Source organism: Nelumbo lutea, chromosome 1 (assembly GCF_056320005.1).
Source record: "Nelumbo lutea isolate HS-2025 chromosome 1, American lotus-T2T, whole genome shotgun sequence".
NCBI lineage: Eukaryota > Viridiplantae > Streptophyta > Magnoliopsida > Proteales > Nelumbonaceae > Nelumbo > Nelumbo lutea.
In genome coordinates this window covers 161,205,712-161,327,607 of record NC_142684.1, presented here as the reverse complement: position 1 = coordinate 161,327,607, position 121,896 = coordinate 161,205,712, and the positions used below count along the sequence as shown (strand labels likewise).

The 121,896-nt window shown below is 38.2% G+C and overlaps 4 protein-coding genes and 1 long non-coding RNA gene across 6 annotated transcripts; 3 read left to right on the top strand and 2 right to left on the bottom strand.

Moving 5' to 3' along the window:
* Positions 1-7,955: 7,955 nt before the first annotated feature.
* On the top strand, positions 7,956-11,728 carry LOC148878774 (short-chain dehydrogenase/reductase 2-like). Its single transcript, XM_088960011.1, has 4 exons — positions 7,956-8,522; positions 9,463-9,721; positions 10,428-10,622; positions 11,094-11,728. The coding sequence occupies exons 1-4, from the start codon at positions 8,431-8,433 to the stop codon at positions 11,487-11,489; spliced, it is 942 nt and encodes a 313-aa protein (XP_088816137.1). The 5' UTR covers positions 7,956-8,430; the 3' UTR covers positions 11,490-11,728.
* Positions 11,729-31,731: 20,003 nt separating this feature from the next.
* LOC148878773 (casein kinase 1-like protein 10) lies at positions 31,732-62,204 on the top strand. 2 transcript variants are annotated; one of them, XM_088959999.1, is made up of 14 exons: positions 31,732-32,779; positions 32,917-32,957; positions 35,373-35,442; positions 35,639-35,787; positions 35,910-36,005; positions 42,046-42,116; positions 53,247-53,308; positions 53,802-53,865; positions 53,987-54,071; positions 54,223-54,349; positions 54,514-54,587; positions 54,663-54,726; positions 55,380-55,513; positions 61,478-62,204. In XM_088959999.1, the coding sequence occupies exons 1-14, from the start codon at positions 32,704-32,706 to the stop codon at positions 61,754-61,756; spliced, it is 1,392 nt and encodes a 463-aa protein (XP_088816125.1). In that variant the 5' UTR covers positions 31,732-32,703; the 3' UTR covers positions 61,757-62,204. The 2 variants fall into 2 exon arrangements, with proteins under 2 accessions (XP_088816125.1, XP_088816118.1); XM_088959992.1 differs by having other exon boundaries at positions 54,514-54,726.
* Positions 62,205-67,374: 5,170 nt separating this feature from the next.
* On the bottom strand, positions 67,375-69,752 carry LOC148878772 (uncharacterized). The gene is made up of 2 exons (XR_016103838.1): positions 69,120-69,752; positions 67,375-67,796 (listed from the first exon to the last, which is right to left on the bottom strand). It is a non-coding gene; the product is annotated as an uncharacterized LOC148878772 (long non-coding RNA).
* A 2,456-nt stretch (positions 69,753-72,208) lies between these two features.
* LOC148878771 (putative pentatricopeptide repeat-containing protein At3g23330) lies at positions 72,209-76,743 on the top strand. The gene has a single exon (XM_088959962.1). It carries the CDS (start codon positions 72,383-72,385, stop codon positions 74,810-74,812), a length of 2,430 nt encoding a protein of 809 aa, XP_088816088.1. The 5' UTR covers positions 72,209-72,382; the 3' UTR covers positions 74,813-76,743.
* Positions 76,744-80,123: 3,380 nt separating this feature from the next.
* On the bottom strand, positions 80,124-85,806 carry LOC148878770 (vacuolar protein sorting-associated protein 2 homolog 3-like). The gene is made up of 11 exons (XM_088959974.1): positions 85,645-85,806; positions 85,394-85,438; positions 84,340-84,374; positions 84,213-84,263; positions 83,938-84,042; positions 83,751-83,822; positions 83,506-83,577; positions 83,298-83,378; positions 81,539-81,574; positions 81,361-81,416; positions 80,124-80,418 (listed from the first exon to the last, which is right to left on the bottom strand). Exons 1-11 carry the CDS (start codon positions 85,676-85,678, stop codon positions 80,367-80,369), a joined length of 639 nt encoding a protein of 212 aa, XP_088816100.1. The 5' UTR covers positions 85,679-85,806; the 3' UTR covers positions 80,124-80,366.
* Positions 85,807-121,896: the final 36,090 nt, after the last annotated feature.

Below are 121,896 nucleotides of genomic sequence, written 5' to 3'. Positions count from 1 at the left end.
TTAGACCGAGCTAAAGAACTATGGGCAGACGAGCTACAAAGTGTTTTGTGAGCTTACCAAACCACCGAGAAGACCACCATAGGAGAAACTCCCTTCAACCTCACCTACGACACCGAGGCAGTCGTCCTAGTTGAGATCGAGGTTCCCTTACTACGACTGGAAGCATATGACGACAAGACAAACGAAGACGAGCTACGCATCAACCTCAACCTACTCGACGAAGTAAGGGGCCTCGCATATATCAAGACCGCAGCTTACCAGTAAAGAGTAGCTCGGTTCTATAACACCAGGGTCATGAAGCGGAACCTCCGCATCGGTGGCCTGGTCCTTCATAAAGTTATGGTACTTGAGTGCGACGTTTGTAAGCTCGGACCAAATTGGGAAGGACCCTACCGAGTGAAACGGGTGCTTGGGGAAGGAACATACAAGCTCAAAACCCTTGAAGGGAAACAAATACCTCGGACATGGAATATTGTCAACTTAAGGCAGTATTACCTATAACTATTGAGTCGACAATGAGTCACTCCCAAAGCCTAAGGGTCAAAATGTCGAGCGAACACGATCTTGGCGCAGTAAGACCCAGTCGCCTCCCTGGCATGGGCAAACTATTGAGTTGACCATGAGTCACTCCCAAAGCCTAAGGGCCGAAATGCTGAGCTAACACGATCTCGGCGCAATAAGACCCAGTTGCCTCCATGGCATGGGCGAACTATTGAGTAGACCACGACTCACTCCCAAAGCCTAAGGGCCAAAATGCCAAGCTAACACGATCTCGACGCAATAAAACCCAATCGCCTCCATGGCATGGGCGAACTACTGAGAAACCATGCGTCACTCTCAGAGCCCAATGGCCAAAATGCCGAGCTAACACAACCTCGGCGCAATGAGACCCAGTCGCCTCCATGGCATGGGCAAACTCCAAGTGTAGACTATAAGTTACCCCCTCAGCCTAAGGGCTAAAACACCGAGCTAACCGATACCTCGGCACGATGAAATACTTAGTCGCTTCTCCAGAGAAGGCAAAGTATGAAGTATTAGAGGCATAAGCAATTCGGGGCTGAACCCTACGAAGCATAGCTCGTCTCAACACATTGGTTGCACCGGATATGGTACAACCTACAAACATACAGTTCGAGCATGCACGGTAACTACTTCGTGGTATACTATCAAAATGCCTCGAAACACTAAGGGATAGCCCGGGGTAATAATTACCAAAACATCCTATTTCGGGTATGTAGCTCTAATAGATCGAGTGATGAGACCACTTTGGCAAAAAATAAAAGAGCACACCATACTTAGCAAAAAAAGAAAATTTTCATTACTAATACATAAATAAAAGCCGAGCTAAAAAAAGCTTGGGAAAGTCTAATAAGAAGTAAAAAAGGGCACAACCGCCCAAGAAGAAGAATTTTGAAAACCAGGTTCTGGCACCCGGGAACCATCAAAAGTCAGTCAGAAAAGCAAAAAAACAGAGCCGCCAGCCTCAAGGGTCTACCTCATCCACCTCGTCCTCGTCCTCTGCCTAGTCCGCCATCTCGGGAGCCAAGCCCTTCATTGTGATGCCGTCGAGGTTGAGCCCAGAGAACTTCTTTCGGACCAACCAGCGGTAGAGCTTGAATTTGGAGCGGTACGAGCTTGAGCCATACTCCACTTGGAGGTCGTGATACTCCTGGGATTCCTTGAAGTCCCAAACCGCCTTAGCCCGCTCGGCCTCCACCATGGTGTCGAAGTTCCGAGTTCGGTCCAGAAGTGTAGACTCCAGGTCCCAAACCTGCTGGCGAAGGAGCCCTCTCTCCGCTTCCACCCTCGATGACTCCTCCCCGTAGCACGCGCTCTTCTCAAAAATCCTGGCGATCTACGCCTCCTGGTCACGGGCAAGCAACTCCTGAGCCTCTCTCCCCTTGCGAATCTGAAGGAGCTCGCCTCGGGCCTGGTCAAGCTCGCCTTAGAGCTTCTGGACAATGGCCCTCTGATTGCGAGCGTCGCCGAAGTGGATGTTGGTCTGGATGGCCATAGCGTGGATGGCGGTGTTCACCTGCCAACAAGAGACTAAGGTTAGAAAATAGCAAAAGAAAGGAAAGGACGAGGAGAAAAAGAAAAGACCACTTACCACCATATAGTAAGAGACGGCAAACGCGGCGAGTGCCTTGGGCTCCATCTCCCCCCACCTAGCGACCTCCTTGTGGCAGATTGCCCTTCGGCTCTTCCGCCCATCCACGATGTAGTCATTTACACCCTCCCAGCTCCCTACCGGGAATTGCGAATAGAGGAATGGGCGGGAAGGACCAGGAGGAATCACCCCTTGCCTCGGGAGCTTGCCCTTCTCGAGACCACCTTCTCCAATGCCTCCTTCAGATGGGGTCGGAGGAACTTCGGGTGGTGGAGAAACAAAGTCTGGTTCAGTAGACTCGAACTCAGTGCCCCCATAAGTGGGAGTTCGATCAGGACGCGACCTCTTAGCCTTATGCTTCTGGTTGTTGGAAAGAAGGCGGCGCGCGTCAACACCAGACATGATGGCTGCCAAAAAACCACAAGGTATTAGTCCAGCAAAAAAAGAAAATATATGATATATTTTTACAAGGCACTACGCGACCTAAAAGGCGACCTACCCGGACTCAGGCTAGCCTGCGCGAGCTTTTCCTCGGTCAAGTAATCTAAACAGAAAAGGCCTACAGCTGCCCAGGACAGTAGCGCTTTTCGAGTTTTAGGGTCCAACTCATCCTTGGGGTCCTGGATGGTGCCCCTCCAAGCAGTCAGGAAGAGCCACCCCTCAGGGTTACGGACCACAAAATAGTCTTGCTTCCAGGCGGGAACCCTGTTCGGCAGGTCATGTAGGAGCTTAAAGCCGCGACAGGGAGAAAAGTAATAAGAATGCCTTTTTGGAGGCGCTCCGGGAGTGGCATTCTTAATGCAGAGAATGGAAGAAAACATATCGAGATCAAGGGGGAGACAATACTCATAGCACAGGGAAATAGTCCCAACTACATTACGGATGGTGTTGGGATGGAGCTGGTCAATGGTGACGTTAAAATGATTCAACACCTCCACTATTAGGGGGTGCAGGGGAAGACGCAGGCCAGCCTCGAGCTGTTCCTGAAAAATTACTGTGTCATTGGGACCATGCTCTCAGGGAAAGTTACCAGAGGGGAGACCATAGATAAGGTCCCCAAGAAGGTGAAAGAAGCGGACAAGAGATCTGAGTCTCTCCATCATCATAGAGGAGGGACCGAAGGTGTCGGGCTCTCTGCCCTGAGAAGTAGAAGCCACATCGCCGAAGGCCTCCCGAGCCTCCGAAGCCTACTCCCAAGCTCTCCTTGAGTTCGAGGGGGCATCGTCGTCCTAGTTACCATCCCGGGGATAAGTGTGGTACAGATACCAAGACATGATTGGCAGAATGAATGAGACTCACCAGAAAGATGAAGCGGTGTGAACAGAAGAGCTTGGGTAGACTAGATGGATGCGCGACCTCAGAATCCGAAAACAGCAAGTTAGCGTGAAAGGAAATGAGGCCTGGGAGCCCTCCTATTTATAGTCGTTGCGCCCCTAGATCAACGGTCCAGATTGAGACAGATCTAACGATTCGCAATCAAGCTGACCGAACGTCCTCTGAAACCAAAATGTGACTGGCTACACGTCTCCCATGGTTGAGATAATGACGACTGCACGACATCCAAAGTTAAGAGCCTTTTCGATGCATTTTCGACATTCGAAACGTTAGAAATCCCCTGACCTCTGTGCACGCATTTAATGCAAGCAGTCAATCAAGTTTGAACTTAGGTCAAATCCACCCGTCACACTTCATGAACTCCTCACGCTAAGGTAGCACTCTTAGCCTGAGGAGTGGGGGGCAATTGATGGAGGATGATTTGACCTGACCCCTTGAGACAATGACACGTGGACCTGACTCAGCACGAGCAACAGTTTAACACCACAGCCTGGCTACAACTAAGTAACGAGCCTACAGGACAGCTCGCTACATCATAGCTCGCTACAATGCGAGCTCGAGGTCCCCCGAGCTACTAAAAGGGAATACACCGAGACTATCTCAACTCGCGAGCTAGGGTGACTAGTTCTCTCCAACACTTAGGCAGAAAGACTGACCTAAAGACAATCTCGATGAGGGTTACCTCGAAGCACCCCTGGGAGCTCGCTACAAAGTTGCTCTCGACAAGATAGCTCATCGTGCGACAGGGTAGCTCGCGACTAAGTAACGCGATGCTCTCAGGAAGCTACTATCTGATAAGACTGTACCCATCAGACTGCGCCATGTCTCTTGACTGACGGCACAGTCCCAGTCCATTCGGCAGACTATACCCACGTCTCTCGACAGATGGTGGCGTGCCTACCCTCCCGGGACGTGTCACCCATCCAATTGGGTAGTACCCTACAACGGTCACCTACGCAGCCCTGGCAAGTAACGGCTGCGACAGAAGCCCAGTGGCGGTTATGCCCGATTGACAAGAACGCTCCTATAAAAGCTCCTTAGTCGAAGGGGAGAAGGATCTCTGATCAAATATGATTTTGAGTCATCTTACTTGCTTTCAAGCTAATTTTGAGAACTCAGTGATTTAGCATGACCTACACTCTTAGCCTCTTTACACTCTTTACTTTATCCCCCAATGTTCTAACTTAAGATTCGGAGTATTCCCACCGGACAAATCCCCCGGGAATCCTTCACCTTCTTCTTCTCAAATGCCGTCCGTTGCCAATTAGGAGTAAGTCAGGCATTCATCTCACGTGGTACTGACGTGTCATCAAATGATTTGGATACAGCACATGTCACCTTGCGATTGATTCGTCAAATCACCCCTCATCAACTTTGCCCAACTTTATTTATTTGCAATATAAATTTAATGTTAATAAAATCGAGAATCGGGACATCAGAATGAATGGAAGTGCAGAAAAAAGTAAACTATAGATAATCACCACGTACTTAGGAGGTGGTAAATTATAGATAATCACCAAGATTTTTAAATTCTGGTACCTTTTCCCCTAATTTGTTAACATAGTTGACAAATACAAGTAAAATTACTAAATTGTTGATCCAAGATTTTGTGAATTTAACAACAACAAATATCAATGTGACAAAATTGAAAATAGCAATCGTAAAGCACAAATCATTGGCAATCTTGAGATGAAGAAAGTTGAGGGGAGCATGTACGAGTTAGGACTTCAGAAGAAAAACTAAGGTTATGTTTCGATAAATTATTTTGAAGTATTTTTGTACTCTGACAAAAAAAAAAAAACTTCAACATGTCCCACATGATAAAATTTGTGGCACATGTTACAATTATAAGTCATGATGCCCATAAATATATTATGTGGCATAATGACAAATATGTGAAATAGTAAAATATATGCCATGACAGCCACAAATATGTCACATGGCAAAATATGGCATGGTATTCACAAATGTGACAAAATATATGCTATGTGACATTAATTTGTATCACATATTACAATTATGGATCATGTGATATTTTTATATTATAAATTTTAAGAAATAATTAACAAGCTGGAATTCATCATGTCACATAAGATAAAATTACATGGAATAGCCAAACACTGATTTATGCTTTTTACCTTTAAAAACTTGAACACTTGTTTCGAAAATAATATTTATCAAACTACAAAAGTATACAATAATGACATAATTAATACTTTTCTACTCCGAAAATTACAAATACAAATACTTGTTCAAACATTAACTAAATTAAATGGGCAAAATTTAGGATATGTTTGGAAACAATGCAAATGGAGTGTAAATCTCGGTTTAAGGTAAACTTGCACTTTGGTTTACTTTTGCCTATTGATGAGGGGTAATTTGGCTTGACCTATAAACACCTGGGCACATGGAAGCGATCTATTGATTGGATGACGACTCGGCATTTCCTGCTACCTCAGTGAGCCAAGTCAGTTTGGGTACCTCGGGCACCTTGGCGAGACCAAGATCCGAGCAACTCGTGATGGCCCAACCTGCCGAGGTGACACGTAGCCAACCTCTAAAAACTAGTCAGTTGTCTCCAAGTTCTCCGGGATCATGTCGTACGTCTACAAGCCTTATCCTTATCCCACCCGGATCAGACGGACTCGATGAGCCTTATTAGCTAACACAAAGTCCACCTCTTGGTATGGAACAAATTCCTAGCACGAACCAGGGAGCCCCAACCTCACAAGGTACATATAATTAATTGCTCACTTACTTACTTTCAAGCTTTCAATTCGCATACCAAGAGTGTTGACTTAAGCATTGGAGTACCCACGCCAGGTAAGCCACCTCGGGTTATCTGAGTATTACCTCCTTGCAGTTCGACCAGCCAGCAGATCAGACCGACGTTCGAATTGCCCTCTAGCTAAGAGCATCCAGATCGCGTACTATCACCTATGTTTGGCAACATTACATTTATGCATTGACGAATGACAGACCAATGCATATTTACATTGATAAATAAGATATAAAAGTGCATCAATAACAAAGAAATAAATTTGCATTCAAGTGGGCTTTTGATTAAAAAAAAAGCATATGCTTTATTAGAATTCATGTTTGCATCCATTACAGCTAAACGTTTATTTGGTATGAAAATAAATTTGCCGGTGCAAAACTAACCCAATTTTACAATTGATATGAACTATTTTACACTCTATATATTTGCATTCACACTTATTTGCATCGTTAAAAAATCCTGAGATTGTTACAAAACAAATTTCAGTGGGCTGAGTGTGACTACCCGCGAAATTTAGGGTAGCTTTCTGTAATTTACCCAAAAGTGCAGCTGATGCCCGATGCTTGCTACAAATCGTATTTGGTTCAGTTTTACGCGCACGGCGCACCCGACTGATAATGGCTGCATAGGAAGTGTAGTCGGTTGTTTTCGGTTTTCTATCAAAAGGAAACCCTACGTTCGCTTTTCTTCTATTTAGCAAATTCGGGCATGGGCTTGATGGGTGGTGTTCTTGTTGTTCTATCAAAAGGAGTTTTCTACTTTTGTAATTTTCGAAATTCAAAGCAAACATGCAGGTAAAATTTTGATTTATAAGATATTTTCCCGCTATCAACCAGTGCTGTGGTTTTAGCTTATCTAATACTTGAGGTGTTAATTAGCTTGATGATGATGGTTCAGCTTCTAAAAGCAGGCATTAATAGTTTTTGTTATGTTCATTACATTTTCTGTTCTCGTTTTTGTAGCAATCAAAGAATTCCATTTCGAGGGTAGGAGATTGAGCTTCAGAAACATATATACAACTTTCTTCCCCAAAATAGAAGCTTTAAGTTTTTTCAGGCTTAGTTTATTAACACCTAAAAGGTGCATAGAACACATTTTTGGCAGGAAAAGAGGCAGAATTATAAGTGATATTTTACCGATTTAGAAAAGTTCCACCTATTTTGTGATGAAACAGGTGGTGCCTTGTAGTACTCATTTACGGAACTGTGCACAAGTGTATAGAGTTAATGCCTTATTTATGCCATATTCACTACGGAGTCGATACATATAAACTTTTGTTCCCAAATATGGCAAAAGGCTAGTTCATTTGCATACATGCTGATGAAGGAGAATTTGGTCCGATTTCATGATAGGGAGAAACGTGAACATGACTCAATACGGGTGATAGATTAGCATAAATCAGCTCGCTATAAAGTAAGTTCGGGCGAGCTAGTACCTCGAACTAAAGTCGCTTCGAGCTAAGATCGTCTCGGTATTAGATCGCGACAAACAAAACTAAGTTTGTTACAGATCGTGCCCGGACAGATGGATCACCTCGGCCCAAGGGCACTTCGGCACGTGCCAGGGCAGACTTAAGGAGCACAAGCTCTAGGAACTCCCTACCAATCAATTTGCCATCGAACAACTTGATATCCTACAAGCGACCCGCCTACCGTTTAGACCTCCAAATGGCAACCTCAAGGAGCACACCACAGTACTCTATATCCTACAGGGTCGTACCTCGTAACGGTTACATTAGTTCACCAATTCCCCAGTTCTGACGGGAAGGGACAGTATTACTGTTTGATGGCATAGGGCAATATTACCGTTTGACGGCATTTTGCCCACCTAATATGCAAACAAGTCCCATCATAGTTGGGATCCGATAACTATTCCACCAACCTACATGGGCCCACTCTGCCCTAGGGGCGAAAGTACATTCTATTATTATTGTTGTGTGTAATCTTCGCTCTCTAACTCTCTCAATGTAATCTTCGCTCTCTAACTTGCCATCGGAATATCCTCACCGTGTGAAATACCCCGAAATCTCTGACTCCTCTCTTTCAATGGAAAGAGGTTCCGTGAAATAGATGCCTTTAGCTCTATTTGTTGCCCCTTCGCAGGGTTATCATTTCCTGCATTTACTTCGATTCGAATGAGACACGAAAACACGTGCAAGAGGAGAGAGATGAACACCGTGGAGTAGGTTGAAAAACCAAAAGTTGTGATGGGGAGAAAGGAGCGGGCGAAGGAGCGGAGAGAAAAGAGACTCCAGGAGATAACTGAACTGAGGAAAATCCCTTGTGCTGCTGAGGACAGGTGCTTAATGTTATCTGAAAATTTCGGGAAATTTTATTTTGTTGTAATTTTTTTTTTATAATCATTCCAAACCCTAACTAGCACCTGTGGGGTTCTTGCTTCGCTTGAGAATCCGCAGGAAATCTTACCCAATTAACATTATCAGCTGCCGAAGTAGAATAAGTGCACATAATTTCAGCCAAATACTAGTAAATTTTGGTAGAACCCAATTCTTTAGTGCCATACAGAGCTGCCAAACCAACTGAGAGTGGTTGGTTGATTTAGCCATAATCAAGAACACTAAAAAAGAAAAATAGCCATAATCAAGAAATCTGATGGACTACATGCTAAAGAAGTTTTCGGATGGGATTGCAGAATACACTCTATTAAGAGAAATCCATTTTAAAATCCGGAGGCAAGATCAAGCCTGGCAATTGGCAAACTGTTCGCCATTGCCCAAAACCCCACAACTGGGTTCCTTACGAATTATGGAGTCAGCCTCCTTGTTTTTTTTTTTTTTTTTTTTTTGAGTAAACAGAGTCTGGATTGGACTGGTCTTTTATGGAATCTATACTTACAAAACATGATCTATAGAATTGCATTAAAACTTGACAAGGAAGTGTTCTGGTGGGATTGTAAGATACAGATTGGGAAAGGGTAATGTTGCAAAAAGCTGGAACTATAATGGACTTTTACCTCAAGCTCTAAACAATTAATTCACAAATGTAACAGAGCATTGAGACACAATTGAATGGGTTCAAGTTCCACCCAAGTGATTATCTGTGCCAAAACTCTTCTGATTGGATGATCTTAATTGATTAATATAATTTATATGTTTTGAAGGTAGAACAAACAGCCTGCGCAATCATGCTGTACTGGCTCTATTTATTTATGTGAATATTTGCCTCGTTTGTGTAAAACTTAATGATGGTTTTGCATTACATCGTCTGGATGCTTGTAGGTGGTGGAGCTCAGAAACAGTTGCTGTGGTGACTGGGGCAAACAGAGGAATCGGATATGAGATTGCTCGGCAACTTGCAGGACATGGTCTGAAAGTGATTATAACATCAAGAGACATCACCAAGGGCCAAGAAGCAACCACTGCTTTAAGGGAGGGAGGCTTAAATGTTGCCTTCCATCAATTGGACATTCTGGACGCTGTATCTGTCAAACAATTTGCTGAGTGGATGGATCAGAACTTTGGTGGCATCGATATTTTGGTAAGATGCTTTAAAGTTTAGACACTTGCCTCTTGGAAACAGTTGGGTTTATCCATTGCGACCTGGGTGACCAGGGTTTAAATCTTGGAAACAGTCTCTTTGTATATGTAGCAGTAAGGCTGCGTACATCTGTCCCTCCCCAGGCCCCACGTTGGTGGGAGCCTCGTGCACTGGGCTGCCCTTTTTTTAGCTTTAGGCTTGCCTCTACATACTTACTGTGATTTGTAACAGTGCATAGACCATATCTTTGTTAGAAGTTACAGGAATTTCTTAAGCTCACTTTCTGTCACTGGTTCAACCTTGCCTGCCCTTTTATCATTCGTATACTGCAATTGGCTTGATTTCCATCAACTCTTCTTTGGTATATAACTTTGGTGAGAGAGAGAGAGAGAGATCTGGTTGAAAGATATGCTTTGTATAGGTTAGGTGTGTGGTGTGCAATGAAACGTAAATTAGCGCACAGGGTCTGCGTTGAATCCAATGTAGGATTTATTGGTCTGGGTGCATTGTTGGTATTTGAATGTTGAGGTATGTCTTCATAATTGGAGAGTTATAGGATGTCATTGTCAAGTATCGTTTCTTTTTTTTTTCTTTCAGTTATTGATCTTTTCTTTTGCTCATTTTGTCAACTATTTGATAAAAGAAGTAAAGAGTTCAAGTCTCTTATCACTTGAGAGCCAACTTTGTGTTAAAAAACCTGTGGCAGGTAAATAATGCAGGTGTTAATTATAATCTTGGATCAGATAATTCAGTTGAATTTGCTGAGAAGGTTATCTTGACCAACTATTTTGGCACTAAAAGGATGGTCGGAACTATGATACCTTTGATGAAACATTCTTCTTCGGGGGCTCGTATTGTGAATGTCAGCTCCAGACTTGGTAGACTTAATGGCAGGCGAAATGTGAGTAAACAATTTCTCATTCCTTTTCCTGCCTGTGGCTTTTTTTTTTCTTTTTGATATTCGTCTGTTTTTTTTTTCTCTTTTCCTGAAATAATTTGTGTTTCTCTCTTATTTTCTATCAAACCAAACACAGCCTTAAGATACGCTAGCTTTTCATATAGACAGATGGTACAACAGGGCTCTGAATTTGTTAGAAACAAGAAGTGTACAACAGGGTACACACCTCCGGTCATAATTCATAAATAAGCAGCCAGTCACCAGTACATTTGGTAGCTTGTTGTACATTTTTGTTTCTATAAGATTGGATTCTATGAAGGGCTTGAGTTATGTATATATGCTGAATTTGCTGCCACTTCAATGTCATCGTGTGGTACTGAACTTGTGTTTTAAGTTTCTAAACTGAAGCCAGGAATTTATATATTGAAACCTTTCTCCATAACACAATAATCAATATGTACTTAATCTTGACAGAGGCTTGGAGATGCAACTTTGAGAGAGCAATTAGCTGATGAGGAATCCCTCTCCATAGAACTGATAGATCGAACTGTGATTTGTTTTCTTGAACAAGTGAAACATGGCAATTGGACATCAGGCGGCTGGCCTCAAATGTTTACTGACTACTCTGTATCAAAACTTGCTGTCAATGCTTATACTCGGCTAATGGCAAGAATACTCTGCAGCCGGCCAGAGGGTCAAAAGATCCATATGAATTGCTACTGCCCAGGTTGGGTGAAAACTGCTATGACAGGATGGCAAGGGAACATTTCAGCTGAAGAAGGTGCAGATACAGGAGTCTGGCTTTCACTGCTATCGGGACAGCCAGTGGCAGGAAAATTTTTTGCGGAAAGGCGAGAGATTAGTTTCTAAGGTGGTTATTGTATATAAATGCAGGGTTTGATTATCCAGTTTAAGTCTACCCGCAGAGGGAATCATCTTGATCCAAAAGGAAAATTGATGTTCAGGGCTCCACTGCCTGACTTGTAATAACCAGTGAAGCAAGCGATTAGTTTAAACCTTTTTATTTCCTCAGAAGACGGGGGAAAATGGCTTCTTTTTGGAGAACTATCTTGTGTGGCCGACTGGTATTTGATTTCTTTGATTACAAATCATTCAGAGCATATTATTAAAATAGAAATGTAGTACAGGAAGTGAAAGGGTGATGAGACAACACCCTAATACAACAAAATAAGCGAAACACCTAATGGATAAAATACTAAAAGCAGATTCAATCAAACTTGGAAGCAGATCAAAAGAGTAATTGGAATTGTCTGAAAATTGTTAAATAGACAGTACCCAGTTCATGATCATTATGCTAATGTCAACATTTCTTTGTTTTCCTTGGAAATTTTTCCTGGTATCTAGTTTGAACCGTCTGGATCTGTATGTGCTTTCTTAGTTTCTTTTATATGCCAATATGAGGCAGAACTGGCCTAGTTTAGTTAGCTAAATTACTAATATCATTACATCGTTATATAAGCTTTGTCTCATCAACACGGGGCTGCATGAATCATGTTCTGCCATTCCATTCTGTCAAGTGCCATGTCTCTGGAATATGTGGTAATTATTAGTTTACAATTCAAAGTAAAGCTCTCACCCAAAAGAAAAATACAAAAAGTGAAAAAACGAAAGTAGAGCAATATGGAAATGATTCGTTGGAGTTTTGGCATATGCCATAACAGTTGTCAGCATTTGAGAAACAGAAGCTATTTAGCTGCTGTAGCAGCATAGGATACACAGGATGGTACCCAGCTCATCTGATTCAATGGGGTTCTGGGCTATCGCCTGTTTTAACAAAGTCTCAAGACTGTAATAGAAAGAGAGAAGTGCGTAAGAAAAAGGAGATATTCCAACTTCATTTCTTAAAACAGAATTTTACATAAAGTCGTGAGGACGGATTATAGCTGATTGTCACTTGACCTTAACAAGCAAATAAAGCAAAAAGATGAGCCAATTGGTTAAACTGTATTGAATAAAAGGTTGATGTTAGTCTTCTAATATCACTCCAGGATAGTTGCTCGATCCAAATGGTATGAGTAGAGTCATTTGATAATACAAGTTAATTAGTTTCATGCAGTCTGATAATATTGCTATGCTCGTAAGTTTTGCTTCTGAAGCTTCTTCTAAGGCGTTGATTAAGGGTGTCAATGGACCGGTTTTGGATTGGACTACGTCCAGTCCAAAATCAATTTGGACAGAGCAACAAGACATTAGATTGGATCAATCCGGTCCAAAATATTTATTAGATTGGATTGGACCTGGCCCATCCATATAAATTTATATTAGATTGAGTTCGATTAAGTCAATATCTGGTCCATAGATATAAGATAAAAATATGTGTCAATGGACCGGATTTGGGTTGAAACCAATCTAACGAATTTGAACAGATTGAACAGTCTAGACATTGAATTGGATCGGTCCAAAATGGTCCAAAATATTTATTGGATTGGATTGGACCTGGTCCATTTATAATAGACTCATATTGGACTGAATCAGATTGGATCAAATCCGTAAGTTCATAACTTCCACATTCACAGCATGCATTCCCTTGTGCATGTATGTGACCATTGTTGGGGTGTTTGAAGACGAAAGCTTGTCCTGGAAGACCTGAAGAAGGATCATATGAATCATCGGCTCAGTTTGGTAAGAGTACAAATACAAATGTGTACTGTGCAAATACATACAAAATATGAACCACCGGCTCAGTTTTGCACTCTACAAATTTATATTTGCACTCCTTCCAAACTAAGCCATCAATGTAAATCAAAACATGGCCCGGTGGAATATGCATAAGGTTTAAGTGTGCTGGCCGATTTGAATGTGTTTGCATGTTTTCATCAGGGAGATAGGTTGCGGCTTTGTAAATAATATTTGAAGGTGATGCTTGGATGCCCTCAAAGATGTTTTTATTTCTTCCTCCCAGATGAGGTATAAAAGAAAGCAGAGCCTACCAGACAACCTATCTATTTCTTGTTTGATGAATGATGTTTTGAGTTGATTGAGCCAGTCTTGTATGGTTTGATGTAGGGGCTTGGGCCGTAATCATGGTTTTCAAAACCAGACGGTCAGACCAGAAAAATTGGGAACCGGTCAGGTGATCGGTTCCGGTTTTCCCCAAAACTGATTTTTCTATAAAAACCATTGATTTTGGTCAGAAAACCGCTGACCCGGACAATTAACCGTTTCAACGGTTTTGACCAATTTTCATTTTTTTTATTTTTTTTGTTAGAATGATCGAATCATTTGACCCGATAACTGGACCCCTGACTGATTCGGTCTCCGGGTTAGTTTTAAAAACCATGGCCGCAACAACTCTGGATAGCCCAGCTGGTACGTTGGATGATTTGTCCCAACTAAGAAACTAAGATGTGGCTTCGAGTCTCACTACCATTGCCTTTGAAAGAAAAAGAATTGTGTAATACAAAACTGGTTATTGATGTGATATTATACTGTTCATAGAAGAACTAACGGCCCCAGTGGAGCATTCAAGCATTGATTAATACCTAAAAAACAATACTGCCCTAGCAAATAGACACTTAAAAAACAGATAGAAGAAAGTATCTTGCTGCTGTTCACACTAACAACATAATAATGATCTGGTGTTACTAGCCGCCTTATCTTGAATGGAATCTTGAGCTTCCAAAATTGGTTTGTGGAAATATTTTTATCTTGAATGGAATCAAACTAATTTCGTTGGGAATATTTTTATCTTGAATGGAATTCTAAATCAGATATCCTGTTTTACTTTTTAATTTTCATCTTTCTGATTGAAGTAAAATTGGAGAGTGCTTGAACATTAACCTATCTAAGGATTCAAAATACACCGTTTTAGGTTTAAACAGTTAATATCTATCCAAAAAAAGGCTGATGAATTATAAGATTACTAAGGGCCGTCCGGCAATGGCTGAAGTAGCTAAATTAAATAACTTATTGGTTTGTCATAAAAATATTTAGGGGTATAGTTATCAAGCCAACATGTCATTCAGCCATTAAGGTATAATAAGCTATTCTGTTAAGCCACCTCATCCCTTCAAAATGCTTATGCGTCTTGTTCCCTTTTTTGGTAAATTCATTCCTAGAACAGCATCATATGGAAGCACGAAGCTCCAATAATTTCTCAGAAAATCCAATAAGCAAAAGGAGGATTACCAAACTACCCAGATTGCAACAAATCTGGGTAGCCATAAAATGAGCAGCAGCGCTCTGGAATGGGGATCATGCAAAAACTCAACCTTATCAAAAGTTTTGTTCCTTGTAGGGTGTATCCAATGTTTTTAAATCCCATCTGTAACTGGAAACATTTTAGCCACGGGTTTTTTTGGATCAATAGTTAAACTGTACAGTTTGAATAGAACCAGTTTGGCCTATGATAATTTAAATATATATAGTAAAAATAGAACCAGTCTCCTAACCGATTTTTAGTCCGAATGGTCCAACCGTCCAAATCAACAATAATTCTAAAACCATAGGTGTATCTAATGCTCTGAACTTGCTGCACTGAAGTAGGTTCCTTCTTCACCGTTTGTATTGTATTTGTATAAACTATAAACTTTAAAACGTGATAGCCGGTATCCAATGGAAAGCATGGCATTAGTCTAACTATATCCAACTCTTGTATTAGAAGGGAGATCCCCATTTTTATGAAGAGCAAACAAGGCAAGAAACGAGGCGGCTTTGTGGGTTCAATCCTTTGCTAAGCCTTTTTCGATCTTGACTACTGAATTGGGATTGGGATCTGGTCATCTAGACTCGGTGTATCTGGCATATTACTTTTTGATTGGTTACATATATAGCCTGTTATACACAGCAGTGCAAGCAGCAGATCCATCTCTACTGCATCACCCCTAGTTATATGTTTCAATCATATTTCTCCTGATTGGGTAAATACTTTTCTTCTATTAAAAAAAAAGGAAAAGAAAAGAAATGAAAAGAAAATTTGCACTCTATTAAAGAAGCTTTGTTGTTTTCTTTTCTACCTTTTTTTCATATAGAAACAGTTGTAAAGACTGTCAAATGGCACACCCTTCTTTTTAGTCAAGAACTGGGAACATTTGCCTATTAAAAGAATATGATGATCTAGAAATATTCCTAATGAAAATATAAAGAAACCCAAAGTCTTAATAAAAGCCAAATCGATTATGAAAGAAATGGTTGTTAAGTGGAACCCAAGTTGTTAACGTAGGGTGAAGCATCACGCACTCGAATTAAGTAATGAGTGATGTACAAAGTAGGGTTCTTAGAAGAGCTTGACGTGCCCATTACTATTATCGATACCTTACTTTAATTTAGCCCGTAAGCTATGACGGAAGAGACTTCTGTTTGTGCTTTCAGGTGGTCTAGCTATTTTCCACGTGTCAAATAAGAATTAACTTATACTCATGGCAGGTCATTGGGGTCTTTCCTAGAGTGGAAAAACACGGGTGGGTTAGGGTTAGTATCCGGATCTGTTACTAAGTACTAATAAATAAAGTTGCTAAATCTCTTTCACTCTCGACTTGGTAGTTAATGAGGTTTTTGTAGTGTGGATGTTATGGCAAGAGCCAATTCATACCACATTATGTGGACAAACTATGAACTATGTAGATTGAACCAATTCATACCCATAATGACATTTTATAAGCATGGTGTGGAGTAGCCCACCCCACAATTTTTTATTCCACATATTGTATATACGATTTATGAAATAATCTATATAATCGATCATAAATGTCTAATTGTTATAATTTATATGATAAATAAATTGAGAAAAAAAGGCTTTGATAATTGAATATTAACTAAAAAATATTAATTTCAACAAATAGTAATAAAATAATTTTAAAAAATAAAATTATTATTTTTATCTTCTGTTTACCCTTCAGCAAAGGCATTTGCCTTGACTGTTGTTTGGTGTTAGCTATCAAGTATTGAAGTATTTATCTTCTGTTTAGTGTTAATTTTTAAATAACAAACTAGAGCATACAAAATAGCAGATCGGGGATTCACCAGCATGACATTGAATTGACGAAGCGTCAACACATTAACTAGCAAGTCAGATGAGCAAGGGAGTACTACAATCGACAAACCATCAGAAATTTGAACAGGACCCGACTAACAAAATTCAACAATAACCTGCTTAGAGACTTGTAGTGATTTCCAAATTGGATCAAGTTGAAGTATTAGAAAGACAAAATGAACCAAGCCCAAGTCAGAGATTTAATCACTCACCAGTAGTTTGAGCTTCAAGGAAGCTACTAGGTCAGGCCCCCCTAGGGGCGGGGGGGTCCAGAACCGGTGATTCATAGAGGGTTGTCCCTCGAATAAGAGTTCTCTTCAGATGATTCGACTCCGACTTCTAGAATTGGAAAGGTGTTATTGACTGTACCTCTAGGCGAAAAGGTTTTGAAACTTGGGAAGAATCCATGTTGTATTTAAGTGAGGGTGTTTGGGAGAAGAACCACAAGAGAAGATGAAGAATTGGAAAGAATAAGAAACGGCGGTGGAGAATGAGGAGTAACATCACTGAAATCAACATCAACAACAGAAACAAAGGAAAAAGAAACGACAAAGGGCAAGGATGACATACCAGAAATAGAGAAAGCCCGGAGGAGCACTGATGGAGAGGTTAATGGTAAAATGGTATAGGGCTTCGACTGTGAATGTGAAACACAATATCAAAAATAAACTATGAACAGTGCCCTTCCACGATAAATGCCCGTTGCCAATATTTTAGGGTGTGAACAGGGCTGGTCAATAATATAGGGTGGATTGGTCCCGTCCACACCCAACCAAATTGCATGTTCACCCCATGGTATGGATCGAACAGTACACATTCCAACCCTCTACCAACTTGATCTAACACCACACATTTAACCATGAGACTAGGACCCACCATAAAAGTGAGATGTGCCATGTATGAGATGTGGATCGGACTCATCCCTCTAAAACTGAGGGCACAGGATTAAACTCACAGGCCTAGATTCCCTTCCCACAAACCTCTGCATACACTCTGAAATACTAGCATCCACCTGCGCACATTGAGAATATTTCAAGTATCCAAACCCACAGGTTTATGATAAGGTGTCAAGGTTTTCCCTTTTATTTTTTATTTTTGTTCTATCATTACAGCTTTGTTCCCTCTAATGAGAATGAGATTGGGCTTACTGCCAAAAAGCTCATTTAGCTACTCGGCATCCCTCCTTCAGGGGACAGGTTCAAACCCAAAGAAAGACTCATTGTAGTGAATGCCGGTGGATATCACACAAAGGCGGAGCCAATTATATTGGTGAGGGTCCTTCCTCACCCCAACCTTTTGTTAGTGATCGATCAAGTGATGTTAATCACAATTCACAAGATTGCTTTGATTGGTCAAAACTCTTTTAATACCATCTCTTTTTATTATCATAGATTTTCTCTTAATTAAGGGTTTGAGAGAGAGAGAGAAATGATGGGCTAAAATGGTTTGGTCACATGCATAAAATACAACCAACAACTTCAATTAGAAGAAATGATTTGTTAAAAATGGAAAGGGGCTATGCATGGTTTTAAGTATTAATACACCCAATGTGTATAAAAAGGGGTGTATAGATACTTTTTTGGCTATGTATTTTATTTTTTTATTTTTTTTCAAATTTTATTTTCATACATATTTTATAATGTTAATCAATAAAAAATTGGATTCCTAAAAACGCTTGTAAACAGATGCATTCGATACCCAAATACTTTGAACCTTCAGACTAGAAGAACTAAGAATAAACCAAAAAAGACATAAATAGATTTAGTAAGAAATGATTTAAGCAAAAACAATTTAATGGTTGATAAAGTTTTAAATAAAATGGAGTAGTGGAATCAGATTCATGTAGCCCATCCTATATAATTGGGATAAGGCATGAATGATGATGATGATGAATCAATAATTAAGGAGATGTTCTTGACTTTATTTTTTAAAACAAAAACAACCTCAACCTTAGCATATACAATATAATTTTGCTGATGTACCATTGTTTTTGTTTTTAAAAACAAAACCAAAAATGTTGTCAAACACCCCTAAAACGCTGATCAAAGGAATCTACCAACTGACAACTCAAAACATTGAGTACTGTCGCCTTCAACAACAATACTGATAATACCCACCGCCACTGCAAATTTAAGCCTTTTAAGCCTTTCACACCGGAGAGGGACTGCTCGAATGTAGGATGCATCCATGGAGGAAATGCCAGCAGCAGATGAAGATGGGTCCATCGCTCCATCAACGTGTAGTTTGACATAGCTAGCCACCAGGAAGCTAGGTTTGGTCAATGCTTCGGTTGAATAAATGAAATTCGAATTTAACCCTCACACCGTCTTTACAACCTTTTGCAATTGTATATTGAAAATATTTCCGTACTTGTATATTCCTAATAAACAGTTGCAAGAGACTGTAAATATGATTTGGTGAGAACTGAATCCGAATCCGAGAAAATGTGCATATCAACGTCTCCATCACTTCTTGGGTGTTCTCAACAAAAGCATGACCAATATTCTCCATGACGGAATGTACACGACCAATGACGCTGAGAGGTTTAAACTGAACTCCATCCAAAACCATAGCATTCCTTGCACACCAAATATTCCACATGCATGAGTATAGTACCACGCAACAGCACATGGCTCTCCTCTTGAGTCTCTATCAGCTTAATTTCCACCAGGATATCGTCATGGTCAAACAAAAGGTGTGGTAAATTCTCACCTTGGTCATTGCAAAATGGACATATAACGTCAGACATGCGTCCAAATCAGTTCCTTTATTATTTCAGCAATCTGGATTTACTTCTCATAGAGATTCTTCACATCAAATTCACAGTATACTTTCAACTGTGTATTGGAAATATCTCACACACTTATATATTATCATTCATATAGGAAGATATAAGTGTGATGTACTGTGATGTTGGTGTGAGAAGCAAACTGGGGCATCATGCTCATGCACTTAAGCACCTTGTTATCACCTGCTATTGCTTTGGCCACGAAAAAGAGTCTACATCCAGCTTTCCCACCCATTTTTCATTGATGATTTTTGTCGAAGCATACTTCCACACAAATAGGCCAAATGACTTGGGCAGATTTGAGGCTAGAATTACTCAACATGTTATGCTTCTTGGATATCAAACCATTCTGAAATTACCAAATTCTGAGGCAGGAAAATTTTGGATATAATTGGATCTAGCGAAATTTGAGATTTCAAGTCAGACAACCCAATTCTGAATTTTTGCTTAGTAAGTTTAGGACTGGTTTTTCATCTCAATTTCATTTGCATTGTTGTAAACGTATGGGAGTGCAAACTGCAAACTACTTGAGTTCAAATTTTGATTTATTCCTCTTCCAGCTTTTGCCCTATTTTATTTGTTTGCATTGAAGTTTAAGTTAAAATAAAACCTGCACATGGAAAAATAAAGTAAAACCCATCATAGTAGTGAACCAAAATTCTCATTGTTCTTTGTGGTGTTTGGCATTGAGAAAACGGCACCACATCGGTGCCATGTCAGAAAAATGGTGTTTCAGAAAACGGCTTCTTATTTGGCATTGTTTTTCTAGAAAAAAAATGTTGCTCCAGATCACGTCTTGGAAATCAGGAAAGTGTGGTCTGAAGAAATGCCAAATTCAATGTTTTTTCAAAAAACTGCCTGTTATTGCCAATGGTGCAATGAAGTGACATCATCTTGGACGTTGAATAATATGGGACCAATGCTGAAAACGATTATACAATACTTGTACCAACAAAACCAGTGTTATCCAGAAAATAACCTATGTGGCAGCATCGGTGCCAAACAAACAGCAATTATTTTTTGAGAAAATGGTACAACAGATCTTCATGCATACAACATTGTTTTCTCATAAAACATCTCTGAAGCAATGGCATCGATGCCACACCTAACTTATTTTGCACTATCATGCATTTGGGTCTAACCGTTTGACCCAAACGGTCGGCCCATTCTAACAAAAAATAAAAATAATAAAAAATTAGAAAATGGTCAAATCTATTCGAACGATTAACCAGACGGTTCAGCGGTTTACTGACCAAAATCAACAATTTTAGGAAAAAAAACGGTTTTAGAGGAAAACAGAACTGGTCAAGTGATAAGTTCCTGGTTTTTCCAGTCTAATCCAGTTTTAAAAACCATGGTTCTAATGCAAATTAAATTGCACTCTAAACAAACAGTGACTAAGAGGACTAATCAGTGCCCAAATAATATTGGGAATGGGGGATTGCTTGACAGACCCATAAAACCAATTAAGCTTGCTTGTCCACTTCTGTGGGCTAACATGTGATTGACACATTGCCTACCAGAAAAACATTTATAATTAGTGAAGACACTATAGGCAGCTCAACAATTAGACATAAACGTGGACCAGATCCACTTATAACACACTCTAATTAACTTAGCAAAAACATCAAATCAAATAGTTTTCTTCATTATTTTAGTTAGCCAAACACCACTTACCACTTCTGGTACTATAATAGTATCTTATTGAAGGAAAAGACCTATCATTTGTAATACAATTGACTAGAGGATCAAAGAACTTGGATCTCCACTGTAGACAACAACAAAAAACAATGTCTATGGACCATGACTATTTGAAATGCTGAGGATGGAATGCATGTGAGATGTGGGTATGCATGTGCATGAATGCATGCACCCATGAGGGCGTGATGCATGCATGAATGTATGTATATATAATATATAATTATTTAAGGGGTACGCCAGCCCACATATGCGTTTGTCTACCGGAGCCTGAGTATCTCTACGTTCACGAGGCAGGGTGGCTCTTCTCGAGGTGCAGCAGGTTTCCAAGTTTTAGTTATTAATCTTTCTCTGCAGCGATTCCGCCCTACACACAAGTCTCTGACTCTCTATCTTGGTTCAATTCTTCGACTCATGAGATTGATGCCACTAATTCGCATCTCGATGTGCATGCATGTTAACATGATCCATGTATATTATATGTGAGGGGGAGACCAAATAAATTGTTAGATCTTTTTTCGGAAGAATGTAGTTCGGAATATCCCCTTTGCATTCTTTTAAGCGGTGTTTGATATAGTGGTATTGTGTTGATATTGTATTTTAATTGATCAATATGAATTTGTGCGTAAAAAAAAATTGTATCACCTGAAATGAAACATTTTGAAAACATTTTTGAGTTCATTAATATAAATTATTCTTTATTTCTAAAATGTCAAATTTGACATTTCTCACATACTTCAGCTTTTTAGTTGAAATAGCATTCATATATGATGGGACGAAATATATTTCTCATAAATTTCGAGGGTATTTGGCAATATGGTTGGTTTGTTTTCAAAAACAAAAACAACTGCATCATCAGAACTATGGCCCCATTTGGTTTGTGGGAATAGGGGTCTGGAATCTGAATCAGAGTGGATTATTCTAATTCCAACTGTTTTGTTGGGCAGAATCGAAATCCTATTTTCATTTTTGTTGAAATGGCATTCCCCCATTTTAGGGAATGGCCATTTTCTGCCTCTCCTTTGAAAATGAAATCTCATTCCTGTTGATTATAATTCATATTTCTATTCCTGTCTAAACCAAATAGATCATGGGAATTGACCATTCCAATTTCAACTGCAAACCAAACAGATCCTATATTATTTTTTGATGTAACAATTATTTTTGTTTCAAAAGCAAATTAAATTCAATGATGTTGTTGAACACCCCATTGATTATATTAATTATATGATTAACCCAAAATGCAATGACAATACTATGTCATTGTACCGAACACCCCTAAATAACAAATGGCTGAGCACTTCTGTTTTTATGTGTTTGATCAAAACTTTTCCATGAAATCAAGCATAGCTTTAGTAAAATCAGCCATGCATGCGCCAAAGAAAAATTATTTCGGTATTGGATTAGAATCCATCCATATCGATCTTGTATTGTCAATGTGTCACGTCCCATCCTCAATAGTCAATACCCATCACATTGATATTTTGTCTTTTTCTTTTGATCAATGCCCTTATATTTTACCTAAATTCTCTTCATATTCCTTTCTATTGTCATCGATTAACTCTGGCTAAGGGTGTCGATTGGACTGGATTTGGTCCAATCCAATCCAGTCCAATGTATGCCCATTATCTTGATATTTGTTATTTGTTGTTGTTAACCCATGGAATGTTGGATGGATAATTTAGTAAGTTTGGCCAAGTTTTATCACCCTCTAAGCAAAGGGTGCCTATTTATAATTTAGCCTTTTAATCATACTCAACTTTTAAGCGAGTCAGATAGGGTTATCCTCAAATGATCATTATACAAGCCTAACATTTTAATCCGGGATAATCGAATGGGTATCGGATTTTCGGAATCCATTGACAGCCCTAACCATAAAGGGCCATCCATGTTTGTACTCATTTTCTACATTAATTTATAATTTATATAATTACTTATATATATATATATAACGATTATATAGCATTAATTTAATTACTAATTAAATTTATCGATTATAATGGCAGTAATTCAAATCCATTATAATTACTAAAGATTCTTCAAAATTCTCAAATTATAAGAAATAAATATAAAAAAGTATATTTTATCTGCCATCGATTTTTAGGTCGATTGTTCGACCGTCTGCTTCAAACAGATAGTCCGTTTTGACAACAAAAATTATAGGCAAAAAATTATGGAATTGTTCTTTTCATTGGTTTTCAGGTCAACAGTTCGACTGTCCGGTTCAAATGGACGACCCATTCTAACAATAAAAATTACAGGCAAAATTACTAAAAATTATAATGGTAGTAATCCAAATCCATTGTAATTACTAAAGATTCTTCAAAATTCTCAAATTACAAGAAACAAACATATGGAATTTTATATATCTTATCTTCCATCGGTTTTTTGGTTGACGGTTCGTCCGCCTAGTTCAAATGGACGGCTCGTTCTGACAACAGAAATTACAGGCGAAAATTATGGAACCGTTCTTGACACCGATTTTCAGATCGATGGTTCAAATGTCCAGTTCAAACTGAATTGGGGTAAAATGGAACTGGTTGCCTAGACGGTTACCAATTAAAAAATAAAAAAAATGGTGGTTCGACCATCTAGTTCGAATGGACGACCCATTCTAACAACAAAAATTAGAAGCAAAAAATTGAGTGTGTAAGGTCCATTAGGCAATATTATACGTGTTATGTCATTCGAGTGTGTGACCCATATGACCCAAAAATAGAACCATTTTGGCCACCAGTTTTCGGGTCAATGGTTCAAACATGCAGTACAAATGGATGGCCCATTTTGACAACAAAAATTAAAAAATAAAAAAATGGCCAAAAACCATTGAATGGGTCAACGAGTCAACGGTTCGACCACCGGGTCAATAGGTCATTGACTGATTCAAGGGTTTTTGGCCAGGGATCAGGATTGGGATAAAATAGAATCGACTAACTGGACAATTCCCAATTAAAAATAAAAAATGGGAAAAAACCATTGAACAGGTCAAACAGGTTGGCGGCTCGACCACCTGGGTCAATGGGTCATTGGCTGATTCAATAGTTTTTGGCTAGGGACCGAGATTGGGGTAAAACGAAACCAGTTGCCTGGACCGTTCCCAGGCTAAAATGTCCATCCATCTGGGTCAATGGCGATTTGATAACCATGATTTTTTATGCTTTTGAATTTTCACTGTTCAAATGTTTCTTCTACTATGAGCTTTATTCGAGCATGTGTGGTATGTTCCTCTTTTTTTCATTTTCTGCTTTTTTTTTTGCATTTGGTCTTCTTCTTCAAGATCCTCCAAAACGGTCTAGGGTTTACCACCATTTTATTTCTTCCCTTTTGTTTTTTCTTTGGGTTTTCTTGTGCAATTTTTTTTTTCTTACAACATGATCTACTTTGTCTCTTTCTTTAATTGCATGTATATTTAGCTCCATCTTAAAGTGAAACTTTGGACTCAATTTTCTGATTTTTTTCCTTGGTTTTTCCAATTTGGTGGATTTACCGCCAATTTTTTTCTATGTTTAAGCTCACTTTGAATTTATCTTTCAAGGTTTTGGAATCCCTTGCAATGTCCACTTTTCCCATGACTATGACTACAAAGTTATTTTGTCTAATTATTGACATCTAGAAAAAAAAACAACTCGAAAACATAACCATTCTAGCCACTAGTGTTCAGGTTGACGGTTCGATCGTCTAGTTCAAACGGATGGCCCGTTCTAACAACAAAAATAATTAAAAAATAAAAATTGTCAAAAACTGTTGAACGGGTTGACGGGTTGATCGTCTGGGTCAATGGGTTATTAATTGATTCAATGATTTTTGGCCAGGGATCGGGTTTGGGGTAAAATGGAACTAGTTGCTTGGATGGTTCCCGGGCCGAGCAGTCCCACTGTCCGAGTCAACTAGGAGTTCTCGATATGAAACAAAGGACAACTATGAAGTAGAACTCAAAACTATCACTACATGATCGCACTCTTTTATATGAGATACTTTGTTGAAGCAATATTTAAAAAATCAGTATATAATAATCTCTTTTAAGTCTTTATATGAATTTCAAGACTTGAGTACTTATAATTGCAAGTTTCTTATTAAGATATCATTATCTTTTTTTAATGTAGCAAATAGCAATATTAAAATTCCAATACTGCTCCTACAAAGCAGGGACCCTCCGCTAGTTTGAGTTGTAACATGAGGTCAAGCCCATTAGCCCAATATAGCACTGAAAATGAAGACAGAACTGAACCCAGCCCAGAGTGTTCACCTTCAAGCCAGATAAGACCTACTAGTTAATGGCCCTTTGGAAATGATCATGTTCTTCTTCTAATTATGACAACACCTTCCTCTAGTTATAAGCTAGTCTCCAAAGGTGGTTTCCAGAGGTAGACATGGCCACAGTGGGCCAGCCTAACCTGATTGATTAAGGTCAACAGCAAAATTGGCTGGTAGGCAACGCATGGACCTAATTAAGCCCTGTTTCTATCACGATACTCTGTCTAGCTGGTAGGCAACGCATGTACCTCAGTAATACTAATACCTTTGTTGAGACTGGCTAAAGCCTGCTCTGGCTTTGATTCTTAATGCACATATATAACATTTTCCTTTCCATGTTGGATAATTAATAAAACTGTCCCTTGAGTAAAGTTTGGAATAAAGAAAAAAAGAAAAAACTTGAGGCCCCATTCCTCTCTCCATGTTTTATTGAAGGTATGTGACCCATTCTGACGAAGCTATAAACAATGATAATAAAAATGTACATTATTAGCATATTAATTATGAACAAGAGTACATCCTGTTTTTTTATTAAAAGGGAACGCCAAAATGAATAAAGTAAAGTTATATTTATTTATCAAAAATAAATAAATAAATAAAATTATATTTTTGAAAATAAGATTCAAAATTTCGTCATGTATAAATACATTGTATCGTATCAATAACGTTCTAATATGCAAGATATTTTATTTTTCTTTTATGATTTTCAAGGGGTAGTCACTAGTCAGGCCTAAGACCGGCCCCGTGTAATTTTGAATAAAAAATAAAGAACGAGTCTTGGAAACACCCATGTATAATGGGGTGTATTCATACTTTGAACCATCTGAAAGCAACAAGCACTCATATGCATCCCTGTAATTAATGGGCCCTCTTTTGTCCTTTTGCAAGGGATTATGTCCAATTTATCAAAATTGAAATGTGCCTTTATATTTGTAGACGAAAATTGGCTCAATAAAAAAGGTCTCTAGCTGGTTGTAGGGAAGACATAGGATCAAATCCCATCGTACTAGGATTAGGAGTTATGGGTTTGGTGGTGGCTACTCCCATTATGTAGCCCCATGAAAATGAAGAAAAAATAAATTAAGGTACAATTCTTCTAATGGTAACCAATTTTTTTTCTTTGATACTCTAACTAAAAAATGCTTCGGACCAAATATCTATGATACACTATTAAATGTGCACATGTGTTGCACTTGGCAATTTCAAATAATGTATATACTAATAATAATTTCATTGTCGTTATCAAAACCTATATAACAATGAAAAACAATCGAAGATTCCTAGTGGTGGATTGTCACCTTTCAACTTAAGAGACTCCACTTGTAGTTTATATCAATGTCTTCAACATGTTGTTTAATCATCTGGCCATATTTCTATGTTTGTTTTACCCAGAATCACTTTCATTTTTTGTAAGGAACTATTCACTTGGTTAATAACTAAAATGACCTATCTGGTTGGCTTACTTACCCATTTGACCTGGTCAATGGATCATGAGTTAGACAGTAGTTCTTTTTCTTTTGTGTATTTTTAGCCATTTTCATCATTAATAACATTATTTCTTTTATTGCCAATAATGTGATGATATATAGTTCTTTGTTTAGCCATTTTATTACACTTATTTTTTGTTTAATGTGATGATATATAGTTTTAGAGATATGTGTTTTGCATTTTTATATATTTTTTATTTAATTATGAAATCAAAGAGGATAAACCATTAACTACCATTTGAACAGGAAAATGGTTTTGTTTTGTGTTGGTTTTAAAAACATTTGTTTTTCTCAGGTGAAGGAGATATAAAACATTAGTAGCTCTAATACCTCTGATATAAGAGGTTAAGAGCCAACGAGAGCAAATTGGATGAACCAAGCAGTAGTGGTTCAAATAATATTTTAAAATCAAGAAATAAGTCAGTTTACTTCAATCAAGGGCTTAATGTTTATTCCAACAATCCAAGAGTTGAGGCTTAAATAGTAGTCACTATATGAAAAATCTCAAGGTCCAATTAGTTCATAATCGGAATCAGAATTGATTGGAATGGATTTTCATTCCCAGGGGAGGGGGAGGGAATGACCATTCCCTTAAATGGGGAAATGCTTTTCCACCAATAATGAGAATGGAATTCTTAGGGTTTGTTCGTTTCCTCTTATCTCTTATCTCTTATCTCTTAAAGTGCAATTATACAATTTTTTGCTTTCAATGATACTCCCTAAAAAACAAACAAAAACTCTCATATATGGGGTCAAAATGGATATTTGATCATTTTTAGAATTCAGAACAACACTCTTTGCATTCAAAGTTCGGAAGAAAGAAAAGTTCACCAATACCAATATATCTCTTAATGTAATTATTGTACTTTCAGATGTCAGACTTTAGAGCAAATTAATAGGCCCTTATTTTGATTTCAGATCTATATTCCCTTGAACAAAGCGAACTTTTATATTGGAATCACATTGCAAAAGTTATGCTCTAAGGCATAGACTCTTTTCATTTACAATGATATAAATGCTTGGGAGGGCAAGTAGATTGAGTGTAAATTCATTTTTTACTTTCTTCATGTTTGACCATCTTAATTGTTTAGGTTGTTTGTTTTAGGTGTAAATTCAATTTTACATCGATAGAAAATATGAACCGGTTCAATGATGAATGGAAATTGGAACCCTTGTGTTTTGAATATTTGCGCCAATCATGTTTGGTTGTCAAGGTGTAAATTTTGATGATTTTTTTATCGGAATTTGGAATACACGTTAGTGTAAATTTCCAACCATACACCAGTATGTACTTAGCAACAATTCTATGTGATGCAACAATCCTGATCCAACGGATCCCAAGTTATTTGAATTCGGACTATGACATTCTTGTCCAAATATAGTCTGAATAGGCTTTAGCCTATAGCCGATGAGAGAGAAACCATAAGAAAGGTGGAGGTTGAGATGGAGTAGATGGAGAAATGGAGAAGAGAGACATTAGAGTGAGAGGAATTTTACTTCGATGATAGAAATATGTAAGTTTTACATTGATAATTTTGATGCTATTTTTACATCAATTATCGATGTAAAAATATTTCAAAATGGATTTTTACATAGGTTTACGGTGTAAATATACACTCTATCCAAATGCTTGCAAAATCGAACCGGGGTGTAAAATTTACCCCGGTTCAATTTTACACCTCAAACAAACGTGGCCTTATGAGAATTAAAATGTAGTGGTTCCTACAAAGGAGAATGCAGATAGGACGAGACAATTTGTTTGAGAGTGTGGTAGGAAGTAAGATGAATTGTTCCCCACTTTATACAAGAAAGAATTTGGCATTTTGTACCATCGGTGAGTACAAAATGAGACTGAAAGTATGAGTTTTGTATAAGTAGAGTGCAATGCATTTGGTAAGATTGCTAATGTAGAACCAAAGCGAATTTGCACTCAAATGTAAGCAAACTTGGAACTCAAAATTTCTCAATATCAAGTAGATTGACTGATTGATTCCAACATCAAGATTCATGCCCTGTCACAGCCATACAAGTTACTTTAAAAAATTATGAGCGCAAAACCAAAGTAGGTTTGCATCCTTTTAGGAACATATTTATATTTATGTCAGTTCCCTCATTTTCTACAACCCTACTATACTCAAGGGTCAAAATATCAATACACCTTGATACATTATTTGTAAACAATACACCTTGATACACCAAAAGGGGTATATTGATACTTTGAACATAGTGCTTCGTTTTTTTGAAGTTTTTTTTTTTTTTTTTGAATTTCAAGAGGACGGGGACGTCTTAGCAAGATATTGCACATATCAGGGTGGGACTGGTATTTGATATATTATGATATGCCCAATACACACTGCTAGGGGTGGCCACGAGCCGAGCTCTTCACAAGTTACTCGAGTTCGATTCGGCTCAATTTCAACCGAGCTATGAGTCGAGCTTGAGCCCAATTTATAGGCTCGTTTAATAATCGAGCCAAGCTCGGGCCTAATATATCTCGGTTTGTGAGGCTTGCAAGCCGAGCTCGAATAATAATAATAATAATAAATAAATAAATATATATATATATAATAAACATATTTTTATTTCTATAAAACATATTTTTCTCAAGTCGAGCTCGAGCTTACGAGTTTTTGACTCAAGCTGAACTCGAGCTCAAGCTTTGTACTACCTTGGCGAGTCGAGCTCGAGCCTCGTACTATTCAGCTTGACTCGGCTTGAATCCACCCCTAAAGGCCTACACACTGCTGATAAGGCTTAGTTTGGAAAGAGTACAAATACATAGTGCAAACACATACAAATTAATACAAAAGTACAATGTTTTACACATGGTTTTCAAAACCAGACTAGACCGGACAGTCGGACCAGAAAAACCTATGTTTTCTCCCAAAATCGCTTTTTTCCCCCAAACCATTGATTTTGGTCAGCAAAATGCTCAACTTAACTATTTGAACAGTTCGAATGGTTTTGACCATTTTTCAATTCTTTTAAATTTTTTATTTTTTTGTTAGAATGAGTCCAAATGGTTGAAACATTCAAACCGATAACCAGACCCCTAAGCTTAAGTGACAAATATTTGAACTTGATCTTACCGAAATGCATCCATCAAATTAATAAATACAAAACTGAAGCACGTGCAAAATTTATATTCAATTCAGATTTGCAGTACAAATAAAGATTAGTGTGGTACCTTTTAGCGGCATTCTAACTGCTAATCCCATTTAACCTAACTTGATTAGGCGAGGCTATTGGACGAAAGTCCAACAATTGGTTGGGTGACCTAGACTTTAACCAAACGTTTGATGGACATTCGACAACAATCAATGCTTATCTCATACAATACAACACCATGCATTTGTTCTTCCTTTTACCTTTAAACCTAATTTGTTTGAAAGTTAATTCATGACAGAAAAAAGCTGGGTTCTATCATCCATGCAACTTTTCATCTTGTCGTGAAAAGTGAAATAGCTCCACCCAATGTCGTCAGACTACCTATAAAATAAATCATTTTGGTGGCTGGGTCCATGCCATTCATCTAAATGAAATATAATAAGCGAGAAAATTTGATTGCATATGATCTTTTGAAGCTAGTTTGCATCGAACTAAGTATAAAAGTGAACATTATGAAGCATGATACTTATTAATAAATTTAATATAAAAATGAAAAAAACTGTAAATAATTCTAATTTATCCAATTCATACGTATTTGACCAAATCATCAACATTTTTAAGAATTGAGCAACCTAAAAACTGTATTAGCTATAACGCCTCAATCTGCTGCCGACAGTCATGTTTGAGATGTGCGACTATAGGTCGTGTTGGAAGTTGTGCTGATAGCGTCTTGTTGGTAGCAGATTCAGATTCATCAACTGCCAGTTCCCAATTTTGCCCATCATGCTTATTGAATCTAATGATATTGGCCTCACTAGTACCACCACCATTGCCCTTTTAACACCAATCAATGACCCATGCCCATGTCTTATAACCATATATGCACATACATACGCAAACATTTTCATCCATCCATGCCCCATATAAAGAATATGTGAATGAGATAAAGGGATGGAGATGGATGACTAAGCATGAAGACAACATAGATAAAGAATCCAATCCATCCCGTGAAACATATACATACAATGAATCTCTAACGCCCATGTATGAAGTGGCCATGCCCAGTCATGGATGACTTGTAAGTTGTAACCATAATGTATGCACACACACACATGCAATTTCATCATCGTTCCATCTATACATCCATCCATGAGTACATGGTTCATCCATCCATGTCCATGCTTATATAAAGAATATGTGAATGAGATAAGAATTGCAAATGGATGACTAAAGAAGACAACATGGATAATAAATTCCAATCAATCCATCCCTTGAAACATACACATACAAGGAATCTTCAATCCCCCATGTGGTGGAGTGGGTCTGAATTTGGACCACCCACCCCCTCAAATTGGCAATATTTAGGTCATTTCGGTTACCAAACTATATAAACAAATAAAGGCAAAGACCATTGCATCAGCACATTTTGAGATGCAAGCAAACAAAGGCAGACAAAGGCTGCTGCATTTTTTAGGGATCTGTCGGGTTAGTCATAACCGGGTTTTAAGTTGGGTCGGGTTGAACAAACCCATTTTAAACACGACCGATTGACATCCCCATCATGCCATTGGGGTAGCGATCTTGCGAAAACGCTCACGCTGATAAATCGTGTCAATCTACGTGTTCACCACTCATCGGCTCAAAAACCGAGACGCTGAGAAAATATATTTACTTTTTAAATTTTGGCCAATGAAAGTTCGACACGTTAGGGTTCACAGGTTAATCCAGCGTGAACGGTCGCGCTGGAACCTCACCCTTTCTTTAGGTGAGTTAGGCAGCGAGAGAGGGAGAGAAAGAGAAAGCAGGTGAGAAAGTTGAGAGAGGGTATCGCTTCGCCCCTCATTATAGTTTCTTTCACTAAGAAAATATAAAAAGAAATAATAATGTAATAAAATAATAGAAAATGGAAAAGAAAGGCAAAAATCTCCTCCAGCTTTTCCTCTATCATTTCCTACCCTCTTTTCTCTCTTCCTTTCTTCTTCTTCTTCTTCTTCTTCTTCCTCCTCTTCTTCTTCTTCCTCTCTCTATCCCCCAACATTCATTTCGTTAAAATCTATCGAGAAATCGTTATTTTTTTCCCGAAAATTCGAATTGGTTCGTCTTCAGATCCGTGGATAACATTCGAATTGCTGCTTTTTCTGCCGTGGAATTTGCGGCATTTTGTTTTGGTTTCTGGTGTAAAGTTAATTTCTTTTTTGTAATATTTCGATCAGAGATTCCCTTTTGGGGGATTGTTCTTCAATCGCATTGGATCGGTTCAGCAATGTCGGTTGATGGTTCGAGGATTAGGGTTTCTATTCGCGGTTTGTGAGTGGGGATTTAGGGTTTGATTCTTCCGGTAATGTAGATTTGGGGTTTCATTTTTGGTGGTGGTAGATCAGGGGTTGCTGGATTGTGAAGGAGATTTTAGGGTTGCGATTTTCCTGGTCAATGAGGAGGATTGATTAACTTGTAAGCGCTGTTTTTCGAGGTTCTGGTGCATCTTTTAATTGGAAATTAAGGGATTTAAAGGAGTTTTCGGTGGATTATTGAAGAATTAGGAGGTCTCTGTGTACATCGATTAGCGTGTAAAATTTGGTAGCTGTGAGTTTCTTTGGAGATTTAAGGACTTCGGTGGAGGATTTGAAGACGGATCGGTGAGGCATCAGTTGTATTTGTTTTAGTATGGTGAATCTGATTGGAATCTAAACAACGAAAGGGTAAGATTACTATCGTATTCAAGCGATTGGGTTGGAGCTTGCTTAACGGGATTGTATCATGGAGCATGTTATTGGGGGAAAGTTTAAGCTTGGGCGGAAGATCGGGAGTGGATCTTTCGGTGAGCTTTATCTAGGTATGCTGCTTGCTGTTCCTATGTGGTAGTGGTTTTTTTTCCCTCCTCTTTTCTAATTTTCTTTTCTGCATTCCGCATTTCTCTTCCCGCCGATTTCCTGAGAAGTTCCTATTTTTTGGTGCTGCAATTTGATTCAGGGGTTAATGTTCAAAGCGGAGAGGAAGTGGCTATCAAGCTGGTATGACATTCCTTTCGTTCTGGGGATTTTCATTTGCGGTGTAGGACATGGTTTAATTTGTGAATTGCACTTTTGTAATATTAGTCAGTAAACTGTTTTGAATTATTGGGTAGATTAAGCAGGTTCAAACCCTTCCTTCGTTGTGAATATGTTGTTTGTGAAGGAATGAATAACTTTTTGGTATTTAACTCAAAGTGAAGGGAGCACGGAAGCTTACTCCCATGTTTTGCTCCGCTATTGTAATCATTTTTATCTATTCTCCTGTTTCTTAAGTTCTTAACCTCTTCCCTTTTTATGCTAATTGCAATAAGCAACGCAAACACTAAACTCCCTCCCTCCTTCTCTTTCTGTCACATGCCTTTTCTCTCTTTTTTTTTTTTCATATGATCTCCTTGATATATATTTTGGTTTATCCTCCTCCCCTTTAGCTTTATGGGCTTTTGTTTTTTCAGCATTCATGATCATTAAGTACCATTAGGTCCTGACAAAATTTAGTTAATCCAAGAAACCATAAGGATGTTTTCTCTTAGAAAGGGAAAATAAAAACATTAGGAATAACACCTTATAACTTGCAAGCGTTCCACCTGAGATCCAGGCAGTGCAGTTAAGGCAACCAAGCACATATAGGTGCTTTGGGCCTTTTGGCCTGTCAAGGCAAGTTGATGACCAGGTAACAACTAGGTTTCACCCAAGGGAACAAAGATGTAAATAAATCATTACACATCTCATAGCGTATTTATACAATCATACATAAGTATTTACTATTTAGATGGTACCTGATACTTGCTGAAGGCATAGTATTAATTGATGAAACTAGCAAAGAATTAAGTCCAAAATAGATTTATGGGCAACTACAGAAACCAGAGACTTTAAAATAAGTAGGGCTAAAACAAAGTATATGCAGTGTAAATTGATAGTAATAGAAGTGTAAACCAGGGTACACTTAGGATTAGAGAAAAAGAGATAATTCAATTTGACCACTTCCATTACCTTGGCTCAATAATTGGTGACAAAGGACGGATTGAAGGTGTTTCTCATAGAATTACAGCAGGATGGGAAAATTGGAGGGATGCATCTGTAGTCTTATGTGATAGGCAAATATCACTCCGAATAAAAGGAAAAATCTATATAAAGTTGTAAGGTCAGCTATGTTGTACAGAGCAGAGTACTGGGCAGTTAAGAACCAGCATGTCCAAAAAATGAGTGTGGCAAAAATGTGAATGCTTATATGGATGAGTGGTAAAACTAGGAAGAAAAGGGTTTGAAATGAAGTCAATGAAGGAACATACGAGTAGCTTGAATAGGTGATAAAATGAGAGAAAGCAGATTAAATGGTTTGATCATGTGCATAGAAGACCTTTTTTTTGTATTGAATTCAAAGCAGATTCTATGTGCATAGAAGACCATTTACAGCACCTGTTAGAAAAAAAAAAGTTATCTTTAAAGGGACTAGAAGAGCTAGGGGCATACTGTACAGGGCTTGGGTGGAAGTAATAAGAAATGATTTAAGTGCCCATAATTTAACAATGGATATGACATTCTATAGAATGTCATTTCATGCTTCTTTGAATAAAATTTACCCTATCTTTATTAAAAAAAAAATGACACTCTACAGAATGGAATGCTGAAACAGGATTCATGTAGCCAACCCCATATAGATGGGACAAGGCTTAGATTATGGTGATGATACATAGTATTTAGGAATTTCATGTAAATTTTTAAATATTAAACCAGTAAACGATGAATAACTCTACTTGTGCTTTATTTTCAGAACTATTGACAAGATTTCTGAGTAAGGTCTTTGGTTCAAAGGGAAACAGCATACACAAAAAGGGATTAAGAGACCTAATTTTTAGCTCTATATGTGTTCTCATTGACCAAAAATGAGTTGCACAACTCACATTCATATCAATATGTAAAGGGGGCATAACTAAGATGTCTAGGCAGTGGGCCTCCAAAATGCCCAGGTGATCTCCTAGTCAATGCTTAGGTGATGCTTTAACTGCACTGCATCCAGCCTTGTCTGGCATTACCATGAAAAACATTTAATCATCCTTCCTTTCCTTAAATGAAGGGAATGAGGAATATGGAACTTCTTTTTTCTTGTCCATTTGGCTATCAGTTTCAGCATCTTATATTTTGAAACAGGTAAAGTATGAATTTATTAAAGAAGAAAAACCATGTGCAACAAGAAGCTGTACACAGGGATTTACAAAAAAACTGCTCAAGCAGCTCTATACCCCCCCACCTCTGCTTTACAAGGGTGTCATATCATGTTGGATATTTCATTTTTTGTTAAAGTTTCATATATGATATTGTATACAGTCATGCTTTTGCTATATCCTGGTAACATAGTTAATGATTTCTTTAATTTCAAGCTCTCAACCTAAAGTTTCTTTGATATTTTAATTTTAGGAATCTGTGAAGACTAAACACCCTCAACTTCACTATGAATCAAAGTTATATATGCTTCTTCAAGGTGGAAGTAAGTTTCAATCCCCCCCGATGGTAAAGATTTATGGTTATGGAGTATAATTATAAGTATTTTCACATGGAAAAGATTGTGTGGTAAACTATCAAAAAAGTGGATGGGTTTAATTTGTTTGATCTATTAAACTTGGACTTTATTCTGATTTATTCTCTTATATTGATCAATAAAAATTTATTCAATTTGTATGAAGCGGGAATTCCCCACCTCAAATGGTTTGGAGTTGAAGGTGATTACAACGTAATGGTTATTGATCTTCTCGGGCCAAGCCTTGAAGACTTGTTCAACTACTGCAATCGGAAGTTCTCCCTGAAAACAGTACTGATGCTTGCTGATCAATTAGTAAGTTAACTCCTTCTCTTTTATTTAGTTCTTTTGTCAAAGCTCAAAACAGTCAGTGATCATTAACTCTATTCTATTTATTTTACTCTCTTTTGATGTTCTATTTTTTTCCTCTTATACAGATTAACAGAGTTGAATATATGCATTCAAGGGGCTTTCTTCACCGTGATATAAAGCCTGATAACTTTTTAATGGGTTTAGGGCGTAGAGCAAATCAGGTACTTTTCAAAATGGTTATTATTACTTGGACATTAAGTTTGTGCATGCATATTAGATAATTCATGTGCTTGTTTACTCTACTTGGAGTTAATTTATTCTTCCTTAAGCCATGATGATCTTTTTAATTCCATGTATATCAGTATATGCTGCTTAACATATTCTTAAGTTTGTTGTGGTCTGAGCTATAATATGATAGAGAAAAGGATTTTTCATTCTTTGTTAATGACTTGTCTACCTGGAGTTGTTACTTCTTTGTAAGGGTGTTTGGTCCACTTATTTTGCATAAAATTGGAATTAACTGTTGAGTTTAAAAGTAACCTTGTAGTGCCACGATGATTGCATGTATTTTGCAACTTGAATGAGTGCACTCCAATGTTAACTCAGAGGTATGAGGTGACGCTCTAGGATCTTCTAATGTTTGAGGTGTAAGCCTCAAGATATGAGGATTAGGTCCCATGAGGCCTCATTTTTTGAAGAAAAAAGCATGAACTAAACTACCAAAAGAAGCTTGAACTAAATTGGGAATAAGGTTAGAAATATGCAATGAAGGACAGCGATTATACATAAGAATGCAAATGCATAGATGAATTTCTCGTAAACAAGGGCCAAAAAGTACTAAAAGCATTCTAAAAATCCTTGTAGACAATTAGAAAGTTCTTAATAAATCAAGATGTCAAGCAGGTCTTCTAAACCCTAAATATTTGTAGAAATATTGATCTTTAACTCCTTATTGTGCCAAGGATCCTAGATCCTACTTCATTTGATGTACAAAACATGTGTAATCAGGTTGGATTTGGATCAGATCCAGTTACATCTGAATCTGATTCAATTATTAACATTCTAAATCCAAATCCGATCCGAAATATCAGACTTGGATTGCATTTGGATTTAACCTGGCTTTGCCTTATTCTCAATAAAATAAAGAAAAAAATCAGTTTTGTGCATCGGTTTATTGAACAGTTGCAACAAATATTAAGGATTTTCAGCCAATCAGTTTTTTGAACAGTTGCTATAAGATTTTGGCAAAGGTCCTAGCTGAAAGACTTAAGAAACTTGTAGATTCAGTAATATAAAAAAACCAGTTTGAATTTGTCCCTGGCAGGCAAATGCTAGACAGTGTTATGGTGGCCAATGAACTAATAGATTCAAGGAAGAGGGAGGGTAGGCTGGGGTTGTTATGTAAGCTAGACTTGGAGAAAGCCTATGACCATGTGAATTGGAAGTGTTTGGATTTTGTTTTGGAGAGCATGGATTTTGGTTAGAAATGGAGAAACTGGATGAAGGTATGCATTTCCTCTCCAAAATTTTCAGTCTTAGTGAATGGTCAATCAGCATGATTCTTCAAAAGTACTAGAGGCCTTAGACAAGCGGATGCCTTTCCTGTCTTCTATTCATCTGTGTTATGGAGATTTTAACTACTTTTGTGAAAAAAGTAGGCGAGTTGGGTTTGTGGAAAGGCTTTGAAGCATGTCCAGGGGGGAGAAAGTCCAGCTGCTCCAGTTGCAGATGGCACTCTTTGCTTCATTGATGCTGAAGTAGATCAACTTGAAATTCTTTTAGGGGTTCTGAGCTGGTTCGAAGTGGTAACAGGGTTGAGAGTAAATTGATCTAAGAGTAGACTAATTCCAGTGGGCAGGATTGAGAATCTTGAACCTTTAAATGAGGTTCTGGCCTGTCAAATTGTTTCCTGCCTACCATATACCTTGGTTTGCCTCTAGGAGCGAAGTGTACTTCATCTTTGATTTGGGATCCGATGGTGGAAATGCTGGAAAGAAAGTTAGCTTCTTGGAAAGCCAAATATTTAACTTTGGGAGGCAGGATCACTCTCCTCGAAAGCTCCCTCTCAAATCTAATCTCTTATTTTCTCTCTCTTCCCTATTCCAACAAAAGTGGCCCAAAGGGTGGAAAAAATCCGGCGAGATTTCTTATGGAAAGGTTGGGGTGAGGAAAAAAGAACACACCTGGTCAGTTGGGACCAAATTTGCTCTCCCAAAGGAAAATGGAGTATGAGGATTAGAAAACTGACAATATTCAATGAAGCCTTTCCTTGAAAAATGGATCTGGAGGTTTGGGACAGAGAGGGATAGCTGGAGGAGACTGGTAGCAGCTTAATATGACACTGACAGAGGTGACTGGATGACTAGATCTAGTGTTAATTCCCTAGGGTGCTCCCTTTGGAAGAAGATCATGGATTTGTACTCCTTGCTGAATAGGGGTCTGGTTCAGAAGGTGGGAAATGGTCAGCATTTAAAATTCTGGAAAGATAAATGGTGTGCAGAAAGGCCTTTGGCACAGTCGTTTCCTCAGTTGTATCTCCTAGCTGACAATCAGGATGCTCTGGTGGCTTATTGCTACGAAGTCTTAAACAACTCTATCATTTGGAGCCCCTCATTTAAAGGAAACGTCCGGGTTTGGGAAATTAATCAAGTGAGGGAGTTGTTTGAGCTGGTATCCAATCAGACCATAAACCTGCTGGAAGAATATAGCTGGAGCTGGATCTGGACTACGGATCATTTAATGTAAGGTCCTTTGGGAGGTGACGGGACCTGACTTTCCAGCTGTTACCATTTGGAATGTGACAGCCCCTACCCAAGTAAATGCTCTTGCCTCACTAAGAAAAGCCTGTTGAGGAGAGGAATGCAAATTCAAGACTTAAGGTGTGTGTTATGTGGTCAGCAGAAAGAGGACAACAGTCATTTGTTCCTCCACTGTTCTGTTTTGATGTCTTTATGGAATCACTATCTTTTTTTATTTTTGATGATCTTTATGGAATCACTATCTTTCCTCTGTGGGTATATCCTGGGCCATGCCAAATTCTGTGTTGGATCTGATATGGTGCTGGGATTGTTTAAAGCTTTTCCATGTTGGCCAAAAGTGTATGGAGATCAATTCCTGCAGCAGTGATCAGCACTATCTGCGTGGAGAGGAATAATATAGTGTTCCATAACAAGACCAAAGAAGACAGCCTCATTTCTAGTTCCTTTGGAAAAGTGGTTTCTTGGACTGCATCTGTAAAAGGTTTCCAAACCAGGGAGTTTGGAGCCCAGATGAACTCTTGAAGTCTTCTTGAGTTGTAATGTAATCTGGGTTTTGGGCCTGTTTTTGGGGGCCTATTTGTATCCTACTCTTTTTTCTTAATAAAATTACCTTTCCTTTTTTCAAAGATATAATAAAGAAAAAATTAATTATTTTTAAGTTATACATATATAAATCATATATAAATAAAGGGAAAATCTATGGTACCAAAAAGACATGGTACTGGAAGAGCTTTGACCAATTAAAGCACCCCTGTGAATTGTGATGAAGACCACCTGATTGGTCACCTCTTTTTTGATACCGGTTAATTGGATGTAAGTTTTTCCAGTATCATGTATTTCCGTATCATAGTTGAACCCAAATATTATATATAATATCTATATATGCATTATTGTATTACATATAATTCGACTTGATTTTTTATCAGATCAGATGGGGTAAAATCCACATATAATCCAGTTACTAATTGGATGCAGGTTTTAACATCCAACAGATTGCATGTTGAATTTTCGAAGTCCATTGATAGCCCTACCAGTGTCTGCCATCCAATCATTGGTGTCTACACTGAATTCTTCATTCTTCTGGACTCTAATAATTTTTTTATTGATAAGTTCCACTGGATTCTAATGTTTGCAAATTCTGGTATTTATAAAAAAAATATTTGCAATTTCTGGTTGATTTTCTTTGCCTAGAGGGTGTTACAACTATACATTGGGGTGTTTACTGCCATAGGTGCTGGGTTTGTCTTGTCTCTGAGAGCTTATTGGCTACTTTGTTTTATCCATTTATTTCAGTCCTTTTTTATTGGGGGTCAATTCCGTATTGGTTTTTTTATCCTTTATTCTTTTGCAATAGAAGTGTTTTTGATTATTTTTTCCCTTGGGAAAGAAGAAAGAAAAGAAAATTGCAAAGATGAACATTAAACTCAACTTTCATGCTAAATGAAGTTTACCAATAACTGGGGATGAACACAATTGTCAAGGTATCATCACCTAGGTGACAAAAATACAAAGTCAGTGCTTTGCTGTAATATTATTGCTTTGGCTATATCTTATTGCCAAAAAGGCCATTACGAAATGTTGGTTCCAGCTACATCTTATTACCATGTATATTAGTATATTTTTTATGGATAATCAGAAACTTGAATTAATTAGGATAATCCTGTATTATTATTACAAGCTCGCAGCCCGAGCCAAACAAAAAGATTTAAGAGTACAAGTTAGCTCAAAAGAGATGCTCCCTAGTCACCCGTTGCTTTGCTAAGGCGATTGCTAATGCATTTGCTGACCTATTAACCCACTAGCCTCTTTATTTCCTTTATTACTTGCCTGACAAGAAGGTGAAGAAGCAAAGAAGGTTTGTGAAAAGAGCAAAGAAGTTCCCATTCAAAGCGTTGGTTTTGATGAGTAATTGAGCATTTTTTTTTTTTTTGTTGAAGTGTTAAGTTGGAGTCTAGTGTTTTTTTTTTTTCCATTATTTGTTGCTTGTTGGGGGTTTGGAGTTGGGTAAGTAGTTTGTTTTTGGGAGGAGTAGGTAGGCAGAATTTTAATTGTCTTTTTTGGGTTTGAATGGTTGTTTTGAATTTTGGTTGTAATGTTAAGGGTTTGGAGTTTGTGGTGGGTGAAGGGTTTTCTCTTTCTTCTCTCTGGTGACTTATGTTAGCCTTTCTTCTAATTTCTTTTTCTTTTAATAAATTATTATTTTTCTACCAAAAAAGATGGTTGGCACTATCTTAGCTAGTTGTACTATGTCTCTAAATGTTTCTGATGAGTCTTTTTTCTATTGGAGTGACTCATAAGTGTCCTCAATCATGCTCATTTGTTTTTTTCCTTCTGCCTTTTCTATGTGGGTTTTTCCTATCCTTTGCATGCCTTTACTTTGATTTTTCTCAGTATGCATGTATTATTTTTTTATTTGTTGTTTCTTGGTAATAAATGCTCCTTACCATAAAGCATGTAAAATTGAAACAATTAAATGGAGCCTGTTCTGCTACTGTTATCACCTTAAAAATTATCCATGTCAGTTTGATTAGTTGCCACCATGATAACAAAAGATTGACCTGGGGCTTACTGAGAGATCAACTAGGAAGATGTGGCCAATCTTGCTTTATGTTGAAAGATGCTGTTACCTTTTTCTTTGCAATCATTCTAAAGTGACCAAAATGAAATATTCTAAATAAAATTTTCTTTTCCACTAGAAGCTTTTTGTAAGCTATTTTGAAAGGTCAAATAAAGTTTAAGATAAATTACCTTAATGTTGGTGAATTAGGCAAATAATCTTGTAAACTTGCACTGAATTTAAAATTGGTATTTATTTTCCTTGGTTTCATAGATTGCCCGATGGACAAGAGGCTTCAAGAAAAGTAGTGTTTTCTGACTTGTATAAATCCAGTAAGCAAACAATGAATCTATGGGTATCTGAACCTGATTATCTGGGAAAAAGCAGAATGGTTGATACAAGAACGGGAGGTCCATTCGAACAACTTGTTATAATAGAAATGTGCTATATTCTAAAATCAATTCATCAAGTGGATGATAAAATCATGGGAATTCCAGTAATTACTCAACAACCTCTTAGAGGAAGGGTCAAGAAAGGAGAGACAACAGGTAGGAGAAATGGAAGTTTAGACTTTAAAGGGATGTGGTGTTGCTTATATTTTACAGGAGATGCTTATTTATAAATCTGATCATATTGAAACTTAATGGGACTCTGTTTACTTAAGATTTTCATCTGAATTACCTGGGTTGCCATTTGACTTAAGGGAGAAAGGCTGCTAAAACAGTATCATATTTTATGTTATGTGGTGTCAAAGTTGTGATCAGATTTTGCTTGTGCTTTAAAGTTCTTGATATTAATGCGAGAGTTGGATTGTTAAAAACTTTTTGAGCAATAAAGAGAAGAAAAAGAAAAGAAAGAATTAGCTTTGGGGGGTCAGATATGTGTTTCAGGGGTTCTCTATGTATAAATATTTAATTTCCTTTGTTGTTTTGCTGTTAATGGCAGGTATACATCATTGACTATGGCCTTGCAAAAAAATATAGGGATCTTCAAACTCATAAGCACATACCATACAGGTACATCAACTGTATTCTGGTATTTACTTTGAAATGTGGTTGGATGCTGTTCCTGTTGTTTACCTTGTTTCTTTTTGGACTTCCATTCATTTCATCAGCCAACCATAGGACTTGTTTATGTAAATTATAATAGAAATATTTGTAAGTTTTAATGTTTTTCATCCTTGTTAATATTTAGGAGAATAGTGAAAAGGAAGAGAAGGGTCTTTTGGACTAAAATCTTAGCTATTAAGGGTTGGCTTATCTGAAATGCTTAAGCTAATATTCCCCTGAACTCTGCCAAAAAAAGTAAATAAATAGATAAATAAATATGAATAAAAAAAGTGAATAAATAGTTAAAATGACACTGCAAGAACAAACCTGCACAAAGAGGAAAAACAGTTTTTATGTCCTCTGAAATGAAGGGGCAGACACATAAATGTGGAGAAAATGAAGAGATTTTCTCCACATTTTAGGGGCTTAACCAAACCAACATAAATGAAGGGGCAGACACACAGTGATCAAGGCGACACCTAGGCTTCAATGCACTCTTAGAGTCTTGCCTAGGGTCTCAACAGGACCCCCCTTTCGGCTAGTGTTATGCATCTTCATTTTTCTTAATACAAGACCTCTTTCATATAAAAGAAATAAGAAAAACGGGATGAGATCCTCCTTCCATCTCCTCCTAACTCTTGTGTTCTGAACCACGCCTCACGCACCCTAGTAATGAAATGCTTTGCGTCATGCCTCCGCATTTTAAAACATTGACTCTGAACAGAGAAAGACTAAATACTCTCTCTCTCTCTCTCTCTCTCCCCCCCCCCCTTCACAACAAGGCTGTGGATCTATCATTTATAATGTAATTGGAGCTACTTGGAGCGCACTTTTGGAAATGGAGTTGTTCTCAAATCGGTTGTACTATTTCTGCAATAAGATGGAAGATGTTGTAGCATTGTGCAGGGGCAGCAATTATTTTTTTGAAAAATCAAGAAATAATTTCATTAAAAGGAAAAAGAGTTACGTCCTAACATCCTGGGTTGTCTAGATGACACACCGCATACATTCGCAAAACTTCAAATTGAAAATGATTCTACATTACAAGGCTGTAATTCAAGGGTATTCCAGAAAATTTCCAACAAATCTGCCTTACATACTTGATCAAAATCTGGAAGTCTGAGAACCCATTCTGAAATCATATTTGTCACTGCAGCTACCATGTATTCAATGCTGTTTATCTATTCTCCAAAACTCTTCTATTTCTCTCCCTCCATATAGACCAACATACTGCAAAAGGGACACAACTCCACATCATCCTAGCTATCTTACTGCCTCTGAGTTTTGGCCACAAAGAGAATATTTCTGCTGAAGTCGATGGATTGAACCCACTTGCCCCAAACAGAAAAGAGAAGAACTTCCATATGAAACTTGCTATTGAGCATGAAAAGAACAAATGGAAAACTGTTTCTTCCTCCTGATTACAGATATGACACCAGTTGGCAAGATGAAAACCTTTAGATTTGAGGTGATCAGAGGTGAGAATGCTGTCATGAGCTACCAGCCGTGCGAATGCTTCTACCCTTGGGGGGACTGGGTTACCCCAAATTCCCTTTATCTGGTCTGAACCCCTTTCTTCTCTTGTAGGGGTTGAAGTTGGAAGAATTAAAGGACATTGAAAGAATTAAGGCTACTAATGAGCTTCCTGTGCCTGACAGATGCACTTCAGTCCCAACCTTTGGCTGCAAGTGTCCATGAGGAGGTAGGAAGGTAGAGCTGTAGGGAGGGAGGAGGAAGATGACTGGAGGGTTTATGGATAGAAAATTTGGTAGTTAGTGTGTGGCTCATTTGAAGATCTGGTAAGAAAGGAAGAAGCAGGAAATACTACTGTAGATGGACTGGGAAAACAAGAAGGCTTTCAGCCGGAGAGGGATGTAACTGGGGAGCTTAGGGAGAATGGAGTGAACCCGTGGTCGATTTAGTAGGGAAGATAGGGTTGAAGTTGAAAGAATTAAAGGACGTTAAAATGTACTCCAAAAAGAAGGGGGGGGGGAAGGAAGCTCAAAGAAAAAGGAAGCAAATAGAGGTGGAAAGACTGAATTCTGATGTAGCAGAGGATTTGGAGTTTAAGTGCAAGGGGGGATAGAAGGAAGGAAAAGAAGTAGAGGGAAGAGTGGACTAGGGGTCTTCTTGATTCAAGTTGACATGAAGATAATAAGTTGGAATGTTAGGGGCTGGGCAGTGGTAGGAAAAGGAGGTAATAAAGGATTTACTTAGAAAGGAGAATACTGATATAGTGATGTTACAAGAAACAAAAGTGGTCAAGATGGATGGGAGATGGGTAAGAAGTTCATGGATTTCTAGAGGCATAGGCTGGTCCTTTGTACCGTTGTGGGGAGCTTTAGGGGGCATTGTAACATTGTGGAGGAAGGAGGTGGAGTCACTGGAAGAGTTAATAGGCCGATTCTTGGTATCCTTAAAGCTCAAGAACTTGGGTGATGACTTTACTTGGGTGTTGACGAAGGTTTATGGTCCCAATAGATATAGACAGGGAAGCGAATTTTGGGAGGATCTTTGTGATATCAGAGCATTATGGAATGCACCTTGGTGCTTAGGTGGAGATTTAAATGTGGTTAGGTTTTCTAGTGAGACAAACAACCCCAACCAGCTAGTCTCTACGAGTATAAGGAAATTAACGAGTTCATTGAGTTTTGTGAGCTTAAGGAAATACTTACTCAATAGAGTGTGTTCACTTGGTCTAACTTACAAGTCCCCCCCTAACTACTCAAAATTGGATAGGTTTTTATTTAATATTGAATGGGAAGAACGTTGGATAGGACTGTTGGCAAGAGCTTTACCGTGAGTTACCTCTAATCACTGCCCAATCAGTATTGGTACTAGTGTTTTAAAAGGCGTGGGAGGCGTGTGCCTGGAGTCTAGGCAAGGTGCTCCCAAAACGCCCTAAGGCATATGCTAGAGGCACTGACACCTATGAGGCATACGCCTCAGTGTAAGAGACATACATCTCATGTGCTTTTTTCATGAGGCGTGCTTGAGGCGTACGCCTCATGCGCCTCATGCACATCTTATATAAAAACACAGAAAAAAAGAAAAAAAGGAAAGGAAAGGAAAAGAAAGGGAAGGGAAAGAAAAAGAAAGAGAAGAAAAAAATATTTTTATTAAAAATAAAAGATTTATATTAAAAAAAGAAAGAGAAGAAAAAAAGGAGAAAAGGAAAGAAAAGGGAAGGGAAGGAAATAAAAGATTTTTATTAAAAATAAAGAAAAATTGAGATCCCCCCTTCCTCTTCATCCTTCTCTCCTAACTCCTCCTAACCCCCTACTCTTAAGGAGGCTTACGCCTCCTTGTGTTCGGGAGGCTTATGCCTCTTGCATTCTGAACTACGCCTCATGCCTCTAGGTAGTGGAACGCCTCATGTTATGCCTCCAGGTTTTAAAACATTAATTGTTACTAAAGATTTCTCAAGTGGTCCCAGTGATTTAAAAGGCACGCCTAGGTGCACAGGTGAGGCACATTTTGGGGTATGCGTCTCGCTCAAGTCCTAGACACACCTCTTTCAAAAGGCGCATGCCTGGCAAGTCCTAGACACACCTCTTTCAAAAGGCGCATGCCTGGTGCACCTAGGCATGCGCCTGATGCGTTGCAGCCCAGGTGTGCGTCTTGCCTCAAGGGGCGTGCTGCAAAGGCGACATAGAATAACAAATGCAATATGTTTTACATCACATTAACTACTTGAAGCAATGCAATTAAGGAAAAAAAGAGATTATGGGTTTTACTGGTGATTTAAAAGGCGTGGCTAGGCGCACATGTGCGGCGCATTTTGGGTATGCGCCTCGCTCAGGTCCTAGGCGCGCGCTTGGTGCGCCTGATGCCCCGTGCGCCTCCGCCTAGGTGTGCGCTTTTTGCTGTTTTTTGAGTCTAATGGTTGGGCTGGGGGCTCCGCCCTCAAACCCTCGACCACACCCCTTGAGGCAAGCCCGAACAAGTCTATGTTAGGGTCTGAAATTCTTATTTCTCACATAGACTTGTTCGGGCTTGCCTCGAGGGGGATGCTACAAAGGTGACTCAAAGAATCAAGAATGCAATATGTTTTAGATCACATTAACTACTTGAAGTAATGCAATTAAGGAAAAGAGATTGCGGGTTTTACATGCTTGAAAATGCTTTATATGTTTGCTTTTATTTTTAAATTTTCATTTGAATACACTTTACATGTTATGTTTATGTATTTTAATTTAAAGTAATAGGTTTTTTAAATCATTTTATTTAAAATTTAAGTTTATATTTTTAATATTTTTTCTTTTTTAAAATTTTTTTTGGTAGTTTTTGACTTTTTTATATTTTTAGCTTTTTTTTTTTGTAATTTTGTGCCTTTCTTAAAAAGGTGTGCGCCTCACCTTGCACCTTACGCCTCAAGCGCAAATTGGCTCTTGCGCTTTTTTTGCGCCTTGCACTTTTAAAACACTGAATGGTCCCAAACCTTTCAGGTTTGAAAACATGTGGTTGACACACCCGAGTTTCATTCACAATGTGGAGGACTGGTGGGGAACAGAAGTGAGGGGAGTGTTTTGAAAAGGGGTTAGATTTCACAAAAAATTACAATGGCTTAAAAGTGAAATCAAAGAGTGGAACAAAGAACATTTTGGAAGAATTGAGGAAAAGAAATTATTGGTGACCTCTCAAATAAAGCAGATAGATGATAAGGAGAGTAAAGATTTGATAAGAGAGGAAGACAAGGTCTTGAGATGGTCCTTGAAAAAAGAATTGGAAGAAACTTTACTAAGGGAAGAGACATGTTGGAGACAAAAATCAAGGCGCCAATGGATTAAAGAGAGGGATGGCAATACTAAGTTCTTCCATGCACTTGCTAATGGTAGAGGAGGAAAAATTTTGTGGAGAAATTAGAAGTGAACGGAGAAACATTGACTGACCAAGAACAAGAAGAGATTGCCAACTGTTTTGTCAATCGTTTTAAATATGTGAGAAATTAGAAGTGAATGGAGAAACATTGACTGATCAAGAACAAAAAGAGATTGCCAACTGTTTTGTCAATCATTTTAAAAGGGGTAATGTTCTAGGCTGAACCAGGAGTTGGCAAGAATATTGGAGAGAGATTTTGATCTAGAAGAGATAAAAGGGGTAATGTTCTCAATGGATACGTCAAAAGCACCGGGACTGATTCATGATGGTTTTTTATCAAGATTGCTGGGAGATAATTAAGTTGGATCTGTGGGCAGTTTTTGAGGAATTCGCTAATGAACATTTCATAAGCTTGAGGATTAACTGCACCTTTTTAGCATTGATTCTCAAGAAGGGTGATGCCACTCAACCAAGAGATTTCAGACCCATAAGCCTAGTGAATAGCATCTACAAAATCTTAGCCTTAAGATTAAATTTGGTCCTCCCCGACTTAATCAACCACTCCCAAGGCGTGTTCATTCAGGGAAGACAAAGCACTGACCAAATTTTGTTAGCTAATGATTGTGTAGAGGATTTAAAGAAAAGGGGAGAGAAGCGCTTTGTGTGTAAATTGGACTTGGAGAAAGCCTATGACAATTGACATAGTTGATTGGTCTTTTCTTTTGGACATCCTGAGAAATTTTGGGTTTGAAGAAAGGTGGTGTGGTTGGATTGAAGGTTGCTTGAAAAGTTGTCATTAGACAGTCTTAATTAATGGAGTGGTTAGAGACTTCTTCACTACAACCAGAGGATTGAGGCAAGGGGATCCTCTTTCTCCATTCTTGTTTGCTTTGATGGCTGAGGTTTTTAGTAAACTTATCTCAAAAGCAGATTTGTTGGGCCTTTTTAGAGCTTGGAGAGTGGGGAGAGAAAGTACAATGATTACACATTTGCAGTTTGCCAACAATACAATAATTTCTTGTGAAGGTGCAGACCCTGAGAAAGCAAGGAACTTGAAGTGGGTGCTAAAACTGTTTGAATTTATATCTAAGTTGGTTGAAGGTTAATTTTGAAAAGAGCTGCATGGTGGGGATGAACTTGGGAGAGGAGGAGGTGTCTAGGGTTGCCGAGACTTTAGGTTGTTCTACCACTAGATGGCCACTAAAATACCAAGGCTTGCTCTTAGGAGCCAACCCAAGGGAAGGAAACTTTTGGAACCCAATTCTTGACAATTGTACTAGGAAATTGTGAGCTTGAAGAGGAACTATGTTTCGTTGGGGGGTCATATTACCTCGATAAAGTCTACTTTAGCAAACCTGGCAGTTTATTACCTTTCAGTCTTTAAGATGCTACAAAGGGAGGTGCTGAAAGTGGAAAAGATGATGAGGGATTTCTTATGGGAGCCGGGAGAAGGAAGAAGGTGGGAGGTAGTCTGCAAGAGTATGGAACAAGGGGGGTTATAGGCATAGGTAATTTAGGGAAGAAGAATGTAGCTCCGTTGGGTTAATGGTTGTGGAGATGGCCATTAGAGAGGGAGAGGCTATGTCATAAGGTTATAGGAAGTATTCATGGACGCGCAAAGAATGGTTGGGATGCTGGAGTATCTCGGTAGGCTACTTTGAACTCTTCGTGGAAGGCTATTAATGGTGTTCTTCCCCTCTTCTTGAGCCTTATCAGGTATGACGTTAGTACTAGAGATAAGGTTCTTTTCTGGGAGGACACATGGATTGGGAACTCCCCCCTTCAGGTTGTGTTTGGTTGCATTGCAACTAAATTTGCACCGATGCAAAACCCTGGCATTGCAAATAATTTGAGTGTAAATTCTAACCTATTTATGTTTCAAATTTTAGCTTATTTTGTTTGATTGCAGTACAAATGAAGTTAAGACATGAAGCAGAATAAAGTAAAATCCAAAACAAAATTAAACAAACATTTGCAGTCCCACACATTTGTACTAGTGCAAATTTATTTGCACTGCAACCAAACACAGCCTAAGGACCTTTTACCCTCTGTATCCCCTCTCCCTCTTAAAAAATGAACCCATTCAGAGGTTTGTGTCTTTCTCTCGGTCTTCTAGATTAAGTTGGAATCTGGGCTTTAGAAGGAATCTGAGACTCTGAGCTAGATAAAGCTTTCGTTGGGTGGCTAAAGATGGAGGGTGCCGATGTCAATCGGTCGGCAAACAAAGCAGCCCATTGCTACTGCTCAGAGAGGTCTTTGGGGGCATGAGCTTTGGCTTGATGCTGCCCCTTTTTGGTTAAATAGTGCTCTGGTTCTGTTTGTTCTGTTATGTTAATTTCTGTTTCTCTTTCTTTTTTGCTAGTGAACGGGAACTTTTTCTACAAAAAAAAAGACCAAGCCGTTCTACTTCTTAAAACCCTTGACCCGGTTTTCTTAGACCATTCCAAACCAGATGCTAGAATTTGGACTCCCAACTCTTTGGGCATCTTTTCCTGTGCTTCCTTCTTCTCCCTGTTGTGTTACCCCCCCAACCCTCAATCTTTGTTTTGTAATGAAATTTGGTCTAAACCCTTCCCCCCAAGGTTGGAGCTCTTGTTGTGAAGTTTCTCTTTGGAAAATAAACACTTTGAACATCCCACAGAAGAAAAGACCCAATCTTAGTATTTCCCCCAGTTGGTGTATGCTTTGTAAAGCTAATGGAGAAAGCTGTCACTACCTCCTAATTGGGAGATTTTTGGTCTCTATGGTTGCAGGTGGACGATGCCCTTGCAAATTGAGGGACTCTTTGACCCTACAAGCTTTCGGTGGCCTAAGAGAAGTGGGAGAGTTTTATGGAGATGCATTAGGGCTGCTTTGGTTTGGACAGTCTGGGAGGAAAGAAATACTAGGATCTTCAATTCAATGATAAAGAGAGGGATGGGGATTCTATTTGGGATTGTTTGCTAAACAGGGCCATTAATTGGGCTAAAGCATCAGAACTCTTTGCACAATTCTCTCTAGCTGACTTGTGGAGAAACTGGGAAGTAATTGCAAAATCCTCTTCTGTTAAGAACAAACCAGTTGTTGCTTGGAGGGCCCCTGAAGAAGGCTTTTTCAAGCTAAACTTTACGGTAGCAGTCTTGGCAATCTCAGGCCTTCCGGTATTGGAGGTGTGTTTAGGATTGCAGAGGGTCAGGTTGTTGCCTTGTTTTCTGGCCCAATATGAGTGGGGGATGCAGTTAATGCAAAGGTCCAAACAGTCTTACAAGGAGCACAGCTAGCAAAAGATTTAAACTTCACAAGATTGGTCATTGAAGGAGACTCTAAACTTGTAATTGGATGGCTGAAAAAGGCAGGGACTGTAGCGTGGTCATATATGGGGGCGATGAGAAAATTTAAGTGGCTAACATCCAATTTAACAGTAAGAGTTCAGTGGGAAAGGAGATCAGCTAATGGGATGGCAGACCTTCTTGCCAAACAAGGGGTGCATAGGGATCAAGTATTCTGGGCTCAGTTGTAATTTTGCTTTGTTTTTTGAGGCAGCATCTCACACCTCTCTATGGGAGCGAGAGGTATCACTTTTTTACTTATAAAAAAAAAGACTTAACTGTAAATCTGCCTTCCTTACGTTCTTTCCACCAAAGACCATCTTCTACATCTCTAGAAATGCTGGTTCCTTCTAATTTTTCCAGCAGCATAATACACTATTCCACTTCTTGATCTAGAAGATGCCTTCTGAACTTTGGATTCCAGATCAGTTGCTCCCCTCTCCACTCGCAGCACTGGGCTATTGAGACTTGTTCTGTTAGCTTGTATAATCTTGGGCACACCTCACATAACTACCCTATTTCAAGCCACTCATCTTCCCAAAACCTCACTCTAGAGCCTTCCCCCACTTTAAACTTAATCAATTTTCTGAAATCTTGATTGAAACTTATCATTCCATTCCAAACACTCACCCTGTATGAACTTCTCACTTCCCTTGGTTCCCACCCGACTCTTATCACACCATATTTCCCAACTACCACTCTCCTCCATAAAGCCTCCCTTTCCCTTCCCTAGTGGCCTAGCCCAAACCTCCACAACCATTTCCTTAGAAGTGATTTGCTTATTAACTTAACCCTTCTCAACCCCAGCTCACCCTCTCCTTGGGCTTGCACACCTCCCACTTAACCAAGTGGTACTTTTTGGCACCCCCATGCCTTTCCAATAGAAGTCTCTTTGAATCTTCTCAACCTTCATAGCCACCTCATTTGGTACTCTCAGCCTGGAAAGGTAATAGCAGTGTCCTGGTGCAGGGGCAGCATCTTTATGGAGGGTTTGGTGTTAGAGGAGCTCTAGTACATTTTGAAAATTAAGTCCACGATACAGACAGCTTCATTAACCTGATTGTGATTAGGACTATCCATTGGTTGAAGACTGTAGAAGAGTTTAAAAGGTTTACAGTGGACTCAATCTTAAGAAGCTAGCATGTTGTGACCAGCTTTTCTCCCCCAAGAAATGTAATAGCAGTAACCTGGACTGCACCTGCAAGTGGTAGTTTTAACTTTTGAATTAAATTTGATGGAAATTGCATAATAAGATGTTTTTTTTTTTATATATAAGCATAATAAGATGGTTTTAATGAGTTATTTGGAGTTGGAGCCATCTCAGACTGATAATTCTGTGAAAGCTGACCTGTTAGCTCTCTTACGAGGGCTGAAATTGGTGCATAGCATAGTTTGGAATGGAATGGTGGTTGAAAGAGAATGTCAAGTGGTTATAAGATGGGGATACATTCAAATTCTGAAGGACCTTGGGGTTTAAGATACTTGGTTAGGAAAGTACTTCTATATCTTCCAATCTGAACTGCTCGCTCAGAAGCCTCAGATGGATTCCTAGGTCCGCTAACAGTTTAGCACTTACAATTCTCTAGTCTTAGATGGGTGTCAACAAAATGAATTAGAATGGGGAATGCCAGTGGCCCAGGGCAGGTGCAAATGTCTGTCTTAGTATTAGTGTGGTCCATGGCTCTATATGGGAACTTCATATTCCTCCAAGTTAATTGGAAAGTAGTTTAATACTATTTAACTTCTACTGTCCATGATATTCTGTTACTGATAAAAAATGAGAACCCTTTCAATAGCTCAGCCTTCAATGCCCAAGATCTCAGAATCAAGTTGTAGGTGGATTATGGAATGGACCTGTAAGTAGATGCCTAGATCACCATCCAAGCCTTATCCCAACTATATGGGATTGGCTACACTTGTTTTTTTTTAGTTGAAGATAAATAAAGAAGAAAATTTTTTAAACTAAAGTAAAAAGGATGACAAAAAGGTGATAAGGCATCACTCAACACCAACAAACAACCAAACCACCCCTAAAAACTAACAAAACCACCTGGCACAAACCAGACCCAACAAGACTCTCACAGCCAGCCACAAGAAAAGCTCAAAAGGAGACACCAAAAGCCCCTGATTCACCCCCAACTCAATTTTCCTTAGAACAAATCTAGTCAGTCCCCCTAATACATAAAACAAAACCCATTCACTTCCCCTTCCCATATACAGAAAACAAAACCCATTCACACCATTTCTCTTGGCATTTCCTCTCCTTTTCTATGGGGACTTATTATACACTTCTAAGTTCTCACATTATGTGAAGTTTATTCTTGTTGTTTCCATTTCCATTGATTTATTTCGTGCACCTCTTTTCCTGTCTACTAACTACTGCTATAGGATGCTAAAAGCGCATGCTGTTTGATTCCTAAAAAATAGAGAAAAAAATATATACAAACTTGTATTAATCACCTATTATTCTTGTTATAAATGTAAAGTAGAAGACTTTTTTTTATCTCTGGAAGTAAGGTTAATTGTATTAGTATAGAGCTCAGTTATGCATTTATGTGGTTCTAATATGGAAAGTGAATGCTTGATCAATCTTTTGGTTCTTGGTCTTCTGATTGATTTGGTGCATGGATTCTGGCGTTAATTTATTCTCACATCCATGGAATATAATACAGAATGCGGTGGTGTTTTGAATAAGTTATGTACCTTTGCTAAATTTGCATATTAGGGTTTGGAAATTAAACTGATCATAGAACCCACATATAAATGGTTGGTAAAGATTGTTTAAGGTTTTAGCTTTCAGGTTTTAGATTAAGGTAATAATCATAGTTGTTACATAGATATCATTTTTTGCATTGTTGGGTATTTCTGCCTTTTTGTTTACATGATTGTGAGTTTGATTTCCTCTCTTCTTGGCATATCCTTTCCCTTTGATTACTTCCCAAGTAGCTCATCAAGACTCCCCTTGCAGAGAAAATAAGAATCTCACAGGAACAGCTCGATATGCAAGTGTTAACACGCATCTTGGAGTTGGTGAGTAAAAATGATATATTAGATACTTGTCAATTATTAAATGCAAATATATCTTCACTTGTGTATAGTAGTTGACTATGATGCCCAGATACAGATATGGACACGAGAAACAGAAACAGGGATATGACTCTCCAGTCTCCATTTCCCAAAATTCTAGACTCAGATGGTTATGAGTATCCCATGTGATATGCTAATATCATGCATCTTATCTAGTTTTTGAAGCTAATGTCATTTCTGAAGACTTTGCCTTGCCATTTTTAATTAAAGTTCTAAAATGTGCGAAACTTCTTTCATGGTGTAATTTGGTTAAAAACATCAATCTATATATTTTAATAGTGTTAATGTTATAGAGCACATCTAGAAGTATCTCTGCAATATCTGGTATTGTATCCGGCACCCGTTACGCTAGGCATGTATAGGTATCTGGGTATCATAGGTGGTAGAATCCAGATTAGTCAATCCTTTTTTTTTTTTTGGTTTTTTCCCCTTGCAGAACAAAGCAGGAGAGATGATCTGGAGTCTCTTGGCTATGTGCTTATGTACTTCTTAAGGGGAAGGTTAAAAATGAGACATTCTTGCCTTTCTTGTGCCTTTTCTTTTTTCTGCTTTTTCTACTGAAATCTGAGTTATTTATTTCTCATTCCTCATTCTTTTTAACTGTATGTTGCTGTACATCAGCCTTCCCTGGCAGGGGTTGAAAGCTGGCACTAAAAAGCAAAAGTATGATAAGATCAGTGAAAAGAAAATGCTAACTCCCATAGAGGTATCTTCCATTGGAAACTACAGATTGCTAAAATTGAAGCAATTTGAAGAATTTTAGTGAATAGAATGTGGTCCTGTGTCCTGATTCCGAGCTTATCCCCTATAATAATATATTAACTAGATTTGCTTGAAATGTTGGTATTATTCTCCAGGTGCTTTGCAAATCATATCCCTCGGAATTCATATCATATTTCCACTATTGTCGATCATTGCGGTTTGAAGACAAACCAGATTATTCTTATCTAAAGAGGCTTTTCCGGGACTTATTTATTCGAGAAGGTGAAACGTCAAGTTTATGTTCTTAACAAAATCTTGTGTTGTCTCCTCAGCATTCATCTTTAGTGCTTCAAATTGTTAAGTTTTTAACATCAGTGAGTGATGTAGGTTTGTTTGAGTTGCTCTACTCTATTAATTGTATCTGAGTGTTGATATATCTGTTTCAGGCTATCAGTTTGACTATGTATTTGACTGGACCATTTTGAAGTATCCACAGATAGGTGCAAATCCCAGAACACGGGTGAGTGTCTCTAAATTATCCTGTGTGAATTCTAGACTTCCTTGGGTGTTTCTTACTTCTGGTGTATCTTTTCAGCAATCCAGTGTAAAACCAGCCCTAAATGCAGGGCCCTCTGTAGAAAGACCAGAGAGGACTTCAGGTCTGTATTCCTTCCTGATAAGAATGAGGTTTCTACCCTCATTGTTAAAGCTAAAACTCTTTAAATATATATTCACAATTCAAGAAATTTACAACATTTTACTTTGGAACTTTCAAGTGGAAGTGTTATCAATGGTGTACCCAACATACCTATTTGGTAGGGGGTCTAGATCCACATGCATTGGACCTGATCATTAACATGTGCATATTGATTTAAGATTCATCTGTTTTCTGTTATGGGCTCCAAATTTAGACCTATTGGCAGTTAACCAATGAACATCCAATAGTGTTACAAGTGAATTCATTTTCTTCCAAATTTTGATTTGTAAACAGTAGAATTTAGATTGTATTATATTTCCACACACATTTTCAGTTGCAGAGTACCCATTTTGGCTCAGATTTGGAAATGCTTGTGTCATACTTGGTCCCAACAAGTCCTGCAACCATGATGCACATAACAGGGACAGCCCTGACTCCCCATGCCCTTCAAGCACTTGAATGAATTATCCATCTCGTGAATGTAAATATTCAAGTACCAGATGGTTTAAGAAGACTACACTTCGTTTTTTTTTATTAACACTTCTGGAAACAATTTGTTTTATTTCATATCTAACGTTGTCAGTGCTTAATTATCTACTATTTACTTTCTTATAGTGGGACAAGAAATTCGAGATAGATTCTCAGGTGCAGTTGAAGCATTTGCTAGAAGAAACAGTTCTGTTACTGGTCTGCATGGGGATCACTCCAAACACAAGATGCTAGAGGATGCATCTTCACCCAAGGATGTTGTAAGTTGTTTCAACAGAAATCTATTCATTTCTTTTGTTGAGTTTTCCTGCTTCTCCTTTTGTTTGGATCTGAGTCATGGTGATTTAAATTCAGCTGCTTTTTCTTGTAATGACAAGAAAAGCAAATCTTCTATAATTTGTGCTGCAGAAATGTAGCTTGTTTTATATCTGGTGATTCTTCTTGTAGCTCTTTATTGCCCTAACCACAAAAACAAAACTGATGAGGATCTGACAAGCAAAAATTACCTTGTTTTATTTGGGAAAATCTATGATGCGGGAAAGATATGGTATCAAAAGAGTTTTGACCAATCAAAACCCACCCATGAATTTGATAAATAAGGAATGGGATGAAATCCTTTGTTCATCATCTATCGAAAAAATTCTTTTATTCGTCCACCAAAGATCCGGATTCATTGACTTCTAATCAAGTTCTGGGTGAGATTTATTAATTTTGGCCTTTCAAGTTAGTTGTTTCAGACTTTGGCCTTTCAACTTTCAAGTTAGTTGGCCTTTATTTATTAATTTCAAAATAAATCATTGAGCTGTTAACTTCCAGATAAATTCTAGTACTGTAGGTTTTTTTAATCATTATTTAAATAAAGCAGAGATGCTTTTTTTATCAATAACAGTAATTTTATTAAGAAAAAATATTATAGAAAAATACAATATGAAGGGAGGGGTAAAAACACTTAACCCCCCCTAACATTAAAGGTCAGATTACAACACAGTCCAAAAGAGATTTGCTCTTCCCACCCCTTGTTTGGCCAAAGAGTCTGCCAGAGAATTGGCACACCTCTTGGCCCACTGAACCTGAATTTACATTTTTCGAGTGATCTGGTTGGTTTTCTTTTCTTTTCTTTTTTTTTTTTTTTCATTTTGAGAACTTCCACAGACTAGAATCTTCCTCCTGCAACCAGCTAACTGTCAGCCTAGAGTCTCCTTCCACCAACAGATTTCTGATTTTCAACTGCTGGGCTCTTTTGATCCCTTCCAGATCTGCTAAAATTTTAGCTCTCAATGAATCCCCCCAGCCTATAGGTGCTGAGAAAATGGCAATAATTCCAGAGATGCTTTGAATTATCGTCTCTCTGTCTTTCCTCTCCCCTATCCCTCTTAATCTCCACTGGTAGCTTGTTTCAAATTATTTGACACTTTTGTTGTGGGGATGATTATTTAATTACATTAACTATATTAGAAGATAAAGTCAGTGTATATGATATCCAAATACCTATAAAAGGGTGTCCCGTTGTAAAGTCCAGATCCAATTATGCTAACATAAAGTTATGCTGATGTATTCATTTCACAAATAAATTGTTGAACTACTGAGTTTGCAATAAAATCAGTATTAAACGTAGTATTGGAAAACCAATTTTAAGAAATGTGGCAGGATACACTTGGATATGGTGGAATGATTAGGGTATGCAATAATATGCTAGGGAAGTTCATATAAATCCTAATCCCACATAAGTATTAGTATAACTTAATCTAAAGCAGGGGGTGGCAAGGAATCAGAAGTTTTGGGGAATTTGTGCAACATAGAGGAATCATTTAATACTATAAATCCAAAATTGTGGTTTAACTGAGGCTGGTCATCACACATCTGCCATGTACGTCAACAGTTAATCAATCAATAAAATTTATAGTTGTTGATTAAAAAATAAATAAAACTAAATCTAAAGCTCAAATGCCAACAAATAAAGTTTGGGCACATAGGAGAACATTTTAATATTTATTTGAACTACAAACTATTGGGATACCTTGTGTAACATTCAGAAATTGTAACATTGGAGAAGCTAATGAGAGATTTCCTGTGGGAGCCGGGGGAGGAGAAGAGGGAGCATAGAGTTACTTGGGAGATAGTGTGTAGGATTAAGACTTGTGGTGGTTTGGGGCTTGGGAATATTAGGAGAAGGAATATGGCTCTTTTGGGAAAGTGGTTGTGGAGGTTCCCTATGGAGAAGGAGAAGCTATGGGCTAGAATAGTGACAAGTATACATGGGCTGGAGCACAATGGATGGGACGCTGGAATCAGAGCTAGGATCACAAGTAATTCTCCTCGGAAAGCCATTCATGACCTGCTACCAGTTTTCTCCCCTAATATCATGTATGATTTGAATTCCAATAACTCCATACAATTTTGGGAACAAACCTGGGTGGGGAGTGCCCTTCCAAAGGATCAGTTTCCTTCTTTGTATGCTCTATCTGATTTGAAAAATGAGCCAATCTCATCTTTCACCACCCCGTCCTCTTCCACTTCTGGGATTGGGTGGAACTTGGGTCTACGAAGGGATTTGAGGGACTCAGACTTCGACAGTATTTTGAGCCTTATTGCACTTCTTGATAACGTTGTCTTAGACCCACTAGGGCGGATTCTAGAATTTGGACATCTACCCCCAATGGCATATTTTCTTGTGCTTACTTTTTCAAAGTCTTTAAGTCAATCCACCAGTCCTACTTTCCCCTCTTTCCCTATTGATGAGGTTTGGTGCAGAGCAATACCTCCTAGGGTTGGTAGATTTTGTTGGGAAGCCTATTTAGAAAGAATCAACATTGGTGATCTACTCCAAAAGAAGAGACCCAATACTTGTTTGTCACCTCATTGGTGTGTTCTTTGTAAAGCGGATGGGGAGATTGGTTTTCAGCTACTGGTGTCTTGCCATCTTGCGAGGTCAATTTGGGATTGGGCTTTCTCCCTATTTGGATGTAGCTGGAATCCTCCATCAGAATTGCAGGGCCTTTTTTCCTCTTCTTTTTTCAGGTGGCAGATAAAAAGGGGAAGGACTATGTGGAGAGGACTAAGGGCTGCAGTATGTTGGACACTTTGGGAAGAAAGAAATTCTAGGATATTCTCAGAAGCTGAGAGAGGAGCAACAGATCTGAGGGCTATCATACATATTAGGGTTGTACAGTGGCAGAAATCTTTGGAGCTATTCACAGATTTCACTGTGAATGACATGTTGAGGAAGTGGGGTGAAATTGCAAATTGCACACAAACCAAGTCAGTAATGAGAGTGTCTTGGACCCCTCCACCTGTTGGATTCTTGAAATTAAACTTTGATGGGTGTAGTAGGGCAAATTCGGGACAATCGGGGATTGGGGGTGTTTTTAGGGATGAGAATGGGGTCATTTCTGCCATGTTCTCAGGCCCAATTGGAGTGGGTGACTCCTTTAGAGCTGAGATCTTTGCAGTTATGGAAGGGGTCCAAAAAACTAAGGAGTTGAACATCAGGAAACTCATAATTGAAGGGGATTCAGAGGTGGTGATAGGGTGGCTGAATAAAGATAACAATGGCTTATGAATGAGAGGAGGAAATTTAAGTGGCTGGTGCGGGAGATGGAAGTTAAGATACGTCGGGTTAAAAGATTGGCTAATTCCCTAGCTGATGGTTTAGCTAAACAAGGGACAATAAGGGATTCACTATTTTGGGCTAAGCTGTAACTTTAGTGTTTTTTCCTTTTCTTGAGGTCTTCTGTTGCTCTTGTAAATCTTCTATTGATGATTTAATGAAAGTATTATTGATAAAAATAAACATTCAGAAATTGTAAAATAATTTAATAGATGTGGTTTAAGGGATAAACTTAAAATTCATACTATTTTAACAACATTTTTGCTATGGTACTAATACTTGCTCTGCTGTTATACGCAAGCCTGGTTAGTAAAACACAAATATGCTGATTCAATCTAGGCATACTAAATGGAATGGTGAATGTATTCATGATAAATAATAAAAGAAAAAGAAGAAGAAAGGTTCCATTTCAACAAAAGACCCACACCCAAGCTCCATAGCTTTGGGGCCACAATCCTCATCATATTTTTGGTGGGCCACTATTCTGATCAATTTTTGGGAATAAAATAATTAAAGCTTTATTTAAATAAAAGAAAAAAAATACAAGGAAAGTTACCAGAGATCACCGAAATGAAGAAATGCAAAAACCCTTCCATCCAAACTCCAAACTCATAAAAGATAAACTACAATTCAAACAGCCAACATTCCAACGGGTGGAAGACAACCCAGCAAGCCACCTTCTCTACCAAACACAACCCATCCAAATTCAACATGTAACACCACTCCCCAAGGAAGAAAGCCAAAACTACAGGAAGAACTAATCCTGATTATAGAAAACTCCATTTCTTCTTCAAGACTTTCTTTGATTTCATCACCTTCTTGTTTGGCCCAATCCCAAATAGACCCCTTTCATCTAGGTAAAAACTTTGGAGACCAGAATGTTTCTACCTTTTCTCTGACTTTTAAGTCTCCTTAGTGCTAGCGTTCTAACGGATTCTTCCTAGCATTCTTGCCAACAGAATTCACATTAATTCTCTCAAGCTCCAACACTACATTCATTTCAAAAAACTGACTATGATTTTCCTACCCCCTGAGGTAAAGGAAAGGTCCTTCCCCTTGGCTGGTTGTGAGCAAGGTGGGATTCTTACCCCCAACACCATGGTTCATAGCCATGCGCAAGTTTTCTGGGTTCAAATGTAATAAGAATTAGATAGGGTTCCACCAGGAGTTGGAACTTAAATATCAAAGACCCTATTTAGCAGGAGTTAAGTACATGAATAAATATGAAATAAGTGTTCAATAGGAATTGGATACAGGGGTAAATAGCCTATTTAAGAAGTAGAGCACTGAATTTATCAGTAGTTAAATACACTACCTGAGCAAGTTTATTGAATGTTGCCTTCCTGCTATGCCTTGTGCCAATAACCCCCAAACTATGGGCTCTATCATAGATTCTTATTTGATACTTTAATCCTTAACTGTAAGGATGAAACCATTTAATTACATTAGTGATACTAAATGAAGTTAGTATTAGTGCTTTAAAAATTGAACCAGAGGTCGATCTGGTTTTCTGTTTGGGTAACAGGCGACTGGTGACTTCAACTGTCCAGGCTGAACAGTCAACCCATGAAACCCCAGAACTCCTTATATTGAGCATTAGTGGGTTCAAAAACCGATACATATCATACGATATGCACCGCTTGCGATATTTTGAATCTTGGTATGTATTAGTTATGTACGACCAGCGCAATTCCATCCCTTTGGCCTTTGAAAATGTTGAATTATCTTCTTGATCAGAAATTTATGGTTGATGATGGCAGTGATGGATTCTTGAGAGAATAAGAAAGAAAATAGAGTGAAAGAACAGAGAGAATACCCGAAATCATTCATGGGGTACTTTAGAATCACCTTAAGGCATGGGAATCACTAACTAATTAGCATAAGCTCAAAAAATCTCAATTAAGTTCAATAATCTTGGGTAGAACATCCATACATATTTATGGACTCTCGTAATCCTTGGTCTCGAACTTCCATAAGAATCATAGGACTCAAAAATAAAACTCTACCATCTTATTTCAAGTCAAAGAAGGCCCAGTAACTCATATTCTGCTTATTCAATGACTAAAACTTTAAACATAAACAAACCATAAGTAGGCAAACCAGACTCTATCATTGGACCCCACAGAATAATTGTAAAATGACAAGCCCTACTGTCCAAAAATACAGAAATACACAAATTTTGAGAAGCGTACAATTTTTGACTTTTCAGCTCCTGCATGGCTGCATCATTTAGTTAAAGGCTTGTTTCATATGGATTAGGTTATTACAGATGATTGCATTATAGCCATTGAGGAGGATGACTCCTGCATGCATGTCGAGTCATTGTGTCTTCTTTTTTGCCATTTATATTACAGCCATAGTTTGGATTGTTTGCTTTTCTTTTGTTTTCCTGGTCTTTGTAGAGGTGAACGTTATAGTTACAAGTGTATTGTATGTGTTAAACATGTCAGCACTTGACAGATAGAGTTATAAATGTGGCATTATTTCCACTTGTCATGTAGAATGCTAAGACGCTTCTTTTGAGTTGCTCTAAGTTCTCAAACCACGCTTATGTGTTCAACTTTTTTTATCAGTATTCTTGTGTTCAGTTAATGACATGTTTTGCTTTTGTTGACAGCAAGCGGATTCAGAAAGAGGGCGTCCATCCTCTAGAAATGGCAGCTCAAAGAGGGCTGTCGTCTCAAGCAGCAGGCCAAGCTCCTCTGGTGAACCAAGTGAGAGTCGGTCAAGCCGGTTGGTTTCAGGGAGTGGCCGCCTATCTACGACTCAGAGAATCCAGCCTGGATACGAGTCCAAATCATCATCCCTCTCCCGTGCTGCAGTCACAAGAGGTGCTCGTGATGACACTTTCCGGAGCTTTGAGCTTTTGTCAATTGGCACAGAAAAGAGGAAGTAAGGGAGTGATCCATCTGATAAGTAAGAAGAGATCACTTTTTACACAAAAGGGAAAATTCCCGCCTGCTGTTTCTGTTTAGTTTTGAGCGTATGTTATCTTTCCTCTGTATATGCCAATATCCGTCCCCAGAATTTCAGCACCACCCAATTTCAGTGACGTTCTTCTTTAAGATCATTTCCAGTCATCTTTGGTTACAGGTACGGCCATTATATTGTGTTGTAGACTCCAAGAAAGAAATCTCACTTTAGGAAATTGTCAATATGTCTGAGACTTGGATAGTTGTAATAATATTGTTATCCATCTGCTCATCCCCTTCTACCAAAAGGAGAAAAAAAAAAGCTCATCCCCCGAGTCAGAAAAAGAATGTTATTTGGTACTTCATACTCTTTGGTCTTTGCAAAACTTCTGCATGTTACAATTGCATATAAAAATTATAAACTTTGTGGTATGTGAGCGCAAGCATCTCCTTGAATGTCTGCTCAAATTCCATTCATATTTATTGGGATTGTGATGAGTTTATGATTAGGTGGTAAGGGAATCATATGATATCTGATTCAATTCAGTTTGTGTTAACGCTTTTCATCGATATTTCAATCAAGTAGTGAGCGTTGGGCTTGTCCAAGACAAGGAGTTCAGTTGAGTTGATCTTTATTACTCTTCGTTTCATGTATTCTTCTGTACTGTGGTGCAACATTCCCCTTCACCTTTTAGTAGCCCATCTTCAAATTGCAAGATTCATTTTCGTGAAACCTAACAGAAACCTAATCAAGACTCTTTGGTTTCATTTGTTGGGTTCATGATTCATCACATCGGAGATGGGAGTGCTTGTGTTTGGGAAGAGCGTAAATGCTGGTTGGGTGCATGCATGCACTCTTGTTCAGTTTGCAAGTACAAGTGTTTGGGAAGAATGTATTTTTGTGTGGATAATGACAGCAAAAACAGATTCTAGAACATGCGTGCATTCAATAGAGCAAAAATTTGAAAGCATTTCATGTTCAATGAAATAAAAAGGTCGATTCCAGTCTTGGGATTCATGTTTATATTTATCAAACTTTAAAATTCATGTGGTAAGAATATGCATTAAAAAATGTGGTAAGCATACAAAATTATCAATACAAAACTAAACTATTCGTTTTTCTGAACTTGACGTATTTGTATTTGTACGGATCATTTTTGCGTTTATACTCGTTTCAAACACAGGCTAAGCAATGTTCAAAGTATTAAACACTACGAGTTAGGAAATGTTGCCACTTTTGAAGGTACAGGGAGGAAAAACATAAATTTTCTTTTTCAATTGTCAAGACAACATTTAATCTACAGCAAGGGAGCCTCTTAACTATTTTTGGTTCCATGGGCTTACACGACTAAAGGACATAGACCATCTCCCAAACCCATAACCCCTCTACCATGGTGTAGGTAGGATTCAATCACTAGAGACCTTAGTACTTTACCAACCAAGCAGTTCAAAATACAATTATAAAGGAGACAAATAAAATGAAAGTTTTTTAACAAATAAAGGGGTGCTCTGTAATGTAGATGAAAAATTGGTGGATGTGGGCCGGTTCACACCATTCTCTATGGCAGGGATCAATTCATACCACATTACTATTTACACAATTGGATCTATTTTGAACTATGAACAGAACTATGTGGATAGAAACTTTCTATACCCATAGGAGCCTTTTGTAGGTGTAGTGTGGATTTGTCCACACCATACATATTGATTCCATACATCTCATTTACAACTTGTGAGGTAATTTACATAATCGATGATGTAGATATGCAAACAGATCGAATCAGATTTGAATCAAGGTATATCCGAATCTAATCCGATAATAGGATACAAGATCCAATCAGATGGAGCTCACAAATGGTGTTTCAAATTCAAATATGTTAAGGTTGTCATATATATATGAATCCAATAAATCCGATTCAAATTATGAAAAAATTAAGAAATTATTAAAAGAAAAAAGGTTATAAATTTGTACATGTCTTTTTATAAAGATTTACAAAAATGCAATATAAACAAATTTATAAATAAATATGTTTATAAATATGTACATTTATAGATCGGATCGGATCGGATGTTGTCAGATTAGATAGGGGTGATCCAAATTCCAATTGGATCTGATCCAAAAATCCTACAAAGGGTTATCCAAATCTTACAAAAATAGGACTGGACTCGGATTGGATGATCTAATCCATTTGCACCCATATGATCATGAATGGAAAAACCTAATTTAAGCCAAAAATAATTTATAATAATAATATAAAATAATAATGGACAATATAAAACACTAATACATAATTAATAATAAATATAAAAATAAATATATTTATCATTATAATATTATCTTTATCAATAAACAATTTAAAAAATAATTTCAATATAAATTAAAATTAATTAAAACATTAAATAAAATGAGGGTAGTTGGACTAGTTTTAAACACTAAATCCCTCATACAAATTGTGCACATCGTAGTGTGACCCATCCACGAGAAAATATTGTAGATAATAAATTGAGGTGTGGTCTGTCCCTATCCACACTTCCTTGTCCACACAAAACAGAACACCACATTCTATCGTGGATAGGACCAAAACAGTCTTGTCCACATTATTTTCACACTACCGAACACCCTCTAAAATAGGAAAAATCTATAACACCGAAAAGCCATTGTACTATCACTGTATTGAAGGGCTTTGGCCAATAAAAGCCCAACCATGAATTATGATAAATACTATCCAGTTAACCTCTATGATACATACCAATTGATTTGGTCATAAATTTTTTGGATATGATGTCTTTCCGATATCATACAAACCTAATAGAACTTGCAAATTATAATTACAAACCCAAAGGATTGATGAGTCAGATAATGATAGTATCCATGAACAAGGAGCCTTATACTCTTATAGGACCATTCATTTATAAGTAAAGTAGTCTGTCATTCCTAGTCCAAAGTGTTAGTAGGAAGTATTTTGTTATCTTTTGATATTGATCTTCGATTTTGAACCTTTTTAAGACCATTACCAAGAAAAAATGAGCAAATTTCTTAAACTACCCCTACTGTTTAGCTCATTGTCAAGTTGTACCCTTACTGTTTATAAATTGCCTTAGAGCTCCCTTACTGTTTTTGAAAATTTCACCACCGTTAAATCATAATGATTTTATTGAAATGCCATTTTTGCCCTTTCGCTAAGTAGGACCAGAATTCGCTCGAAATGTAAATACAGTATCAACCCTCAATGGTTAACTATTAGGTGGGTGGGCGATCCTATTAGCTTCATTCAAAAAAACGATGTTTAACACAACGTATATGTGTTTTATGGTTTTTAAACCTCGAATCTATAGAAGAAAACATCATTGTTTTTAAACCCTAATCCTTTTGTCTTACATGGTTGTCTTACTGTCAATATTTTATGTGTTTTTTTTTTTTTTTTTGTAGTGGGTTCTACTATACAAAAAGTTTTTTTATTGACTGGTTTGCCCAAAATCTTCCATCACCAAGGCATTTTTGCAGTGAGTTCAATTTTTTGGACATTTCACTTTGAAAGTTCTACTTCTGGAGGGGGGGGGGGGGAGGGATTTTACAAAGATTCAAGGTCCAAATCCAATCTTGATCAAGGGACCATTTACAGAGATTCATGTTTCAACAGTGCCTCAAATGGTCAGGTGTCATGTTTGGAACCCATGTAGGTGTGCGAGTGGGCGAGGCGGGCGGGCAAGATGCTAGGTGTGCGAGCGTGCGAATGAGCGAGGCAGGAGGGCTGGGGGGCTAGCCGTGCGAGTATGCAAGTGGGAAGAGGGTTGGGCATGTGAGGGGGGACTTATAGGAATTTCTTCAAACAGATGGCACCAAAAATCTATACTTTTTCACAATCGGTGTGAAATGCTCCATTCACAACGAAATTCTATGTTTACATCGTCCCTAAGCTTCCACCACAGCGTCACTCTTTCATTTGATATTGGTCTTACCTACTCACAGTCAATTGACGGAGCTCGCCTTCCACCAGACCAGTTGTACTTGAAGCTACGTCGGTTATTACCAACCAGAACCGTCTCGTGGTTGTAATATAACATAGGTGATGATCGTGACTCCAAACAAACCAAATACAATACCTTCCTCCACTCATAGAGGATGATCGTATTACCCAAACAAAATGAAGACAATACCTTTGTCCTTGTCATGTTGATATCTGTATGATGCAAGTGGCTCAAAGAGGAAGGTCATGACCAAACAGAAAAGGTGCATTTTAGACCAATAAAGGGCAATCCAAGAAATTTTTAACAATATACCCATCATGTGATGTCACATGTCAACGGCCCATGATGTAGTTGACGATAGGGGAAGTTTGTGACAATTTTCAGAAACAGTAAGGGTGCTAAGACAATTTATAAACAATAGGGGTACATCTTGAAAATTAGCTAAACAGTAGGAGTAATTTAAGAAATTATCCCTATGATGCCGAAAATGGATTAAACCAATCAAGATCACAAAACACAAAGGAGTTCGTCTGAGCTACACATGTTTAGCTGCAGGTTGTACTTCCATCCACGTTGTAACACGTAGATGGTTTAAGTGATGTACAAAAAAAAAGTAAAAGATGGGAGTGTTAATTTCTGTTACTTATCTTTTCTATATTTTTTTCAACCTAAAGAATAAAAGAAAAGCTTTAAGTTTATTCACGATTTTTGAACTGCTATTGACCTGGACTATTAGACTGTTTGGCCCAAGAACCGTCTAGACAGTCAGTTCCATTTTACCTCAAACCTGGTTCTTGGCTAAAAACCTTTGAATCAGTCAACGACCCATTGATCCATTCAACGATTTTGGCCATTTTTATTTTAATTATTTTTTAATTTTTTATGTCAAAATGGGCCATTTGTTTGAATCGGACGATCAAACTGTCGACTCGAAAATCGGTGGCTAGAACAATTTCATTTTGGGGTCATTTTTTAATTGTCAACCCTTTCTCATTTTCATCTAAGGGAATAACCATTTCCCTTGGGAATGAAATCCCATCCTAGTTGATTCCAATTCCTATCTAAACCTAACAAACCATAGGAATAGACCATTCTAAAACCAATTTAATTTATGAACCAAATGGACCCTAAGCTTCTTCATGTGAATACACTTGAGCCCACTTTTATTTCTACATGTCTAAGCCTGAGGTTATGAATGAATTATAAGGTTGCATAGAATCATGGTTTTTAAAATCGAACTAGACCAGATGGTTAGGCCAAAAAACCAGGAAAGGGTCAAGTGATTGGTTCAATTTTACCTTAGAATCGTTATTTTGCCAAAAATTGTTGATTTGGTCAGCAAACCACTAACCTGGGCATTTGAACCATCCAATGGTTTTGGCCATTTTTTTTATTTTATTTTTATTTTTTGTTAGAATGAGCCGTCCATTCCATTCGAACGGTCAGACTGTTCGACTCGGGAACCAAACCCTTGACAAATTCGTTGTCTGATTCGGTTTTAAAACCTTGCATAGAATTGGTGTAATATTTATCTTGGATTTACATTGAGTAATACGGTCTGATTAATACAATATGAGTTTATTACAGTACACAACAATTCGTTTGTATTTCTATAGTACACACTAATACGATATGCTTAATATTGTATTAGTTTCTTTATTTTATTATTATTATTTTTTTGCAATAGAAAGCCAGCATTCCTGGCAAATTTATTTATATGAAGGGGAGACTGCCAATCTATTACATATGTAGCTAATATTAATATTATATATACAAGACCAGTAAGCAAAAAGATGAGCTATGGTGTTCTGCTCACATCCGACATGTTCTATTTGAACCTCCTCAAAGGATCTTTGTAAAGTGTATATATGGTCTAAAAGCATTGTTTCGATCCAGTTGCCGCTGTATTCTTTATTTTGGATTTTTGTCACCGCTTGCGGTGCATCAGAAAATATAAGACTTTTTTGAATCCTTCTTTTTTCGCTGCTTCAAGTCCTTTGATAATGGCATGGAGCTCAACATCTTGGCATCTAGCTGCTTGACATGGAATTCCTTCTACAAATATTAGATGGTTCTCTTTAGACATAATAGCATAAGCTACACTGGCATGTAAGCATGAGGGTTTAAATGAGTCATCAGCATATATGCTAATAAAGTTTGAAAGCCTGAGATGACTTGAGGAATAATTTTGTCGAGTGGAAGAGCTTTCGAGGTTTTCTTTTTATTGCAATTTTAAATTTTCCAGCACCTGTATAGGATATGAGATTGTATTTCAAAATTTCTTCAAGTTTCGCTCATCCCATATGAGCCTCAAAGTAATGTAGAATTTAGCAAAGCAATGATCAAGTTCCTTCTTACTCATACTTAGTTTGAGCCTGTTCCACCAAGAATGAATGATGAGGTGAAGAGGTTCTTGTTGAATGTTTTCTAGATTGATACCTATTTGGGTACCACACTAGATAGCCCTAGAAAATGGGCAATGGAAGAAGAAATGGTGAAATGATTCTTGATGAGAATTGTAGAGATAACATCTATCCTCCATTTTCCTTGTGAAGAATTTGCTTTGGACAGGAGCTCCATTCCATAAAGCCTTCCATATAAAGAGTTGATACTTGTATGGTATCTTTAATTTCCATAGAATATACCATTTAATAAAGGAATCTGATGAGGAAGGCCAATTAGAAAGAAATTCCTTATAAATGGATTTGACCGATGTGAGCGTCGGAAAACAACTCACTTGGCACTTGGGCTAGAAATGGAGTCGCCATCCATTATTTTAGGAATTGGGGGTGATGGGACCTCCAAGAATGACTTTCAAAAACATTTTTATTTTAGTAATGACTCCAATAGCCCGAGGCACCGGCTAAACCAGTCCGGGTAAGATTCGGATGGGAGAGGGAAGGGATTAGACACCCCTCTTCTAGGTCCAATAGGTGGGGCCCACATGGGATCTCAAACAAAAACAAATACAATATGCTATTAATTAAACAAAATAATAATAAACATAAGAAGCAATATTAAACACTATAACTAACCTTATCATATATAACTCAACCCATGAGACCAAAGAGATTAGACTTGAGATTCAATTTATTTGGGAAGATAACAAAGAAAACCACCTTATCTCACTAAACAAATTAATTCCTAAACTAGCAAGATCATTACAATAATTGCATACCAGAAGTATAAAACGATTCCTATAGTAGATCCAAAAGGAAAAAACACACTAAATCCTACCAAAAAATAACAATAGAAAGAAACAAAATATCCGGGGCTGGTACCAGGAATTACAAGGGCTGAATTAGCCCGATCCTTCTCTTCCTAGCTTCAGATATGCGTAAATGATTATGAAAGCAAAAATACAGCTAGTGACCTTACCTGATTGATATGTAGCCTGAAAAGATAGAATGTTGCAAACTGAAGGGAATGACTATGGTCTGACTTTTGGCATAAGGAAGATTTAAAATTGGGGAGATCTGATCCGGCTTCGTCGCTATTTATTCACTGTTGAGCATAGGGACTGTCAGGTGTATGATCTGAAAATTAGGGAGGACCCGATGAGCTCTCGGATGGGGAATCTTCGGGAGACGCTTGGAATGCACTGCTGCAATCAATCTCGGTATAGCTTTAGCCTAAAGGAAATGCTAGGACAATGGCCACTGCTGTTGCTCTATTTTCATCGGGGAAGGTGTCCAACAGCCGTTCAATGGCAAGAAGTGAATGCGGAATGGGATGGAAAGAGAGGGAAAGGGAGAGGAAGAGGGAGGATGGTCGATAGAAACTAAGAAACTACCACCGCTACTAGAAGTTGCAGCAGCGGTGGCTATTTCAGTTGCACCGCTCTGGTTGGCTGTTGTCGAGAGAAAGATGCCGGTGAACAGTAACTCTGAAGACTTCTCCCTCGTGAGATTACGAGAAGAAGAGTGGGGGTGAAGCCGGTGTGAAGTAACTGTCGCTCCGCCGATTGGCCGTTGCTCTGTTTCGGTCCAGAGGAGGAAGAAGAATCCAGATATGCCGCTGCTACTAGGGTTGTTCATAAGAAGGCCCAACCCGACCAAACAGACCAACCCGGACCGTTCCAACTCGGTAGTTCCTAACTTCATTGACATGGACAAAAGTAGCTTCTTTTTCAGCTAAAGAAAGGAATCACAGAAGGGGATTAAAAGTTTCATAAATAAGGAAACTCTGGAGCTCAGTGTGGGAAAGGAAGTCTTATAGCTTCCTTCCTCTAATAGCATATCAGGATCACTGGGTCTGAATCCAACGTCTCAATTCAAAACTTATGCCCAGATGGCTACTCTAGGCTCTGAGAAAGGACAGTTGGGAACCCAGACATGAAAAATTCTCTGCTCAATGGCAGGTGGTGGTCAACAAAGGTCTGAACAGATTAAGGTTGCTTGCTTACCAAGGAAATACAAAAGCTTTTTGAGTGGAACAAGGGTTAGTAAGGTTGACACTAGACCAAAGGTGAGACAAGTTTCAGAAATAAGGTTTGACTACAGGAGCAAAACCAAAACCGACCCAACCCGATTCAAACCGACTAGGTTGGTTTTGCCTACTAGTGGGTCGGTTTCGATTTCCACCTCAGGTAACCCGACCAGGTCGGATCAGTTGGAAAAACCCTAGTAAACCGACCCATGTACAGCCCTAGCTGCTACAACTTGCAGTGGCGATGACGAAAGGTAAAACCGAGAAAAAATGAAGCGAGAGAAAGGAGAAGAAGGAGGAGAAGGAGAAGAAGAAAACTAGGAGAGGATAAGAGAGAGGGATCAGGGGAGAGAGATTTTTGCCGCTGTGTCGAAGGGTCAGGGAGAGTGAACAATCCATTCTCGAATGAAGAATAAAGGTTTGTTCAATACTAGGGCATAGGGGTAGTTTCATAATTTTTGGGATTTTGGGGGTATTTTTGTAATTTTGGAAAATATGGGTCAAATCGAGTCTAAAGGGGTTAGGCCGGGTTTTGGTTCAATGGTGGGGATTTTTGGGTCAAAAGATGGAGGGTTGAGATGGGTCTGATGGTTGAGAAGGGTTTTGATGCGTGAGGGCTAGTGTGATTGGTTGAAACGGAACCTTTTTGGATGAAGAGGCAAACGGGGGGTAGTTTTGAATGAAATTTCCTGGGGCAGGGATTTTGAACATTCTGGGTTGATCGGCGAGGTTAGATTGGCCTGATTGGGCTCGGATTAGGCAGATCTGAAAAGGGTTCGAATTGGTTAATCTAAGAGCTCAAAATGAAATCTCTTTGTGATGAAGGGAAAATAAAGACAATTTTGGGTGAAATTTCTCAAGGTAGGGTTTTGGGTAGTCTGAGATGATTGGTAAATTCAGATTGAGCCAATTGAGCCTGGATCGGGTAAATTTGTAATCCGGTCAATCCAAAACATTGAAATGGAATCTTGGTATGGTTGAGGGAAAATGAAGGTGTTTTGGGCTAAAATTTCATATGTAGGGGTTTTTTGGTATTTTGGGGTGATTGGTTTAGATGTGTTCGGATCAAGTGGATATGGGTTGTGGGTACGGGAATGGTTGAAATTGAGTCTTTGTTTGATGGACGGGTGAACAAAGGAATCTTGAGTTCAAATTTCATGGGTAGGTGTTTTGGGATGTCCTAGGTCTGATGGATGTGTTTGTTTTAATGGTTGAGGTGTAAGTGAGGGTCAATCGGGGCCATCAGATAGGTACCAAGCAGGTTTAACCGTGAATCTGAAGGCTCTCGGGGTAAAACTTGGGTTTTCTGGATGTTTGGGTGTTTTGGAGAGGTTGGAATGGTTTGATCGGGTGTTTGAGGTGAATTGGAGGCTCAAGCGGCAGACCGAGCAAAAATTGAGTGTTAACAACCGAAAAAACTCCACTTTGAGTTCTGTTTCAGACAAGCTTATCCCTTAGAATCTCGCTTAGGAATCTTAATTTTTTAACTTGTTCTAAAGATGTAGGAGGAAAGAATTCAAGTAGAAACAGATTCCAATTATTATCATTATTTAAGAAACAAGAAACCTTTATATCTTTTAATTGTGGTGGAACTTGAAGATCCCATGAAAAACTTGGAAACCAAGGATCTTGAAAAGCCTTTACCTTTTCACAATCATGAAGGACCCAACAAATATTGCTTTTAATGGATGATAGCGGTTTGAAAACTTTCCTCCACCAAGGAGAACAATTCCTTTTCAGCTTGACTTTGAAAATACTATCATTGGGATAGTATTTAACTTTGATAAAACTTGTCTTAAGATAATTTTTATCACTTATGACTTATGAGCATCCAAATTTATTTTGAGAACATTGCCTTGTTTATTTCTAGGCCTGGTCTGAGCCCAATTCCTCATTTGTGCTTTGTGTTTGGCTGACATAATTTCTCCTACGAAATAGACTGAAAATTACAGCCTTTTTTTTTTTGTGTTAAAAAAATAAGTAACGGGAATCAGTTACGTTACTTAAAACCATCTACATGTTACACCGCGGATGGAAATGCAGCCCGCGTTGTAATATAGATGTATAATCCATCCGGTCTCAACACAAAGCACATTATTAACCGGATTCAGATCCGACGGTTTGAAAAGCTGGGGCCTGATGGCGACGGTCTTCCTCCAGTTCACTGTATAAAAGTATATACTCCCACAACGGTTCTGATTTCAAAAATTTGAATGAGTTCAGGAACGACCCTTCTCAAGTCCCTCCTCCAGAACCCTTCCTCCATCAAATCGAGATGCCAAGCAAAACAGTTGCACGCACAAATCCTCAGGAGGAGCAACAGAGCTTCTTCCTCCTCTCTCATGGCTACCGTCCTCTCCATCTATTCGCATGTAGGGCTTTTACGAGAGTCCCTTTTCATATTCAACGCATTTCCCTCGCCTCCCTCTCTTGCTTGGAAATCAATTATCAGATGTTATACTTCCAATGGCCTTTTCCTCCAATCCTTGATTTCCTTTAACGAAATGAGGGCTTCCGGCAAATGCCCAGATCACAATATTTTCCCTTCTGTTCTGAAATCTTGCACCTCCTTGATGGACTTGAAGTTCGGTGAATCAGTTCATGGATGCGTTATTCGTCTTGGTCTGGAATCTGATCTCTATACAGGTAATGCGCTTATGAACATGTACTGCAAGTTGCAGAACACTCATAAAATTGATAGACCAGAATCACACACCACCGATGTACAGCTACTGTTTGACAAAATTCCCGAAAGAAAACCTACTGGAGAATGTAAGTATAATTTGATTAGTTCTAATAAATCCATCGGCGGAACTATATGCAAGGAGTTTGAAAGTGGGGGAACTGTGAAGAGGGAATTCGGTATGGGGGAGGATCCCGGTGGTAATTCTTGTGAGTCTCTCGATGAACATCACAGACAGGTAGCAGCAGGTATCACTTGTAATGCTATTTTGGATCGAGTAAGTAATTTCACTCCTCAAGTAAGTGTGGGCAAGGAAAATTTCTTTCATTCTTATGGAACTACTAACGATCTTGCTCAAAGAATTCAGAAAAGAGAGGCTTTTTATATGGAGAGCGTGAGAAAAGTATTTGATAGGATGCCCAATAGGGACCTTGTATCCTGGAACACTTTAATTGCAGGAAATGCACAGAACGGGACGTATGGAGAAGCTTTGAGGATGGTTCGAAAGATGGGTATTGCTGATTTAAAGCCCGATTCCTTCACATTGTCTAGCATCCTTCCTATATTTGCAGATTATGTGGATGTTTACAAGGGGAAGGAGATCCATGGGTATGCCATCAGACATGGTTTCGATTCAGATGTTTTCATCGGAAGTAGCTTGATTGATATGTACGCTAAGTGCAATAGAGTGGATGATTCCCGTTGGATTTTCAGTCTTTTACCCCAGCGTGATGCAATCTCGTGGAATTCTATCATAGCAGGATGTGTGCAGAATGGATTGTTTGATGAAGGCCTGAAGTTGTTTCGCCAGATGTTGATGGCTAAGGTGAAACCTAGGCATGTTACCTTCTCCAGTATCATGCCTGCTTGTGCTCACCTGACGACACTGAATTTGGGAAAGCAGCTGCATGGTTACATAATTAGAGCTGGTTTTGATGATAATATATTTATATCTAGCTCACTCGTGGATATGTATGCAAAATGTGGGAACATACGCATAGCTCGATGGGTTTTTGATAAGATGGCATCACCTGACATGGTATCTTGGACAGCCATGATCATGGGCTACGCTTTGCATGGCCATGCCCGTGATGCTCTTTCTATGTTTAGGCAGATGGAAGAGGAGAATGTAAAGCCAAATTATGTGGCTTTTGTTGCTGCTTTAACTGCTTGCAGCCATGCCGGATTGGTGGATGAGGCTTGGAAGCTCTTTCACAGTATGATCCATGATTACAAAATTACCCCAGGTCTGGAGCACTACGCCGCTGTTGCGGACCTTCTTGGTCGGGCAGGAAGACTTGAGGAAGCCTACATGTTCATCTCTGGTATGCACATTGAACCAACAGGGAGTGTTTGGTCAACATTGTTAGCTGCTTGTAGGGTACACAAGAAGATTGAACTGGCTGAGAAGGTGGCTGGTAAAATTTTTGAGATTGACCCTGAGAACATGGGCTCCTATATTCTTATGTCGAACATATACTCTGCTGCTGGCAGATGGAGCGATGCTGCAAAGTTAAGAGTTGCTATGAAGGGAAAAGGTATGAGAAAGAAACCAGCTTGCAGTTGGATAGAAGTCAAGAATAAGGTTCATGCTTTTGTGGCAGGTGACAAATCCCATCCATATTATGATAGAATCAAGGAGGCTCTGAAAGTCCTGTCAGAGTTGATGGAGCGTGAAGGGTATGTGCCAAACACAGATGATGTACTCCATGATGTTGAAGAGGAGCAGAAGAAACACATTTTGTGTAGCCACAGTGAGAGGCTAGCCATAGCATTTGGCGTCATAAGCACTCCTTCTGGGACAACTATTAGAGTTACTAAGAATCTCCGGGTGTGCGTGGACTGCCACGCAGCAACAAAGTTTATATCAAAAATTGTTGGGAGGGAGATAGTAGTGAGGGATGTTAGCCGATTTCACCATTTCAAAGATGGGAAGTGCTCTTGTGGGGACTACTGGTGAATTAGCAAAGAGAATGGTATTTGAGAGGACTCATTTGACACTGGTCCCAAACAACACAGGAAAGATGGAAGTCGTCGCTTGAACCAGACAGTTGGAAAAATACATGCATGAATAGCGAGATTAGATAATGGTCTTTGTCAATCTGCCATTCAAGTGAAGGAAGGGGAACATTGCTGTGATGCCAGGGCAAGACTTGGCTGGTTAGACCCTTGATCAAAACTAAGCACTCCATAGACCAAAGCTTGCTCGTCTGAGTCAAATGAATCAAATCTGTGTTCGTGAATGAGGATATCTGTTCTTAATCAACAGGAGAGAGCAATTTATGAAGCAGAAAAATAATGAGGGATCTGTTTGTATGATGGCCTAAACATGCTGGGGAAATGGCTGAGGGTCTTTACTCATCCAAATGAACTGTGCCATTAAGATAGGTGGAAGTTGGAACAATTCCTTTTTACCCACCTAATGGCGACGAATTATTCATCTTCCTTCTGGGAAATGGCATCCCTGCACTGCCACAGCATCTGAAAAGTCAGCTATGTAATTATCATCCTCATTCAACTGAGCCAACACTTGACACATTTTAAAAGTGCGAGTGTTAATGAAATATCAGCCTATGCTCTGCTTCATATACAGAAAAAGCTCCCGTATCCGTATGTATAACTTTCATCATTTAGAGTTTTAGACTATTATCTTGCAATTTCCGATTTCAGCTTAATGACTCCCTTTGTCAGTTGTGTTACTATCCAAGCTGTTACGCAAGTTTGTGCGTCGATTGGAGAAAGGACAAGTAATTAGATTACATGTGAGATCTCCTTGAAGCACAAACCATATGACATGCCAAAAAGTGTTTGGTTTAGTCCTCTCAAAATTTCAATACCATGCAGGCATGCACTATTGTTTATTTTCCCACCCTAAAGTTTCTCTCTTTTCTTAACTACTTCATGCATCACCACAACAAGAGCGTTTGTTTTTTTTTTTTTTCCCACTCTACAGGAAGAACTGCTTCATGCATCGCCACTAGGGCTGTCAATTGGACGATTTTGGGTTGGATCCAAACTGATCCAAATCTTATCAAGTCGGTTTTGAACAATCCATTATAGTTATTGGGTTGGGCCAACCCAAAATAAAATCGCCCGAAATATTATTGGTTTGAGTCGGCCCAAAACCAAAACCCAAATAGTTCAATCGCCATTCGCCAAACCCTATCGATTTGAATCAGAAGTTCAAAACCAAAATCGAAACCAGACAAGAAACCTTCGGCAGTCGTCTGAAGCAACTCTTCTCCGGAAACCTGTTTGAGCGTTCGAAGCAACTCTTCACTGGAGGTCGTCTATCAGGTGTCCCTTCTCTCTGTGGAAAGCATTCTCTTCGGTGGCTCTTCTGTTCAGCGGTTCGAAGAAACTCCGGCGGCTCTTCTTTGGAAATCTTTAAGACTGGAGCAGGATTCTCTCGCTCTCTGTGGAAAGCATTCTCTCCGGTGGTCGTCCATCAAGTGGCTCTTCTCTTTGGCGGTTTGAAGCAAGGATTTTTTCGCTCTTCTCTCTCAGGCAGAAATAGGTAGTAGTTTGGTTTTCTTTCAAAAAATTGAACCCTGTGACATGCTCTCTCTGTTCTGAGTTTGAGAATCTTGGCGATATTTCCAATTTCTCATATGAGATTTCGTTTCAGTTTGAAAATGCATCAATCTATTTAGTGGGTCAAGCGTTTACTTTTTACATGAAATTTGTATTGTAGTCTTGTTATTAGTGATGGAGCTTACAAATCTTGATTCTATTGTTGAAATTTTTATGCATATTATCTGAAATAAAGTGGCAGAACTGCCATGAGCTGAAGTAATATAACAGATATGCTTGTTGATGCATAAATTATGCCAAATGGCTTCTGTATGCCTTGTCTTAAATGTTAAAAGTATTAGTTTTCTGTACGCCAAATGGCTTCTGTATGCCTTGATCCATCTTGGAATTTAAGCTATGATGGCCCTCAGCTTTATCTGAGTCCAGAAGTTATTCTCTAGTGGAAAGTGTAAGAAAACTTCAATTAAAAAAAAAAATTTGAAACTTCAGACTGAAACAGGAAAAAAAATCCGAGTAGTGTGCCTTGATCCATCTTCTATGCATATTATCTGAGCTCAGTCTTTTGCTAACCATGCTTTCCTTGATCTTTCTTGTAATTCCTTCACTGGGATCTTACATTTGTCTGTCCTTATCCAAGCTAACCATGAATCATGATGTGTAAACTTCATATCCAGCATAACTAGCTACTAGGAGAGTTTCTCCCCATAGTTCTTTGCAAATTGGAAACGATTGGTGTTGGACCTTTGGAGCAGTTTTTTCATAGGACAGATTTCATCCAGGATAGGTAGAGTGACAAAACTCAATTCCTTGTTCCTTGACTACAATAAACTTTCAGATTTAATCCCAGGGAACCTGGAAGTGGAATTGTGTTGTGGGCCTTATGTGAACTGCTGAGAGTTTGTAGAATCCAGGATTTGGGGGCATTTTGATTGAGAGAGGTTAATTAGGAAGTGGAATCAGTTCAGGTAAAACAGAGGTGTTCAAATCATTGAGGACATTTCTTGTTAAAAAGAGATGGTGGATGTTTCTAGCAGCTGAAATGGGATTTCTTGGTTTACATTTTCATGTAGTTAAGTTCTGTTATTAGCTTGTTTTGTGTTTTTCCAATTGGATTTGTGGGGTAGAATTTGTTAAACCTTGTGTTATCTTTTTCTCAGTAGGGGGTAATACCAAGCCTTATAATCTCTCTTTATTTTATATTTTAATGAAATTTTCATTAGAGATCAGAAATCCAATGCGCTAGTAGAGTAACCAATTGCAGGGTGAGCTGTCAAATAGCATCTTTGGCCTTGGGAAGCTTGAATATCTATATTTAGGTTCCAACAATTTATCTGGTACAATTCCCAAGGAGATTGGAACCTAATGGCTACACCTCAGGTCATTGCATGTGTGCCCAACCCTGACACCTCCGTGGAACTCCAGCTTGCTTGGATTTTATCGTCGAAACCCTCCTACTTGAATGAGTAGTTTTTTAAATGAAAAAGGCTTGGATTTTTTAAATCTGAGTAGAGTGCCACCTACCAGCTTTAGAGGGGTGTGGTATGGGGAGAACTTCTTGTTGAGTAGCTGGGACCTGTGAAGTGATCCTACAGAACTAGAGGAGATCAAGAAGTGGTTGAGCTTTTCCAAAATTTACTTTTGTGCCCCTTGGTACTGTATATATAGTTGTGACAAATATGTATTTGTAATTGTATCCCTCATTTCTGGAGTCTGAATAAATTGATCAGTCATTTCTGGAGTAGATTATTGGCCCTTGCTTCATGCTTGCCATTGACAACATGTGGGATTTTTTTGTTCCTTTCTATAAGAAGCTTGCTTTCCATTAAAGGGTTCTCCTCATAGTATAATTCATTAACAAATTTCATTTTACTTGTTTTTGGATCTATAATGTGGCTTTGGCCCCCATAAGAGTGAGGTGCTAACTAGACCTGTAACTAGCAGGTTAGTATTAGCAGAAACTCAGGTGGGGATATTGCAGGGTGCACATCAGGTCCATTGGCCATACCGTGGAGAGCCTGCAATTCTGCAGGGTCAATCCCATGCTTCCATTTGGGGAGTGATACCCAATGACCACCTCAAAAGGAATTGTTTTAAAATCTTTAATATGCCGGAAGACCTTTCATTCAATCTTTAATATCCCCAGTGACCACCTCAAAACCGGAATAGTGTAACTCATTGTTTGCTGATCCAGGCACGTTGGTATTTTGATAAAAAGGCCAAAGCCCCAATGAAAAATATAAAAGATACCCATGACTCAATTGTATAGAATGATATTCAGGATCTATTTGTTTAACTTGTAATCAAGATTCATAAAGAAATGTTGGGAAAGGATAAGAAAATGAGGGCATTTGAGTGAAAGTTGTAATGTCAGGAGAACATCCGTGTTTCATTTAATTTATAAAGTTTCAATTAATTTGGACTGGATTGGATCCGGTTTGTATAGGGTTTGGACGGATTCAGTACAATCCATTTGTAAGTGGACCAATGTTGGACTTGATCGGATTGGACCAAATCCAGTCTAATTGACTCCTAATCGCCACAACATTTTTGAGCTTCTCTAAAGATAAAAATCAAATCTTATTTGGTTTGAAAGGAAGGAACAATATTGTCACTCGTCAAAAACTAAAAACATTTTCCTCGATTCCATCTCCATGCTTCCTTCTCCTTTTAATTGGAAGTTTGCATTGTTCTAGATAAAAACACCAAATGTAGGGAATAGGGTATTGTTAACAGAGCTACCCTTTTGTTTGTGTCCATTAGACCTATTCATGTGTCGGGTCGGGCCGGGCTTTTGCTCTTTATTAACATAAAATTTTCAGGCCCGAGCCTGAGCTTGACCTAACCAATGGACCTAAAACTTGGGCCCGAGCCTAGCCCAAAGCTCGACCTAGGAGTCTGAGCGCCGATGCCCTCTAAGGAATGAGAGAATGGTGCCTGTTGAGTTCGCCAATTCCTAGGAGTTTGAGAGTGAGAATAGAAACCGAGAATGTGAGAACATAGAAGATGATAATAGTGCCAGCCAAAGAGAGAGAGAAAGAGAGCTGACCGCTCGAGAGAGAGAGACGATCTAGATCTGGTGGTACTAGTCGCGTGCCTGAGTTTGCAGAATGAAAACGGTGCACTTGGGTTCTAGTGGCATCGGCTGGAGAGAGAACTGGGAAGATAGAAGACCTAGTTCTAAGAAGGGAGAGAACTGAGAATGAGAAGAAAGAAGATGAAAACAGTGCCAACTAGAGAGAGAGAGAGAGAGAGAGAGAGAGAGAGATGACTAGTTTTGGTAGCGTCGACCGCCGGTGCCTGAGTTTGCAGGTGCAGCTGGGTTCGCTAGTTCTAAGAGTTGAGAGGGAGAAATGAGAGCTGCTTCTGAGAGTGAGAGTGAGAAAGGAGAATGAAAAGAAAAATTTTTAGTATTTAGGATTAGGGTTAGGCAGTTTAGGAAAAGTTGGGCAAGGCTTTTTTAACAAATCTCGAGCCAGCCTGTAAAATAGTTGGGCTTGGGCTTTTAGGCCCGAGGTCAAGCCCACAAGCTAAAACACATGCTCAAGCCCGTCCGGGGGCCGGGCCAGACCGTTAGGCTACTCGACCCATGAATAGGTCTAGTGTCCATATAATACTGTGTTTTGGCCTATTATAAATCAATCTAAAAAACCTTCGTTTAGCACCTTCTGGGATCATATTAGGCCAGCAACATCAATTTTAATTCTTAAATTTTTCGAAGATTTATATTTACCTTAGGCTGTGAGAAAATGCTTCGGCCATCCAAAATTGTCCATTCAATGAATAATTAAGATTTGACATTTTACAATCCATGCGATTGAGTAAGCCTACAAATGAGACCCCAAGTTAAATTTGTAGGTGGCTCCAAACTGTGAATATACAACAAGACCACTATACAAAATATACATGCTAGACAAAATATACAGGATAAAGAGAATCTGAGTTAACTCTCAAACAAGCCACACGGATTTCCTATCTTCGCTTCATGGGTTTTTGAGGGCTGCCAACCTCCTCTCAAGCTCATCTACATCCAAACTGCAGACAAAAGAACATAATAGTTGCAAAAGTTAGAAAATTGCTAGTACAAGTGGAAAAATTGGGAATAGCTATTCACTAGAATTTTGTCCTAGTAATAGGAAGTATATAACTTGGTTCCAGACCAAAGTCAGAGCAAAGGAAGTAAGCATATAACTTGTTAGGTGGTTCCAGACCAAAGTCAGAGCAAAGGAAGTAAGCATATAACTTGTTAGGAGATATGTTATAATAATAAGTCAGCCAGCAGAATTATGTTAGGAGATATTAAATGCTTTTAAAGCAACAGTACTTAAAAGAACAGAAAGGGGGAGCTTCTATTGTCACTACTCTTATTACTCGGCACTCTCCCCACAATTATTTTCAATGTCTTCGGGCTAAATAACACCAGAGGTCACGTCATCATTCTGTTTTGATTGCATCTTTACATATTATGTATGTCTAAGAAATTGTGTCTAAAAGAACTAGAAAGGTTCATATCTCCATGAGCTGATCACCACCGACTTCCCTCCAAATTTTGATTTTATAAATCTCTACTAATTATGGAGTTATCATTGGTACTAATATTGATTCAATTAGGCTGTTTTTGGATTTTCGGAGAAGAATGGATTAGAATTTTGATTCCACAGAAATGAAATGACTAGCCTCTAGGAAGAATTCAAAATCCACTGAAACATAATTTGCAGGCTTTTTTTCTGCATTTTTCCAACTTCTACCATGCTTAAAAAAAAACATCCAAATGACATTATCCTGAGATTTACTGAAATGACCAATCAAACTTCACCTCCAATTCCAAATCCAAAGACAACCTTAGGCTTGTGCTCTATCAAGAGCATTTTGTTAATTAACTACTTACAAAATAGCAATAAATATATGCCAGGCAAGGACATTGTGGGCTTAGATGGGGCAGAGAAGAGTTAAAGAAGATGATACAGGGTTAGATACCTTCCAACATCCACAGTCTTCTTTCCTGCAACTCTTCCCTTTGGAGCTGCTGACAACTGTTAAGAATTCCAGTAGAACCCCAAATCAGATTAATTGTTAAGTAACACAAAAGGAGATGACATTAAAAAAGAAGAATAAAAAAGAAACTCCCATGGAATAAGTTATTCCTAATTCAAACCTGTGATGCAATATCAACACCAATTTCATCTAGCACCTGCAAAAGTGCAAATCATAAACTTGATATGTAAAGTTTAAATATGCAGGAATTAAATAAAACAAGGTGAGTAAAAAAGTATAATTTTCTTTGCATGGAGATGAAAAGGATTAGGTGAATGAACATTTCCCTTATTATTAACAAGCATTATAAAACTTGGGAGTAAACAAATTATGAATATTTGGAACAGGCAAAATCTTGGGTCTGGTGACACAGAATCCATAATCAATCTAGGGCTCCATAACTTACCATCTATCCCCAACAAGTATGACCCTTAAGCATTTAATATGTCCCATTTAATGATTAAAAGTTCTATTTAAACTATTTGAAAGTTTTGAAAATGGTTCATGAATCAGATGGTCCAAAGGCAAAAAAACCATGTTGCTTTTTATGAATAAAAAGCCATACTGATTTTTGGTGCAGGCCTTCTTTTAGGTGGGATCAAGATTCAAAATATCACAATGCATTGGTGCACATCATACAATATGTATCAATTTGAACCCACTAAACACTATTTACTATGAGCTAGGGGATTTCTATATGTATCAATGTGTACCCAGAGTGAAATAATGGGCCGAACAAATAGAAAAAGAGTATCACCCCTTTGGAAACTCATGGTATGCAATTTTTATGTATCATGAGTATCGATACCTTGGAACTATGGGTGGGATCCATCAAGCAGTGCATCTTCATCTTCGAATACTCTTGTAAATACTAATTTACATAACATCGTAAATACTAATTTATGAAAATATTTGTCAATATTTTTGAGACTCTAGATAGATGGGACCAACATTGGGTAATGGCTTTTTTAATAAAAAACAGGGCATACTCTTTTAAATAATTACATTATTTTAAAGTGATAAAAATCACACTTTTAAAATAATTCAATCATTTCAATGTTATTGTATACTATATAAAAAGGGTTTAGAAAAATATTATAATACCTATTACTGATTATGCTTTGTTTAATACAAAATATATGATTTACATATAAAAATGTTTATGCTAAATTGAAGCATATTTAGTTGGGGCAAGGCTTACTTGAGTTTAGCTGAGATGCTTTGTATCTAATTTATTAATTATGTATAATTAAAAGTATTTCATAAAGGAAAATAAGAAAGAAAGAGTCATCTATAATGATAAACTTGAAAACATAATGGGTTTGAAGAAAACAAATTATTTGAATGATGTATATATATAATTGAAACTTCGAATTGTAACTAAGAAAGTGCAACTTACTTTTTTATCATTATTAACAAAGCAAAAGCTTGTTGAGATCAGTATAAAAGATTCTAAGCATTAAAGAGTATGTTGAGATATGTTCTAGTAATATTCCATCTTGGTACCCATGGAAATGGAGATATGTCATGCAAAAGTTAGGAAACACAGACATTTCAAACTATAACCCTATCAGTAACAAGAACTTCCCATCAATCTTTGGCTCAAAGGTCAACTACAGGCCACCTCCTGATAATAAAACCCACTGGTTATTTTTTCAGAAGTGAGCTTTGTATTGCATTCTTTTTTCAGTCTTCTTTGAACAATCAAAATCCATTGGTTCTTGATGCTTGATACAAACTCCATATCCAACAGAGCCATTAGGCGCCAAAGTTAATGGACCAGGTCTACAGTATCGGGTGAGGTGCACCACTAATCTTCATCAAATGACGCTAGAAATAATTCTTATGGATCCCAATTGAAGGCAAATGAAGGGTCCTACCTGATTTGTCAGCTCCTCAGTTTCCTCTTCAGCCTCATCATTGTCCAAGGTGTCATCTATGGTATCAGACATCATCTCAGTCTGCATGCATAAAAATTCGGCAGTGCCATTAACTTTGTCAGAAAGCAGCAAAATTAGACAATTTCCATCCATAGCATCAATTTAATATCAGAAGAACCTGTTTGTAAATGAGGATATAGTATCTTACTGTCATGTCTAATTGTGCTGATTGCCTCTGAAATTCTTGCATCACTTTCACTTGCTTTGCAGGTTCCATTTGCTGAAAAAAATTGTATTTCCAAAAAAAAAAGTGATTTCAGAAAATGTAGATGTTTTTAGAGCTTTAGGTATTAAAATACATGATAGTTTATTGAAAGACCCAAGATAAAAATATGAATTTTCCAGTTGGGTCCCTTTTCCTAAGTGATAAAGCTTAGATGTTGTTAATCTGACCTTATTTATAGCTGTCATTGCCTTATTTGCACCTTTCATGCCAACAGCAACTGAAGTGTTGGCATGAATTACCTGCAAAGGGAGCACAAAAACGGCTAAACTAGAGAAAAAAATTCTCCAGAGAAAACAAACAAAACCAAAGCAAATCTCATACAAGGGATACTGAGAAAGGGGTTTGTCAGTATACCTGTGTGTGAGTTGCTATACCTCGCATTTGAGCTCGGCTACCTTGTAATTTAGAAATCTGTTGCCTCAGCCTTACAAGTTGACGGGCCAGAATTTTAGTTGCTGCCTGCAGATGACAAAGAAAGTCAAAACAATAAGTTCTAGTTCAGCAGCTGATAACTAGCTGATACACTTGGAAAAAGATAACACTTTAGGTGTTATTGGAAATGATCAAAAGATACAGTGATTTGAGTCCCATGAATGAAACAATCAAGGGAAGTTATATTGATGAATTACCTCATTCCCTGTTTTAGCAGATCTCTTAATCTCAGCAAGAAGCTTTTTTTCCTGTCAAAATAGCAGCTTAAGTTAAATCTAGTACCAAATTAGGAACCAAAGTAGCATTCAGATTTTATTAACATACCTCCAATTGCAATGTTCCAATCTCCCTTTCAATACCTGAAAAACAAGACAAATGATCAACATAGAAATCAACAATAGAAATGGATTTGCCACAAGCGCAAACTTCCAGTATAAAGACAAAAGTAGAATTTATAAAAGAAGTTACAGTAGTTTGACACATTGTGGAAAGAATACAGAACAAGATTATAACAGTGTCAGAACCACACAAGACAGCAAGAAACAACAATTAAATCCAAAACACAGTCTACCTTGTTCAAAACTAACTACATTGTCTTGTTTCCACCATATACAATTCTCCCCTATTTTTAAGGAAATGGTTCTGTAACTATAATTAGGTACAATCTGTATCTTCGACAATGAATTAATCAGCTCACGGAGTCAAATGCAGAAGCCTGCCCATAGAGATAGGTTTTGTCTGCATCAAGAAGGCCAAGATCTTATATGCCAAAATGCCACCAGATTTAGTCTAAACAGATGATTCCTACATTTGTATCAGCTTGTCATTTAAGTAATCTATAATGTTGGCATATGCAAATGGAGGGACTAAACCATGGGTAGTAAACATAGACTCCCACACAAATGAGTAACAAGTAAAGCATGAAAAACTCGATTACAGATCAACCTCTACGTGAAATGCACTCTCTCATCCATCTTAATGTTCTCCAAATTGAACCAATAGAGGTCCTAGACCACTTATAAAAATAAAATACTTGCAGAGGCTCTTTTCAAAGGGGAATTATACCTCTTTTAGCATCTAAATCAAAATATCTCAAACGTGATCTAAATCAAACAAGGATTGCCTAATTAGCTAATACATTATCACCGTGAAATTCCATTCCTTTTGTTAGTAACCATAAGTTCAGCATGTAATTAACAAGGAAAAAAGTAATGAAAAGGAAAAGCTCGGGACATTCGACCTACTCATGATTCACATCGAAATTTAAGGTGATGCTAAAACGAATATTACAGGGGATAAAAAGAAAGGCTAATTCATCCTCTTCTTCTTTAATTCACCATGTGAAGGCAAGTGAGTTGGCAAACGTAATAAATTATACCTCGAGCAGCATTGGTCATTTCTCTCTTACTTTCACGAAGAGCCTCTGCAACCAAGCGGTGGAGAAGGAAGGTCAGTCAACAGAACTAAATAAAAACACGATGCAATCACACAAGAAAAAGAACGATCCAGTCAAACCCAAAAGTTTAATTGAAAACATAAACATAAAACCAATGAAATTGAACACTTAATTCCATGAAAATTGTGAACAGCTAAGCTGATAGAGAAGAAACCAGGGGGAAACACACAAACCTTTGGCTGTAGGTTTTTTCGCGAAGATGTTCATGTTTGATCGATTGGAATTCTGCAGGAAACGCAGAAAGATCAGAGGAAATATCGAATTCTGGTTTGAAGATTTTTGTAAGCGACACGCGAGGAAGATGCAGAGAAAGATCGCTGAGGTGGAGTAGAAGAAGACTGGGTTGGTAAGGAGGCGTAGACGCGCTTTTATACCTTCTCGTTATACCTTCTCGTCGAGACGAGTCAATGGGAAGCCCGGAGGCTTAACCAATCCGGCTCAAGCAGGTTCAGCCGGCTTGTCTACTCGATAAAATTTTGGCAGCCTACGGTATAGAGCCTGTGCTGCCCAAGGTTGGAGCCAAATTTTTTGGATATATGGGGTCAGTGTTAAATACCCCCTAAACTTTCACTTTTGGTCAGTCAGAAATGAGTACAAATACAAAATATATAGAGTGCAAAATCTTGTATTTGTATTGTATATATTTGTATTTGTACTTCTTTCAAATTGAGATTTTCCGACAAACTGAAGTATTTGTATTTGTATTCCTTCCAATTGGTGCATTGGATGAATGATTTTAAATCCTATTACTATCATTTTTGTAAGAAAAGAGCTATTGATATACTGTTCACTTAAAAGAGTAATGACTGCTATACAGTGATTAATACAAAAAAAAATTATAAAATGTGTTAAATTACCAAAATGTCTACCTAAACTTTCCTTATTTTATTTTTCTTTAACCCTAATTGAGAAAAAATACTTCAGTTCCTCCAAACAAAATCAACTAAAATAACAAGAATCATTTCAATGACATAGAAAACAAAGTTTTCTATTTAAATTCTTGATTCATTTCACTAACATGAACGTCTCACTTCATCTTAAAATATAAAAATTATCTACTCCTTTATCCAATAAATCAAGAAAAACCAAACAAAACCATAAATTTATATCTAATAGAAAGAAACCTCTAGCATTTCGTGTGAATATTGAATCCATCCAAAAATTTGCAAAGATCTATTAGAGAAACCGAGAGGACTTCAATGTTATATTTAGCAATCCAATCGAATCATAAATCATTCAAATACATAAGAAAATGGTAAATTTGAGATTTAAAATTTTGAAATAACTGAATGAGAATCCTTTTCGAAGTTAACCAATAGAACTCTAATGGATGGGGGTATTTGTCACAAAGTAAAGTTCAAGGGAGTATTTTTCGAAGCTAACCTATGCCATCAAACATGAACAGTGTTTTGGGCTTAAAATTAAAATTGCTTTTTAAACTCAATTTGGAAAGAGTACAAATACAAATACGCATAATATAAATACATTTAAAATAATACAAAATATTAGGTTTTGTATTCTACATATTTGTAAGGCTCACTTAGGAAAGAGTACAAATACAAATATGTACAATGCAAATACATACAAAATATAAGGTTGCACTCTACATATTTGTATTTGTACTTATCTAAACTGAGCTAGGTTGTGTTTAGTTGTAGCACAAATTTATTTGCACCGATGCAAAATATTGGCAGTGCAAATGATTTGGGTTCTAACTCTGGTTTATATTTGTTTTAAATTTTATCCTATTTTGTTTAATTACATTCTAAGTGAAATAAAATAAGACCTAATGCAGAACAGATTCAAACCCAAAACAAAATTAGATCAGAATTTGTATTATTTTCTTTTGCATTCGTATGCATTTGTATTAGTGCAAATAAAATTGTATTGCAACCAAACACAGCCTTAGGCTCTATTTGGAAGAATACAAATACAAGAAAAAAATCAGCACCAATGCAAATATGTATGATTTATAAAAATGCAAAGTTGGTTTAGGTTTGTAATGATAATTTTGTACTCTTGCTAAATGATTTTTAGTTGTGATAGGTATAAACACACTCCCGAGATTGAAATATAACTTTCAACATTGATCAACTTTGAGTTTGCTCTCGTTTCAAATGCAACATGTCTTGAAATCTCTGTTTGTTGTCATTTTCAAGACACAAATGTATCCTTACCAAACAATAGCAAAACTGAACTACAGTGAATATATGCACTAAACATAGTCGGGTAGGTTGAGCCAGATTTATGGTCAACCCAGGCCCAACCCTAAGATTTGGGCCTAAGGCCCAAGCAAAGGCCAAGCCCAACCTTCCCAAACCAAGCCAGCCTGCATTGTAATTTGATGCACTCAGGTTAGACTCGGGCCTGGTCTGGGTTTAGGTTGGTCAATGAATTCGCTCTAAAATTACATATGTATGTATACATTTTATGCAAATACGGATGTATATATGTAAAATGTATACAAACATGTATGTATGTAGTTGGACTGGGTTCAGGATAATGAAGGACAAGGCAAAGTCTAAGTTCATGGGCCTAAGCACAACCTGAGGACCAAAAATTCAAGCACAACCTGTGTAAAATTTTAGGATGGATCGGTTCGGGCTCGAGTTAGACATGCCCAAGTTACACCCCTAACTAAACCATCATTTGCACTCTTCCCAAATGGAGCCTAGGCTTCAAATTATGACGTTTTTAAAGCAACTCTTGCCAAATGGTCAAAACACTTTTTTGGTTCAAATTTTGTTTTCACATACCAAAGCTCCATAGCAAAAGTTTACCCAAACAAGACCTTAGTTACCCCAATGCATATGCTATCATTACGCAAGTGAGGTGTTCGAAAACATGATTGGTTTTGTTTTTGTTAAAACATTCCATGGTTAAATTTTTAATTTAGAATTAATTTTGTTTCAAAGCCATTATACAAAATCTTGAAACAGCAATAAGAGATTTTATTTGACTTAGGACTTTATTGGCAATTGAAGGAGCGTTGAAGTGTTTTTCTTGTTTCCAAATCTAAAAATAAATCAAAACCATCTTACAAATTCTTGAATTTATGGTTTCAATAACATGTTTTCACCAGACGGTGATGGGGACGAGGATTGATTGCATCTAGAGGTGTAAACCGTGAGTGGCCCGTGCAAAGTGTGGGCCATGCCATGCTGGCCCATGGGCTGTCACGGGCTATGTCACCCTCCCAGGTGAAAATTTTGGGGGCCGGCCCAGCATGACCCACGGCCCAGGCCTGTTTCGTGCCAGGCCATGGGCTTGGGCCGTATCGGGCTGGGCCACAAAACGGGCCTTGGGCCTGGGCTGAACCAGGTTAGACTGATTTTTTTACTTTTTTTGTTTATTTTTTTTGAAATTTTTTATTTCTTTTCTAAGTAAAAGTGTAAAACTAAAATACTTTATTTTCCTTTGAGCTTTGCAAACTATTTGAAAAATTAAGAAATGAGAATCTAACACAAATGAAAAAAAAATTAACCAAATAAGAATCAAGAATAACGGAATAACAAATTGGAGGAAAAATAGAAATTTTATTTCATTTAAATTTGAATGATACAAATTACAAAGCATACAATGGTTGGATACTTGGATGAATGAAATATGAAAATTGAATAAATTAATAAAATATAAAAAATATAATATAGTTACAAATTGAAAATATAAAATTACATTGTTAAAAAAATAGCAAATAAATTAAATAAAATTAAAACAAATTTTATAATAATTTTAAAAATAAAAAATTCTATACAACTAGTCAACTATTGTTCATAAATCATGACTTTCATCATCTGCTTCAGGTGAAATATCCGGTGTATGTAGTATCATGCCATTTTTTGTCTTGTAATCTATCTTCTGCATCTAGTCAATCCTTAAAGTAAATGCACATCCCTATACTTTCATCATTCATGCAGCTTCTCTTGTCACCCAACACCCTAGTACCTACACTAAAACAAGATTCCGATGGAACTGTAGACATCGGAGGGGTTTAGTAAATCACGTGCCATGGCGTCAAGAACTGAATAATTTTTTGAATGTTCATTCCACCATGCTAAAACATCAAAATTATTTGTAAAAAAGTTTGCTTGTAAATAAAAATTAAGCTCAGTAAATGAACTTATTGTAGAAGTAGCAGATTTTTGTCTTCTACTTATTAAATAAAAAAGATTTTCTCTTCTACTACTGGGCTCAAAATCAGAAGTAAAAGATGTTAGATGTTGTACAAGTTGTAGGATTCTTTACTACTGCTTCAGATTCATATAAACTATACATTTCAAATAATAAAGTATTAAATTCTTCTTTTTTATTTCCGATTTCAATATTCATATTTTCACAATATGTTTCAAATAAAATATCTAATCCATCTTTCCTAATCCTAGGATCTAATATTGTAGATAAGCAATAAAGAGGAGAAATGTTCTCCCAATATTTTTTAAATTTATTTTTCATTATTTCAACAATACATTTGATGTAGCGCAATCCGGTCACTCCTAACTGGCACTCGTGTGGCTCCTGGAAGACACCTGAGATGGGGAAAAATAAGAAGAATCCCTTGGGGGGCTGCCTAGCGGGGACACTCCGATGCTTAAGTCAGTACTCGGTAGAAGCAAGAAAAAGACAAAAGGCTAAGAGTGTAGATAGTGTGTTACCATTATATTCAAGAGGTGAGAGATTCAAGAAGAGGTTCCTCTTCTGCACTGAGGGCTTTTATAGGGGAACTCACATTAGGTCGGGCATAACCACCACTAGGCTCCTACCATAGCCGTTACCTGCCAGGGCTGCGCAGGTGGCCGTTGTGGCGTACGCCTCGCCCGGGTGAGTGACACGTTTCCAAAGTGGCAGGCATGCCTTTGCCTGCTGAGAGACATGGACGCAGACTATCGAAAGGACTGGGACTGCACCATCAGTAGAGGATATGGCACAGTCTGACTGGTACGATCTGCCAGTCGGAAGCTTCCTGAAGAGCGCTAGTGCGGCCCATTCACGAGCTATTTTGTGGTGAGCTTGAAACACTCCAGGATTACCCTTAATGGAATTGGTCCTCGGAATGACTTGTCTGCTAGGGAGCTCGAGCGAGCTAATAACTTTAGCTCGCAAGCTACAGTTGCCTCGGAGTATCTCTTCAAAGATAGCACGGGGAACCCGGAGTTCGCGTTGCGGCAGACTCTTCCCCTCGTGAGTTGTAACGTAGCGGACTGCTTCATGGGCCCGTCACTTGGTCACACCGGGCTTCAACACTGGGCTATCGCTCATGCCAAGTCAGCGTCTACATGTCACCGTTTCATAGGTTGGGTCAAATCATCCTTCATCAATTGCCCCCCACTCCTCGAGCTAAGAGTACTGTCTTAGCGCAAGGAGTTTATGAAGCGTGATGGATTGATTTAACCGAAATTCAAACTTGATTGACTGCCCTCATTAAATGCATTTGCGGGAATTAAGAGATTTTCTAACTTTCCTGACTTTTCGGATTCCGAAAACGTGCTAAGGTGGATTTTAACTCCGAACGTCGTGCGGCTGCGACTACCTTAATTATGGAAGACGTGCCACCAATCGCCTTCGGTTTTTAGAAGGCGTGCGATCAGGGCACCCATGGGCCATTGGATTTGCTTTGATCTGGGCCATCAATTTGAAAGGGTGGAGACTATAAATAGGGGGACCCCTCGAGCCTCATTTTCTCACACGCCATCTTGCTGTCTTTGGATTCTGAGGTCACACACTTCACCTAGTCTACCTGAATTCCTCAGTTTGCTTCATTCCGTCTCCTTTGGTGAGTCCCAATCGCTGTCAGCCATGTCTGGGTACCCATACCACACCTATCACAGGGGCGATAGCCAGGATGATGATGCTCCCTCGAGCTCGGGGAGAGCCTGGGAGCAGGTCCCGGAGGCTCGGGAGGCCTCCGGCAACATAGCATCTACTTCTAGGGGGAGGGAGTCTGATACCTTTGGCCCTTCCTTGATGACAGTGGAGAGACTCAGGTCTCTGATCTGCTACTTTCGCCTCCCTGGGGACCTAGTTTACAACCTCCCTGCTGGCAACTTCCCTTGGGAGCATGGTCCCAATTACATAGTAATCTTTCAGAAATAGCTCGAGGCTGGCTTGCGTCTCCCCCTGCACCCCTTGATAGTGGAGGTGTTGAATCACTTTAGCGTCACCATTGACCAGCTTCATCCCAACGCCATTCGAAACATGGTTGGGACTATATCCCTGTGTTACGAGTACTACCTTCCTTTGGACCTTGATATTTTTGTCTCTATCCTTTGTAAAAAGAATGCTGCTCCTGGGGTTCCTCCGGAGAGGTGCTTCTATTACCTCTCTCCCCGTCACAGCTATAAGCTCTTGTACGAGCTGTCAAATAAGATTTCCGCCTAGAAGCGGGATTACTTTATGGTCCGTAACCCCGAGGGGTGGCCCTTCCCCACTGCTTGGAGGGGCGCCATCTAGGACCCCGGAGCCGATCTAGACCCTAAAATTCAGAAAATGATGCTGTCTTAGAAGTCAGTAGGCTTCCTTTGCTCGGACTACTTGGCCGAGGAGAAGATCGCGCAGGCAAGCTTGAGCCCGGGTAGGTTGCCATTTTAGGTCGCGTAGTGCCTTGTGACAATATTGTGCACACATGTATCTTGTTTCTTGTCGGACTAATATCTTGTGGTCTTTTGGCAGCCATCATGTCTAGTGCCGATTCGTGCCACCTTCTCTCAAGCAGCCAGAGGCACCATGCGAAGAGGACGAGCCGGTTCTACCCTCTCCTCTACCCGAGACTCCAATGCCCCCACCTGAGGGGACTAGTGGGATTAACCTTGGGGGGAACGAGCTCCCTCAGCCGGGGAAGGCTCCCTGTAATCCCCTTCAGCCCCGTCCTTACCCTCGGTTCCCGGTGGGAAAATGGGAAGGGGTAAATGATTATCTTGTGGCTCGCCGGAGGAGCCGGAAGGAGATTACTAATGACGAGGTCGCTCAATGGGGGAATATGGAGCCCGGGGACCTCTCCGCGTTCGCCTCTACCCATTGCATGGTGGTAAGTGACCCTTTTCCCTTTTCCTCTCTTGTTTTGTTTTTTCTCTGCTGTCCTCTAATCTTCTCTTTGGTCGGCAGGTGAATTCCGCCATCCATGCTAGGGCTCTCCAGATGCACATCCATCGCGTCGACGCCCTCGACCAACGGGCTGCTAACAAGAAGCTCCAGGGTGAGCTCAACCAGATCCGAGGCGAGCTCCATCACACCAGCAAGGGGAGTGAGTTTTAGGAGCTGCTCGTCCACGACAAAGAGGCTCAAATCGCCCGGCTCTCTAAAGAGAGCATGCGTTACAGGGAGGAATCGTCAAGGATGACGGCGGAGAGGGAGCTCCTCAGGCAACAGGTGCGAGACTTGGAGTCCACTCTTCTAAATCAGACTCGAAACTTTGATTAGATGGTGGAGGTTGAGCGAGAGAAAGCGGTCTGGGATTTTAAAGACTCCCAGGAATTCCATGACCTCTAGGCAGAGTATGGGTCGGGTTCGTACCGCTCTGGGTTTAAGCTTTGCTAGTAGCTGGTTCGGAAGAAGTTCTCCGGACTCAACCTCGATGGCATTACTATGAAGGGTCTGTCTCCTGAGGCGGCGGACCAAGCGGAGGAAGAGGAGCCTAACTCCCCAGAGGATGAGGAGAAAGATCCTTGAGGCGGCGTTTCTCTGGACTTCTGGTGGCTTTCGGGTGCCGTAAACCTGGTCTTTCACAAGTCTTTGGTTGGGCGGTTGTGCCCTGTGGCAGTCAGATTTCTCGAGTTGTTTAGCTCGGTTATTGCACTGCTACTTTCCCCCCCCCCCTTTTTTTGAAGTGATAATGAATGTTTTTTCCTTCTTCTTCCGAGTATGATGGGATCTTTGTATCTTTGCTAAGGCGATTCTTGATGCCTAAGCTACTAGAGCTATTCACCCGAAATAAGGCATCACCATGGTGCACGACAAGTCGATCGCCACGTGTACCCGAACTATTTGTTCGTCGGTTATTCTTTACTTCGATCATTGTACTAGGGCAATCTACATTTGGTGGATTTTAAGCCCGAGCTGCTTACACTCCTCACCTTGACAAGCTATCATGGGGACGACTGGGTCTGACTGTGCCGAGATCGTGTTAGCTCAGTATTCTTTGCCCTTAGGCTCTGGGGGTAAATTATAGTCTATTTTTTAGGTTTGGTCGTGCCTCAAAGGCGATCGGGTCTTATTGCGCCTAGATCATGTTAGCTCAGCATTTTTCCCTTGGGCTTTGGGAGTGGCTCGTGGCCTACTCGGTTGTTACAGATAGTATTGTCTTAAGTTGACAATATTCCATGCCCGAGGTACTTGTTTCCCTTCAAGGGTCTCGAGCTTGTATTTTCCTTCCCCGAGCACTCACTTCACTCGGTAGGGGCCTTCCCAGTTGGACCCGAGCTTGCCAGCGCCGGGCTCAGGTACCATAACTTTACAAAGGACCAAGTCGCCAATGCGGAGGTTCCGCCTCTTGACCCTGGCGTTATAGTACCGAGCTACTCTCTACTGGTAGGCTATGGTCCTGATGTACGCGAGGTCCCTTACTTCATCGAGTAGATCGAGGTTGGTACGTAGCTCATCTTTGTTCGTTTGATCACTATATGCTTTTAGCGCAGCGTAGGTACTTCGATCTCTGTAGGGATTACTACTTCAGTGTTGTAGGTGAGATTGAAGGGTGTTTCTCCTGTGGCGGTCTTCTCTGTGGTCCGATATGCCCATAGAACACTGGGTAGTTCATCTGCCCACAATCCTTTAGCTCTGTTCATGACTTCTGCCTGACCATTTGCTTGAGGGTGTGCGACTGAAGTAAAGTTCTGTCGGATTCCCATGTCTTGGCACCAGTCTTGGAATTTGATGTCTTCGAACTATTTTCCATTGTTGGAAATCAATACCCAAGGTAATCCGAAGTGGCACACGATGTTTTTCCAAAAGATGTTTTGAACATTTCGGGCTGTGATCGTTACGAGGGGTTCAACTTCTACCCACTTGATAAAATAGTCCATTGCTACCACTAAGAACTTCCTTCCACCCGTTGCTGGCGGGAATGGCCCAAGTAGATCGATGCCCCACTGTGCAAAGGGTCACAGGCTGGTGAGATACTTGAGGTTGGCAGTGGGTTGGTGGTGAATATTGTTATGTCTCTGGCATTTGTCACATCTTCTAACGAGCTCAATAGCATCTGCCTTCATTGTGCACCAATAATACCCCTGTCGAAGTGCTTTCTGGGTAAGGGCCCAGCGCCCCAAGTGCCCGCCGCACAACCCCTCATGAGTGTCGTAGAGTACGAGCTCAGCTTCGATAAGCCGCAAGCAACGCAAATAGGGGAGCGTGTAGGATCTCCTGTACAGTTGTTCGTCTATCATGACGTATTTGGCTGCCTGGCGCTGCACCCTTCTGATTGCATTGCGATCTACAAGGAGGGTCCCGTGTAGCAAGAAGCTCATGAGTGGGTCAATCCAGCTCGGCTCTGCTTGAACGACGGGAGCGACCTCCTCTGCCCCCCTGAGAATGCTAGGCCGAGACAGGTCCTCTATGCACACGATTCTCATGGTGATGTCACTAGTGCTGGCTAATCTGGATAGGGTGTCAGCCTCAGCGTTCTCCGACCTAGGGATTTGTCTGATGAAGTGTGACTAGAAGTCGAGCAGGGCCTCTCTGACTTTGGCTAAGTAGGCGACCATGGTCGGCTCGCGAGCTTCATATTTGCCAGTGACCTGGTTGACCACGAGCTGGGAGTCACTTCAGATCACGGTGTGCTTGGCTTTTACTTCTCTGGCTAAGGCTAGTCCAGCTATCAATGCCTCATACTCTACTTCATTGTTAGATGTCGTGAACTCGAAGCATAGCGCATACTCCAGTTTTGTACCGCTTGGGCCGTGTAGAACTATTCCAACACCGCTGCCCTATTGGTTCGAGGAGTCATCTACATGAAGGATCTAGGGCTCCTCATCCCAGCTCACACTTGGCCTAGCTAGGAGAGATGTCACATTGGCTACTACCTCACGGGGCTCAGATTGAACCGGCCTGAGAGCTTTGACCTCACCCGAACTGGGGACCTCGTGCTCAACCGGCCTAGGAACCTCAGAGCTGAACATGCACTTGGCGATGAAATCTGCTAAGGCTTAAGCCTTAATGGCAGTTCGCGGCTTGTACTGGAGGTCATACTCGCTGAGCTCAACGACCCACTTTGTCAACCGACTAGAGACCTTGGGCTTAAGCAAGACTTGCCTCAGAGGTTTGTCGGTGAGGACGATAACAGTATGAGCTTGGAAGTACAGGCATAGCTTCCGAGCTACGATTATCAATGCATATGCTAGCTTTTCCATCTCCAGGTATCTCGTCTCTGCTCCCTGCAATACTTTACTAACATAATAGATGGGTCATTGGACCTGATCTACTTCCTTTATTAGTACCGAACTGACCACTTCGTCACTCACCGAGAGGTATAGTTCTAAAACATCGCCCTCCTCGGGCTAGGTTAAGGTCGACACATTAGCGAGGTATTTCTTGAGCTCGTCGAATGCGAGCTGGCAGTCTTGGGTCCATTCGAACCCTTTGCTCTTAATTGCCTTAAAGAACGTCATACAGCGGTCTACCGACTTGGACTTTAAGCGGCTCAAGGCGGCTATGCGGCCATTCAACCTCTGAACCTCCTACAACTTCCGGGGCGGCCTCATGTCTAAAATGGCCTTAACCTTATCCAGGTTGGCTTCAATGCTGCATCGATTAACGATGTATCCTAGGAACTTGCCCGAGGTCGCACCAAATACACATTTGTTTGGGTTCAGTCTCATATTAAGCTTACGTAGAATTTCAAAAACAGAATGAAAATCTTGTATTAATTCATGTGAGAATTGAGTTTTGACGATCATGTCGTCTACATAGCATTCTACTTTTCTATCGATTAATGACACAAACAATTTATTTACAAACCTTTGAAAGGTTGCCCCTATGTTTTTCAACCCGAAGGGCATAACCTTGTAGCAGTATAGGCTGAATTCCGTGATGAAGGCAGTCTTTTTTTCGTCCGCCGGGTCCATCTTGATTTGGTTATAACCCGAATAGGCGTCCAAGAAACATAGCAACTCGTGCCTTGAGGTCGCGTCCACCAAGCGGTCGATTCTGGGGAGCAGGAAGCAGTCTTTGGGGCAAGCCCAGCTCAGGTCGGTGTAGTCGATGCACATGCGCCACTTGTAGTTGGCCTTCTTTACTAGGACGGGTTTGGCTACCTAGCTCAGGTAGTGGACTTCTCTTATTAAGTCACCTGTGAGGAGCTTTTCAACCCCCTTGTTGACCGCTTTCCACTGCTCCAGGGCTAGGTTGCGTTTCTTCTGTCTAACGGGCCTAACTACATGATCGGTATTCAGCTTGTGAGTTATGAGTTCGGGGTCTATACCGGGCATCTCTGTCGTGGACCATGCAAAAATATCTAAATTTTGAAGTAAGAAACTTACCAGTTCGGATCGTAGGGGCTCCTAGACGGAAGCGCCGATCTGAAGCGTCCGAGCTGCGTCTACCACTGAGGTCGGGACTACGACTGTTTCTTCTGTGGGCACAGCTCGCTCTTCATCTTGCTCTGTGGGCCACTCCAGTTCAAGGTCGTCGGCCACCTTGGTTTTCCCCTTCAGGGCGGCAACATAGCACTTGCGGGACTCGAGCTGGTCGCCCCGCGCTACCCCCACACCAAAGTCTGTTGGGAACTTCATAGCCAATGGTAAGTGGAGACCACCGCCCGTAGGACATGGGTGATCGGCCGACCTATTATGGCATTGTAGAGGGAGGGGGTCACAACCACCAGGAAGTCGTGTTTGAATCTGACCACACAAGGCCATGTGCCAACTTCCACAAGTACTGTTATTTTCCCAAGGGGTCGGACTTCTTCTCCGTTGAAGCCCACCAAAGGAGTGTCTGTAGGCTTCAGGTCGCCTCTCTGCAACTGAAGCTGGTCAAACACAGCTTTGAAGAGGATTTCGGCTGAGCTACCTGAGTCGACGAGTACGCGCCTGACCTTGAAGTCATTGATTCTTAGCTTTATTACGAACGCGTCATCGTGTGGATAGTGGACCCCTTGTGCATCATCTTCTGTGAAGAAAATTGGCTCTTCTGTCCTCAACCGCTTTGGGGGGTTCTGCTCCTCCAGGGTGGCCTCACGAACTGATGTTCAGGCTGCCGCTGAAGTGCAACCCGCAACGATCGAACCTCCCACTATCATGTGGATGGTCCCCCAAACTGGCCTCTCCTCCGGATGCTACCTCTGCGGCTGTTTGGCTGGCCTGCTGCTGGACTCGGGAGCATCCTTACCGTGCTCCCCTTGCTAACGTATTTTATTACTATTGTTATTATTATTTTGTACAAAATTTCTCAGATATCCGCGACGGATGAGCTCCTCTATCTTGTCACGGAGGGTTTTATAACTCTCGGTAATGTGACCATGATCTTTGTAAAAACTGCAATACAGATTCTTATTTCTTTCATTGGGATTCTCCCTCAAGTGGGGTGGCCACTTCACGTACGGGGCGTCCTTGATCGCCATCAGGATTTCTACCCGCTTCGTGTTCAGTGGGGTGTAATCAGCTCGGTCTGCTACAGAAGCTCGGAATAATTGACCTAGCTTTGTTCCTCGAATTGTATTCGGTCGTCCCCTTGACTGGAAGGCTCTCCTTCCCTCTTTCTTTTTTCGGGCACGGCCTTGCCCTTCTGGCTGATCTCTTCTTTGGTGGCTATGAACCTGTCTGCAATCTTCAAAAAATCGGTTATGGTTGCTGGCTGGTTGATGACCATGTGCCATTTGAACTCTTTGTGTGTCACGCCTTTCTTGGCTACTGCAAGGCGTACGGCAGGGTTCAGGCGCGGTATCTGCATACAAGCATCGTTGAACTGCTTGATATAGCCCCGGATGGACTCTCCCTCTCTTTGCACTATGTTGAGGAGGCTTTCTTTAGTTCGCGGGCATCGTTTGCTGGTGATGAAGTGGGAGATGAAGGCTTGTGCGAACTGCACCCAACTTCTTATCGACCCAGGTGCCAAGTTCCGGTACCACGTACGGGCTGCTCCTCTAAAAGTAATGGAGAAGGCCACGCACATGCATGACTCATTGGCTCTCGCCAGGTGCATCTGTGATTGAAAGGCATCTACGTGGTCATTTGGGTCAAACGACCCATCATACTTGCCAAGAGGTGGGAGCTTGAAGTCTTTGGGCATTGGGACTGCCAGGAGTTCAGAAGACAGGGGGGATGGAACCTAGAGGAGGGGAGCTTTGACTTCGGCCGAGCTTACCTCTTCTTTGCCGAGGAGTTCAAGCAAACCGTGGGTGACAAATCGGCGAGCTCGACAGCGGCGTCTCTACTTCTTGGTGGGCTCGGCGTTCGTGCTGCTCACCTCTGCACTACCCGGAATGGTTTGTGCAGGAAGTAGCATGGTTCGTTGGTGATGGCTACGGACAGAGGGGTCTTGCTTGGAGTCTGTTGCTAGGATCTCAAACCAGTTCTCAAGGGTCGGGGTTTCAAACTTCGACTGCCAAGGTGATGTAGACCTAGCGAGCTGGGGTCCTCCCAACCTGTCCGCCCGTAGCGAGACCGGGGTAGCCGATCTCTCTCATCTGCCATGGGGAGAGGCCTGGTTTTTTGGAAGGTTTTGGGGGGCCTCTCCTTGGCCAGCGGGGTGCTCGTCCTAGCGGCAAGACTTAGCTTGCTACAAGGCTGGGTGCCGAGGCGGGAACTGCGGCTGAAGTTGAGGTTGAGGCAGTTGGGGGAACTGCTGTTGATACTAATACTAGGAGACCTAGTGCAGTACGTGTTGTTGATAGAGCTGAAATTGTTGGAACTGTTGCATTTGGGTCTGCATGGCCCGCATGCACTACATCAAGTCCTCCAGTTGGTTAGGGCTGGCAATTGGGGGCACAACCGAAGGTTCGGTGAACATCGCTCCGACTGTAGCAGAGAGAGGGGTGACGACAGGTGCCACTATAAGAGGTACATTCAAGCTGGGGATTCCGTCCACTGAGAGGGGGACAGTGAACTGTCTGATATAGACAATAGGAAGCTGGGGTTGTTCCCCGGAGTTATCCATTTCCGTGCTTCATCCGACGTTGCTAGAGGAAGCCATGAGTGTTGGATTTTTGCAAGGAAGAAAAGAACTGTGAGAGTTTAGAGAAAAATGCCTTTTTGAAGCGTTTCCCACAGACGATGCCAAATGATGTAGCGCAATCCGGTCACTCCTAGCTGGAACTCGTGTGGCTCCTAGAAGACACCTGAGATGGGGAAGAATAAGAAGAATTCCTTGGGGGGCTGCCCGGTAGGGACACTCCGATGCTTAAGTCAGTACTCGGTAGAAGCAAGGAAAATGCAAAAGGCTAAGAGTGTAGATAGCGTGTTACCATTATATTCAAGAGGTCAAAGATTCAAGAAGAAGTTTCTCTTCTGCCCTGAGGGCTTTTATAGGGACACTCACATTAGGTCGAGCATAACCGCCACCGGGCTCCTGCCATAGCCGTTACCTGCCAAGGCTGCGCAGGTGGCCGTTGTGGCGTACGCCTCGCCTAGGTGAGTAACACGTTTCCAAAGTGACAGGCACGCCTTTGCCTGCTGAGAAGCGTGGGCGCAGACTGTCGAAACGACTGGGACTACGCCGTCAGTAGAGGATATGGCGCAGTCTGACTGGTACGGTCAGTCAGTCATAAGCTTCCTGAAGAGCACTAGTGCGGCTTGTTCGCGAGCTATTTTGTGGCAAGCTTGAAACACTCCAGGATTAGTGGAATTGGTCCTCGGAATGACTTGTCTGCTAGGGAGTTCGGGCGAGCTAATAACTTTAGCTCGCGAGCTATAGTTGCCTCGGAGTATCTCTTCAAAGATAGCACGGGGAACCCGAAGTTCGCGTCGCGGCGGACTCCTCCCCTTGTGAGCTATAACGTAGCGGACTACTTCGTGGGCCGGTCACTTGGTCGCACCAGGCTTCAACGCTGGGTTGTCGCTCATGCCAAGTTAGCGTCTACGTGTCACTGTTTCATAGGTTGGGTCAAGTCATCCTTCATCAACATTTAAATTGTGAATTATTTCTTCTTCATTCTCATGTGTGAGAAAATGTCTACTCAAATGGCTATTACCACCCTTGCTACAATAGCTAAAGTTTTTTCTACATTTTTGGCAAACTACTCTTTTTCTCTTCCCCTTAACATCCTTTATTTTAAATATTTTTCAAACCGGGCTACTAAACTTGGGGAATTGGTTTTGGGAAGAGCCGACCACTTTTTTTAAATCTAAAAAAATAAAATTAATTTAATTGGATTTACCTAGATTGTCAGTTCAAAATCCCAATTTGATTTCAATAGTTAAAGCCTTTCTACGTCCAAGCCTCCCAAATTGCTAACTCGAGATACTTGAATTGGTTGAGCAAGGCAGCAAGCCTTCTTCTTGTTGAAACTTCAATAAATTTGAGAATTGAAGAATCAATCAATCAGCCAATAAAACTATCAGAGTTCACTCAAATTGCAAAGAATGTATGACAGAGAGAGAGAAGAGATTAAGAGAATTATTGAATGTTGAATTGGTGTGGTGCTCACCCACAATTACAATTGATGGAGGATGTGGGGGATCTGATTCAAAGTTTGGTATTTTGAAGTTTTATTCGAGATTCAATAGTTCATAGAGATTGAATCTAAAGCCATTGTAGGCGATGAACCATTTGAGACAGACAACAATCAATGATGCAACCATTGCAATTAGTGATGTGTGACGGCCAATGATATACGGAGAGAGAGAGATCTTTTTAAAGCAATAAAGAATGGGAAACTTCTTCTTTTTTATTTTTTTGTGAAAAAGGAATAAAAGCCTTCAAGAGATGACTCTTGAATTTTGTTCTATATCAATTTATTTTGATTTTATTGAAGATTTTAAAAATCGGATCAGACAAGGAATTGCTTTGGCCACCAGTTTTTTGGTCAAACCATCCGGTCAAATAGATGATTCATTCTGAATTAAAAAATAAATAATTAAAATAAAAAAAGGTCAAAACCATTATTCAGGTTGATAGGTCAACGGTTTGCCCACCTAGATCTGAAGGACGCTATCCAATTTAACAGTTTTTAGGCCCAAGAGCAGTTTTAGGGTGCAAACAGAACCGGTTACATGACGATTCCTAGGTCAATCGATCTAGTCCGGTTTTCAAAATCATGGTTTATTAGATGGACCTTCTTAAGTTCAATTTAAAATGAAAATTACAATATGCTTCTTGTATTCATAATAAATTCAATGAGAACATAAAACGCCTTACTGATAATATAAAATATATAAAAAATATATTTTATCAAGTTTTTTATTAGCCTTGCAAGCCCCTCAAGCCTAGTATTATGAAAGTCAAACCTTGGCTCAAATTACTTGACCTAAACTCAAACTCAAGCTGAGTATTCAACAAGTCATGCTCGAGTGGCTTGACTCCCTTACACCCGTTAGGCATATGTGCGAATGATTAGATCGATGACTGGTAAAATTAGAGAGGACAAAGTTAAAAAATGAAGTGATACAAAGTAATTGAGTAGCTCCAATAAGTGATGGAAAGGACATAAAATAAATTGAGATGATTTGGTCATGTGGATAGAAAATCATTAATCAACACCTATTTAGAAAAAAAGTTGAAAGGGCTAAAAGAGCTAGGGCTATACTAAAAGGGATTTGAGTGGAAATAATAACAAATGATTTAAGTGTCAATAATTTAATGATGAATATGACAAATAAAGTAATGATTGGTGAAACTTGGTTCATGCAGCAAAGATTATATAGTTAGGACAAGGCTTAGATGGTGATGATTATGATGATTTAACATTACATTATTGTTTGATTATTACTAGCAATCTTTGGTGCTAGTGTAATAGTAGCAAAGTGCAATGTATACTTGAAAGGTACATGTATTAATCTTTTTAAGGAGTGTGAACTGCACTCGTTTCAATATATACCTCTTTAGAGTTTCTAATCACTATTGAAACCTCCCTTAATGTTTGGTAATTGTGATCACCTCCTCTGAACTTTTAGATGTAGTTTGCAAGTAAACCCGTCTATTAGAATCCTCTAATAAGAGGCACAAAAATGTCAAAAATACCCATGGGTTACCATTGACACTGGTTTTTATAGAAAAAACAATACAAACTTTATAAACAACAAAAAATAATTTTTAAATATGCAGCTCTACTTTTAGCAATTTATGTGAAGGGAAAAATCAAAAAATAAATCAATTTTAAAAAAGAGATTGGAAATTTTTTAGGTAATGATTGATGTAAATAGAAAATTTGGAAAATAAACATTTTGGTCAAAAGTAACCTCATGAATATTTTGGACATTTTAATGCATCTTGTTATAGGATTCTAATAGAGTGGATCTACTTGCAACTGTGCTAAAAAATTTAGGGGAGGTGATTGTAATTATCAAACTTCAGGGGAAATTTCAACGATAACTAACACTTTAAGGGAGGTTTTAGCAAAATGTATCCTTATAATTAAGATGAATCTCTTTTCTTGTTGTGCATACATGTGATACATGTGTGTATAAATGAAATTTAGGAGGATGTGGTAATAGTTGAAAATAGAGCTGGGTAGGGGTGATCATCTTTAATGTATTGTTTCGTATATTTCTGCTTTCAATACACCTATTTAAAGGTATTTTTAGAAAACAAATATTTATATTGATTACACAATATAAAATGTATAAAAATAAAATTTTGAAAACAAAAAGTCAAAATAAAAATAAAAGGCGTGAGGTAAAAAGTATTGATACACCCATTTGAAATTCTCTCTCCCATCGTTTCCTAGGAAGGGTTTTCAGTTATTTTAAGTACTTAATTAATTAATATGACAATCAACTTCCATTTTTTTTCCTCCGTTCATTGCTTTTTTTTGGGGAAAATTCTTGATTGGTACCCCATATTTTGGCTCGAGTCACAATTTGGTATTTGAACTTTAAAATATGACAATCTAGTACCTGAATTTTCAAAACACGACAATCTAGTACTTATCGTTAACCAGTCATTAAGTGGCATGTAAAAAGACACAAATGCCCATTTGTTGGAGCAAAACCCTCATCAAAAGCCTTACCGTTAGACTTAGGCAAGAAAGTCGAAAGTCCACCACCGGTACTATAGACGAGAGATGGAGTTTCAAGAATTGGTTGTGATGTAAATCCATCATCGCCAGAGTCATATGAAGTGGTGTTGAAGATGGGCGACAAATCATCGACCAATTCCTTGACAGACTCGTCAACAAAATTGGCAAAGGCATCGAAATGCTTGAGAAGGGAGATGCAGGTCATAGCCTATGTAGCCATCACCATCGAATGGGTGAGTGGAAGAGCTAGTCGTGAATCCTCACCATTTTGACTAAGCGAGTCGGAAAAGGTGGACATGTTTGTTTTCCGAGATTCTAACGCAAATCAACCACTGTTTGTTCGTTCGTTGCTCTAGGTGGTGGATGCACCAATAATAAGGCACCTTTTGTTTCGTGTTACTTCACACGCTTCATTCACCTCTTGTAAATTGATTGTGTGATCGGGTGTCGCATCCACTTTTCCATCGCTGCTGCCATCTTCACCAATGGTGTTCTTAGTTGGCAAAGGAGTTTGGAGGATTGACAATCATTATATACAAGAAGGGTTTTGGTGTTTTGTGATACAGAGTTTGGGCTCTATTTCATCTTCTTGAGGAAGAAGATGAACAATATGTTTTATTTATAAGGGTAATTTTGATATTTTCAAAAATCTTAAATCGCACATGAGGTCACATAATATACATAAATAACGGTCCATTAACAAAGAGTACTATCAAGCCACATTTCTTTTTCATGTGTTATTAGTAGCCATATTATTGTTATTAAGTATTGTTTTTTTATATGGTTTACATTCATTTTTTTAGTAGCCATATTATTGTTATTAAGTTTTTTTTTTCTATAATTATTGTTTTGGCTTCAAAAAACATAATCATTGTTAACTATAGATAACAAATTAATATAATAACTATTAATTAAATATTTACTATTAATTAGTGTTAAAATAATTACTATTAATTAACAAAATCACCGTTCATATTGAAATCAAATAAATATAATATGGTGTATGTACATATTATGGTTTATTGTTCGGGTTATGGTTGAGCTGACCCTGGATGCCACATGTTGCCAGTGTGGTCATCCTATCTCCTCGACCATGTCAGCACCGCGTCACCTCTGCAGCCCTACCTTATCTTCTCAGCCACGTCAACACTGTGTCACCTCCGCAGCCCTACCATATCTCTTCAACCATGTCGGCACCACACCATGTGGATAAGCACGACCAAGACAAGAGATCATCGTACGGATGGGGATAACCTCGTTGGGGATTGGGTTTTATCCTGAAGACCTCGACGGTTAACCTCATCCCGACAACCTCGGAAGCCTCATCCAACCAGGACACGGATCTTCAGATATAAAAAGTTACTTCCCACTCAAGGTAAAGGATCCAACTCTTGACTCCCATATTGTTTCTCTACTCGGACCAGCATAGTTCTCTAACTGCTTGGCTCAACCGCCCACTATTTTCTACTGACTCTTTCTTGATTTCAAATCTTGGAGTGTGGTTTCATTCTTCCACCTTTGCTCTACCTATTTGATAAGGATTATTTGACTGTAACCTCAAGTCCTGCACTACCTCGGATCGAGCAACATCATTTATATTTGAAATACAGTATCAATTTGGTCTTGGCACACTAAACCTAATTGAAATAATACATGTTTTGGGGCCAACGAAACCCAATTCAAAAATACTGTCTTCTTGACCCAAGATTAGCTAATGTGTTAACTCAGAATGACTGCATGGATGTTGGAAAATACCATCACCAAGATTATTTTTAACAATAAACCATAAAAAAGAGAGAAAATTTGCCAAAATGAGAGGAATTGATTTCGACTGTTTTGGCCATACCTTCAAAATAGATGTAATATGTTTTGTTGTACAATTGAATTTGAAATGGCTTTCGTCAAGCCTTTATGAGATGGTTAACTTTGTTAGTAGTGCTGATATAAGGGTATAAACACTATTAGAAAATTCAAGTTTGAATTTGAGAATTATTATAATTGTATTGAATTCGGATAATTCAAATGTTCTAAATGATTGAATTCGAATATGATGTATGATTTAATTAATCGAATGAAATTTGAATATAAAAATTCAAATTCGAATAGAATAGTATTATAATATATATGGTTTTTAAAACCGACTCAGTGACTAAACCGGTCAGGGGTCTGGTTATCGGGCCGGCTGTTCAAATCGAATAGTCAGCCTGTTCTGACAAAAAAAAATAGAAAAAAATAAAAAAATTGAAAATTTTAAAAAACGATCAAAACCGTTCAAAAGGTTAACTGGCTGGTTCAACGATTTACTAACCAAAATCAACGGTTTTGGGGAAAAACAGAACCGATCACTCCAGTCCAACCGTCCAGCCCAGTCCAGTTTTAAAAACCATGACAATATATATTATATGTTAATTATCAGCGATTTTAGTTATTACACGTCCTACATGTATATCTATATACCTACCGGCAAAAGCAACAAATTAAGAAGTGCCTTTTTATTATAAAACAAATCAATTTTGGAAGAAATACAAATGTAAATTTGTAGAGTGCAAAACCATGTATTATACATTATTTTGTAAATTTGTACTCCTTTCTAACTAAGCCTAAGTGCCTATACTACGTTATTATTATGTCTGTCCCCCCCTCCCCCTCTTTTATTTAAGAGAATACGTCATTTCATCCCTCGCTAACCATACACCCCTTTTATCTCTCAAGTTTCAAGTCTCAAATCTTAACAAATCCCAATTCATCTTTTCTCTGTTCATTTCTGAACCCACTTTCGTCTCTCTCTTCCCTTCCCATCTTTACCTTCATTTTTTCCTCTTTTGTTTCAACTATTGTAAAATCTCACTCTCTTCAATTTCTTATTTATTTCTCAACATCTAAGCGTACTTGTTGAAAGACTCGGAGCTAAATCGGAGATAAAGAATAGGAACCAATTGCTCTAACCATCATTGGCAGAGCCAAGAATTTTCTTTTGGGGGGCAAGTTAAACAAGAAAATGAGAAAGGAAGTAGATGAGGTAGGGTTGGGAGAAAAATAGGGTAGAAAGGTTTGAATCTATTGCAATTTTTTAAAGAAAAAATAAACAATTTTTTTTAATTTACAGAGTGACCCTTAACATTTTAATGGAAGTGAGTAGTTTCAATTCACAACAACTAATGTTCAAAGTATCAGAAATGCCAAATGTATGCAATTTTGAGAGACGTATTAAGATACACCTTGGATACGCATGTGTATCGGAAAAAAACTAAGATACGTATATACGCTTAGAAACACTATAAATATTTTAATAAATCATAAAAATACGTCAACAACACTAAATATAAGACCTCAATGAGGTGTATATACATTAAATTAGTATATTTTAATGGTTTATGAATAAATATATTATAGTTAATTATAATTTCATTAAAAATCATATGTTTAACTATTACTTAGAAATTATAATTCTTAATTTTTAATGTTTTATGGGAAAAACCCAACTCTCCTATCCAACCATAAAACATGCATCGGCACAACTTCTATGTGAAAATACAATTAATAATTATTTATATTTAAACAAGTATTATTTGTTATTCATTTTCACAAATTATAAAAAATAAAAAAAAGCATTATATAATATATTCAAAAAATATAAAGAAGAATTTTCAATTGCTTTGTTGATATCATAGATCATCCATAGAATTATAATATATTCAATCATTATGATCAAATGATAAAATATAATTAATTAATTATTTTTTTAATTCTAAAAATATAAAAATAAAAAATAATTATTAAAGAAGAAATTTCAATTGGTTTGTGGATATGATAGATCATCCATAGAATTATAATATATTCAATTGTTGTAATCAAATTATAAAATGTAGGGAGAATGACGGTTCAACCCATGGTCAAAATTTGTTGGCCCAAGGTACTATTGGGGTAGGTGCCAATTCAAAATCGAACGTTGGTGCACAAAGTGTGGGTTGTTGACATTTTGAATGTTCATAACTCTGTAGTGGAGATCAGAAATCTGAATTGGGCATGTTTGTACTTTTCTGTAAAATGAAATTAATTATTATTTATTTTTTAAATTCTAAAAAATATAAAAAATCAAAAAAATATATTAAAGAGGAAATTTCAATTGCTCTATGGATATGATAGATAAATCCATAGATCTAAAACATATTTAGTCTTTATAAGCAGAGAAAAAATTGCATTTTCAATTTTTTTTAATTTATATTTTCCCCAAATATCTTCATGGAGTTTCCATAAATCTACTAATAAGAAAAAAAATTGTGATGTTGAATGTAAGAAATGTAGATCAACATAAATTTAAACATTCAATTAAAAGATCACCTATTTTTGCCATATCTTTTTAAAATGTGAAAAATCTTTAAAAAAAAATTAACGATTCACACTTGTTTCTTGCAAACTTTTGCAAATCTAGCACTCTAGGAATGAAGTTTGGAGTTTTAGAATCATTTGGGGGTGAAAGAAGGCTTATTTCGGGAAAACTAAGCTTGTTTTCCCTCTTTATTTTTTTTAGTTCTTGGGCGTATCTTTTTCGTCAATATGCTACCAATACACCCCAATAAACCCCTGATACTCGCGAAAAAAGATGAAACATCCGATCTCATGTGCATCATGTATCTATTTTTCAAAGATACGGTACAATATGCCCCGTATCAAGTGTATCGTATCAAAATTTTAAACCTTGCACTAACCTATGGGAGATACATTAACCTTACCATAGAGAGTTTGCAATTATATGGGTTTAATTCCGCATATTTCAAGTGACACAAACTAACCATTAGCTATTGGGCCATACCGCATAATATGGATGATTATGGGCTGAGCCAAGTTTTAGTCTAGGCCTGACACTGGGTCTGAAATATAATCCATGGCTTGGGCTTAGGGGTGTCCATGAAAAATCGAAAAACCAAACCAAACCAAGAAAACTGAATTTCGCAAAATGCGATCAACCGAACTGATCGATTCGGTTTCAGTTCAGAATTTTTGAAAAACCGAAGGACCAGTTTGGTTGCTTTCCCCCTTTATTTATATATTTATATAAATATATATTCATTATATATATAAATATATACTTATATTATATTTATAATGATCTTATTTATAAATATATTATATATGTTATATAATTTTAAAATATTTGTAATATATTATATATCATTTGTTATTTTTAATATAATATTATACATATATTTATATAATATATATTATAAATATAAAAAACTGAAAAACCAAAGAACCGAATCGACAAACCGATTAACCAATGATATCGGTTCGGTTTCAGTTTGGAGAAGTGGAAAAACCGATACCACCAGTTCGATTTTAAAAAAGGCCATGGTCACTAGGGGTGATCATTTCAGCCCGGCCTAGAAATTCTAGGCTTGGGCTTGGGCTTGGGCCTGGGTTTTGTGTTCAGGCCCAGCCCGAGCCCGGGCCCCCATCATGCCCACAAATTTTAGGGCCAGGCTTGGGCTTAATATTTCAAGCCCGACCCTAGCCCGACGACCTGCATATATTTAAACTTACATATCTTTTGTATAATGTATACATATATATACGTGTTGTTTTACATTATATTATATATTTAATATATAAATATTATAACATGACATGTATAATTTATGTTATATGTAATACTTTATATTATATAATGTATAAATAAGTTTATATGCACGTTATGACATTTAATATATAGATATGTAATGGTTTATATATGAGTGACAGTGGCCCCCGGAATCAAGCCCGACCCAGCCCGCGCTCGTATAGACCTGGGCTAGGGCTTATGTTTCTAGCCTAGAACCCTAGGCCAGGCCGGGTCCGGGCCTAAGCTATAGCCCTTTTCATAAGTGTAAAGCCCGACCCATGATCACCCCTAGTGGACACCCCTAAAATTATCAAGAAAACTGGAGGCGTGGCTGAGTCATCCACCATGTGAAAAAATGGATTGGAGCAAATTTTTTTGGAAACTTTGTCCAACTCAGTCTCTAACACAGGGCTAGCAAGGGCAAAGTGGTGGTCGATGATTTGCTGGTGTCAAATTGATTGGTGGTTGTTGTCGCATGAAGTGAAAGTTTGAGAAGTGATGGAGCCGTGAAGATGAGAGATGAGAGAGATAGAGACAGAGCCTGGGAGGTGGCGGTCCTGGCGGAGTCGAGGTGGCGACTGACGTCTTGGTTGGTTGTTGTATCTAGGGCTGGCTAAGCTGGCTTGGTGCTTACTGGCAAGGCGGCAACCGATGTTGCATTGTTGATGCGCGCTTGTCTACTTCATGGTTGGCACGGCGGAGACGAAGATGACTGGCAATAGAGACTCAGAGAGAGAAAGAGACATAGGGAAAAACTGGGGACGACTGGCACTAGAGGAAAAACTAGGGGTTGGGGAAGATGAAGAGACAAGACTGAGAGAGTGAGAAAGGGGAAACTAGGAAATTGGGAAAGGGAAAACCTAATAGGCTATTAGGTTTCGATTTTCTTGGGAAACTAGGAAACTAGGAAAAGGGAAAATTAAAAAGGCAGACAGGCCAAAGGCGCATGCCTAGGTTTATTCAATTTTAAAAAATAAAAATAAATATATATAATATAATATAATCTATTATTGTATATATACCAGCCGGTTCAATTAATCGACAATTTTTTTATAAGGTTAACCGAAACCAAATCGACCGATTCGGTTAACCGATTTTTCGGTTTGATTTTCTGATTTTTTTTGCTCACCCCTAGTACGTTACAACTGGGTACATATCCTATGAGTCATGTGTATCAACACGATATTTTTCCGCATTGGGTTGTATCATGTTCTATCAGTGCATACAGTCTGATATGCACCGATACGAAAGCATGTTCGTGTCTAGTTTAACAAAACTATATATTCATGATTTTTTGGATTGCTTTTTTTTCTTTTTTGTTTTCAAAAGCAAAACCAACCATGTTGTCAATCACCCCATAAATGTCTTGTTTTGTTGTGTGGAGTAGAATTTATGGCCTCCAAAAGTTCTAATCCATTTTCTTTAATTTTTGGCCCAATTTTGCCCATGGCTTTAGTGGTAGACCTATATATATATATTTGCTTAATTTCGGGCCCGACTTGAGCTTTACATAAGGGTTATGCTTGGACTCAAGATATAAGTCCAATAATTGAAACTAGGGGTGAGCAAGAAAAACCAAAAAACTGAACCGAACCAAAAATCCAGTTAACCAAACCGGTCAATTTGGTTTCAGTTTAGTATTTTAAAAACTGAAGGTACTTGTACGGTTTTGGTTAACCAATATAGAAAACTGGTGACCGAACCGACCGGTATACATATATTTCTATATATTTTATGTATATTTCTATATATTATATATATTTTATGTATATTTATATATATTATATATTTTTTGTATTTTCTATATATTATAAATTAATAAATATGCATAGTATATATAAATATATATATATATATATTTATAATGTATAATATATTATTTATTATTTAAAATATAATATTTTATATATATGTATTTCTAGTTTTTATTATATATTTATATATTTTTTATAATATATATTGTAAATATAAAAAATTTGAAGAATCGAACCGGTCATACTAATTCGATTTCAAAACTAGGTCGTGAGCACCCCTAGTTGAAATGAACTTGAGCTCAAACCTAGATATTTTCTGTTAATAAAGTATATATATAAAATATAATATTTTATATATATGTACTTCAACCCAAAATCCAGCCAAGCCATGGATTATATTTCAGACCTAGAGTCAAGCCTAGACCAAATTTGGCTCATCCCATTATTATCCCTATTATGCCTATGGCCCAATAGCTAAGATGGTTAGTTTGTGTGCCTCAAAATATAAAAACGCATGCTCTAACCCACATAACTGCAAGCTCTATATAATAATGGTAATGTATCTCCCATATGCTTTGCTCTGCTCCCAACTCTTATTCCTCTTTTAGAGACTGATAAGATGATCATAATCACCCTGATCTGGAAACTCCTTTGCTCTGCCCGTCAAGCTCCTAACTTCTAACCTTTGACAGAGAAAGTTTCATTGGACAGTAATCCCTGTGGATCAACTTTGGCCTATGAGATCTCAGTTGAGATGCAACCGATAAAAAAAGCCAGTCAAGAATCATAAAAAATTGGCTTCTAACTTCCCTGCATGCTTGACATGATCACAAGCATGGTGCACTATTTCTTAAGTCCTGCTCTGTTGCAATAGTCTTGTCTATATTGAGTGGATTCAGTTCATTTGATAGTAAAGCCAGGGCATTAAGTTTGGGATTTTTCTTGCTATACTTTGTAGGAGGGCTATCTAGTCTATGAGTGCAATTCAATGTGCAGCTGTGGCAAAACTTGCGGGAATAGGGTTTTTGCAGAATGGGGTGCGAGTCAAACTAGAAGTCTTCAAAACAGAGAATAAGGTAATGTTTTCAAATCTTTCATGGTTGTCATGAAGTCTATATTTATTTACTGCTTGGTAATTTGCAGGGTTGGGTAGTCAGAACTGGTGAAGGAATCTCACGCGGGACATTTGTGTGTGAAAACATTGGAGAGGTTTTAACCGGTCAGGAGGCAAAGAGGAGGAGCGAGAGGTCTTGAATTCCTTACCATGGACCTTTTTTGGTCTCTATGTCAATAGAAATGTATGAATTCTTCTCTTAACCTGATGGAATACTAATGAACTTCCTTTCACAACTAATGATGCCTATGTGAAGATACAGGATTGGATGCAAATAGCTCATGAAAAACTTTAACACGTATGTGTATGTTTGGGGGTAGAGAGAAATAATATGAGAACCTTGGAACATAATACCTCATCTAAAACTACCATACAGCTCTTTTTTGAAATCTGAATTGCTTTTTTTTTGTAATCTTTAATCGTTCTTTGTACAGATGAAGATTTTTTTTTTTTTTTTGCACAGCTCTTTTCTGTGTATGTTTGGGGGATGTAATTTTTTACCTCTTTTCAAAAAAAATGCAATGTTATTTTATATATTATGGGTATATAAGAGTTCTGATGGCATGAAATGGTTGAGACAGAAAGATTACTGTTTTTGACCTAAATAATGGGTTTTAAGTAAATGATAGTTTGGTGGTTAATGCAAATTGTTTGGTTACTGGTTAGATGTTGGTAGGGGTGATCATTTCAGCCCGACCTGGCCTGGCCAGCACAAGCCCGGCCTGGAATTTCCGGGCTTGGGCCTGGGTTTTGTGTTCAGGCCCACAAATTTTAGGGCCGGGCTTGAGTTTAATATTTCAAGCCCAGCCCGGGCCCATGTAGACCTGTGCTAAGGTTTATGTTACAGGCCCGGGCCTAAGCTTTAGCCCTTATTATAAGTGCAAACCCGGCCCGGCCCATGATCACCCCAAGATGTTGGAAATGCTTTTCTACTTTCTAATATCAGCATCTCGTTTTCAGTAAAAATTGAGAACCACAAACATTTTTCTGAAATTTATACAATTTTCTGTAATTTCTATATTTTTTTGCAAAATTGTTATAATTTCTTCATTTTTCTACAATTTTTATAATTTCTGTAAATTTTCAGATATTTTCATTTTTTTTTTTGAATTTTCTGTAAATTTGTTGTAATTTCTACATTTTCCTACAAATTTTCTGTATTTTTATGATTTTTCTACAAAATTTCTGCAATTTCTGCAAAATTTGAGTATTTTCATGCATTTTCTACAAAATTATTGTAATTTCTACATTTTCCTGCAAAATTTCTTCATTTTTTGTATTTCATGCATTTTCTGCTTTTTTTATTTTTATTAGGGGCAAAATTGGAAATCATGGTTGATTCCGCTTCCAACCTCTTAATGAACCAAACAACATAAATTAGAATCCGATTCTGATTCCAGTGTGAACCAAACAACCAAGTGAAATAGGCCGTTTCGATTCCGATTCCGATTCTGGTCACGAACCAAATGGTAGGGCTGTTCATGGGTCGGTTTACTAGTGTTTTTTCAACTGACCGACCTGGTTGGGTTACCTATAGATCAAACAAAAAATGACCCTCTATTAAGTAAAACCGACCAGGTCAATTTGAGTCGTTTGGGTTTCAACCAACTCCAACCTTGCACAATGCACATGAAGTCAAAGTGCTAATATTATATATAATATTTCAAAATATATTTTTTGGAAATATATATTTAAAACCAAAACATATATACAAATATATCAAAATATATATTTTCTAATTTCTGGAAATATATATTTTGAAAATATATCTGATATATTTCAGAATATATATTTTTTAGATATATATATTTATTATTTAAAACTAAAATAGCTATATTTAACAAATATTTTTTTTAGAATATATATTTTTTCGCATAACTCGATTCAGTTTCGATTTTCAAACCGAACTGAATTATCAGTTTGTTTATCTTTGCAACCCGAAATTGACCAATAGTGAAGAAAAACCGGCCAACTCTGGTTGGGTCGGGCCGAGTTGGTCAGTTTGGATTTATTTGTGAACAACCCTACCAAACGGGCCCTAAAAGTTGTTATCAATATATGTATGGATATATTACATACATTATATGCATGCAAATAACCAGACTGGCTTAGAGTTAGGATGAAACCAGCCTAGGCTTAGACCAGAGGTGTAAATCGGGTCGTGCCGCCTGCGGCCTGGCACAACGGTCTGTGCGCTGTGCCAAGCCCGACACAACCATGCGGGTTGTGCTGGGCTTGGGATTTTAAGTCCATGGACCGGCATGGCACGGCCCAGCCCGTAGCCCGGCCCAACACGACTCATATATATATTTTATATATATTTTATATTTAGTTATATAGTATTATATAAATTATAATTATATAGTAATATAGTATATAACATAATAATAAAATAAATATTTTTTAATTTTATTATACTAATTTATTTAATTATTGCATATATAAGCAATTTTATACATAAAATTCATATAAAATTAAAATTTTAAGTCTTTTATCAATTTTTTAAATAAATAGCTTTGCCCCGATGCATGGCCCGACCTGGCCCAAGGCTCGACCCATGGCACAGCATGGGCTCGCACGGGCCCAAGCCGGGGCTGCTCCCAAAATTTTCATCGGAGAGGGCGGCACAGCCCATTTTACACCTCTAGCTTAGACTACCTAAGGGTTAGGTCCGACACCAGTCAAAATATTAAAAAAAAAGTCCTATCATTTAGGCCACGTATTAAATTGCGGGTTAGATTGATCCGATTTCTGGTTGGACCCACCAGCCCAATTTGCAATAACTTTCGAGCTTCATTTCGCTCCATCCAATTTTTCACGGTTGATGTTCAAGCCACATCAACAAAACAGAGGCGTGGTTGAGTCATCCACCACATGAAAAAGTGGATTGGAGCAAATTTCCAACGTTTCCAAAGTTCCCAAATTTCCAACGCTTCCATTCCAAAGTTTCCAAATTTCCAACGTTTCCAAAACAGAGTCGTGGCTGCGTCATCCGTTCCAAAGTTTCCTACTCTAACACAAACTTGCCAATATGACATCTATAAAAAGTTCGAGTTACAGTCAGTCATCAGCGAGCAGAGCAGAGACGAGGCGTACAAATTCATCATGTTTGGGCGACAAACTTCGATGCTGAATTCCATCTTTTTTAACACAGATGCTACCATATTTTCCGAACGTCACCATTGATACAGAGTTTCTTCGCGCTATCTATCCATACAGGCCCCCTCATTTCCTTCCCTACAATACTTGAGAAATAATACCAGTCCCTCAAAGTAAATGTTGATTGTATGAATCTCGTTCAAATGGGCATCACTCTCACCGACAACCATGACAGACTCCCCAAGTTTGAAGATCATTACGTGGTTTGGGAGTTCAACTTCAAAGATTTCGATGTCTCCACCGACTTGCAAGCGCCAGAAGTGATACAACTACTCAGGAGCCGGGGAATCGATTTGGAGAAGAGCAGGGAGCACGGAATTGATTCGGTGTTGTTTGCACAACGGATGTGCGAGTCTGGGCTTGTTCATTACCACTTGGCTTCTGGGGCTCGTCTTCTACACCATTCATTCTACGACCTTGCATAAGGTACTCGGTATCTAGTGCGACCCAAATGGGTATGTTTCCAATGAGGCTACGATTTTGCTTATCTGATAAAGATATTGAGCCATGGGAGACCACTGCCGGAGACGATAGACGATTTTCTTGATGTGATGAATCATGTATTTGGGGCAATTTTTTATGTGAAGCACATGATAAAGTCGTGTCATGGGTTGTATGGAGGGCTGGAACGAGTTGCGGAGGCGCTTGGCATGGTTAGATTAGTGGGGTAGGTTGTGGGTCTGATAGCCTTCACACATAATAGGTTTTTGAGAAGTTATGCAAGTGTTTTGGCAAAGAAACTGGTCGTCGGAGGCAATGGGAGTTATTACTGGGCTGGAGTGTCATGCATTGAACAGGAGATTGCAGTTGTACGCCAAGACCAATAGAGTTTGCAGCTGCATTCGTCCAATTCAACAGGGCTTAGTATGGCGTCCTGTTGCCACCGTCGTCTATCCTCTTTGTCCCAGGAACACTACTTCTGTTCAGTGTGTTGCTACAAACATGTAGACTTTACTAGGTAGTTGAATATGTACAGTTCAAATTAATATACTTGTGTTTTAGAATTTTTCTCTCTAATGTATTATTCTGTATTGTTATTGCATTAATTTACTTCTCTCTCTTTAATTTTCTTGCATATAATTCTCTCATCTGATGTATTCTATACTGGTGAGTAATTAAATGTCTGACTTGGGCTTGGTTCCTTTTGTCTTTCTGATACTTCAAGTTGATCCAATTTGGAAATCACTACAAGAAGAACTATTCATAAGAAGACCCAAATCAACCAACTTGGTTCGATCCAACCCGAGTCAGTCGGATTTTCTTCATAGTTCAGAACCCCACAATGCCCCATGGCACATCCTGACCTTATATTGAAAACATCTTTCTACATCATGAGGAGATGTTTCTAATATGAGGTTGAGATGTACTGTGGAACATTGTGGGGGTGCAGGGAATATTATCTCAAATAAGTGATAATATATTAGTATGGGAGATGTTCTCAATGCATGGTAAAAAGTACATGTAAGGCTGGTGTAAAGCGCCCCGTGTGAGAAACAAATCCGGTCTCGGGGCGTAAATGTGAACTCTGAGCTTCGCTGTTGTAGGTTCTTGGTCGAGACTAATGATGTGGGGCTTTCGAAGCAGAGGCCAGAGAGGTGCGTCAATTTCATGAAAGAATACGTGACGGGCGATCATTGCACGTCGGATTTAGTCGTGGTAACCAAGTATTTATTATCATAAGGTTTCGGGGGACAGGAAGGACACATGGGTATTCGACATCAATTAAACTTTGCTCTCTTGTCACATAAAACAACTATAATCATTTCCTTAGATGGCCTCGTCTCTTCTTGGTTTATTTTCGAAGGGACCATTGGAGAAGTAGAGTCCATTTTTTCCATCCAATTTCTTTGCTTGTTGATGCTATGCTCCAGCTCATCTATTGGTTGGTTCATATGGAATAAAATATTGCTTCAAATACCTCTCTCTATTATATATATATACACTGGCGGGGACCTATGTGATGCATGGAATTTTTTAAGTGAAAGTTAAATAATAGAAATATTTATGTAGACAAGTATTTTATAATTTATTTTTAAGTAATTAAAAATTATTTATATTTTATATATTATTTTTATATTTTTTTAAATACAAAAATAATAATAATTAATTTCATCTAAGGATGTTCATCAAACTGATGAAATTGACCAAACTAACTCAAATTGACCTGAGTTGGTCACTCTCTAATATTTTCAGTCAGTTTCGGTTCAGCAATTTTCCAACCCGACCAAGTTAGGTTAATTTTAGTTTGGCCATTTGTGAACCGACTCCATTATAAATATATATTTTATATTTCAAATATAAATTTTTAATATAGGAAAGTGGGAAAATTCTCATATTTCTTTGTTTAAAATATATTATATTGTAAACTTAAAGTTTAAAAATTATTATTTTAATAATATCATTGTATTTTATAAATGTAATTTAATTTTTTATGTTTAAATATTTTGAACCAACCAACCAAACTCAAAACCGGCCCAAACCGATACCAATGTTTTCAACCTGCCATTAACCCGACTGGTTGAATCGTTGAGCATTCACCCAACCTTGATTTTGGGTCTAGTTCTACTGAAACACACCCTTTGGTAAAAAGCTGTTGACTTGGTAAAAAAAACACATTACTTTCGGAGGCCATAACTTTGCACTTTGATGTTCGATTTAGGTGATTTTTTTATTTTGGTTATTTATTTATCAATAAATACAATAAATAATTACTAAAATACAATAAATATTAATTTTAGTACATATAAATATATAATGAATATACACTATTATCGTAAAATTATTACTAATAAATATTAAATTTTTTAAAGCTATTATTATTTATTTAAAATATTATTTAGTTATTTAAATAATATTTTTATTTAAAATTTTAAAATGTTAACTATTTATTGAATTTAATAATCTATAAAATTATAATTAGTACTATTAGTACATAATTCGAGCGAGAAAATTCAATATCTAATTTGATGACTAAAGAATCAAAAGAAAACATAAACTTTACATCATTCTCACCCCCTCCCCCAAAAAAAAGCTTAAAAAATCATAAATTAATGTAAGTGAACAATAATGTAATTCAAATTCCACATTAATGTAAGTCATAATAAATATTTCTATTTAAAAAGATGAATCGGAAAAATCTCTATACCAAGCTACCATTATAGACAATTTTTATTATTTTTTGTTATTTTCCCGATCAATTAAAAGTATTGGTAAATTGTTATATTTACTAATAATTATTGGAAATTTCTAGTACTTTTTGTTATTTTCCCGATGAATTGAAAATTATAGGTAATTTCTACATTTTGTTATTTTCTCAATAAGTTGATAGTGGTAATTTTTGGTAATTTTAGATAGCTACACTTAATTTCTAGGAATTACTAATAATATTAACAATTTATTGACCATTTCTGGTAATGTTCAATACTTACAAATAATTAACTAATAAATAATTCAAGGAAAAATAAATTAACAATTACTAAAAATGACAAATAATTTATGGTAATTATTGATAATTTTTGCAAATTTTTGATAATTTCTAGTAACTTTTGATAACTTCAAGTAAACTATGGTAATTTTTGATAATTTACTAATAATTAATAACTTGCAAATACATATGATTTATGCCAATTACAGACAACTTCCAGTAATTTCTGTTATCTTCCCGATAAATTAAAGTTACTGATAATTTTTGGTAATTTCTAATAATTTTGTTTTATTCCCAATAAATTGAAGGTTTGGTAATTTTGAATAGATACACTTAATGTTTAGTAATTACTGATAATTTTTTGATAATTTCTGGTAATTTTCAATAATTAATGATAATCTACCAACAAATAGTTCAAGAAAAATAAAAATAAATTAACAACTACTAAAAATGACAAATAATTTATGGTAATTAACAATAATCTCTGATAATTTTTTCTAGTTTCTGACAATTTCTGGCAACTTCTAGTAATTTTTGTTATTTCCCCAATAAATTGAAAATTACTGGTAATTTCTAATAATTAGTTATTTTCCTGGCAAATTGAAAGCTAGTAGTAGTTTCTGGAAATTTTCAATAGCTACACTTAATTTTTTTATAATTACTGATAAATATTAACAACTTGTTGATAATTTTTATTAATTATTGATAATTTTTATTAATTATTTATAATTTTATCAATAAACAATTCAAGAAAAATAAAAATAAATTATTGAATATGTCTGTTAATTACTGATAATAGAAAAAAAGTACTAATATTTTTTTGGTAATTTTCATTAATAATTGATAATTTATTGGTAAATAACTCAAGGAAATAGCATTAGATTTGATAAAAATTATAATTTGAATTACTGCTTATATTTATTCTATTCCCTTCTATTAAGTGTTATATTTTTTTGAGGAATTTTATTAAGTCCAATAATTACTAATTTTTGGAAACTCATAATAATTACTAATGTTAATTCAATGTTAAATAAGTCAACGACAAAAAACAATAATTATTGCTAATTTATTAATAGTTAAAGCAATAATAATTTATTAGTAGTGTCCAATTAACTCCTTTTGCTTTAAACTTTATTAAGTTTTAGATTTTTGTGGAATTTTATAAAGTCGTATAATTACTAATTTTTGGGAATTCAAAATAATTACTAATATGAACTCAATGTTAAATAAGTCAAATAAAAAACAATAATTATTGCTAATTTATTATAATAGTGGAAGAAATAATTAATTAATCGTAATGAACAAAAAAAAAATTGTTAGCAATAATTAATTACTATAATACCAATAATTTACTGATAATATCTGGTAATTTTCAATCATTCATAATAATTTTCTTTTAAATAATTAAATGAAAATAACAGTACATTATTGATGTTTTCCATTGATCATCAACATGAACTCAATGTTAAATAAGTCAAAGAAAAAACAATAATTATTGCTAATTTATTAATAGTGGAAGAAATAATTAATTAATCGTAATGAACAAAAAAATTGTTAGCAATAATTAATTACTATAATACCAATAATTTACTGATAATATCTGGTAATTTTCAATAATTCATAATAATTTTCTTTTAAATAATTAAATGAAAATAACAGTACATTATTGATGTTTTCCATTGATCATCAATAATTAGTGATAAATAAAGAAAAAATGAATAAATATTATTCTAAATAACAGTAAAAGATATGTAATTAAACTAATTTTCTGATAATTTTCAATAATAAAGAAATGATAATTATTTACATAAGTAATTCAGAAAATCATTGTTAAATCAGAGTAAATTAACCATAAATCTTTTTGGTTAAGTTTAAACAACTACTGTTAACTTTATGATAATTTTCATTATTTATTAACAATTTATTGTTGATAATTTTCAATATCGATGGTAATTAACCATAAATTTGTACTTAGTTATTAATTAATTTTTTAGTTAATTAATTATTTAGTTGTGTAGTTACTAATTACCTAACAATAATAATAACTAAGCAATTATTTCTAAAATTCTAGTTAATATAATCAAGCCTCTACTGGATAAAACCATTTCCCCATATCATAGTGCATTTATTCCTAACAAACAAATCAATGATAGCATTCTTATTACCCATGAGATGATGCATTATATGAGAAAGAAGAAGGGTAAAGTTGGGGTGATGGCCTACAAGATTGACATTGAGAAAGCTTATGACAAAATGAAATGGAATTTTATTGAGAAAGTTTTAAGGAAATTTGGTTTCCATGAGAAATGGGTAAATTGGGTTATGGAATATATCAAAATAGTATCTTACCAATTTTTAATTAATGGGAACCCCACTAGAGAATTTCACCCCACGAGAGGTTTGAGACAGGGAGACCCTCTCTCCCATTACATCTTTGGTCTTTGTACTAAAGCCTTAGTTAGATTGTTGGAGCAAGAGTCTTTGAAAGTGGGAAACCCTATTGGCTATAAAATTGCTAGTGGTGCTCCTAAGATTCCCATTTTGCAATTTATTGATGATTGTCTTATTTTTGCTGAAGCTACTATCCCTGCAGGTCTTAAAGCCAAAGAAATACTTGATAACTTTGCTAAGGCTTCTGGTCAAAGCCCTAATTTTACAAAATCTTTAGTTATATTCTCTGAGAATATGCCTATGAGATTCAGGAATATTTTAGCTAAATTTATGAAGATTCCATTAGAAGCAAACTATAAATCCTATTTAGGTGCCCCCATTAGTAGAGGCAAGGTCACAAAAAACACTTTTCATGATCTCCGAGAGAAAAAATTATTAGTAAGTTGACTAATTAGAAAAAGAACTCTCTTTCTATGGTTGCTAAAATCACTCTTTTTAACTCCACTATCAATACGATTCATCGGTTTGTTATGGGATCCTTTCAAATTCCAAAGAACATGATTAAGGAGACTGGTAGAATTCAAAGGGGTTTTCTCTGGTCCAACTCTAATGGCAGGAAGCCGATTCACCTTATGAAATGGGAAAGAGTTTGCACTCCTAAAGACAAGGGTGGTTTAGGCCTTAAGAACCTTGTCAAGGTTAATGAAGCCAACCTTGCAAAATTAGGTTGGAAAGTCCTTACTGATGAAAATAATTTGTGAGCAGAATAATTAAAAGTAAATATCTAAAAGCCAATAAGTTTATGGTTGCTAAAATCAAGAAAGGTATCTCGTGGACTTGGAGAGGAATCCTCTGGGCTAGAGAGCTTCTTATGAAGGGTTTGGGAT

What these genes read in the sequence shown, in the direction of transcription:
- LOC148878774 (XM_088960011.1), top strand. Translation starts at nt 8,431, where the DNA reads ATGGGGAGAAAGGAGCGGGCGAAGGAGCGGAGAGAAAAGAGACTCCAG. An exon ending in CCTTGTGCTGCTGAGGACAG is followed by an intron (nt 8,523 to 9,462) that starts GTGCTTAATGTT and finishes GGATGCTTGTAG; the next exon opens with GTGGTGGAGCTCAGAAACAG. An exon ending in TTGGTGGCATCGATATTTTG is followed by an intron (nt 9,722 to 10,427) that starts GTAAGATGCTTT and finishes AACCTGTGGCAG; the next exon opens with GTAAATAATGCAGGTGTTAA.
- LOC148878771 (XM_088959962.1), top strand. Translation starts at nt 72,383, where the DNA reads ATGAGTTCAGGAACGACCCTTCTCAAGTCCCTCCTCCAGAACCCTTCC.
- LOC148878773 (XM_088959992.1), top strand. Translation starts at nt 32,704, where the DNA reads ATGGAGCATGTTATTGGGGGAAAGTTTAAGCTTGGGCGGAAGATCGGG. An exon ending in TTTCGGTGAGCTTTATCTAG is followed by an intron (nt 32,780 to 32,916) that starts GTATGCTGCTTG and finishes AATTTGATTCAG; the next exon opens with GGGTTAATGTTCAAAGCGGA. An exon ending in GGACTTATTTATTCGAGAAG is followed by an intron (nt 54,350 to 54,513) that starts GTGAAACGTCAA and finishes TATCTGTTTCAG; the next exon opens with GCTATCAGTTTGACTATGTA.
- LOC148878770 (XM_088959974.1), bottom strand. Translation starts at nt 85,678, where the DNA reads ATGAACATCTTCGCGAAAAAACCTACAGCCAAAG. An exon ending in GAAAAAACCTACAGCCAAAG is followed by an intron (nt 85,439 to 85,644) that starts GTTTGTGTGTTT and finishes GCTTGGTTGCAG; the next exon opens with AGGCTCTTCGTGAAAGTAAG. An exon ending in CTGCTAAAACAGGGAATGAG is followed by an intron (nt 84,043 to 84,212) that starts GTAATTCATCAA and finishes TGTCATCTGCAG; the next exon opens with GCAGCAACTAAAATTCTGGC.